Below are 144,179 nucleotides of genomic sequence, written 5' to 3'. Positions count from 1 at the left end.
GAATTTAGAGCAATTAACTTCACAAATTATGTTCATGTTCTTAGATTTACCAGTTTCCTGAACTAATTGAAGCCAACCAGCTTTGAATGTAGCGATTACAGTATCTTTGGGTTATCTTTTCTGGAGATGGATTTCATGTGTATTACTGTAGTATTTAATGTGTTTATGACTTTAAGAAAAATAATAACCTAGGTCACATTTTAGTATTTTTCAAGAAATAGTATTTGGTGTTAATACCATTAATTTAACTTGTATCCAAATGGCCCATAACCTGGAAAGTGTCATTGTGCCAAAGACACAAAGGTTACAAATTAATATTATGAAAAACATAGTCTGAAAAAAGCAGATAAAGTAAGGCTTGGTTGTCATGTGCTGCTGCCCTGTGTGCCTTGGATTTCGTGTGACTGCGTGTAATCTGGGTTTTATACATGTTTAAATTCTGAAGAGGAGCTATCTGTATAATCTGAGGGCAGTGCCCAATCCCCAACTGTAATCCCTGCACTGTGGGAGAGAGAGGGACAAACACACACACACACAAAATACCAACACAATATCCAAATATGGATAATAGAATTACGTTGCAGAGAAGAGAAGTGGAACGGTACTGCAATAAATTAACTCAGAGATGTTTGTAGAAAAAGTGTTGCGTGTACATTTCTGTATTTGTATTTAATGACATCACCCCCTGAACATTTTTTAAGGGTTTTCGCAGAGCGGTTGTTCCTCTTTTAAGAAACACTGCTCAACTGGTTGAACAATAAGTAAATGTTCAGATGATGAACGCTGTCTTAAGTTCTCTAGAACATCCTTGTGCTACACTGACTTTTAATTAAAGGAATTATTCAAAGGATGGTAAACAGCTTTGGATTAATGCTGCATTCATGTCATATCAAGATACAATCACAATCATTTTAAATCATAATGATAGGGATATTCATTTTTTTTCTTCAAATTAAAACATTTCCTATTGGAGCTCAATAATGCAGAAGTGAATCAAAGACATGTGTCGTTCCAAGTAATTAAACCTAAAATGATTGCATACAATGTTATATTGTCCATATACAATAGTATATATGCTGTTTATATATATATATATATATATATATATATATATATATATATATATATATTTATATAGGCTGTGTATTGGCAAAAATCTCTCAATATTTATTTATGTCACTGAGCTACCGTCTACAACAAATGTTTGCATGTTGACTAGTATTAACTAAAACAAAATGTGTTATTATTCTGTTTTGAGAATCAATTCAGTATCTCAAAACATAAAACAATAACACAATATCACAACACCTAAGTGGATTGATATTTTCTTGCACTCCTACAATACACATTATTTTTAACCTACACCAGTGAAGATGATAAACATTGTAGTCTTTCACATCTGTTGCTCAGGACTATTCTTTCAGTGAAAGCATAGGAAAAAAGCACTAGGAAGACGAAATCCTAGGGTTCAGATTTATTTTGGGGCACTGTGAAACTGAATGTCAAGCCTAGATAAGCTCCTTTAGAGAGAGGGTCTCCTGTACTCACTGCGGGTGTGTGAGGGGCTGGCTCACCCAATTCCTCATCAGTCTCTTCCCAAAGGAAGTGCGAGTGTGGTCCAACACCCACAACAGACTGCCCTTCAGCCCGCCATCTGTCTGTCACCCAAAGACCGGGCACAAACACAAAACAGACGACTTCATTTGACTGTGACACAGGAAGGATAATAACATGAAGTAATAGATATGGGCAGGTGAGGGAAGCCTTAAGTAGCCAGGTGAGGAGGTTTGAACTCAGCTTGAACTCCATGTGTGACAAACATGCCACAGCAGCAGAGTCGTGCTGAACTTTTGAGCCGTCGCCCACGCAAGTCTGAACAGTCACTGAACATTTTCTTGTGATCGGAGAAACAACAATTTAACTCATCCATTACATTACAGTGTGCAACAACGCTGGCAGCTGATTTTTTCAACGTGTACAGACATCATGTGGACAGTCTTGACATATAAAAAGTATTTGCACTAGAAGGTGGCCATCCAGCCGGTAAGCTGCATGACATTTCTAGCTAGGCGGCTGTCAACACCCTTGTTGCTTGATAAAAATGGAAAACTCTCTCTACTCTCCAGTCTTTTTTTACTGAGGTAAATGTTACAAAAATAATGTTGAAGTTTGTTAAATACTACAACTCTACAGTAAATGATTCCTGACATGCACCTGTTCAGCTGTCTGTTTCGTGACCTTGCTATAGCCAGATCAATAGACCTGCATATTTTATATTTATACTTGTTTAGAAATTGGGCTCATTGAGCCAAAACTCTACACACAACCCAAATTAGAAACAACAATTACAGAGGAACATCCAACTTCTATGTCAAAATGAACTCAACACTGCAATATGTCATTTTTGATGCACACAGTAGGCATTTGAATGATGCACTTAAAGCAGCTGCTAGATATACTAATGTACTTGTATTCCTTCCTTTTTTTATTATACAGGCTCGGTGAAACATTCCAGTAAACTATTTCTACTTATTTCAATGAACAAAACGTTTGTTTGTGTACCTTTGGTGCCTTTGTTTCAGGCATGGTTACAAACATTACGTTTTTGTCTCAGCATTAACTTTAAGTGTATAGGCAATCGTCAGAGAGAGAGCACAACTGAACTCATAGTCCCTACAGACTTGACCTTACTTGATTAGAGACACTGAACTTTGACTCAAACAAAACACATAAATGCCTTTCTGTCTGAATGTTGACTTTAGCTTAGTAAAATGCTCCATATGACTATTGTTATTAACACTCTAATGTTTAGCAGGTATTCTGTTAACATGTTCTCTTCTTAGTTTAGCATTTTACATTGCTAACATCTGCTCATCAGCCAAAAACACAAAGCACAGCTAAGGCTGAGGGGAATGTCATCAATATCGGACAAAGTCTCATTTCAAAATTGGGACAATGCCATATATGGGGTTAATTCATCGTGAGGGGGATAGAGTACACAGGATAACATTGAATATTTGTAAGAACATTTTACAAAATTGATGATTTGAATTGAATTGAGAGCTTAAATGTATGGAACTGACTGACCTTTGAGGTGCTCTTTCATGCCTTTCCATAACACATTAGAAACCTGACTTAAGACTTGAAAACAGTCCTGGCTTTAGCCAACTTAATTAAAAAAGCACATTTGTCGTTACTAGCTAGAGACAAAGTGTGCATGTTTCTGCTTAGTAATTATACACAAGAGGATTATAAAGTATGTTGCCGTGTGAACCATTTATCATCCTGATTGAGTACACCCCTTCATTACACTAACTGCCAGCAGAGATGCGTCTTCACCTGATTGTTTAGGATCTCCAGGTTCCTGAGGGTGGCCGCACCAAGGATCATACCCTCCGACTCACAGGACAGATGCCGAAATGAGCTGCGTGGAGCAAGAAATCATATTTAAATACAGCTGCATAATATAATCATCCATGAAGACTAGAATGTTAAAATTGTTTTCTTTAACTTAAATCAGAGCAATTTTAGGAAAAAGTAACTGCTCTTTCTTCTTGGATTGTAAATGGAGGTCACCCCAAAATGTTGTACTGGTATAAAGGAGAAAATATGGATATTAACTCAAATCTGAAATAAGTTTCAAAAAACATTGTGGTATATATATTATTTTCCCTATCTATTACGTTAGCTTAATCTTTTTGAAATATATACTGTAAGTTAAGTCAATGAAAGTCCAAAACCCAAGGTCACTTTCCAAACAGTCTCAAGGAGGCAAGAGTAAACCCTCTCCTAAAGAAACCCACTCTCAACCCATCTGATGTTATAAACTACAGGCCTGTCTCTCTCCTCCCGTTCCTGTCTAAAACACTTGAACGTGCTGTCTTTAAACAACTCTCCTGTTATCTCCATCAGAACAACCTTCTGGATCCGCACCAGTCTGCTTTCAAGGCAGGTCACTCAACAGAAACTGCCCTCCTTGCTGTCACTGTGGAACTGCACACTGCTAAAGCAGCCTCCCTCTCCTCTGTCATCATCCTTCTGGATCTGTCTGCTGCATTCGACACGGTGAACCATCAGATCCTCCTTTGCACTCTCCAAGAACTTGGAGTTTCAGGCTCTGCACTTTCCCTCCTCACCTCATACCTCAAAGACCGCACCTACAGGGTAACTTGGAGAGGGTCCGAGTCCGACCATTGTCAATTAACTACAGGGGTCCCTCAGGGCTCTGTTCTTGGTCCCCTCCTCTTCTCCATGTACACAAACTCGCTCGGATCTGTCATTAGCCCGCATGGTTTTTCATACCACTGCTACGCTGACGACACCCAATTAATTCTGTCCTTTCCCCGCTCAGAGACCCAGGTCGTCGCACGCATCTCTGCTTGTCTAGCGGACATCTCTCAGTGGATGTCTGCTCATCAGCTCAAGTTCAACCCTGACAAGACTGAACTGCTTTTCCTTCCGGGAAAAGATTGTCCCACTCTTGACCTAACAATCAACATTGGCACCTCTGTTGTTTCCCCGACTCAGACTGCAAGGAATCTGGGTGTGACCCTAGATAACAAACTGTCCTTCACTGCAAACATAGCTGCTACAACCCGCTGCTGCAGATACACTCTTTACAACATCAGGAGGATACGTCCCCAGCTGACCCAGAAAGCGATGCAGGTTCTGGTCCGGACTCTTGTCATCTCACGCCTAGACTACTGCAACTCCCTCCTGGCTGGTCTACCTGCATGTGCCGTCCGACCTCTGCAGCTCATCCAGAATGCAGCGGCTCGTCTGGTCTTCAACCTTCCTAAATGTTCCCACACCACGCCGCTCCTCCGCTCCCTTCACTGGCTTCCAGTAACTGCTAGAATCCACTTCAAGACACTGGTACTTGCGTACCATGCTGCGAATGGATCTGGCCCTTCCTACATCCAGGACATGGTTAAACCGTACACCCCAGCACGTGCACTCCGCTCTGCATCAGCCAAACAGCTCGCTGCACCCTCACTGCGAGGGGGACCCAAGTTCCCATCAGCAAAAACATGTGGGTTTGCTATCCTGGCTCCAAAATGGCGGAATGAGCTCCCCATTGACATCAGGACAGCAGAAAGCTTACACATCTTCCGGCGCAGACTGAAAACTCATCTCTTTCGACTCCATTTCAAGCGATAGAACTATTAACAAAGCACTTATATACTAATAAAGGACTGGCTTATCTAAAGCCAGTTGAGTAGCACTTGAAATGTTTTAGCTCTATGAAACCTGATGTACTTATATGATTCTGTTTTCTTCAAGTTTGTATTTTGTTGGTCGAACGCACTTATTGTAAGTCGCTTTGGATAAAAGCGTCAGCTAAATGCAATGTAATGTAATGATTCAGTTTAAAAGTATGCATAACAAAGAAAAGCAGCAAAGTTTACCTATCTATCTATGAGTGACTGGAACAATACATACAAATATACAATTTAAACCATTTCATTGTATTTTATTTAACCAGGAAGATCTCATTGTGATTAAACATTTCTTTCTCTCTCTTCTCAAGAGTCCTGGCCAAGCTAGGCAGCAGCAGTTAAAGAAGGCAATCACCTAGTAAATGAACTGTCTAATCGTTTCAGCTCTACCAAGGATTTCATAGCAAATAATAACCTGCATTGCTGAGTGTGCAAATACCTTTCACTTTTAAGAACTCTCTCCAAGTTGAATTCTTGGAGGTACTGGATGAGGGGCCCCAGACAGCAGATCACTGGGCTCTCCAAGGATGCTACACTCGAGAGAGAGCGAGAGCCTGAAGGATACAGAAATACAAACATGTCACAGATAAAACAGCCATGAGTCACAGGCACACTCCTTACACACATCCAGCGTTTGAGAGCTGAATGGCTGTCTTGCTCTCATTGAGAATTGAGAGTATGTGAGTAACTGAGGGTTATATAGAGTCAAGGATTTAAAACCAAAAAGCACCCAGAGGCACAAACACACCTTTCTCCTGGGCGTGGCAGTAGAACTCTGTGGCTGTGTTCATGGCCGAGGTGAACTCAAACTGAGCGCTGTCCCTCTTCTCAACTCTCACTCGGTCATCAGCCTGAGCGCTGCAGGAGGACAACAGGACAGCATAGATTTAAGTTGTGCTTGTACAGATGAGTAGATGAAGGAAACACAACCTCTGATATCTGATCATTTTCCTGTCTGTGAGGTAAATTAGACACAGAAGCACTGCATGTTCCAGCCATCCTGTTGTTCAACCACATTCAGTGGACACACACACACACACACACACACACACACACACACACACACACACACACACACACACACACACACACACACACACACACACACACACACACACACACACACACACACACACACACACACACACACACACACACACACACACACACACACACACACACACACACACACACACACACACACACACACACACACACACACACACACACACACACACACACACTGCATCTCCCGATTTCTCCATTCACTTGCTCGGCGTTGCTGCTTTCAAGGACTCGGTTGCTTTGTCCGCTGTTGTTGCCAGGGCAACCAAGGCAAACACGTGGCTTTGAACACAGTGCTGCTGGAGCATTTTCTTTCTTCCACTTCCTAATGCTTAAACTCACACACAAACATACATACACACACACACACACAAGAATCATTATCTCTCACTTCAGTCACTGGTAAGACTGGGAGCAAAGATTGCATGTTAGTGATCAATAGACCGCATATTGTGCCCTCAGTGCAAACACGACCATTAATCATTTAAGCAGTCAATTCAACCATATTATGGGGTTTACGAGAACAGCGACAATTGCTGCTATCGATCCAGGGACACAGCAGTGTTGTGTGGCATCCTGCAAAACCCTGAGAGGCCCCAGGAAACAACAAATCTCATTCAAGTTTATGCCACCAATTTGTCAAAATGTACCCTTAAATAACTAGGAAACACATGCTCCGCTCTTCTGTTAAGTACCGTTTAGATTATTTTATGTTGCTTTCCACCCCTATAAAAGAAGATGATTTTTTGGTTTTTGTTGCTTGAAGATATTGAATGATATGAGTATGACACAACAGCCATGGGATCCAGCTGTGCTAAGGTAGCCAAGTAAATTTATATCTATATTGCGCTAATTCAAGATATCTCAAGACATTTCTCTATAAACCAGTCTTTCAAATATAGAGAAGCATTGATGCAACTGTATTTTGAGTTTAATGCCAAAAACCGCAAGCTAACATGGTTACAAAGAGGAAGCTATAATGCTGATGTTAAAAAGGAATCATGTTTACAATGTTTCACATGTTTACTCTAATAGCACTACACACAGAACAGAGTGTAGTGGATGGGAAGGCAAGTTTTGCAGATATTTGTATGATTTTCAAACACCAGTTTTCAACAATAAGCTCAAATTAGCTCCATCAACCTCCATTGTACTGGCGGAGAAACATACCTCTGACACAAATATCTCAGAATCTTGCAAAATAAAAACAAAAACAATTCCAAAACAAAAGGCAAATGAGAAAAGTATGTGAAATTTTTTTTTTTCTGGGTTTAATCATGTGTCACTGCAGATGTGGGTTCTTAACAATAAGACATTTGTTTTGTTTTGTTTGCCTTCGTGATGGTGATCAATCATAAGCAGTGATGTTAAAGGTTAAGGCAGAGATGTTAGAGGCAGAGGTTAATGTGCAAAACAGATCAAGGCGCTCGATTAGTATCTATTTCTGTAGGGTGAATACAAAGCCCTGAGTGGCCGTTTAAATCCATACCGACATCAAACACAAATTATGTTTTGTGTGTCGGAGTGTCTGTGATCGACTTAAAATCTTAAAGAGCAAGAGCCTTTGTGTTGACAGCATCATTCATTCAGCTCTCGATGTCACTGCTCTCATCCTGACTCATGACTCCAGGCTGAGAATAAGTAAAGTAATATTGAACCAAGATACTCCCATCCTCCCAGGGACTCATTACCTGCCTCTCCATGGACACACATACATCCCGTTGCTAGGGGGCGCTTGTCGTCAGCCAACCCCGGAGACACGGAGGCTGTGAAGCTAACGTCAGCAGCCACAAAAACCCCTCTTCTAAATCGCCTGGGTGGCTCTTGCTTTAAGATTTTTAATCGGTGGGATTAACAGCAATATAATGTGTCATTGCAAAACATCTATTTCCAAATAATTTATGCTTTTAAAGTGTCATTCATTTCAGTCGGATGAATAAAAAAAAATCATTGAGGAAAAAAAATCAACTAGAAGAATATTGTGAAAGGTCTACAGTAATGGTGATCTGTAACAGGCTTGTGTGAATATAAATGTGATGAATTTTCTATCCGAGCAGAACAGACCGAGCTGCCCTGTATTTGTATGATACAGGCTGCAAATTGAGAAGAGTCTTGTCTCTGATGAGCACAACGCTAGAGAGCAGTGCTGTTCAAACACATAATTGGAATGGCCTTTACAGGCCCATCTCCGCTATAATCACTCAACACAGACGGCTGAGAAAATGAGGAGGGGGAGAGAGAAAGACCGAGAGGAATGAATACAAATGAACCACATTTTCTAGAATTTAATTTAAACAAAGAGGGAAAAAAAGAAGCCACCGGAATAAAAAGAAAAAGGTGAATAAGGAGATATGTGCAAGTTCAAGGAGTCAAAGACAAAAAGTGGCAGAGATCCTTCCCATTTATCTAACTATTCCCCTCTAATCTAATCCACTGCACTGCCTCCCACTCCCTCGTTTCATTTTCAGAATATAATGCAATCACAGGCAGCCTCCAGAGGAGCCCGTCCCTGCTGGTGTGAACATGCTGGGTGCAGACTGTCAGCAAAGAGGATCTGAATGGCGGCACAATGAAAGGCAACAGGTTTCTGGAATTCATCAGGTCAAAAGTCACTGTTGCTGACCGTGTGAGTCAGCCGGTGAAAAGAAAACGCACGGTTTAGCTCCGTTTGGTATCTTGGTCAACACTGGAGCCTACATTCATTATATTGAGGTATGTTTTTGCATTGGCGCGTCGGTTGTAACAACAAAAAAACTCACAACTCCCTGTTGTACCTGGTTTGCGTATATATGCTCCTTATCACTGAATGGATTTGACTGCCAAATGTCTGAAATCATTCGAACCGACAATGAGAATGTGAACTTTTTAACTATGTGCTTTAAAAGAGCAGCTACTATATAAAGCAGAGTTGAAGTGAAGTGGAGTAGAGTAGTTGGGGTAAAACATTGAACAAAACATTGGGATAAAGGTAAAACTATAAGTAGTAACCCCCCCTGATTCGGTTTTCCAGATGGCTATGTGAGGTTTGTGCTGTATCTACATGCAGGAGAAATAAAATGTCCATATGAAAAACTGCTAAAAACAAGCTAATCTGCATTTATCCTATCAGTTTATAGATATAGAACATTTTACCCTGGATGGACATGAAGCTGTTTACACTGTGACTAAAATGTTAACTTTATTCAAAAATATTCACCTATATGTATTTCAAAAATGGTAAATGTTGTGCAGATTGGAAAAGAAGGATTAATTTTTAGACCCATATATATTTATTGATTGCTCCATAGGACAATCCACCAGCTGCAGTTTGAAAAATAGCATTTATTTATTTTGCCTCAGATAGAAAGTTGTAAAGCCTGAAAAAACAATGTATCATTAGTAAAGTTTGCTGGGGCCTTCAGGGCCACCAGAAAACTTGTATTAACATGTTTACACATTTGACCAATGAAATAAGCTAAATACTTTATCTTGCAATAATCTTTATTTGTAAAGCAAGTATCATAAAAACTTCCGTTTGCGAGGAAGATCACTTTATGAACTTTTAAAATAGATAAAGCCTGGTGGTTGGCCCCTTGTTGGCCCTGTGGTCCATAACTAAACAAGCCCAGAGAGATGGAGATAGAAACTGTCTACCTGTCGAGGGGAAAACTGAACACAATCCCTCAAACTCTAACTCACAAATACACACACACATTTAAAACCACACAGAACATACTGTCCTGTACTAAACAGGGAGGTTGTGGCTCAGTGGTTAGTGTGCTGACCTTCAGATCACAGGGTATACTGGTTCAAATCCCGCTGCAGTCAACATTCCGCTGTGTCTTTGGACAAGACACTTCATCCCAAATTGTTCCTGTGGTGATTGCCCTTAGTATTGTCGCTTTGGATAAAAGCGTCTAACAAGTGACATGTAATGTAAATGGGAGCAGACTGCTCTCTAGTGGCCTGACAGCAGATTACCTGGCAGCAGCGATGCTCTGCAGGAGTCTGTGAGTCTGCTCTGAGAGGTCAGAGGGCACCAGGATCTCCACAGGGTTGATCTTCAGGACACGACCCTCCAGCTCGGAGCGAGACGCATCATCAGGAAAACAATCCAGTAACACGTCACCTGTGCTGGGCTGGACTGCCTGCAAACACAAACACAAACTGAATGCACACACTCATGCTTTCCTTCTAAATCAGATTATGGTAAAGGCGTACAGCTTGTACTCAAAGTTCACGTTTTACAACCGGCTGTGATAGACATTAACTTGTTTTTTAAATGTTCTTGCAACACTTTATCCTCGATATCAGCGCAGGGCTAAAGAATCTTCCATTACCATTATGGTATTTTGTGATATAGTTAAAATCTAGAAACCTTATCTTGGAAACAAATTGAAATACTCTTAATTCTTAATAATAAAAAAAAAGAAACATCTGCTTTTGGCTAATCCAGTAGATTCAAGGGAAGTGATAACGCTTCCTCAAATGTAAGTCAAAGACGACAGATGTTCAGGGGAGAGCTGATGAAGAGCAGATTTGAAATAATCTCTGACTGCTGACAATTATTTATTTATTAATTACTGTTATGTCCGGGTCATATGGCCTAATTAGTCTATGCCGATATAGGACTTCTTATTTATCTCCATATATCATTGAATCAAGATATGATTACATTGAAGGCCATACATTATCATATTGAATTTTCTCCTATCCCACTCAATGTATGCATATTTGTAAAGTACCCCACTACTTCTCCGCATGGACCAAGCCTCCTTAATGACTACAGAGATGTAGAAATTAGATGACATTTTAATAGAGTGGTATTTCAAACCCTTTACATAAAAATAAACAAAATAATGTGTACAAAATATAGATGAAAACTTTCTCTTATTTTTACATAAACTATAAATATGAATTTGCTTTAAACTGAAGAACCTGATTCAGCTCCTTGCCTGAGAGCATCTGTAGTTTTTATGAATATGAACTGATCAGACTCACCACCAGCCCCACAGTGAGCTGCTTCTTTACTTTGTCCCAGCTCTCACTGATACACAGCAGGAAGCTGTCGAGGGGGTCCGACACCACGTCACCACAGACCCCCCCATCCACAGCCCCCAGACTGCACACCGGGTTCACATCTCAGAAAAACTGTCAAGGACACCACTTTAGAAAGACAGAAACACACACAGATATTCAGGGTCTGTAAGGATACCCTCTCCCACCAGAGTGGACTTGGTGTACAGAGCGCTCAGCTGACGAGCGAAGAGAGCGCTCTTATTGGCTCCTGAGGCCTTGATTGCAGACGTCTCAGTCTGCTTTACCACACCAACCTATAAAATAAGGACAATAATATTGAGAAACAACGTAACTCTAAACAGCTACTATATAGGAAATATATGCAAGACATATTTCACACCTTGTGTCCATGGGACACCAACCGTCGGACGTGAACAAACAGACGGTGTGTCGGGATGCTGCACGTCATGAAGTTATGATCCAGGTGACAGAAGATATTCAGCTCCTTTGCAGCAATCTGCTCACACAAACAAAGATTACATCTGTCATGGCTTTTAGATGAAGGAGGCCACGTTGCGTTTTCAGGCAAAATGATTTGGGTCTAGCAGCAGAGTATATACAATTTGAGCTTAAGAGTTAAAAGTGATGGAAATGGAGGATTCAAATGGCATGATTACAAGTTACATTTTATTATCTGAGAATCACAAATCAGTAATAATCAGATACAAATATTTTAAAAAAATGTTACAGCCACTACTAAACCAAGTTACAAATGATTTTTTAAATGTCTTTAAGTAAGATGTTTATAAAGGTCTACAGCAATAATAATAAAAAAACACAAAAGTTTAGACATGGACACCTTTTCAAAGGACATTACTGTGGGACAACCTTCTGAAGCAATTGGGGTCAGGACTCAGAGAGACACGAGGAGAGCTGGAGCTTTGATGGCAAACACTGACGGTTTATTTGGAGTTTCAGCCGGAGAATTCACAAGACATGTCACAGGCCGCGGTTTGGCCCCACGGTTGAGATGCCACAATCAATTCTGAAGAACCCTCCTGTAGCTCCAGGTTTTAACTAGTTCTGAGTGTAATGACAATATTCTTCCATAGATAGACTAAACAGCTGAGGAAACTGAATCACATTTGTTGTCGCTTATGGCTCGGGGTCATCTACACCCCGATGACCCCTGTGTTCCAGGTCTCCCACAACAATAACTATCTCTGACAGAGAGTTGCCCGGTCATAAACTGGTAACAACAACAACTTGCTAGAGCAGCCCCTCCTTATGGGAGATAACGGCTGCTCAAGGTTGGTCAGCTAAGTCAGAGGTCAAAAGGTAAACATGTAGGGCGAAATTATTCCCTGATAATTACCATTACCTGGAAATATCCTATAACCTGCATTGAAACAAATATCTACCACATGAAACATGACTTTCACACAGTGAGATATTTGTATATGTTTGAGACTGACACTACAGCAACTCAATATTGCCTATAGAGGAACAAGTGGTATTACAAGACAGGAAGGGCTGGGGCTAGCTGATTAGCATGCTAATTGCAGTAGATATCTCTGCAAAAAATACATTAGATGTCTTTGAAATAACTTCAGCACTGTACTTTTTTTCACATTCTTTTTATAATGTTAGTTAATGTTTTGAATGTTCTAGAAAAATGTATTCCGGCATATCTTAAACCTTGCACCCACATAATAACACAGATACAGTTCTCACCTCTGCATCCTCTCCAAAGAACCTGTACTTGTATCCACACTCCACAGCCAACAACGCGTCCGGGTGCTGCTGTTTCAGCTGGATCACCTGCTGCTCCAGGGGGGTGAACACTTTCTTTGAGCACTTTGAGGGGGCGTTCGAGTCTGAGGGGGGACTCAGATCTGCAAACCTTACTCCCCCTCCCCCTCCTCCTGAATTGGCAAACTGAGAAAAGTGGAACGCCTGCAATAGAAAAGACGACATAGAAATCATTTTAGTAGAAACATTTCCCCACACAAAGAATGTAGTTCTTTATTTCCAACTGATATGTGAGAAAAAATGTACTTAACGTCCCCTGAGTGATAAAATACTAGAACCAAACAATTATAACAAAGATCCCTAAAATGTGTTATATGACAGAAATGTCCACAGTATGAAAACATTGATCCTAATTGACTTCAAGCATATTGTTGCCGTTTCTGTAGAGGAACTTTTTGATACCAGCGGCAGAAGCAATGCTGGTATTGCTTTTACTTTGTGAGTCTATGTGTCTCTAATTGACCCCCACTTTACGCTCATGGCCCGATTTGGCATGACAAAACTTTACAGGTGTAGAATACATTAAACTGATTGATCTGCATTCATTTCGTATCAGCCCATGTATTGGCTAGGCTGATCTATCACGTTAGTGCTATTGTTGTTTTAATTGCAATACCTTTCACTCCGTAAAGAATATAGAATAATGAAATGAAAGGTGATTGAGTGTCATAATGTTTTTAAAGAGATCTGAGCAGAATGAAGAAACTCTTCACAGCTCAAACATTTGTGTTGGTTTGTTATCTGAAGGAAAGCTAAGCCTTCCCCTGTCTGCCAGGAAAACGTGTTTAACAGAGAGAAATTATGATGATGTTCTTTTCCACAATCCATTGATCAAAGAGCTCTATCATGATGTGAGTGTTTGTCATGTAAACACATTCTTACCTTACCTTTTTTAGAGGTTGTTGTGTCCTCTACATGTCAAGATATGGCTCAGGCAAAGAATAAAATATTGCAAAATATTTTTAAATGCTGGTATAAACACAGACGATTTACTTAGAGTTTACCTGTTTTGAAGCAGCAAACCTTGAACCCCCTTTTTCTTCAACATCCCCTTCCTCCTCATCCTCCTCTCCAGGCTGATGAAGTTTATTTGTATTGCTGTGTTGTTCAGCAACATCCTGAGGAGGCCGGATACTGCTTCCTCCGTCACAGATTTTACTGCTAGCACCATCACCGGCCTCAGTCGAGCAGGTGAAGCCTTTCAGCTTCTCCAAGGTGGAGGAGCAAAGGCCTGCTGCTCCTCGGCTTGATATGATCGGTGTCTCTAGAGTGTCAAGAAACACAGATGAAATATGACTATAAAGAGTATTAATCCATAAAAGAACGTCACAAACGTAAATATTTGTTTTCCTATTCATACATTATTACCTGGATGCACAGGATTTGCTGCCATTAATCAAGTTCGTCATACAAATCAACGCATATTAGTCAAAACGATTTAAAGGTCACCTATTATCCAAACTCCACTTCTCCATGTCTTTTATACATAAACATGTGTCCCCTCTGTGTAAAGAGATTCTGAAAGTTTCAGGAAAAAAGATTTGCTCTCCTTTTGTCTTGATCAATTTATATAAAAACCTGTCTGAAAATGAGCTGATCAGATTTTTGCCACTTCATGATGTAATAACGATTGTTTTTGGCTTATGTAACCATTAGCCAATCACCAACCAAGATAGCCCCCCACCTTATCACCTGAATCTCCTCCTAGAGCACCATTGTGTTCTTTTTAACCAAATACCTCTCAGAGGGGCGTGGCTCCTTATTTTTCATCTAAAGTAACAGACAGAGAATCAGCACTTTGGAAACAGGGCTGAAACAGAGGGGTTTATGGGATGCTGCAATGCATGATCTGTTTGGTATTTGGAGCCAAACACTTCAGAGACATGTTTTGTATATATCTGAGACCTATAACATATTGATGAAAAACAGTATAATAGGGATCTTTAACTTGTTGGTTTAAACATGATGAGCAGCTCTATCTCATGTCAATTCCAAACCTCTCCCATAAACAGGAGGGTTTAACTGCCTTGAACGGGTTTGGCTGAGAGTGACATGTGTAGGGTTAATGTGAGCATTTTTGGTTTGCGGTGCACACACTCACTTGTATTGCTCTGAAAGGAGGAAGGCTCACAGTTTAAATCCTCCACCGGCAGGTCTTTTACAGAAAGTTTGGCTCGTTTTGTTGGCAATCCAAAACCATCACCAGGGGACAGTTTCTTCTGCAGGACAAACGGTTTTAGGTCACTAATCCTATTTAAGTTACTTTTATCTGACCCAAGCATGCGTTCAATAAAGCAAACCTCACCTTGCCCCTTGAGAACTGCTGCTCGGCAGGATTCTTGTTAGTCCCACACTGAGGCACAGTGCTGCTGCTCAGACCTCCGAAGTATCTGCTGATGGAGGTCTGAGCGCTGCAGGACTTCTTCAGAGACTTTGGCATGCTTTACCTTTCTGTTACATTAGATGCATCATGAAGTATATCATTGTATGCACATGTATTGCTGTAGAATGCAGTGAGAGCATGAGTGAGAGGCTTTGGCTGTCCGGGTTTTCAAAACATAGCGGCGCATGTGCTGAGGTCACCTAGGCGCGTAAATGACGCATCTAGCGTCAGTCCAATCACAACATAGAAAACGTTTCCGGGTATGTTTTTCCAAATAATCATCGACAGGCAGTCTTACCAGAGGTTGGAGAAGTACTTAAATCTAGTGATGTTACGTATTGCGCCGAGGCTTCGGAGCGTGTGTCGAGTAATCCCTGAAGCTTTTTGTAAACCTTGTATCGAGGCTTGTATCGTTTTGGGCCAGTGACATCACCGATGACAAACGAAGCCTCGCTGCCCCTCAATACCACGTGACTGCTTCAGAAAGTGCTTCAGATCGATTGAACCACAACGCTCATACCCATGGATGTATAATAAGAATGATATTACCCTTCCTGTACCCGGGCCCGGTGACACGATGGAATTAAGAGAGCTCAGACCCTCACTTATATAGAGGTCAGAACATGCCATAAGTATAAATAAATGAAAGCATACATACATTTAGGAATAAAAACATGAATAAATACAGGAATAAAAACTACTCAGTATTTTCAGGTAGATCCAGTGTGTGGGCTGTGGCTCAACTGGAAAGCAGACGACTCTCATCCGCAGGGTCCCTGGTTATAATTATTGATGCATTTGAGTGTATTATCAAAGCTGGTAAAGGTGCAACTAGTTCTAATTACTTTGCAGGGTATTTGTGAATGTTACTCCAGGTGTAACTTAAGTTTTAGTTAAGAGTTGATTATATTTCACATCATAAATTCCATATAATATGTAAAGTAACTAAAGGAAAGTGTAAGTATAAGCACACAAATTACCTCTGAATTGTAGTGGAGTATACTGTAAGTACAAAGTAGCATAAATTAGAGATACTCAAAGTACCTCAAATCTGTACTTAGTACTTGAGTAAATGTACTTAGTGACTTCCCAACTCTGACCATAAGTAGCAATAAAAGACACATAACTGGGGTCCGGTTATGACACGCAGCTGAGAGGTCGGGCGGGACGAGGCTCCGACGAAATTAATATATTTCTACCATATTTAGTATCCAAATCGAGCTACTTGTGACCGAAAACATTTGCCAATATAGGCTTTATTTCGGATAATGTCGAAAAATCGAGGGAGAAGACAGAAAGACGATAAAAAGACAGAAATTGGAACTCTACACGAGGACATCACGGACGAACAGACACCTAGCGATAGCACGATGCTAGCCCAGGTGGACTATAGCCAGGATGAGAACCAGATCTTAGCAGCCATACAATCCATGAGAAATGACTTTTCTGGACAACTACATGAAGTGGTTTCTTCCAACCGAGAGATAAAAGAAGCTATCGGGGCAGGGCCGTGGGAAGTAGGGGTGCTGAGGGTGCTGCAGCACCCCCTGGTGGATGACAGGGGATCTGCAATTCTACAAGATATAATACTAATATAATACCAAAAAAATGAATTTTCAGCCTTGATGTAACAACATTCATAATTAAGTAAAGATAACACCCTTTTCACCCGGTTACATTTTCCATTTGCCCCGTACGATGGGCGCTGTAGTGATGAAAGTGGGGGATGCTGGCTTATCAGGCGCCCGCAGCTCACAGCCAAAGTGAGAGAGACAGAGAGAGGGGGTGCACCGGTACCGGCGGGGATTGTTGTTAGCTTCTGCTGCGCTAACGGATATAAGAAGCTGTTTCTACAATAATGTGGAGGGAGAGCTCTGTCCTGTCAGACTGAGAGGTTCATTGAGGTAAAGGACTCTGAGGGCTTAGATAGTTCACTTTAGTCTAAGTTATCTCAGTGGGTCTCAAACGTATTGATCACAATTATGTAAACAAATATTTCCAAGGCACACCTTTATAATTATTAGGATAAATAAAAACAGGTTTGAAATCATTCCAATGTATACTATAGGTCAGTAAACCAAAAATATTGTTTAAAGTTGGAGAGATTTAAAAATATGCATAAATAAATAAATGTTAACTGATAAAATAAGATATGAATGAACAACAAAAATAAAATAAGTTACATTTACTTGTTATTGGCTATGGTAGGTTATTGGAAATGTTCACATTCTTATTTGATTGATAAAATGCAAACCGATCTTTTTCATATGGGTGTTTTGAGTTGTACCCCCTAGATCAGTCTCTAGTAATTGGGCGCTCAAAGTGCACCAGATTGAAGCATTTTACTTTAAAATGTTTAAAAAATCTTCCCGGGGGGGCACCCCCGGACCCCCTAAAGGATGTGAAGTCCACCCCCCAATTAAAACATGTTATAATACTAAATACATTTGAAGCCTTTTTATATAAGCTGTCCACCATGTCAATATGCTTCTCTTTTCATAGTGTATTGGTCTTTTGTAGAGGTTTTTTATTGCCAGCTAAAATATTGCCTTATAGACAAGTTTACGCGCCAAAACACGGGTAGCGCCATGACACTACACAAATGCACTTCATTTCCGCCGGAAGTCTTTTGCACAGCGTCTGTCGGTGTAAACCGATGTAAACAGTCAGACGGGCACTGGTGTAAACACAGCGATTTCGATGCTAACAGTGATGCTAGCTTGGGAACACGATTCTACTTCTTTGACTGGAGATGGCGTTACTCTCCCCCACCCGAATTCAGTGCAAAACTGGGAGGATAACATGACGACGTGGCCCAGCATAAAACCAAAATAAACTGCCTTATTTAGGTCATGCCCACAGGAGCCAACAGTTGTCTGTTGTTTACATAATGCACAATTTACATGATCTCTTTATGCTGTGCAATATATCATATGTGCCTGTACTGTTTGAGTGAAAATAAAGTTTGATGTAATTTAATTTCATTATTGCACTGTTATTGCATTATTGCATTTCATATGTTCCTTAGAGTGCTACAATTTCTTTTAACACAGTTCATCATTCATATTAAGCTCATACTGTACATAAATAACACTGAATGAATTAATTGTTGAGAGGAAACTAAAGAAATGGCTTCAACAAGAAAGATCACATGTTTAATCCTAACAGGTATTACAAATTAAAATATAAAAGCAGCCCACACAATTACATCACTATGAAAATATTCATATATAATATTAAAAAATACAATGCATGCAGTATTTGTTGTGTTTATCTGTATTTAATGAACAACATGGCTGGGTGCTGGGTGCTGGTTTGTGGTCGTAGCACTCTATCTAACCACTCGTTCAGGTGCTTTCTCGAGTGATTGCAACCAACTACCGCACACGTAGTTCCCGAACCACTTTTCTTCATGTTGTAATTGTTATATCCTCTTTGTCTCTGCGATATCAGTGCTTTGTCGGCACAACGGAGCTAGCTAGCAAAACAAACCCAGTCCGCCAAAACGGAAGTGCATTGCATCGAAGGGAGGAGTTCAGGATGTAGAGCGGAAACGGCTCAATAACTTGTGTATAGGGCAGCACATTGGTCAGAACCAGCCCTGGCAGGGCCGTGGGAAGTAGGGGTGCTGAGGGTGCTGCAGCACCCCCTGGTGGAGGACAGGGGATCTGCACTTCCACAAGATTAAATACAAATATAATTTTTTAAAAAACGAATTTTCAGCCTTGATGTAACAACATTCATAATTAAGTAAAGATAACACCCTTTTCACCCCGGTTACATTTTCCATTTGCCCTGTACGATGGGCGCTGTAGTGATGAAAGTGGGGGATGTTGGCTTATCAGGCGCCCGCAACTCACAGCCAAAATGAGAGAGATAGAGAGAGGGGATACCGTGGGGATATCGCGGGGATACCGCGGGGATACCGCGGTACCGGCGGGGATTGTTGTTAGCTTCTGCTAGGCCAACGGATATAAGAACCCGTTTCTACAATAATATGGAGGGAGAGTTCTGTCCTCCTGTCAGACTGAGAGGCTCAGTGAGGTAAACGACTGAGTGTTTAGATAGTTCACTTTAGTCTAAATTATCTCAGTGAGTCTCAAACGTTTTGATCACAATTTATGTATACATATATTTCCAAGGCACTCCTTTATAATTATTAGGACAAATAAAAACAGGTTTGAAATCATTCCAATGTATACTATAGGACAGTAAACCAAAAATATCGTTTAAACTGGAGAGATTAAAAAATATGCATAAATAAATAAATAAATGTTAACTGGTAAAATAAGATATGAATGAACAACACAAATAAAATAAGTTACATTTATTTGTTATTGGCTATGGTAGGTTATTGGAAATGTTCACATATTTGATGAATAAAATGCAAACCGATCTTTTTCATATGGGTGTTTAGAGTTGTACCCCCTAGATCAGTCTCTAGTAATTGGGCGCTCAAAGTGCACCAGATTGAAGCATTTTACTTTAAAATGTTAAAAAAATCTTCCCGGGGGGAGGGCACCCCCGGACCCCCCTAGAGGATGTGAAATCCACCCCCCAATTAAAACATGTTATAATACTAAATACATTTGAAGCCTTTTATATAAGCTGTCCACCATGTCAATATGTTTCTCTTTTTGTAGTGTATTGGTCTTTTGTAGAGGTTTTTCATTGCCACCTAAAATCTTGCCTAGAGGGCAGCACATTGGTCAGAACCAGCCCTGGTGTCATTCCCACAGCACCCCCCATTTGAAACATGTTCCCACGGCTATGAGCCCTGGTGTCATCCCCACAGCACCCCCCATTTGAAACATGTTCCCACGGCTATGTATCGGGGCATTTTCTGAAAGGCTCACAGAGGCAGAAACCCGCATTAGCACAGCGGAGGACCAGATCGCTTCGCTAGCAACCCAAGCTAATGCTACGCAGAAAACAGTCCAGAAGCTCATCTCACAGATGGAAGAGCTGGAAAACAGACAACGCCGCACCAATCTGAGGTTGGTTGGACTACCCGAAGGATCGGAGAGTGGAGATGCCCGTACATTCCTAATGACATGGCTTCCCAGGGTGCTTGACATTGAAACGGGACAGCCATTGAATATAGAGCAAGCCTACAGACTGGGGAAAACGCCGCAACAGACCCGGGAGCAGGATGGGTCGGATAAAACCCGACCACGGATTCTTCTGGTGAAATTCCTCACATATCGAGACAGAGATCGAGTAATGAAAGCAGCACGTCTGAAAGGAGACATCACAGTTGAGGATAGCCGTGTCATGTTTTTTCCTGATTTTTCCACTGAAGTCCAGAAACAACGGAAACTTTTTGATGGTGTGAAACAAAGTCTGCGCCAAATGCGCAAGGAATATGGATTTATGTTCCCGGCAAAACTGCGAATTCTACACGACAAAAGATGGCACTTCTTCACTTCCCCATCCCAGGCTGAAGAATTCATCCTAAAGATGAAGAAGGTGAATACCAATCCAGACGTGTAGAAAGTGTCGCCAGCTGAAACGCGCCAAGAAGGGCTTTCAGATGACTTTGACTGAAAGAAATCGACATTGATCTGTTCTGGTAAGCTTTAAAATGGACTGATTGATGACGAGCTTGGAAATTGGAGTATAGAGACATTATCTGTCCTCTCGGGCTAATAATCAAAGACTGATACAAGGTCACAAATGAACATTGTATTTACCATTCGTAATATAAATATGCATGTAGTCGAAACGAGCTCCGACCTTTTTCTTTTCTTTTCTTTTCTTTTTAGTGTTATAACAACTACTGGTTGCTTGCTTGCTGCTCCTCAAGAGGATCAGAGTTTAGTCAAATCGGAACCGGTACTTGGGAGGGAGGGGAGATGTGCTTGGTTAGCTGCACAGGGTTTAGACTAGGTCTACTTGTTGTTGCCTCCTTTAGGAGAGGCCCCTGTTATTCCCTGTTGTATTTGTTTGTTCTAAAGGCACACTTTTTATTTTTATTTCATTATAAGGCATGGTTAATAAGGTGGTTACACAAGCTTAGTTTACTGTTTACATCATGAGTGGTCATACTAAAATAAATATGATTTCATGGAACGTTAGAGGTCTTAGGAAGCTAGTGAAATTAAAACAAGTAATGTCTAGGTTGAAGCAGCTCAAAACGCAGATAGCTTTTATTCAAGAAACTCATTTACTTTCCAGTGAATATATTCCATTAAAAAGGAGATGGCAAGGTCAAGTCATATCTGCCTCATTTTCCTCTCAAGCCAGAGGGGTGGCAATACTGATACACTCATCTGTGCCATTAAGGGTTTATAATTTCATACAAGACACTGCAGGCAGATTTGTTATCGTCCAGGGCTCTTTACTAAATCAAGACATTAATCTAGTATGTCTATATGGGCCTAACAACGATGATGCACAGTTTTATAATAACTTGTTTCTGACTTTATCAACATTACATGGCCACATATGTATGGCAGGGGACTTCAATTGTACTCTAAATCCGAAACTGGATAAGTCATCAGGTATGGACACCTCACATATGCAGAGTAGGAAAACAATACAACACTTTATGAGTGAGTTAAATCTTTGTGATATATGGAGAAATAGGAATCCTTCCAGACGGGAATATTCATGTCATTCTACTACACATAACTCTTACTCCCGCATAGACTACTTCCTAATTTCTAAGCCTATGATAGACAATGTTAATGACTCAGTGTATAAAAGCATTGTCATTTCTGATCATGCATTACTACTAGTCAATTACACTGTAAAAGCAGCTACCAGGGGTCTAACAATGTGGCGATTAAGCCCACGATGGTTACATGACAAACAGTTCTTAACCTTTGTCGGGGACAATACTGATATTTACTTTAAAGTGAACACTACTCAAACATCAGCATCTACGAGGTGGGAGGCATTCAAGGCCTATATACGCGGGCAAATGATCAGCTATACAAGCAGTATCTCTAATAAACAGAACCTTAAGCTGTTGGAGCTAGAAAAAGATATTAAAGAACTAGAGATAGAAATTAACCTTAATGATACAACAGAAACTAGACAGAGACTGGCTATTCTAAGAGCACAGTATAATGAGCTGTCCTCAAATAAAGCATTAAATAGCATAATGAAACTGAAACAGACATTCTACGACCAAGGAGAGAAGGCAGGGAAACTACTAGCCTGGCGTTTAAAATCAATGCAGAATGAAAGGTCAATTTTAGAAATAAAGTCAGAGGAAGGGACAACAATTACTAATCCACAAGAAATTAATAGTTCTTTCCAAAAATTCTACTCTAAATTGTATATTTCAGAATGTCCAGCCTCAGCTCATAATCTTCACAGCTTCCTAGATCAGATAGAAATACCAGGCCTGACAGAGGACGCAAAAGAGGAGCTTGACTCCCCAATCGTAGCATCTGAATTGTCAGAGGCCATAGACAGTATGAAAGGAGGGAAAGCCCCAGGACCGGACGGTATTCCTATTGAAATCTACAAAAACTTCAAAGACATGCTGTTGGTTCCGTTATTGAACATGTGCGAAGAATCGCTTGAGAAGGGGGAGCTGCCGCCATCATTACGGAACGCACTTATAACATTAATATTAAAACCAGGGAAACCCCCTACAAAGTGTGAATCCTATCGCCCCATTTCTCTGATTAATAATGATGTGAAAATAATAGCCAAAGTCCTTGCCAGAAGGTTAGAGAAACACTTGCCATATATTATTGCACAAGATCAAAATGGCTTCATTAAAGAAAGACAAGGCTCTCACAATATTCGTAGTTTAATGAATATTATACATGCCAAACAAGAAACATCTGATATGGCTGTGATAGGACTTGATGCGGAGAAAGCCTTTGATAGGGTCGAGCACGAATACCTATTTGAGGTGCTGCAGCGCTTTGGAATTGGCAGATATATTCTCAAGTGGATTAAAATCTTATACCATGACTCAACAGCTTCAGTAATGACCAACTATATGGTATCCAAACAGTTCTCTCTGTCCAGAGGTACAAGACAGGGATGTCCTTTGTCTCCCCATCTTTTTGTTATGGCCATCGAACCTTTAGCGATTGCAATTAGAAGCAACACTCAAATAACTGGTATCAAAATTAATAATATTGAGAATAAAATAGGATTATTTGCAGACGATATAGTTATTTTTTTGACAGACTTGAAACAATCTATACCTATATTACTAACTTTAATAGGAACATATGGCAGCTTCTCAGGCTACAAGGTTAATGCATCTAAATCTACAATTCTCTTTCTGAAAAAATCTGAGAGACTGAATCCGCCACTAAGTACTCCTTTTAGGAATATTACGGACAGCTTTACATACCTTGGAGTTAAAATCACACCTACAATAGAATCCGTTATACCAACTAACTATAACCCAGTGATTGAGTCAGTAGAGGAATCTATTAACAGATGGAAATCTTTGCCTCTCTCAATGATAGGACGTATTAATGTTTTGAAGATGAATATTCTTCCTAAGTTCCTGTACCTTTTCCAATCCATCCCACTCGCTCCGCCTGATCATTTCTTTAACAAAATGAAAAAACTTTTTTGTAATTTTATTTGGAACAATAGACGCCCAAGGCTGCGTATGACTCTGTTGTACTTACCGTATGAAAGAGGTGGGTTAAAACTCCCTTTCCTCCAAGGATACTATTGGGCTGCCCAACTAAGAGCAGCCTCATATTGGTTTGACCATCAGTCACCACTGCACTGGATAAAGATGGAGGAAACAACAACTTCTAAAGGTCCCTTATACCTCTACATTTATTCTGCAAATTTAGCCACTTTGAAAAGGCACACCGCAAACCCCTTTGTTAGAAATACACTGATAGTATGGCACGAAGTGTTAAATTATCTTGGGGAAAATGCTCCCACTATCCCAATTCTCACCTATTTGGGGGAACAGAAATTTCACGCCAGTTACTAATGACCTTGGTTTCAAGTTATGGGCAGACAGAGGGATCAGGAAGATTTCAGATCTGTATGAGAATGATACTCTTTTAAGTTTTATGGAGATCAAGCAAAGATTTGGCATTGAGCCTAAACACTTTTTCAAGTATCTTCAGATAAGAAGCTTCATAACAAAGACACAGAACTCTGTAAATCTTCCCTCACAAAACTCTTTGGAAAGGACAGTCCTGAACCAACATGGAGCAGTTGGATTAATTTCAAAATTTTACCAGATTATCATAGATGCAACAAAAGAATCTTCAGAGGATAAAAGATTGGCATGGTGTTCAGACCTTAATGAAGATATAACTGTAGAAGAATGGCAGGATATATGCTTCCAATGCCAGGTGCAAACAATAAATACAAGGTTTAAACTCCTCCAGTACAAATGGTTGATGAGAACATACTTTACTCCAGAATTATTGCATCGCATTTACCCCAGTACGCCAGATACTTGTGTCAAGTGTGGTATTCATAAAGGTAGTTTGTTTCATTGCCTCTGGGAATGCACCCTCATTCAAGATTTTTGGAAAGAGGTTATCACAATTGTATCCATCTTTATTAAGGAACAACTTCCACTCTGTCCCAAACTTTGTATTCTTGGTCGTTTCCCAACAAGCTGTACGCTTAGCAATAGCTGTAAGAAGATGGTCATATTCTGTCTTCTTGAAGCTAAACATAAAATTGCACTATCATGGAAGTCTGTTCATAGACCAAGCAAACGAATTTGGATTGAGGGGCTACTGCAATGCCTTGCATTGGAAAAGCTTACATATGCCATTAAAGGGAAATATAACACATTTGTAAAGATTTGGGGCTCATTTATGCAGTTTCTTGAGGGGGATGATTTCGTGACAGCTTGGTAGTCTGTTGTTCTTGCTTTATTTAGTTTTGTTGCTTTTTGTTTTGTTAACAAATCACAATATGTATTGAGGAAATACTTGTATGTGGGATACAACTGATGTCCACATGAACATGTGGATGCTTGTAAAATGTTTTTCATTCTTTACGTTTCGTAGGAAAACACAATGTAACAGTTAGTTATCAAACCAGCACTATACCACTAATATCTGCATTTTTTTTTTCAAGTGCCTTATATGCCTATTGTTGTGCCTATTGATGTGTTTTGTTTTGTATTTTTGTACTGTAACTGAAAAAAGACAATAAAAACATTTGTCAAAAAAAAAAGACACATAACTCGTAATTTTGAAGGATCCCCAAATTTGATTAATTGAGGATGTCTGATAATAGCCAACGTCGTCAGCAGGTAAGAATTCAGAGTAGTGGAAGAGCCTGCATTAATATCTACTTTATTTTTCTACTATAGTCAAACATATTTCAAAGTAAAGTAATAACCATGATGTCTTGAATAATTTGGATTGCAACTGTAATATTCCACTCACAAAAAACAACCATCATACAATAGCCTTGTTTTGTGAACTGGTTTCATATATTTCTTTTTGCAGGTTATACCATGGTAACCAAGGGTTGCCAAAGCAGCATAGCATGTGGCGGTGCCATGGCTTGCTGTGAAGGGAACTTGTGTAACAGTGCCCTCCCCACTGCTCCCTGTGTCCTCCTCCTGCTGGTCTCCTTGGCCTCCATCTTTTTCTGAGGTTCTGGGACTTCGTTATTTCTACGCTTTTCCTGATCCAACTGAAGAAGGAAAAGCAATTATTATATTTACATTCTCTTCCAAACCTCTATTTCTAACACAATAAGATTATCTTATGTTTAAATCAAACTAATGATGTTTTCCCTGTTGTGGCAATTTCTTATATTACTTCATATGGTAAAACCATGATGATATTATGCTGAAAAACTGTTTGGTCAACTCGACCTGTTGTATCACACGGTAGCTTCCTGCCAAGAATGCGGCTCTCCCTATGAGAGCATTGTAAGATAACAGTCTTCTCTGCAAAGCAACAGTCCTCTATAAAACACCCACACACATTTGCCCCTGTGTCCACTCCTGCAAACGACTCTGTACTTTGCATGACCGTACCTACAAGCTTGTATAAAGAACTACTAAGACAACTCTGTTTGCTTTCAACTGTTTATTATTGATTACTCTAATTGTACATCTTTACAGTACTGACAAGGTTAAAATATCCACGACAGACTTTGGTGTCAGAAGTGGGATCTCTGAAAGCTCCATCGGGGACACCTACGGATGCTGGTGGTCGCTCCGGGATCCTCGTATTCTCCTCTACCTCGACAGAAAACGTACGGGATGAGAGGACCAGCGCCGGGGTGAAACCGATTGACTTCACGAGATCCAACGAACTCAAAAGGCCTTCAATGCTCGGTGAGATGTACAATTTCTAATTGTTTAAAAGTCAAACGTAATTAACCTCCATGAGATTTGTTAGGCGGGCTGCTCAAAAGTAGGAAATTTGGTATATCCGTCGTAAAAGGTTTTACGATCAGTTTTTGTGTGATTTGTACTGGGGAACAAATATCACATCACCGACGGGTGTTTTGGTAACACGGGGTGTCTTGGTAACACTTAAAGACTTTCTCCATGGGGACAAAGCAGAGTAGGGGGGCAGGCCAACCTCCTGAGGGCCCAATTGTAGATGTCATGCGAGAAAGAAAAATGTCGCAAAAGGAGGCAGTAGCCTCAGTGTCAAAGAAAATATTAAGGTTGTAGATGAATGTGAAGAAAAGAAGGAAAAGAAAGAATTTCCAAAACCATGTAAACCCCAGACATCTCTGTATCCTTCCATTGCAGGCCTGAATGACTCTCTCCTCGACTCTGGGTATCCTTTCCCTCCCCCGGCGTACAACCCTGGCAATCCGGCTGGCCCACCTCAACCACCTCCCCCGCCACTACCAACCATGCAGTCAGCAGACTCCCCGTCAACTCCAAGCTCGTCCAACCCCATAAGGCCCAAGTATTCCGGGACAACAGCGGAATAAACAAACCCGATGCCCTAGGCCTAGGAGACCAAGCAGGCGTTTGGGAGACACACCTCAGTAATGCCTTCCTCAACGGACTCACAGCCACAGCGCAAGCCGCGTAAGAATGCTGGCCGCTCACAAAACCGAGGGAGATGCAGAGGAGGTTTCCGAAGCAGAGGACGAGAAGCAAGACCTTCAAACGACGAAAGATGTTTCAAGTGTGGCAGTGTTGAACATTGGATCCGGGACTGCCCACAGAACACTGGCAACGTGGACGGGGCCATTCACAATCAGACTGACCTACACCAGAAAAGGGAGGAAGGGGCCCAATCGAGCGAGACTGAAATTCAGCCTGCAGCTTCAAAAAAGGGAAGTGATACACACACACACACACACACACACACACACACACACACACACACACACACACACACACACACACACACACACACACACACACACACACACACACACACACACACACACACACATTAAAACAAGCTATTGATAGAATAGAGCGTGCACCTACACCCAGTGTAAAGCTTAAGCACATATGTAAATTATGACGAAGCCTCATTTAAGAAATGTCCTCCACTCACACTGACACAGGGAGCTCCAATACATTGTTTCAAGCATGATGTTATCATTTACAAAATATTTGTCCGGACTATCTGTTACATGTGCAGTACAGTGTAAGTGAGGAGAATCCATGAACACAGCTTGTGAGGGGACATTTTGATGTGCCAAATGCAGCAGTTCCTGTGATACGGGAAATGCCAACACAGACAGTAGATTGTCATCCAAACTTAGTTTTTGAACCATCGTTGGAGATGGGCGCTTGACTTGTAACCCCTCATTTGTAGAAATTAGGTCAATGCCAAAGCGGAGGATTAGGTCTATGCCCAACAAATGTATAGGGCAGACAGATGATAAAAGAAAATTATGTCTTACTGTCGTGGGAAATGGGTGGCTGTCATCGCCATTACCCTGCACTGAACCGGTACTGAGAACTTCTCATTTACACTCCCATAGAATTTAGAAATCTACCGCTGAGTTTACAATTTGGCAAATCTGCCTTTTTGACAACTGAATGAGTGGCCCCTGAGTCAACCAGAAAAGTTAAATCAGTGCCCATAATTGTCAGTGTGAGTGGAGGACATTTCTTAAATGAGGCTTCGTCATAATTTACATATGTGCTTAAGCTTTACACTGGGTGTAGGTGCACGCTCTATTCTATCAATAGCTTGTTTTAATGTGTGTGTGTGTGTGTGTGTGTGTGTGTGTGTGTGTGTGTGTGTGTGTGTGTGTGTGTGTGTGTGTGTGTGTGTGTGTGTGTGTGTGTGTGTGTGTGTGTGTGTGTGTGTGTGTGTGTGTGTGTGTGTGTGTGTGTGTGTGTGTGTGTGTGTGTGTGTGTGTGTGTGTGTGTGTGTGTGTGTGTGTGTGTGTGTGTGTATCACTTCCCTTTTTTGAAGATGCAGGCTGAATTTCAGTCTCGCTCGATTGGGCCCCTTCCTCCCTTTTCTGGTGTAGGTCAGTCTGATTGTGAATGGCCCCGTCCACGCTGCCAGTGTTCTGTGGGCAGTCCCGGATCCAATGTTCAACACTGCCACACTTGAAACATCTTTCGTCGTTTGAAGGTCTTGCTTCTCGTCCTCTGCTTCGGAAACCTCCTCTGCCTCTCCCTCGGTTTTGTGAGCGGCCAGCATTCTTACGCGGCTTGCGCTGTGGCTGTGAGTCCGTTGAGGAAGGCATTACTGAGGTGTGTCTCCCAAACGCCTGCTTGGTCTCCTAGGCCTAGGGCATCGGGTTTGTTTATTCCGCTGTTGTCCCGGAATACTTGGGCCTTATGGGGTTGGACGAGCTTGGAGTTGACGGGGAGTCTGCTGACTGCATGGTTGGTAGTGGCGGGGGAGGTGGTTGAGGTGGGCCAGCCGGATTGCCAGGGTTGTACGCCGGGGGAGGGAAAGGATACCCAGAGTCGAGGAGAGAGTCATTCAGGCCTGCAATTAGGGCTGCAACTAACGATTATTTTGGTAGTCGACTAATCGGTCGATTATTTTTTCGATTAGTCGACTAATCTAACGATTATTTCTGTCACACCCTCCATCTGTGCTTCCTGTGGGCACGGCTCCTTTTCCGGGCTCCAGTGCATGTTTTACCTCAAGTCTGCACACCTGTGAATGTCACCCTGTTGTCCAGTCCCTCTGCCTTAACATAACATGATCCCATAGAAAATTAAAATAATGACTCATGAAACATTTGAATTTGAACTTTGAACTTGTTTAATCAAATGTATTTGAATAACAAATACAAAAAAATCATAATGAAAACAAAATAAATAATACAAATTCAATCGCATTTTATTCTTGTCATTTCGCAGACCCTTGTTAATTATTATTTTAAGTTTGGAATTAATTACAGCGTCGATAAAGCTCTAGTGTGCTCTACTACGCTGTAAGCTTGGCGCTGTTTAGCAGCTCGTTGGTGGACACGCAGCCTCAACATAACTGAAATGGCGTTTGCTTAGCAAGCATTAACCATGAGACGTTCTGTTTTCCAACATGTAAGCTAACGTAAACATGACTATGGCTAACTTGCTCAAACTTACCCATGATCCAAAGTAGCAGTCCTCACGGTTCCAGGGTGCTTGCGTTTTAAATGCTCGTGCATCACTGTAGTGCTGCCGTGGAATGCCAATTCCCCTTTACAAATTCTGCATTTCACTGAATTCTTTGGCTTGTCGTCTGTGAAATACTCCCACACTTTCGAAACTCTCGGTCTCGCTTTTTTGAGCTCTTCATCACCCTCATTCTCTCTCCTTTCCGCCATCGTTCGTATTCTTTCTTCTTTGTTGTTAGTACAGAATGCAGTCATGGCAGACAATGGAGAGTATACTGCCCCCAGCACTTCCTGTAGTGCATTGCAGTTACAAATGAACATTTGCGCAGTTTTGAATTAACGTTACCGGCTCTCTGATTGTTTTTATACGACGCGTCGACACTAAAATTCCGCGTCGACGAATTTTTATGATCGACGTCGTCGATTATGTCGACTAATCGTTGCAGCCCTACCTGCAATGGAAGGATACAGAGATGTCTGGGGTTTACATGGTTTTGGAAATTCTTTCTTTTCCTTCTTTTCTTCACATTCATCTACAACCTTAATATTTTCTTTGACACTGAGGCTACTGCCTCCTTTTGCGACATTTTTCTTTCTCGCATGACATCTACAATTGGGCCCTCAGGAGGTTGGCCTGCCCCCCTACTCTGCTTTGTCCCCATGGAGAAAGTCTTCAAGTGTTACCAAGACACCCCGTGTTACCAAAACATTATTTTTCACCCGTCGGTGATGTGATATTTGTTCCCCAGTACAAATCACACAAAAACTGATCGTAAAACCTTTTACGACGGATATACCAAATTTCCTACTTTTGAGCAGCCCGCCTAACAAATGTCATGGAGGTTAATTACGTCTCTCAGTCTGACAGGACAGAACTCTCTCTCCACATTATTGTAGAAACAGCTTCTTATATCCGTTAGCGCAGCAGAAGCTAACAACAATCCCCGCCGGTACCGGTGCACCCCCCCTCTCTATCTATCTATCTATCTATCTATCTATCTATCTATCTCTCTCTCTCTCTCACTTTGGCTGTGAGCTGCGGGCGCCCGATAAGCCAACATTCCCCCACTTTCATCACTTACAGCGCCCATCGTACAGGGCAAATGGAAAATGTAACCGGGGTGAAAAGGGTGTTATCTTTACTTAATTATGAATGTTGTTACATCAAGGCTGAAAATTCATTATTTTTGGTATTATATTTGCATTTAATCGTGTGGAAGTGCAGATCCCCTGTCCTCCACCAGGGGGTGCTGCAGCACCCTCAGCACCCCTACTTCCCACGGCCCTGGGCTGCTCTGCCAATACCTGTCACTAAGCGACAGATGAAGTCATTTTTGGGTATGTGTTCATACTGCAGGTCATTCATTCCTAACTATTCTCCGCTGACAGACACTCCGTACAATCACGCATGTCACCGGTTTGAAACCTGCAGATCGCCTTGTATAGATGCCGGAAGCCGACGAAGCCTTCATTAACATGAAGTTGGCTCTCCAATCCCCGCCAACGCTAGGTATACCTGATCCTACCAAGCCTTTTACATAGGCAGTGGATGAACACGGTGGGTGTATGTTGCCTATTTCTCCTCCAAGCTAGACCCTGTAGCTGCTTGCCTGCCAAAATGTCTCCGTGCAGTTGCTGCAGCTGAAAAAGCTCTCAACTCCTCACGTGACATTGTAGGTTATGCACCTTTAACACTGTTGGTTCCAAATCCTATTTTTCTCATCCTCTGTGAACAGAGAACATCACACCTCTCTGCTGCGCGTTATCTTAGGTATCACACATGCCTGCTAGACATGCCTAATGCAGAAGTCAAACGCTGTACCACTCTGAACCCAGCATCTCTTATGCCTCTCCCAGAAGACGGTGATGAACACGACTGTGTTGCCGAGCTTCTTATTGTATGTACTCCCAGACCTAAAAAGATGTACCCCTGACCAACCCTGACCTCATTTTGTATGTTGGTGGGTCCGCCTCTCCTGTGGGCACTAATCGGGTGGGTTTCTCTGTTGTTTCAGATTCTGCTGTCCTCTGTTCCGGACCGCTCCCATGCCACCTCTCAACATAAGCAGCAGAGCTCGTAGCACTCACTGAGGCCTGCACTTTTGCAAAAGGCAAATCTGTAACTATCTACACTGACCCCGTCTCATTAGGAAATGTGCTAAATTGACACATGGGTTAGACCATGTGTCAAAAGGGGGGATGTTAGAGGCCATTCATCAACATTGGTACACAAAGGGGTTCACAGTAATAGCTCAGAAGCATTGTGAACAGTGGCGGCCGGCCCATAGGGGCGCCGCCCCACCTCTTCCCACATACAAAGAAAAATATTTCAAAATATATTAAATTAAAAAAAAAATATTTCAAAAAAAAAATATTTCAAAAATATATATATTTTATATTTTTTATTTTTAATGAACAAGGTAAATATCATACAATTGGTATCAGTAAAATGTATAATCTACAATAAAATCTTTTTTAAAATTGTGTTACGATGTCTAAAGTTACTGATAAGTCACATGTTTCCTGCCTGGCCTTGCCCTTGGCATTAGTTTATCATTACGGGGCGCTGCCCCCGAGCCAAACAGCAGCAACCAGCACGTTGCAAAAGTCTCAATAGTAAACTGTGCCGCCGAAACATAATTTCAGCCAATCAGCGCCGTCAAATATTTTGGTCACGAGGGCGCTCACTCGGCGCCCACGTTGCTTACGTGCGTTGACGTGAGTTGTTTTTTAGACTCGTGAGGAACTGTAACGCAGTCTAGGGGGAGCCGTGACGTCATCTTCAATGAGCTCCCCAGAAAAACAACACAGCTGTTAGCTCTTAGCACTCAGAGCTCACAGCTCTTCATATCTGTTCAGAAACTAGACACAAGTTAAACAAGTACAAACCACATACTGTCTGTGTCATGGCGAATACAGTCGCTGGTTTATTTATGTCTGTATAGGCCGTTGTTGTGAGTGTGGACGGTCGGAGCATTTACAACGTTAGCTTAGCCAAATCTCCATTAGAAAACACGCATTTTAAAAGGTTTTTCGCCTGCCGTCTGCCTGCAGACTTGTCAAAGCCTTAATTCATGGTTTTTACTATCCGGTATCAGTATGTTGTTACTTCGGCATCATTTTGAAACGTGTATTACAATTAAATCACGGTCAAATATGTTCATCTTGTTGTAGTTGTAGCCCCCTTGACAGCGATTCTCTCTCTAGTTTAGACTGCGGTCAAGCGAGCCTCCACTCGGAAAAACCTAGTCAAGCCAGCCCTCATAAAGGACATTCTGATGTACAGTTTCAAAATAAAAGACCTTTGGGGACAGGGATGATCGCTCATATATGAGACTTCAAAGGTCTTTTATTTTGAAACTGTACATCAGAATGTCCTGATTTTTCCTGAGTGACTACATGGGGTGTCCTGCTATCACCCTGGAGTGAGATGGATCTATGATACTGGACAGTTTTTGTTTTATTCTCCTCTAAAAACAGGGATGATAGCTCATATATGAGACTTCAAAGGTCTTTTATTTTGAAATCAGAATGTCCTGATTTTTTCTGAGTGACTACATGGGGTGTCCTGCTATCACCCTGAAGTGAAATGAGTCTTTGATACTGGACAGTTTTAGTTTTATTCTCATCTAAACACAGAGGGATGATTTTTTTTTACTCTACCGTAATGCATAGGATATTCGCGCACCGCAATATCACGTGAGGGCTGGCTTGACTAGGTTTTCCCGAGTGGAGGCTGGCTTGACCGCAGTTAGTTTAGCATTCCCAACTCAGCCTGGTTGTTCCTGGCCCTAGAACCACGATTTCATGGGGCCATTACATCACCAGAAGTCCCAATTTAAGGGGTCATTTCTCCCAAAAAAAAAGTTTTTACTCACTATATCAACAGCCCCACCAAAAATATTTTCCACCAGCCGCCACTGATTGTGAAGCATGCTTAATTTGCTAGCCAAATGCTGCGCAGACACAGGTTTATCCTGGACACAAGCTCTGCCCATTGTGCTGATGTACATGAGGATGCGGAAACGAACACGGAGTCAACTCAGCCCTTTTGTGATCCTTTTTGCAGCTCCTCCACAGATTGGGATCAAGGCACCAGGATGTCCTCTCCCTTCCACAACTTTGTGTGAGGATGCTATGTTGTCATATTGTGTTAACCTGTCATCCAATGTAGCAGATATCCGACGCCAGGTAGCGGCAGCTCTACCTACCCCTGCTACTGGTCCACTCCACCGTATCCAACCAGGCGACTTCGTGCTGGTCAAGGACTTCCGTAGAAAGAGCTAGAGATCCAGCCATTGGCAAGGTCCCTACTAGGTGCTTCTCGTCGCCCAGACAGCGGTCAAGGTCGCCGTGAGAGCCACGTGGGTCCACGCCAGCCACTGCAAAGCTGTCATATCCGCCCCAATCTAGCCGGTCCAGCAGAAACAGACGACGACAAGTGACGTGCCAAGTCACCACCAGCACCACACATGTAGTACATATACCCTAGTACCACACACAAGAATCATGGGCGACGGCCAGCTGTGCTTTTTCATATGCCTCTGGTTCCTTGCCTGTGCCGTCATTGTGTGGGGTTTAATTGATATGGTCATGAAGACACAGGCACAGTCAGACTAGACACATCCACTAAGGAGACGACAACACCAAGAACATAAACTTTGTGCCTGATCACTGGCGAGTGATTGAAGATGGAGCCCCTCGGACAAGAATTAGCTAACGCCCACCTGGAAAGACGACAACGCAACCGTGAGCAATGCAGAAACTGTTGGAGGGTCTGGACACTAGTAGAGTGGATCCTTTGTATATTCTCCATGGCTTTTGTGTTTGGCATAATAATAATAATAATAATAATAATAATAATAATCCTATACTTCATGTATGCATGGTTAGTACACAGCCCCCTAAACAAAGTCAGAGTAGCGAAAAGATATGTTGGAGAATCTGGGAGAACGACATGGTCAGGAGGGTTAATTAAAGCAGGGACTTGGAACATCACTCTGATGGAGGGGAAAGACAGCACAGTACAGCTAGACCCATGTGACTACATCCCTTGCCCCGTCCATAGGAAGTTAGGGTGGGCAGACATTTACATCTGCTATGTCATAGATGGCAGTTACACTAGCCTCCATTGCTCTGGAGGCTGGGTTTCTTCTGCTGTACATGCTGTGTAGTTCCCCTCATGAAGAAATGTGTTTTCTAGTATGATCTCCTCTGCATTCGTACAATACACCGCTCTCCCTCAAACCACTGACAATGCTGCGGCCAACCCAGATTCAGCCCCCACTGATTCCGACACTGAAGAGTCAGACACCGAACTGTAAAATTGCGTGTAAAATTGCCATTCCCTCGTTTCAGTATTCTTTTGCTTTCCACATACAGAGTCTGTCCTCCACAAAAACAGCCACTTTCCATGATATGTTTATGATGTGTTTATTTAAACCAGCGATGGGGTGTATTCATTGATGTGTTATATCAGTCTATACTGTCATTTGTTTTATTTTCATGATTGATCAGAGAATGATCAAAAGGGGGGAATTTAGTGGCAATTTCTTATATTACTTTATATGGTAAAACCATATGATGATATTATGCTGAGAAACTGTTTGGTCAACTCTCAACTATGAGAGCATTGTAAGATAACATTCTTCTCTGCACAGCAACAGTCCTCTATAAAACACACGCACACATTTGCCCCTGTGTCCACTCCTGCAAACGACTCTGTACTTTGCATGACCGTACCTACAAGCTTGTATAAAGAACTACTAAGAAAACTCTGTTTGCTTTCAACTGTTTATTATTGATTACTCTAATTGTACATCTTTACAGTATTGACAAGGTTAAAATATCCACGACATCCCTCTGCCGGATATTCAATTGGCCATATACTGTTTGAAGACGGTTGGTTTCAAAACTGTTGTAATGATATGTTTAGAAGATGGTTTCTTGGTGTGTTTTTTGTTGATAATCAAATCCAATAGTTAGTTGATGATGAGTTTTTTTTTAACTTAATAATAATAATAGATTCATTTTGTTAGCGCTTTTACAGGTGCTCAAAGAAGCTTTACAGATATAGTGAAAAGAAAAGAACAATAAATAAATATATATAGTTAAAGTTAATGTTTTACCATTAAGTCTCTTTATATATATTTTGTGAGACAAATAGATCACATTTCATAAAGAAGAACAGAGAAAAAAGTGCATGAAATACAGTATATATATATATGTGTGTGTGTATGTGTGTGCGTGCGTGCGTGCGTGCGTGTGTGTATGTGTCACGATCTTAGTTTTATGTCACGGTTTTAGTTTGGTCTGTCTTGTCATGGTTTTATTTTGCAATTCTCTTCTCCCTGTGTCTTGTCTTCCTTCCTGTCGTTAGTTTCCCTGGTGTGTCTGATTGTCTGATTGTGTTCACCTGTTGCCCTTCTGTTTCTCCTTCCCTGCCCGGCTGTTTCTCGTCTCGTGATTACCCCTCCCTGTATTTAGTCTTGTCTCTTCCTGTGTTCGGTGTTGGTTCATTGTTTGTCTTTCATGTCTCCCTTCATACTTGTCACAGTCACCTTTTGTTTGGATGCTACCCAGTCACCTTTTGCTTGGATGCTGCCTTGTGCTCCAGTACCTGTTCATAGATTCATGTTTTTTCAGCTTTTGTAAATAAAGCTCGCCTTTTGTTTCATTTTGAAACCCGCTTCCCTGGCTGGATTATGGACTTCCTCCAGAATTGCGTTTCCCGGCCTGCTAGCCCCAGGCATGCTAGGCCCCTGCCTGCCACAGTTCCCAACATAGCTTCTTTCGAGAACGCTTTTGATGGGTCTCGTCTGGTTTTGGAGGTCCACGGAGCCTCCAAAAGGCTCCTAAGAGAAGGAGACCCAAGTCCAGGCTACCAGCACCGGCCCCTGCAGCCATGTTTCCGGCTCCAGCACAGGCCCCAGCAGCCATGGTTTCGGCTCCAGTACCGGCCCACACAGCCATGGTTCCGTAATCCCGTGCCGGCACCACACAGCCATGGTACCGTGCTCCAGTACCATCCCACACAGCCATGGTTTCGTGTTCCGGTTCCGTGCCCAGCAGCCATGGTGCCTGCTCCAGTACTGGCCCACACAGACATGGTTCCGGCTCCAGAACCGGCCCACACAGCCATGGTTCCAGCATCAGTTCTGGCCCCAGCAGCCATGGTTCCGGCCCCAGTTCCGGCCCCAGCAGCCATGGTTCCGGCTCCAGTTTCGGCTCCAGTACTGGCTCTCCGGCCGACGCCAGCTCCCCGTGTCCTGTCGGCGTACCGGCCGACTCCAGCCCCTCGTCTCTTGTTGGCTCTCCGGCCGACTCCAGCACCTTGTGTCCTGTCGGCGTACCGGCCGACGCCAGCTCCCCGTGTTCTGTCGGCGTACCGACCGTCTCAAGTCCCCTCTCGAGTCTCTTCTCGAGTCCCCTCTCTAGTCCCCTCTCAAGTCCTCTCTCTAGTCCCTTCTCGAGTCCCCTCTCGAGTCACCTCTCAAGTTCCCTCTCGAGTCTCCACTCGAGTTCCTTCTCAAGTTCCCTCTCAAGTCCCTTCTCTAGTCCCTACTCAAGTCCCTGTGCCATTGGAGGTTCCGCTGGGGTTCCTGCCAACTCCATGTCCTGTCCGGTTGGGGGTCCCGCCGACTACTCTTCTGCCGGGGGTCCTGCCAACTCCATGTCCTGTCCCGTTGGGGGTCCCGCCGACTACTCTTCTGCCGGGGGTCCTGCAAACCCTATGTCCTGTCCAGTTGGGGGTCCCGCCGACTACTTTTCTGCCGGGGGTCCTGCCAACCCTATGTCCTGTGTCGTTGGAGGTCCCGCCGACTACTCATCTGCCGGGGGTCCTGCCAACCCTATGTACTGTGCCGTTGGAGGTTCCGCTGGGGGTCCTGTCAACTCCATGTCTTGTCCCGTTGGGGGTCCCGCAAGACTACTCTTCTGCCAGGGATTGGTTCTGCCAGCCCTATGTTCGGTGCCGTTGGAGGTCCAGCCGACACCTGTTTCGTCGGGGGTCCTGCCAACTCCATGTCCTTTGTCGTTGGGGGTTCCGCTGAGAGTCCTGCCAACCCCATGTCCTGTTCCGTTGGAGGTCCCGCCGTCACCTGTCTCACCGGGGGTCCTGCCAACTCCTTGTCCTTTTCCGTGGGGGATCCTGCCGACACCTGTCCCGCTGGGGGTCCTGCCTGCTCCTTGCCCTGTTGCGTTAATGGTCCAACCGACACCAGCCCTTGCTCCATCCGGGGTCCCATTGACACCAGCCCATGTCATGTCCAGGATCCCGTCTACGCCTGTCCCACCGGCTCCGGTTCCTCTCCGGCCGACACCAGGTCCTGCCGGAGTTGTCCCTTCGCCGTTTTGTTGCCCGTCCTTGTGCCCGGCCCACTGATTTCCTCAACCACGGCCTTTGTCCTTGTGCCCGGCCCCCTGAGAGCCGCAGTCTTCACCCTGGAGCCCGGCCCCCTGAGTGCCGTGGTCTTCGCCCTCGAGCCCGGCCCCCTGACTCTTCCAGCCGCTGCCTTCGCCCTCATGCTCTGCCACCTGAGTTCGCCCGCTGTGGCCTTTGCCCCTTTATGAACTCTGCCTTGCCCACGGGCCATCTGCCCGAGACCCCCACAATGAACTCTGCCTTGCCCCCAGGCCGTCCGCCCCAGACCCCTTCCTGGTCCTCTGCCGTGCCCCTGGGCTGTCAGCCCAAATGCATACTCCAGACCCCCTCCACCCACCCTTTTGGCCCTTGTGATCAAAGTGGAACAAACCCCACACAGCTCAGTGAAATGTTGATTTTGTTTGACAATTTCAGTAAAAACTAATGTTCATATTTCTCTTTTTGATTATAATACTGATGAACGTTCAAAACAAAGCACTTTGGCAAGTTACCACATACTTTTTAAAATTCTTAATAAGCACCGTAACTTTCATGATATAACTTCCCCGTCATAATCGTTTGTTTCCGTGAACGGCCAACTGTTGTGTGATGGCAAATGCTGCGGCTGCAAGGCATTGTGGGGCAGCATTTTCTCCTCTCCTTTCGGTTAGGGAGGTCCAGTGGTTCCTAAGCTAAAGGAGGTTATAAAGTAAGTTTGAAACGTCCTTTCCTATCATTCTAGAGAATTCGAACGGCACTTATCATGGCTGCTACTGAGGAACTTCCGGGTCATTTCACTCCGTTAGGAAGGTTCCTAAGCTAAATGGACTATTCGACTTCAGCCATGGTTTTATTTTTTGCAATTCTGTTCTCCCTGTGTCTTGCCTTCCTTCCTATTGTTAGTTTCCCTGGTTCGTCTGATTGTGTTCACCTGTTGCTCTTGTGTTTCTCCTTCCCTGCCCAGCTGTTTCTCGTCTCGTGATTACCCCTCCCTGTATTTAGTCTGGTCTCTTCCTGTGTTCGGTGTTGGTTCATTGTTTGTCATACATGTCTCCCTTCATGCTTGTCACAGTCACCTTTTGTTTGGATGTTACCCAGTCACCTTTTGTTTGGATGCTTCCTCGTGCTACAGTACCTGTTCATGGATTCATGTTTTTTCAGCTTTTGTAAATAAAGCTCGCCTTTGTTTCATTTTGAAACTCGCTGTGTGTGTGTGTGTGTAGGTGTGTAGGTGTGTGTGTGTGTGTAGGTGTGTGTGTGTGTGTGTGTGTCACACACTGTGTAGGTGTGTGTGTGTCACACACACTGTGTAGGTGTGTGTGTGTCACACACACTGTGTAGGTGTGTGTGTGTGTCACACACACTGTGTAGGTGTGTGTGTGTGTCACACACACTGTGTAGGTGTGTGTGTGTGTGTGTCACACACACTGTGTAGGTGTGTGTGTGTGTGTGTCACACACACTGTGTAGGTGTGTGTGTGTGCCACACACACTGTGTAGGTGTGTGTGTGCCACACACACTGTGTAGGTGTGTGTGTGTCACACACACTGTGTAGGTGTGTGTGTGTGTCACACACACTGTGTAGGTGTGTGTGTGTGTCACACACTGTGTAGGTGTGTGTGTGTCACACACACTGTGTAGGTGTGTGTGTGTCACACACACTGTGTAGGTGTGTGTGTGTGTCACACACACTGTGTAGGTGTGTGTGTGTGTCACACACACTGTGTAGGTGTGTGTGTGTGTCACACACACTGTGTAGGTGTGTGTGTGTGTGTGTCACACACACTGTGTAGGTGTGTGTGTGTGTGTGTCACACACACTGTGTAGGTGTGTGTGTGTGCCACACACACTGTAGAGGTGTGTGGGAATGTGAAACTGGGAGTGAGGACTTTGATAAGTTCACTTGTGTGCCTAAAATGCAAGTGTGTGGTTTTGCATGACCATAGCAGTTGAGACATGTTTTGGCTTGACTATTTAAAGAGACATGTTGGCTATTTGTGCTTTACTTAAGCTAAAGTAACAATAGGCTATAACAAGTTAAAAGCACTTTTAAGGGTTATACTTATGGTTATAAGCTTTAGGGTAAACAGGGAAACTAGTAGTTTCTATTTTTTTTAACAAAGTGATAACAGTACCATCATGGCAAAAACTGGCTTTTTAAGGGTTAATATTCTGAAAATTAATGAATGTTTTGTATTATGAACAGGACCGATTTTGTCTGTGAAATGGCAAAATAACATTTATCTATATAGAACGATGTACAAGGGTTGACAATAGTTATACAATGTGCACAAACTTGATTGTGTTTTCTTTTCTTTCTTCTTTACAGATTGACAGCAACGTCATTGGTCTTATGGATGATGCCACTCTTCAAAAATACATCCCCTCATATACGGAGACCGAATTGCCATCTTTAATTATTGTAGAAGTAAAAAGCCCACATCAAAGCGAAAAAAATAGACCCGCCAGAAAAACGCAGGCAAAAATCCTTGATTATGCGGGCTAAAATCCTTGATTATGCGATTAAACATGCGGGGGTTTTATGTGATTTTATGCGGTGAAATTGCGGGAAGTTGCGAAATATGCGGAAAGTTGCGAAATATGCTGAATATGCGGGGGGAAAGAATAAAAATATATATATATTGGGCTGTCTTATTTATTCTCTCTCACACACAACCACTAACGTTAAACCCCTTTACTATTCAATTAAACACATTCAATGTTTATTTATTGTAAAAGCAATTGGGCTATTTTAATCTCACACACACACACACACACTTCTCCGCCTCATTCTGTTTTCATTTACTCGTTCGTTATCTGACCAGCTTCAATCTTGTAGGCTACTCACTTCGTTTCTTGTAGCCCTCGAAAGGGTTTTGGAGGTTGATCCCTCGGTGAACGTGAGTTGAATGGCTTTCTTGTCCGCAGCAGCAGAAAGCATTTTCGAATGTTTGAATGAATCAAAGTGGGTCGCCACCTGTCGATTTTCTCTTATGCTCCAACCAGCGCCGTATAGATAGAAGAGTTACGACAGCGGAAGTCCAAAAACGGTTATCGTCACGTGGTTCATGCAGACGAGAATCGTTCCCCGGAAGTTCATGGCGGGCAATGTGAATGCATTGATAACAGGAGATAGAACTTCGACTTTTGGTAATTATTAGTGAATAAAGGTTTTGATTTGCAATATTTATACAACAAATCGATATGTGTATGTATTTACATCAATATGTTTTAAAAAATAAAATAGAATTTGCTAATATTAAGTGATAATATTAGGATTAGTGTGAACAACTAGTTTACATGTTAGGCTAACAGTGCCTTGGTTAAAGAGCCTGTTGCTGTTTATTTATAGCTTTGAATTCTTTCAAACCAATATTATCTTCTTAAACTTGTATAGTAGTCAGGAGCATCACTTTCTAATGTTTATTGATATATTTAGAGGGAGGGGATCTAAAGGAATGCTTCAAAATTCAGATTAGATTAATTTCTACCATTTTCTTAAATTCATGGTAGTTTCAGTAATCCCATGGTAATTGAGGACACAAGTTATCTAAATGACTAATGTCATCTTTATGGCTTTCAGAAAGGACAGGAGACCGACAGGTGACTATCAAAGGACTAGCAGCAGCAGCAGCAGCAGCAGCAGCATGATGATGATGATGATGATGTTAAATGTGTTGTTTTAGGAACATCCATTGCAAATACATGGAATTCAATAAACATTGAATAGCATATCATGCAGTTTGTCTGTGCCTTTTCCTCCGTGTTGTCCTGGTTTGCTGTGCTGCCTCCTAGTCGCCACCATGGTTTGCTGTGCTGCCTGGGGATGCTCAAATCGCTCTGAGAAAGGAGTACGAATGTACGGCTTCCCCACTGACACAGAGCGGAGGAAAAAATGGCTGGCTCAAGTCAGCAGGAGCAATTTCATGACCAACAGCAAACAAATATGTGAGGTTAGGTTATTGTATACAAACACTGCATTTGCACTTTTTCATAAAACGAAAACCACACCATTGGGAAAGCTTAATGTTTTGTTTAATACAAAAAAACAGGGAAAGGCTTGAAAAACACAGAGTTGAGACTCAGGGTGCAGGGTGAGGGTCTCAGTGCAGGTATTCAGGCTCCATTGAATCCCCCTCTGGTTCTTGTGCTGAAAGAGGGAGTAACAGATAGGAGAAAGGGTTATACACACCTATATAGCACACCTATTGGATGGGAAATTGCCTTGGGGAGATAAGGTGTGGTATTTGTTCCCAACTGAAGTTATGGAACTTTATTATTTGTGAGTTTAACAAAGTATGACAAATGGCATCAGTAACAGATGTGATATGAATTTCTATAAAGTTGTCTCACATTCTTGGTCATATTTTATATACAGTATATAATGAGTATAACATGTCCAGTAAGTATAAAGTGTTTCCTAATACTGTGTATTCAACCACTATGGTATAGTCAGTGTATGGTACTATGGTATGGTATCCTAGCTTAATCTGTTATCTGTAAACATTCCCTAAATCTACTAATTTAGGGATAATCCACTGACATCCTTTAATACACATGTTAATTTGAATCAGATGTACTGATAATATCCGCAATATAAATCTTTAAGCTTCTTCTTACCTTTAAAAGTCCGTCACGAACGGTCTATTATGCTGCAACTCTACAGCTCTGCTAGCCTTGGCGCTAACTTCCGGGGAACGATTGAGAGGCTCCACGATCCGCCATTGCTGTAAAAAAGTGGTCCATTGGAGTGAACGGAGATGACATAACTCTCAGTCTATACGGCGCTGGCTCCAACACACAGTTGCACGGGGTGCAGAATAGTTTCCCCCCACTTTTTGCCCGGTCTTTAGTAGAAATGTTCGTTGGTAAATGAGCTCTCTACAGTGTTGTTTACATTCTGCGATGCGCGAGCTGATGACGTCACGTTAAGACGAGTTAACTTTTTTTTCCCTCAACTTTGTGTGGAAAAATGCGGGGATTATGCGGCCTTTTGATAAATATGCGGCCTTTTCAAAATCTGCGCCATTTTGCTGATTATGCGGTAAATTCTGCGATCGCAGAATCGCGTTTTTCTGGAGGGTCTAAAAAAAGGCTTTTATGAAAGACTGAGGGGAAAAATGAAACTGAGATCGGAAAGTTCTCAAGGAAACGCATCAGGTACAGAAACAAGAAAAACACAGACTGGATTCACAATGACACTAGGCACAACCAAACAAGTAAGGGCAAAACAAGGAGGTGGCACTAGAAAAATTAAACTATCAACTAATGTTGGTTTGAATTAAATCCTTGAAACAGGAAAGACACTATTTTTTCCTGATGGAATATCACCTAAACAACCTGAATCAGAGTTTGACTTTGAGGTGTGGGATTTTAAACCAAACTGCCTTACAGCTGAAATGTACCCTTCAATTAGCACAATGTACAAAACTGTGCAAATGACAATGTTGCAATTTTACATTGCCACAAAGCCAAAACCTTCTGCAAACGCTGACAGCGACACAGTTGAAGAGACATCTGAGTTTAATCTTTTCTCGGGTGAAGATGACGACTACACAGATGTCATTATTGTTTTGGACGACACAGCAATCATAGACATTTCTAGTGATCCTGAAATCACCTTTGGTCCTCATTTCGGCATCGAGGAAGATGAAGAAGACACACTCATATTTGAGAATTGTCCTATCCCCGTCAGTCCACTTGAGGCAGAGAAAAAACTAACAATCACTGTACATCATGCAAACAACCTACCTGACATGATTACTGCCTTTTCTGATGCAGAGATTTTAAACAAATCATTTAATGTGAGGCGCGTTCTGGGGTACTGAGGGATGTTCTCAGCTGCTTCTGGCAATCATTTTATGAGAGATGCATACTTGGGACAACAGTTAAAGTGCCCTTCATTCACCATGATTTTCCTGCTGAAACATGGAAGGCAATTGGAAGAATCCTTTTGAAAGGTTACCAAGATTGTGAATATTTCCCAAACAAACTTGCACTGCCTTTCCTTGAACAGGTGCTGTTTGATAATGTGTACAGTGACCTCAAAGCATATTTTATGCAACTTGTGAGCAGCCACAAACGTGAAGTTTTGATGTAAGCGCTGACTGATTTCACTGCAGTTGACACTGATGACCTCTTGGAGGTTCTCGACAGCTATGGCTGTCACCGCAGAGAATCTTCCTAAAATAATAGAAGAAATTGCCCACAAAGAGATGGTCCAAAAACCGATGTTCGTTATTGACTGCTGGAGGGAGATTAACCATCAACATCTCAACCTCAGTCCAGAGGCACTGACTAAATTGTTGTCTGACCTGCAATCCTCCACAAAAAAAGTCTGCAAACTACTGAAATGTGATGTTGATTTGACTACAAACCAAAAGGAGGTAGAAAACCATCTGAAAAGATTCGTCAGAGAGCTAGATGAGAGTAAACTTCTGAAGTTTCAACTGTTCTGCACAGGATCTGATCTCATCATGACATCTACGTGGAATTTGAGAAAATGACAGAGTTCACAAGAAGACCGATTGCGCACACATGTGGGAATATTCTGCACATAGCTGACAGCTATGAGAACTTCCCAGATTTCCGTTCAGAATTCAATGCAGTTCTTGAGAGCAATGTGTGGGTTATGGGCACCGCTTAGACTCCAACAACAATAACCAAACCAATCAAAACTGTTAAGAGTTTTTCATGTTTGAAGTAGTTGTGCAGAATTGCAAGTAATAGTGTCCTATAGATACTGTATATTTGGGACCTAAAAGAAGCACTTCACCAGGACCTTTACTAGTTATATAGAAGTTCAGCTGGCCAGAAGGGAACCCATCTTTCACTACACAAACTTGGTGTTGTGTTCACAAACTACAACAAACTTGCATATTGACTATTATTCTCCAGTTGCACAATACAAACCTGACTGGACAGAAATGTAATTTGTTCATGTAATTCAAGACCTTTTAATGCTGCCAAGATGTTTAAGGATTTAAACAAGAACAGTGTCATGCTTCATTGTTCTTGTATGGAAATTGTAAAATACAATGTAATGTTTGCTCCCTCTTACTTTTTGTGTAAATTGTAAAATGATATGCCACTTACCCAGTTGAATGGCTTGTGTAAAAGCATGAATGTGTAGCTAACCCCTTATCTGACCATTGACTGGAATTTAAAGTTGCAAAGCAAGTGCCTTGTTCAAAGCATACTTGTTTATTTAGAACATATTTTATACTAGTGTCAAAAGTAATTAAGACATAATCTTAAAATAATGGCTAAAATGTATTATGATCAAATGTTTCCTCAGGTGTCACATTGCCTTGATTCCAAATGTCTTGTTAAAGTTTCAATTGGTGGACTGAGTGGTTCTTCTAAACAAGTAGTTACACATACAAACACTTTCCCTATACACACACAACTCTCAGATGTGCATATAAACAGACTGAACTAGTCTTCTACCAGTTATCTTAGTTATGAGAAGTTATGATTACAATTGTTTGGTTTTTACCAAGATTGCAAGTATTGCTTTGATCCTGAAAAACATTCTGAAGGTAAGTTGTATTAAAGAGCAATTTGCAGGGTTTTTTTTTTTTACTACATTTATGCTTAACCTTGCCTGAAAATGACAATTAAAAATGTTAATGCAGGATTTGATATGTTTTACAAGCCATAAGGGCAGGAATTCAGCGGAAAAGGAGCCGTTTTGAGCTCTGCTACTAAATACTGCTTTTTTTTAACGTCATACGTCAAACGCGTCATGTTACGTCACATGGGGGAGTTAACTTTCTCGAACTCGTTCTCTGCCCAATCCGCGGTAGTAGTTTGTAGTTGGTTTGAGCGGTTGTGATTTAGTGAGCTGGTATTTTTTCGGTAATTTTACATTGCATTTCACCATTTGTAATCATGGTGAGCTTGTGTTTGTGCAGGTTGCACAAACACAAGCCTGTCAGGTCATCAAGTCCAGAGTTTCCCTCACGGGAAAAGGACCGGAGCTAGCGTTCCTTCCTGTGTGCGTTGTGCATCCACCTCCCTGCAGCACATACTCCGTCTCCACAGCTTTATCAAGAAACCGTATTACATCTCTCTCCCCCCCTTCGCTGCTCTCTCTCCCCTCCGGTACACGGCACCGTAAGACGTAGTGTGGAGTTGCATTAGGTAACGCTGTGGTGGCTGTACTGCTCCAGCCGTCTCCTTTGTGTTTGTTTGTTTGTTTGTTTCTCCCTGTCTGTGTTGTTTGTGTGGGCGTGGTGGCTGTCACTCCTGGCTCCCGGCTCAACCTCCACTCACCTGCTGCAATCAGCTGTGCACCCTCCCCGACTACACACCTGCTTTCCATCAAGCCAATTACAACGACATATCAACGGAGCTTCACAACCTTTCTCCGCCAGATCGTCAAGTATCAGCCGTATCTCGCGTCTCCCCTCCGGTCAGCACCGTAGTGTGGAGTTGCATTAGGTAAAGCGAGATACGGCTGATACTTGCGCATTAGTTTCTTTTATGGATCAGTATCAACAGTCCTGCCAGTAACGTTACTATCTTATCAATACTACTTTAGTTATAGCCTGATATATGATTGATTGCTAACTTTACAATGTTGTGATGTGACTGACGTTAGCTAACATGCTAACGCCGGTCACTCACCAAGACAGCTGCTCTGTTCTCCACTGGTTCTCCACACACCAAAGCTCCATTTCTCTCCGATGGCCTTTATTTTTTCTAATCCTTGGCTGCTCCTGGTCTCTTGGACGCCTAGCAGGCTCATAATTATAATCTTATGCATTCGAATATATATTTTCAATCTCTTCTGTGTCAAAACTAGCATTGTGATCCATGTTTATTCATACGTTAGACCGGCCGCTCTCCCCCTTGTTTCCCCCATGTTACGTCACACGCGGGAGGTCACGTGCGCAGGCTTTTATGCGGAAGTGAAAATGTCTTACTAAAACGACGCTAGATGTCACTGTAGTGTATATTTCTGTATATTTTTGGGAAATTCTAGTGTATTCATAATTTTCCTACACATTTATTCACTGGTGTCTCTAACCTGCAAGTTGCTCTTTAAGTCTCGACATCTGTTTTGCAGGCATTGTTGTGTGCCACAAAACCTATCTTTTATTTTTGGATACTTTAATTGTTATTGCATTGGCACAATGCAGGCAGATATTTGTTCTGTTTTCTATATTTCACATCTTGTGGATCAAAAAGCAATGCAAAAGGGCTGTATTTTTCCGGTCATCCTTGTTCGGAATTCTCATGTTTTGTTAAGGACCTCTGGGGGAGAATAAGAAAAAAAACACCAATGGCCTTTGGGGGGGAGAAAATGAATAGGGAAATACAGGTGGACTCTGAGTCTGCTGAATTTTGAGTTCTATTTATTGTGAATGTTATGTACAAATCTGAGGTTACCTACTGTAACCTCAGCTTCTATGAGTAAATGGCGCAGCCCTCTAAGGCTATCGCTATTGGGTAATCCCCCTGCGCCCCCGCGCAGCACTGAAACACTTGTAGTCCACGCCCACCCGCAAGGTGGGCCCCACCCTCGGGCCTCCTTCCGGTATAAATAGGAAGGAGGCCCGGCAATCTGCTCCCATACAAAATAACTTGTCTTCAGCTATTCGTAGAGCCAGTGTCGCTTAGAAGGCTGCGCCATTTACTCATAGAAGCTGGGGTTACAGTAGGTAACCTCAGTTCTATTTCGTCTATGGCTTCGCCCTCTAAGGCTATCGCTATTGGGTTAAGGGCGAAGCATGATGTGGACTGCGCCCCACTGGGTCCGCCCGGCAGTAGAAGCACAGACACACCTGCTCAATAACACCCCATGCCTGTTGTGCCATGCGTAATGGCGCATCACCGTCCCTGGAACATAGCAAAACATGCCTATCTTCCAGACGGGGTGAAGGCTGGGAACAATACATACCGGCCGCTGTGAGAAAATGGAGACGAAGGTCCCACCTTGCCCAGCGATCAAAGAGGGGGAACAGCAGCTCTCTGCGTGTCAGACAGGTAAGAGAGCGCCCAGCTGGCTCCCTGACGTCACTCATTCTGACAAGACACTACGTACAAAATGTGTCAGAGGAAAAAGGAACCTCCCTCCTATAAGAAGGATAACCGGGCCGCTCTCCGCGTGCCGAGAGGCAGGAGAGAGGCACACAGCTGGATCCCTGACGTCACTCACTCTGACAAGACACTCCGTACCGGGTGTGTCAGAGAGGAATGGGAGACATCCTTTAAATACAATTTAATAAATGAACAGGGGGAAGACCAAGATGCAGCAGTGCAAATGTCTTCCATTGACATTCCTCCGTGCAAAGCCGCGGAGGAGGACATTCCTCTGGTGGAGTGCGCATTGATGTTCTCTGGGGGATCCACCCCATGAGGAGACATATGCCTGTGACACAGCTTCACACAGCCGGTGTGACAGCCGTTGTGCAGACAGAGGCTGCCCGATCGAGCGCTCTCTATAATGCACAAACAGGCGCTGAGAATGGCGCAAGGCAGCCGTGCGCGCCACTAGCAGGACAGCGCGCGCACAGGACAGAGGAGATGAGACGCGGCTTCTTCCTCTGACCTGTGAGGAGTGGGAAAGAAGCCATCCAAGGTGATCACTCATGACTCTAAAGAGCTTGTGATGACCTTTGGCATAAAAGCCGGGTTAGGGCGTAAAACAGCGGAACTGCCATCTCCTTGGATCCGGAGGCATGACGGAGCCACAGAGAGAGTAGACAAATCACTCACCCTTTTCGCTGATAGAGCCAAAAGTAATGGGGCTTTGCTTTAGTGCGCCTAGCACCAAAGCCAAATCCCACTGAGGCGCCAGTGCGCGTGACACAGGTCTGAGTCTCCGTATTCCTCGCATAACACGGCTGCTGCGCTCTGCGAGCCCCTCTGTTCAATTCGCCGGGAATACCTTGCTCTGATGGAGAGCAACGTGTGTGCGCGCCCAGAACAGCAGCCGCCTGGCTGCGTTCAGAAGCTGCGCAAATCGTACTCCTCCCTGGCGATTGAGGTAGGCTGCTTCCATAGCCGTGGCCTGTTGTCTGTGCGAATCAACACATTGATTGTACAGCAACGGGGAGACTCCCCCGTTCTTTTCCGAGATTTAGAAAAATAGCGGAGTAAAAACCGCGCAAGACACTGTTCCTGGGATGACAGGAGTGTTTCTTGTATCCCATGGAACTGCTGGGGGGAGAGGCTTCTCTGTGACGTGCCGTAATGGTCGTCATGGTGACGATCCACGCCATCGCCGCCGCTGCCCGTGAGGCGAAAGGGCTGCGAGGAAGCCTCCACACGTTGCGTTTCACTCCGGCTGTCATCATGAGGCGTGTACACGCTCAGGGGATGAGTGGAGCTGTGTGCATGCTGTCCACACGAGGCGTTATAACGGTGCTCCTGGGTTATTATGACCGTGTGAAGGAGGCATATCTTGGTGAGAGAAATGCCGCGAGCTCAGCAAGTTATTAACCGATAGGTTAAAACCAGGCTTCTGCGGGGAGCCCTGCTGTCTACTTAATAAACAGAGTAGTGGCAGCCGGCTTAATTACCGGCTCCGGTTCCTCGGAGGCTCTCGCGGAGCAGACCAGGAGCGGGGGAGCCTCACTCCCCTTTGACTCGCCACCGGGAGACCCTGTCTCTGGGGTGGCGGGGGAGTGGAGACATGGGACGGAGCCCCTGCAGCCGACGAAGGGCGAGTCTGACTCCGAGGCGGTTGCTGTGGGCGTCTCTCCGCTTGCAGCCTCCTGTGGCCGGCGTGGATGCCGCGGCGTTGGTGCCGCTGTGAGCGCTCAGCAGGCTGGAGCCAGCTGACATGCTGGCGAATGCCGTCCACCTGTTCCGCGGCCGTCTTCATGGACTCCACCATGGCGTGGAACTGGGGTCCGAACAGCCCGTATGGGCTGATTGGAGCGTCCAGTAGCACTTTTCTGGTCGTCTCCGTAACAGACGCCTGCTGCAGCCCGAGGTGGCGCTGGATCTGTGTCACCCACGCGGATATCCTTGCCTGGGAGACAGCGACTGACGCGCACAGAGTGAGCGCCGTGCTGGCCGCCTTGCTGATTTCCTCTGCCTCGGTGGTGGACCGCTCTACCAGTGTCACCACCGAGTTGGAGAGCAGCGCAATGATATTCGCCGCTGCCTGAAAGGCACACTGGTGCACCCGGTCGGCCTGGCTGGCGACATACACATACTGGGGAGCTCAACGTAGGGCGCCGTCCTGTGGCGACGGAGAAGGGGACCGCGTGCTCGGCCGCCAAACCAGCCCCTTGTCTCCCCCGTCCGGGGGAGAGGAGGGAGGGGAGAACCGCACGGTGAACCATGGAGGGAGATGGGGTAGGAGTCCTCCGACTCCTGCCCGGCACTCGGCTCCAGGGACATGCTGCCGTCCACGTGCTCCTGGACGGGCCAATCGTCCTCCTCGGCCGCAGCAGCTAGAGCGTCTGCTCTTCGCTTCCTGTCGGTTGATGGGAGACGGGCACAATGTGAGCAAGCGACCTGCTGGCTGAGAGACGCGTCCGCGTGCTCTGGCCCCAGGCAGGATTCGCACATTGCGTGCTGGTCATAGTTCATGATCCTGAGCCACATGAGGGACAATCTCGGACGCAGTTGTTGCTCATGATGATTAATGGTTCTGTGCTTCAGTATCTGCCGTGGTTTGCTGAAGAAAAGAGGGAGCAGATTGCCAGGCCTCCTTCCTATTTATAAGGAGGCCCGAGGGTGGGGCCCACCTTGCGGGTGGGCGTGGACTACAAGTGTTTCAGTGCTGCGCGGGGGCGCAGGGGGATTACCCAATAGCGATAACCTTAGAGGGCGAAGCCATATACGAAATAGAAGTGATACTACTGCTGCAATGTTTCGAAAAGAAAACTTGCATCTTGAATTTTATTTTGTTACAGCACTACTGAAGGTATTGGTTACCCATCTTTATTAACATAATCTGTGAAGTTAACCTGTATTCATAGGACACTTTTGGTTGGTCAGTACGACTGAATGAACATTTGTTATCACAGTTTGACTGTTGTTTACTATTACAGGATGATGCTGTGACTAATCTGTCGAAACTCTTTACAGTTATTTAAAATTAAATAACTAGGACAAAAGGGGAGATGTCACATATGCATACAATGCATACGGAGTTAAGGCTGTTCTGACAGTGTTGCGACATGCTTTACGGCATGGGAAGGACTGCTTTACTTCAGAGTAAGCCCGCAAGTTGTGATGTTTCTGCCAATGTAATGTCTTGACTTACTGTATAATAAACCTGAGTCGTAAAAGACACTCGACCCTCGATCCTTCTACAGAACCTACATACGAGACACAACCTTTATAGTTAGAAAAAAGTGTGATTATTTTCTGATATTTTACAAATATGATATCATGAATACTGTGGGCCTACATACCTTAGTGTGATTATAAGTCCTTGTGAGTGAATATTGGCATGCAAATTTGTTTTTATACAAATTGTCATTGTCTCAATGCGCTCATACATCTTAAGAAAGTTATCACCAAAAATGTTAAGAATGTTTTTAGAGAACGTTATCCTACCTTTCAGAAGAACATTCTGGGAACCAAAATAGAACGTCCCACTGAAAAAGTTTTAAGAACAGTAGGGCATAATGTTCTAACAATGTTATCAAAAACATCTTAAGAAGGTTATCAAAAACATCTTAAGAAAGTTATGACCAAACATTTCAAGAATGTTTTTAAAGAACGTTATCCTACCTTTCAGAAGAACATTCTGGGAACCAAAATAAAACGTCCCGCTGAAAACATTCCTAGAACAATGAATGGTAACATTCTCAGAATTTTTGAGAACCAAAAATGTATAGGGAACATGCCACTGCAAACATCCAATATCTGTTTGTTTTTTTCAAAAGAAAAATATGGTGACATCAGATTTTTTTAAAACATCCTTTTCAAACAAATGCAACAAGTTTGTTTTTGAAAACGCTCTAGAAATAAATCTGACATTGACCATGACCGTGTTAATATTTGCCATCACAGGAACGTTTTATAAAAAAAACATCCTGAAAACATTTTCAGAATGCTTCTTGGAGAATGTTCTTCATTTGTTATCGTGTAACATTGACGGAATGTTTTATAAAGAACATCTTTAATGTTTTACCCGTTACCCCAACAACGTCCAAAACACATTCTTAGAATGTTGCAGGCAAAACGTTCCACCTTTGTTAACATATCACATTAAAGGAACGTTTTATAAAAAACTTTCTGTCATAACATCCTCTGAATGTTGCAGTTAAAACATTATGTCTTAGTTAACCTTAAACCTTATAGGAACATTATTTGAAATAATAAACATCCAAAAAAGGTTCTTTGAACATCAGATTAAAACGTTTCTTTAAAACATTATTAGAACCTGTAGGTAATGTTAGCCAAAGTTGTGAGAACGTTCCCCGCTAGCTGTGATGTTTGTTGTTCTAAATACAAAATAGAAAGTCAGAAGTCAACTACTTAATAGAATCGAGGACTCCAACTTTCAGATCGCACATCCCTTTGTAAAGAACTTCTATTTCAGAACAAGAAGCAAAGCCATATGCAACCGCTACACTGAGAGTCATGCGTTGTGGTGGGCCATCTCACCACCCTTTGACCAAGCATCAAGGCTGTTACTCAGAACTATGGGCTTCAACAGGATGTGTAGTGAAGTGAGAGCTACATGAGACTTCAGCAGGCTTCATCATTGTTTTAGTTTTACACATGTTCATTGAAAGTAAAACATGTCCGTCAAGATTATTTCTAAAGATTCAAAAGCATCTATCTAATTTACAATCGAACTGTATTGATTCCAACCTCTTAAGCCCTGAGCCTGTTTTTCAGGTTTCAGGCTCGAAAATGCTATGCCCAAAACAAATTACTATAACTTAACTTCTAAAAGGGTTATATGAATAATTTATTTTATCAAAGCAAGGTTACATCTGTGAGTTGGATGTAGAAGTGTCAGAATCAATATAGATGTTTCTGTGTCAGAGTAAATTCAGATGGAACATAGTAAAAAAAAAAGGTGCTCTAAAGCTCTCTGAAATGAAGTGTATTGTAGAGGATGAATGGTTTAACAGCCCAACTCTGAGTTGTGCTCTTCCTGCTGAAGTGACTGACAGGCAGAGGGGGTGTTCATCATTTATGACGTGGATCATCCAATTGGCTGGTTTGCACAGTATTTAAGATGGTTCCTCTGTCCTTATCAATGTGGCAAATGGCAGTTTATATTTTCTATGTCTACACAAATCTAAAAATTATATAAATGCAAGTTTAAATAAATGGCAACAAAAAAGTGGTAGGATAAGTCCTAGAGACACATGCCTATACATTTTTCCATGCATTACAAATGATGCATTTATATTGAAATGTGAATGGTATTAGTACCTTTTTTTTTAAATGAATATTCAGCTATTCTAAAAAAATAAATCTTTTTGATTAATCATTTAACCATCACTAAAATATGGCAGTTTAGCAAATAAGAAAGGTTTTGATCACTTCCAAGAATCCCTTTCAGAAATCCAGACAAACATTTTGCTACGTCCTTGGAATCTAATCTAGTACCAATTCTGAAAGTGTAAGAGTTAATCATTTGCTACAAAGCAAAGGATCACAGGAAGTTTCAGTTTCCATTTTCTGAAGTTTCAATTCCTTTTAGTGTGTACCTACACTCAAAAAAATAATTTCTTGGACTTACTTAATAAAGTTATGTCAACAAATTCCACGAAACTGAGTTGAGTAGGTTATAATCAGTGCTTGAATTGGAATAAAAAAGGTGCCAGTACTCTAAATCAGCAACAAGTATTTGGCACAAAGTCATAGTATATCCTATAATGCTGGTGGGTTTGTCTCTTTACTGTATATTTTAGAAAGGCTCACTGTACTTAAACAAAATGACTCAGGGTGCATCTGAGATTAAAGGGGGTGCAGTGGTAAAGTGCTATTTTTATAAGTGGGGAGTGGACCTGACACCCTCTAGTCTAGGGGGGTCCGGGAGCATGCTCCCCCGGGAACATTTTTTTTTAAATATTGAAGTTAGATGCATCAATCTGGTGCACTTTGAGAGCAAAATGAAGAGATATATGGATACCTCTCAACATCCATAATGAAACAACTGTAAACAGATTTACTTTTTCTTTATGGATATGAAAGAAAGTAAAGCTTGACTCCTACTGGCTGGTTAAATGACTCCTCGTCCCTGAGGCCACTACCAGTTTTTTGTGCCATTTTGCTGGATTTATTTGTCAGTAGCGTTGCTGCACAAAGTGATAGCCCTCTAGTTTAAATCTACTACCCAAAAAGAAACATATGGAGATGGGTTACTATTTTAAAAAAAATGAAAATCTATTTGGGAACAGTGGAGCCGGGCCTCAAATCCTATAGGGGGGTCCGGGGGTAAAATCAGAAGTGCCGGTACTGCGTACCGGTGAGTACTGGCCCAATTCAAGCACTGAATATAACCACAGGCATCATCCAGGTTTACCAAGTTTAAAATCATGGAAACCCATAGACCCAAGACTTCTTTGTATCACACCTTATCAACAAACATACAAGGTTGAAGTTGCACAACATTTAGCTAGCAACAAAAATGTTCAAAAGAGCACCATGTTTTAACCATAGCCCAAACTGCAACTTGTACGTACAAACTGTGAACCAGTGGCGTTTTCTCCTGGAGGCCAAGGGAAGCCAGGCTTCCCCTGTTTTTTCGGATTGTAGTTATAATTTTAATAAATAAATAAAAACACTTCGTTTAGTTTCGGAAATTCTTTGTTGTGTGTTGCTGCCGGCCCTTCTCTCCCCCATTCTCATTGAGTATTTTACAAGGAGTGAAACAGCGCCCCTCTAGATGTTATGGTGAACCAGTAGATTGCACTCTCTGTTGCGAGAGGAGGCCAGCCGAAATTTGCTTCCCTTGGTGAAAAAAAATGGAGGGATTGACCAATCAGATGAGGCTCACGTCATGCCCCTGCCAACCTGTGATTGGTCAGGGCCATGCCAAGGGAAGCCAGAGGCAGCTGGCTTCCCTTGCCTCACAATCCAATCAAATCGCATCAACTTAGTGGTGCAGTGACGCGTCCCAAAAAGCGGAAGTAAGCTGCGCTCGGTTTCCCTCGACAAAATAGCAATGGGATTTCTCCATAGGATTTTGGAAAATAGCTCGAAAAAAGGTCAGTGGAAAACGAACCTGTTAGGTAAATGCACGTTTTGTTCAGTCGGATAATATCCACATGTCTACCCTACTTTTATAATTTTCGAATCATAAATCTAATCTATAGAAGATAGATAGCGTCACTGCACCACTCTCACCGCCGTTAGAAAGTAGCAAGCAACTGAAGCAAGTGCAATTATGGAGGGTGGAGATTTGGAGTATTTAATCAAAAATAATTGTACTAAACTTCCGCTGCAGCAGCAACAACAAATACAATCTGATGACAGGCCAATGCCCAAACTGTAGCTGTGTACAGCAAGGAACAAAGGAGCGAACCGGACGTAAAACGTTAAAGGTCTCCTGATTTAGTTTGTGAATGAATGCTTATTAGAGTTTCGGCTGGAGAGTGCGTGCGGACCATTCGGTCAGATAACAGGCGTGTGTAAGTCCTGCATCTGTATGATACAAATGTGTGTAAAATGATACCGGGCGCTGTAATCAATCATCTGGTTACGTTATTACATTGACCATCACACCACACATGTTATCCGAATTAAATGAGTCCAAATTATTTCTCCTTCAATAGCTCTTAAAAGGCAATCTTGCATTGGACTGATCAGCGTGTAATTATCGCGATATCGTGTCAATCTCGTTACTCTCGTTACTGATCCAAAATGAGCGGAGAGAAACGGCGGAAAATTGACGGTGAAAACCGACACTTCAACCCCAAATGGACTGAAGATTTTGTATTTATTTTTACCATCGCACGCCAATCCTAGACCTTTATGTTTAATATGTCAAATAACTGTTTCAGTCTGCAAGGTTGCTAATGTGAGGCGCCACTATGAGACCAAGCATGCTGCTAACTTCAATGCTGCTTGCCCGCCTGGTAGCACAGCTAGACGTGGTAAAATAGAAATACTTAAGGCGAGACACTACAGGTGAATAGGGTATTTTTTTTAACTTAAAGATATCAGCTAGAAATTTCTCCAGTTAATTACTTACAATAAGGCAATTGTTTTTTGTATTACAAGTTTTCAGAAATAGCATGTTTAAATATGCAAATTAGCCATAATCTCATTAAATATGCGCATATTTTAACACATTTCAGGAAACGAATTTTTTTTATTGGATAAAGCCAGGTTCAAAATTCTTGTTTCATTTTGTTGTCATATTAGAATTGAAGGCTTTTACAGAAGGGATTTTTTATATCTCTTTTTATCACTAAATAAATCAGAAAATACTGTCAACAGCCCTAAAATATCAATTTTCGCCATGTTTTTAGGTATAAAATGTTATATAATTCAGGCTATGAATGATAAATGAAAAAACCCTTCTGTAAAAGCCTTCAGAATATGGATAGGAATATAACTGGAAGGTTTGGTGTGTCTACGTGCTACTGAAGTGGAAATGTTGTGCTCAGAGTAGGAGAAAAAACTCATTTTGAGAAAACAACCTTTAAAGATATGTATTGTCAGATTCCATATTTTTTTTATTGGAAGACACTATTTTCAGACACAATATCTAATCTAATACTTACAACAACAACAATATAGAACATATAAAACACAATACAACTGAAAACTGAGTAACACAGTATGTACCTGATGAACAAAACCACAGTAACACACACACACTACGACCACAGTAACACACGCACTGCAGAACTGCCACCCTAGTCCATGCCTGCTCCATAAGTAGGCCCCTCCTGCATCTCCTGCTGATGTCTTTTCACCTTTTTTGCTGTGCTTAGACTCTTGCGCCTATATTTCAAACTAGCAGATGTAATGGCCTCAGCTTTTGAAATTCTCAGCAAATCACTTTGTCTCATTGCGCTGACAGTAACAGCTGTGCTCTGGAGCCACAACTTCTCCATAACAGCCAGCATGGCAGAGGCACCTTCATTAAAGGTGGAGATGGCCATACTTGCAGCTGCCTCAACCCTGCTTTTCCCCACAAAGACCGTTTTTGGACACCGCGCCCATATCACAGAGTTGAGGCACTCATTGGCATTTTGAGTACCTCCATGCTGCATTCTCTGGAGCAGGCTGTCACTTGACATGCAGTGGTACACAGGAATAAGCTTCTCCCCCACCTCTCGCTTTAAAAAGTTTCCAGCATGTTCTTTGTGGCTACCAGGTGTTTCCCCATTATCCTCTGCTTTCCTATACCAACACCAGGAGGGATTGCACCTGGTGTGTAAGGGGCTGTCATCAGTAGACATGCCGTGGAGGAGACCTGCCCATATTTCTCCCTTCATTTTATCGATTGAACCCTGGTTGTTGAGAATTGCCCCCCTGTAATAATTTAGCAAAGTTTTGCATTTCTTTGCAGTCAGCTTCCCTACACCCTTCCCTCCTAACTTTTTCTGTGAACTCATTTTTCTGAGTGCTGTACCCATTCGCTTGTGGGCATGATTAATGCACTCTAATTTCACCACTTCATGCCCAGGGTATGGGTTCAGTGCAAACACCTCCCTAAATGCTGCACTATCCCCATCTGACAACATCTCTGTGTACCGCACCTGGTGGCGATTCACAGACCTGGCCCACATCCTCTTGGCTGACTCCTGCTCCATTGCCTTGCTTGACCCTGCAAAGTTTATTGCACAATCACTATGTGTCTGTCGCCAACTGTCATACTCCTCTTCTGTAATCTTTTGCTCTTGCTTGGCATTTCCCTTTAGAGCACAAGCATGGCAATAGGATGATAGGATTTCATAGTCTATCACCAATCCAGTAAGGATGTCAATGCACACACCGATCCCATAATGGGATGTGAAGCCTCGCTTTTGCCATGTGCCATCAAATGACACGCTGATGTTTATAACTGCCTCTGCATCCTCCCTCAGCAACTCTGCAACATCTGGGTCCACATCTGCATAAGCCTGCCTGACCTGCTCCCTTGTCCTGTGAAGTGACTCCAGGCCTCTCTCTATTTCTGCCACTAATAAGAGAAAAAAATAAGTCAACTGAATGTCCTGATAAGTTATACTCTGAATTCAATAGTTCAAGTTTTCTTGGTCTCAATCCTGTTTCTATACCTGTCACTCTCTTGTCATGTCTCTGATAGGTTTTGAGATGAAGTGCAGGAATCCCCAACACTTTGCTTATTTTCTTCAGAGCTGCATAGCCCAAGCCTAACTCGTGCGCTAAGAGCACCATTCTCACATTCACATCAAAAGCAACATCCTTCCTGGTTTCGTCTTGAAGACGTGTAGATGTGTACACACTTTTGCGGTACCCACCATCACACAGACTGCACTCTAAAATTAAGCTGCTACAGAAACCATGGTTTTGCGGATCGATGTTAACTTTGAGCCCTGTCCCTGCGCAATTTGGGCAAATCAACCCACTGAGCAGTTCATTCAGCCGCGCTACATGTATTATCAGCCACTGCTGTGTGGCGCTATCTAAACCCTCCTGCTCTTTGGGTGACAGCTTGCGCATTGACGCACTAAGTGAAGGTTTTTCAGGTTCGGGGTCATTTGTTTTGTCTTCTACCTTGCTACGTGCAAGTGACAATTGTTGTCCTCTTCTCTTTGAACGATTTTTTCGCGGATGTTTCGGCATTTTGAGATTTAAATTTTCAGCGCAAATATAAACAAGGAAGTGTCATGGCGCACCACGTGACGCATCTGAACGAATCACGTTGTCAGAAATTGACACCAGCCAATAAGATTCCGTTCTTTGGTCAGATGACCCCTTTGTACTTTCACGATTGGTTGCTGATACAAAGGAAATGACCATATTTGGATCCGATGAGATTGTGCAAGAGAACCTGAGCTTTCCAACGGTACCTCTCATGACATGGAGCAAACAGTGGTCACGGCACTTTATGTTACGTTAGATTGCTAACTTTTGGTGAATTTAGGAGAAATCTACCGACGGTAATAGACAAACTATAGTAAAAATAAACACCTAAATGTGTATTTTGTACGTTTTCCTTCCAAAAGCCTGAAAGAAAACATCTTATTGAATCAAAATAGCACAAAATCTCAAAATTGACATGGGCATGAAAAACGATGTTTTTGCCTGCCGTGTCTCGCCTTAAATCTTCTTACACTGCATCAACCACTATTCTTACAACTGCTTCTACAGCCCAGGAAAAGGCCACTGCTGCTTCCCTACGAGTGATGTTCGCTTTAGCCAAAAAGAGAAAGCCATTCACTGACGCTGAAGTTGTGAAGGAGTGTACTCTTGAGATGGTGGATGAACTTTTTGCAGGAGATAAAAACAAGGAATATATAATGAACCGTTTGAAGCAAGTACCGCTCTCTGACACATCGGGAAGTCGAAGAGTAGAGGTACTGTTTGAGGACTGTTTTTCAGCATTAATTGCCGATCTCAAATCGACAGAGTACATGTCACTCGCTGTCGATGAATCGACCGATGCAACAGATACGGCACAGCTCTCGCTGTTTGTGAGGTACTTCGATGGTGACGTTTTTAAAGAGGAGTTGTTATGCCTTTTACCACTGACAACCAGCACTACAGGTGAAGTGATTTTCGCTGCAGTTTGGAGTTTTTTTGAAGAGAAAGGTTTGGATCTAGGTAAGATCAACCTTCTCGTTACCGATGGCTGCCCGTCCATGATTGGGAAAGAAAGGGGCTTTGCATCTCGCTTATGTGCAGAGCATCCCACAGTGAACACACTGCATTGCATCATACATCAATCAGTTCTGTGTGCGAAATTGTCAGGGGAGTTGAAAGAAACAATGGAGACTGTCGTAAAAATTGTGAATCATATTCGCTCGACGTCAGGTCTGCAGCACCGACTGTTCAAAATGCTGCTTCAAGAGCAGGAAGCCGCATACTCAGACCTATTGCAACATAACGATGTCCGCTGGTTGAGCCGAGGACGTGTTCTCGAACGTTTCTTTGCACTGCGAAAGGAGGTGAGTGAATTCCTCTCAAGCCAGAAATCAAGCAAAGCTAGAGACCTACTTGCACGCATGCAAAAGCCGGATTTCATTGCACAGATTGCCTTTTTGTGCGACATCATGGGCCACCTAAACACACTCAACCTGCAGCTACAGGGGGGAGGGTCAAGTGTGGCTGAGATCATTGAGAAGGTTAGTGCGTTTCGGGTGAACCTGGACCTCTTTCTACCCGACGTAATGGGGAGGAAGATCCACTTCCCAACACTACGCAACGTCCCCGTGAGCAGCGCAGCAATGGCTGGAATGAAGGGACTTTTGAAAAGCTTGGCTGAAAACTTCACAGAGCGATTCAACGACTTCAAGATTCCAAAACATGTTCTTTTATTTGTGCGCAATCCATTTGCGGTCGATGTTTCCGGGTCCTGTCCAGCCGAGGCGAAAGCCGTGATGCCCGGTATTGACGAGGCTGCATTCCAGCTGGAGTTGGTGCAAATTCAGAGCTCTGATGTGCTGAAAGCAAAATTCGGAGAAGAGGGACTGTGCGAGTTTTGGGCTCATTCTACTCATCAGTTTCATCACTGCCGGAGACTGGCTATCTACCTGTTAACCATGTTTGGATCTACTTACATATGCGAGTCCGGATTTTCGACAATGCACTAAAGAATCAACATCGCAATCGACTCACGGATGAACATCTCAACCAGTGCATGCAGCTTGCTCTGACCTCGCACCGACCTGAATTCAGCAAACTGGCTATGGCTCGGAAATGCAACTTCTCACACTGATTTGTCAGGTAGCTTCTATTTTCATTTATTTTGTAATGATGGGACGCTGCCTATGCTTGCATCTTTGTTAATCTCGGACTTCTAGGCCTCCTCTGCCTCTTACTGATCGCATTTGCTATCCTAGGCCTAGCATTGTTTTCTGGTATTTGTTGCCACCCAGCATTTTGGTGTTATAATACACAAATCTATATGGATTCATTAGAATAAAGTAGCTGTGGTATGGGGGGGCGGGCGTGGTTTAGCGGCAGGTTGTAAAGCAGGGGGCGGAGCGGCTAATTGCCTGGGATTGACGTAGCTGTCAAGTGGATTAGAATGATAGGAATGCGGTGGTATTTAACCACGTGTGTTTTTGTTCTCTCAGTAGGAGACTGGCGGACAGACGGAAAGACGAACGTTACGCCAGGACGAGAATCCAGACCCCTGCCAGTTATCATTTGCCCGTTGAGGGATTGTTCTGTTTTAGCCACCTCGGGAACCTTGTGTGAAATAAATATCCGTTTACCCGACTGCGTCTCGCTCTCCCTCCTTATATTCCGCAGCAGACCACAAATCTGCCACAGTAGCCTACATTACTATTTTGGTTGCCTATTTTACTACTACTACAATAATAATAACAATATCAATAATAATAATAATAATAATAATTTATTATTGCATGGTTGGTTGTACAATAACAATGGCATTTGTTCATTTTCATTGTCAGTCTTGTGGCCCTCGCCTCCAAGACATTTTACAATTGTGGCCCCCTTCCTAATCTAGTTGAATACCCCTGTACTAGGGGCTTGTTGGTATTTAGTTAACCATGGATATGAAAATGGTTTTACAAAACTTCAAAATTTGAGAAACTCAACAGTTTCAAGCAACGGTCTACAAACTGCTGTTGATAATTTGAAAAGGGAATTTTACTATGCATGCGTATGGGCTATTTTCCAATTGCTCTTTCAAACCTTTGGTGCCATTAGTTTGTTTAAAACCAGCTAAAAAAAGTACGAAATAAATCACTTTTTTGTTTCCAGATTGTAATACTGTGGAAAGCAGAGGCACAAATACTTACGAGGTACTCTCTAATCAGGCTTTCGGGGTCTTCATTAAGGTACACAATTAGTGCTTTTATAACGCAGGCTCTCCTTGTCTCGATGGCGTCATTCTGTAACAAAGGACAAGGGAAATGCGTAAGTGGGGGAATAGTATTTTTACATTGTGCAGCATTTAATATTAGATGCATTAATGCACAAGCAAACTATCCTGTTTTTTTTTTTACATGCAACTTCATACCATTTTTTACATTTACAGGCAGTGTCTAAGTGCATTTTATTATGAAGGGCCGAATGTGCATTCAACTGGAGTACAAGTTCTAATACCACAAGAAGCATCTGTAATGCAAGTGTTTGGTTATTACTAGGTAGTGAGTTGTACTTTAAAAGTATTTGTTATAATCCAAGACACTGTATTTATTTAACTGGGAACTAAGCATTATGAACCGTAACATAATCTTAGAAATATGTTTCAGTATAAGCATGTTTTCACTACCATCATATGCAGCAAATTATTGCAATTCAAAAAAGCCAAACTTCTGCTTTAAAGACTAACTGATGTGAATTTGCATTCATGAAACACTATGTATTACTACATTCCACAGAAAAGGTACACAAATATGCAAATCTCTTTAGATGAAAATACAATTAATTTATTCTTTTTCATTTTGAAAATGACTTGATCAAGTACATTTTAAACTTTGTGTGAACATGACTTAAAATGTCTTCCATCAGCCACATGTCTCCAATATTTTACTGCATGCTTAAGTAATACATCTGCACAATTAATACAATAAAATGAATTTAAACAAAACAAATATTTCTAATAACCAGGCATTTGTGAGATAACACACCTTGTCGTATTCTGCCATGATATTCCTTATTTTCTGCCCAGTGGCACCCCCTTTTTTCTGGAAAATCCTTAACAGCTTGGAGGAGTGGTGATCTAGCTGCTGCATGAACTTAGATCTCAGTGGGACAGTGGTGATGCGAGCAAACTCGGCTTCCACCTACAAACATTTAATAAAGACAAACACATAAATAAAATCATAAAATCAACACATTTTCTTGTTGGCTGCAGCACCACAGTAAAAGTTAATGGAATGACGTTTCTTTTTTTACTTCCTGATGATTTTTTGTCAAAGCATTGTAAGAATGATAAAATAATGAAAATATAGAATAATTATTTTTCTCAAAGCTATCATTTAACATGAAAGTTAGGTTAATTTCTTAGTATGATTCTGTAGTCAGGTTCCAATGACAAACATAATAAGTGTTTATGTGGCAAGACTTTGGACGCATTTGCCCTAATGTTTTCTGGCAAACTGCATCACATGTACAAGGAACATTCAAATTGATTTACAATAAACAATACTCACTATTGGTAAAATGTTTCTTTAAATTGAACCCCCTTGTCAAATATAATAATTAAGTTATCAACAAAATATAGGACTGACCTCACGCTCAGAAAAGAGAGCCGGCCACCTTCTTTTGAATTCGGCAATAAATGGCTTGTCTTCAATCACCTCATGACGCCTATAGGCAAATGTCCTCTCCATTTTATCCTTCACCACCTGTTGGTTATTGTTCTTATGTACCTCTGACAGTAGTGCCAGCCTCTCTTCCTCTAGGCTTTGTTTGGTTTGTCCTGTTGGATAGTCTGGAAAGTAGTTTACCTCCACTCTTTTAGGTTTCTTCACTTGATTGCGAGATGTGCGTTGATCATCCTGTTGACGCTTTAAAGAATTGACAGTCAGCTCTGAACATCCAATGTTGCGCAGCTTAGTGCGGTAGTTTCCCATCTTGAATTTCAAACTGATCTTCCAACCATAAAAGCCAGTAACAGAGCCTTGCCCCCTTAAACATGGGTGCTTTTTCACAAGTGCTTCAGCTACCGAATCAAATTCAGCACTTGAGGGATATGCTTTATATTTCACAATCTGTGATGCTAACATTTCAAGAATATCTGACTTCATTCTTGGATTAGGACTGAAGAGGGGACCATTACTTTGAAAGTCACTATTGGCACGCTGGAGTTGGATCTCGACATCATAGACAAACTCCGGCACGGGAAAGGCGTTTGGCCATGGCTTACTTCTGAGGGATGCTGTTGACGAAGAATCAGAAGATGAGGGAAGATCAATGTTCACAGATGAGATTGAATTGATCTCATCCTGGCTGGATGTCTGTGCAGAGAAGCCAGGACTGCTTGTAGATAAGGCACTTGGGGGGTAAATTACTTTGATTTTCCCCTTGTTTTGAATGTCTGAGGTAGAGGTAAGGTTTATAAACTCATCAAAATCAAGGTCCTTGTATTGCAGTCTAAAGTCTCCAAACACCTCACATTGTCTCTTAATCTCACTTTGAAGTTCCTCAACAGAGCTTGGTATTCCCAAAGGCAGGGTTACTTTTGCAGAGTCATTTTCTCCTAGGATGATGCAAAGCACTGCAGAAGTGGCCATACTTGTCAACAGGTTACTCTAAAGACAAGACAGAAGAAGATATCTTTTTTTAAACAGCAGGTAATACAATTCGAGGCAGTTCCAGTCATCATCAGTAGAGGTATCATAGGCATTGAAAGCACTGGGTTAGTGTGATGGAAGTATTCTTTAAACTTTAGTAACATATTTAATTATGTGTTGTGTAAATATTTATATTTTAATAACTCTTGCACGTGTGTAGTTATAAAGCCATAGTAAACATTAAGGCAGCATTATCATTTTTGGTAGTTCAATTAAAATGCAGACTGATTTGAATTGTCGGCAGTTTCAAATGTATATTGTAAATGTTACAAAATGCAACTTGACTTGATTAACTAGCATGCATAGATTTAGTTAGGGTACGCCAGCATCCGTGTAGAGTTGTGTTTTATTATTTCTGTTAACCTAACTTGTTTCTGACTCCAAACCCCAGATGTTTTTAATTGATATTCTGTGTCTTATTTTACCCACATTCCCATGAAGAAATTCAGTCAAAGTCAAATAAATTTTTTAGGATAATTACCTGACATGTGTATGTATCTTTTAAGGGTGACCATTCGGAGGGTTCCACACTTGTAGTCACTCAGGGGATAGTTGTCCGTCAGTTCACTTAACTCTGCCAACACAATCTCTCTGGCTGAAGATGACTGGAGCTCAAATGCTCCGTAGTACTCCCTGTACCATGAAGACAATTTTCTGCATATAAAGATCAATGTGTTTTTCAATATACACATTTGAAGTATTTCTGCAAATTCAGGCAGTCCACCTACTGATCCATCCACAAGAAGCATTCCAATTCTATATTCAATGCCATTGCAAGAGACAATGTGTGCTAGCGTGACTGTTGTGAGGTTAGTGTATTTCTGACTTAGTTGAAGTGCTATGTCTTCTTTCATGATATCTAATAGAATTGTTGAGACGTTTGACACGTCAAAGGCTGACCTCTCATTACTCCTTGTGTGCATGTGATAGCCAATCATCAGCTGGTGCTTATTTGCCAGAGACAGTGTAATGTTCTTGAAACACTTTGTGTGTCTTACAACCTGTTTGAAATAACTGTGCTTGGCCTCAAAACGCATAGTCCAAAACATCACAATGGGGCCGAAAAGCTTAAAGTCCATGTAATGTCCAAAATAAATGTTATTCTGTGTTAATAAATCGCTTCATCACTTTCCAGTGTTTCATTTGACATATCAACATCAATGATTCTTTCCATAAATACCCCCCAAATAACATGAAATGTGTGCCACTTTCCCGTGTTATTCCGCTCCGGTAGCGAAAAGCTTGCCAGCCATTAACCCAGCTGTGTGACGTCACACGTGGCAAACACCAGCCTCGTCTGGATTGTTTGTTTTGTATCCTTCCGCTATTTTCGCTCAACATATGTGTAACCGGACCTCGCTAAACTTTTTTTATCTAACAATTCATGATGGGGAAGCGATGTGTAGTTGTGAGCTGTGAATGTTTCCTGATTGCTATAAACATTGATCATGGGTGCTGGAAGATTGTGCACAAAACTCGGGTCAGAATTAAGTTACTACAGGTGTTATGCCAGCTTGAGCTAAATGTCACCAGAGTACAGTGAACTTGCCTAGTGACTGAAATATATAAAAGTTGAAGTGAAATAAGTAAGGCCAAAAATGAAGTACGTCTGAATATCTTTATTATTTTTACCACTTTTAATTATTTGTGGGCTCGCACATACAAAATAGACTAATGTACACTGCAATAAAGATAAAATATTACAAGTGAAAAATTAACAAAAGAACCCTTTTTTATTTATCAAACAGTAAATTAATACAATCTTACAAATTTGTGATTTGGAAAATGTTGTTATATTTACATGTTTCTTTGGAAAGATAATATTGTAAATGATGTACTTTGTAAATTATTTACATCATGCGAAACCATTTTAACCAGTTCAGCTGCATGACTTATGTCAAATTACAGATTTGGCCATTGAAATCCCTGATAGCGGCCTCCCGGTTCAGGGTAAGTCTTCCGTATCTCGGTTACAGCACATGCAGCGGGACTCTGATTTTTGGGCCGAGTACACCCCAGCACCAACGTACAAACTGTCGATAAGCTGTATATCGATACTTCCTAATGAAAAAAAAGTATACAGATTATAAATATATTTGGAGAAAAATAAAATGTTATGTAGTACTATTATGTACCAATGGTTACAAATTGGCTTATAACATGATATTTGTATTTTACTTGTACAAAATAAATATGAGGTTATACATGACTGCTTGACAGAATCATAGACCTCTTATATATTTCCTCACATGTGTAGTTGTTTCTTTTCCCAAGCATACATTGAACTTGCATACACAGAAAAAATAAAAGCCAAGCTGTTTTTGACTGCTTGAAAGAGTTTAATGGTATCTTTAAAAGTGTACCATATCTGTAGCGACTAAAAGTATTATATGAAAGCAAAGCTGCAATAGGCAGTTGGGTCAATCAATATTTACTTACTGGTGTAGTGGGCCATCAACTGTGTTGTTGTTTGTATTGAAGATACGCTATTTTCAGTGTCCAAACACTGAGACAGCCTTCTCTAAAGCCTGGGTGGCTAATAATGCACCTTGGTTTCTCGTCGGTGTCTTCTATCTGGCAGAGTCCTGCACGGGTCTGATTTTCAAGACCCGCTCCCGCCCCGCACCCGTGACGTGCAGTACCGAACCCGCCCCGCTACCCGCACATATTGCCAATTAGTTCCGCAACCCGACCCGACCCGCCGGCACATGATCCGCAACCCGACCCGAACCCGCATATATATAAGCAGTGACAACGTGCAATTATTAACACACGCAGTTGCATATTTGGCTCAAAAAGCCTGGGATGTTGTTTATTTTCTCCATCTAGGATGACACCAAAAGCCTCCCAGACGTTGGATTTCGCTCTTGAGGAAGAGTTATTGAAAATGCTGTATTCTCCGCTATAGAGAGCTTCACCTCAGCCAATCAGAATGTGGTGCGCTCAGCAGCAGATAGATGCGCTGCAGAGGTTATGATTATGCTCGGTCCCGCGGAGGAGAGGTCTGAGGAAGGATTTAAACATTAAACTAAATTATTATTGTTTAAATATATTTATTATGCAACACCCGCAACCGGACCCGCATCATCTTTGTTTTACCCAGAAGCGAACCCGGAAAAAAGCGTTTGAAAAAATACCACCCGCAAATCACCTTTTTGCGGGTCACCCGTCGGGTACCCGCGGATACCGACCCGATGCAGGACTCTGCTATCTGGTCAGTAGGTTGCAAACTGTCTATTTGTTCCATCACCTGCCAGATCTCTCTGCAGCATACACATTCATCTGCAGTGGGCATGCTTTCACAGCATTGACATGTACACCTGAATATTGTACATAACATTAAAAAACAAAACAATTTCTGCCGGACGTGTGAGGAACAGATGACAAATTAAGATCGACATTTAGTGCAGGTCAAATTAAATAAAACAGAATTTACCATTCAGTATTGCCGACTCGAGTCTCGCCGGCTGCGGAATCCGCTTCTCTTTCACAAGTTTCTGCCTCGTTGTTCGATTGCTGGCCAGGAGGCTCGTACTTATAAGGCAAGATGCCTTGAAGTGAAAGGCTAGCTGGTTCACTCTCTACTTCTGTAACTGAATCCAGATAACCCACCGAATCTGAGCTTGAATGATCGCTGTCGCTGTCGCTGTCTGAAGTTGTCGTGTTGCTTGCCATTTGGACTGATTTGATCAAATGGCAATGTTTGCCACGTGTGACGTCACCGCTCGTTCGGGAGTGATCGGGGGTGTACTCGGCAAACTTCGGAACCAACATCGGTTTTTAACGTATATGTCATTTAATTATGACGAAACTTTAAACATTTTTATTTATTTTTATTCTGGTGATATCTAAACTACATGTTAAAAAACACCTGTGTTAGATGCATTACATGGCCTTTAATCATTTCTGGGTAATGCTCCAAAAAGTGATGTTTTGGCAAGAGTCGCTGATCTGGAAATACTTCTTGGTATCTCTGTCTGTGCTCTGAGATTTTAAGCTCTAAATATGCCCCAGACTCCTCACAGTGGATAGGTGCAACAACAAGCTCTACAATATGTTTCAAGTCTAGAATCACTTTCCAAGCTGGTTCGTCTTCAGGGATCAACTGCCCAATCATAAACGGCAATAACCTCAATAAACACCAATTTTCGTGCGCGTTGCCACCAATTCTTTTGTTTCGGACAAAATTAACTGGGACCAAATGAGGTCGTTTTTTTTTGTCCCCCCACTTGTATGGAAAGTTTTTGATGCTCTTGTTGAGGTTTTCAAGCGTAAAAAACTTTTGGGAAATAAGCACACCAAGGCACAGTGCAAGCTCTACTGGGACTATGCCCTCAAAAAGATCATGGACAACATCAGGAGGATACCCTGATGTGACACTGAAATGGGCAAGTCTTTCTGTGAAAATACACGCTTTTTTTACACCAAAAAAGCTACCTCCTTTTGCCTGTGCAGTATTAATATGTACTTGATGAAGCTCCTTGTTTCTTGGGGTAAATGCACCCGATTTCACTTCTTTAACCTGAGTTTCTGCTCGCTGAGCTGTACAAAACCTACAGGCATATGGGCCTGAGAAACTTTCCACAAATCCAGCTATTCCATGTGCTGCAAGGTTGTCTGACACTACACACTGAAGTGTCCCTTTCACAAATGTACCCAGTTGTGAGACAAAAACACACTGCCGCTCCAATGTAACAAAGTCTTGGAGTAATGGTTCAAATACTTTGCAATAGCCAAAGGTCTTCACGTTATCACTTCTACATAAAAGAGCCAGGTATATTGAGGTCAAAGAGGAATGGCTGCCAGGAGGCAAATTTCCCAAAATCCAATAGACGGCACAGAGTTGTATGTTTTACGTGAAGTACCGAGTGGGTTGCAGACTTCAAAGTCATCTACGTATAGAAAGATGGAGATTCTCAGTTCCTCCCCTGACAGAAAATCATTGTTCTTGAAGTACTGGCCATCTTGAAAAGATTTATAGTGAAGGTGGTCACTCACTACCTGTTGCTCTCTTCTCTTTTTAACAACCTTGCTAAGCACATCATTTTGATTAAGTAGCTGATGTAAAACCTTTAGCAAAGGGACATACTGAAAACTTATTTTCGTCTTTACATCAAGTATGTACTGAACTGGATCAACAATATTGAAATGATCCTTGTAGTATTGCTTCCTCTTAAAAGCAGTGGCTAAAGGCAGGCCTGTCGCGATAATCGATAAATTGACCTATCGTACGATAAATAAAAATGGACTCGATAACTTTTCTGAGCTCGATAAATTGCCGTTTACATAAAGATGTGACCAGCATTTTAGCCTGGAGCGCTGTGGCTGCCAGGCGCGCTGTGAGGGGCGGGGCTGACACACAGCCAGGTCAGGACACTCCGCGTGCACGTGCACGTAGAGCCTTTCCCTAGACCTTTTATTTATTTATTACCACCCTTTTATCTTATTTTATTCTTTTTACTTATTTATTTTTATTTATAGCTTTTTATTCTTTTTACGATGTTAGCACTTCGGGATTTGAATGCAAATATGAAGTGCTTTATAAATTAAAGCCATTATTATTATTATTATTACGTGCAGCAGGGTAGCAGCCAAATTAATAATATAGCGACAAGCGGGAGACAACGTGTGACTTACTCGCGGGGAATTTAAAGTGAAATGGAATTGGTTACAAAAACACATCTCGATTCTCCGGTGTGGCAGTATTTTGGATTCAAGCCAAATCAACGAGGCGAACCTACGGACTTGAATGAGCCGGGCGGTGTGTCGCATTGGTTTAAAAAAGGTAGCGACAAAAGCAGGCAATACCACGCATTTTAAACCACCTAAAACACAACCACCCCATTCCGTTTTTCCATCTGGGAGCAAACACGGCAGCTGGAGATGGAGAGCCCCCGCCCGACAATGCAAACATGTTGGTGTTCCTTGCTCGAAAACTTAGAAAAACAGATTTGGATATGGCCTGTTGAGGCATCTGGGTCCTTGACAGTGGACTGTACACTTGACTGTTGTTTTAAGGAGGTTTTTTTTGATTGTGAGACAATGTGTGCTCATATTTATTTATTTATTTATTTATTTATATATATATATATATATATATATATATATATATATATATATATATATGAATGAGAGAGAGAGCTCTGTTTTCCAGCCTGACTCTATTTAATTTATTGTTTTGTTGTGTGTGATTTAATTAATTTATTATAATTTAATTAATTTGTTTTATTTATTAATTTATATATTTTAATATTATTTCACATTTCATTTGCAATGTTGAATGTTCAATGAGAAGTTATGTTTGAAAGGATGTACTTGAATTATTATTATATATTATCATTATGTCTAAAATGGTCTTAAAACGGTGCCGACAATATTATCGTTTATCGCAATAATTTCCAGAAAAATTTATCGTCCAACAAAATTAATTATCGTGACAGGCCTAGCTAAAAGTCCTTCCTTTTGTAAAGCTTTTGACAGAGGGTTGGATGTACAAAGTGTACAGACTAACTCATTAATGAGCAATTGGTCAACTTGCAAGTTATGGTTACTGAAGAAAGCAGCTAGAATGTTGTTGGATACTGGAACCAGAGAAGAACTAATCAAATAGTGCAACTCGTTTAGCAGCTCATCAATGGCAGAGCCTGGTACATGGAAACCGTTTTCAAGTTTTAATAAAACAAATGCCAGTTTCTGTTCTATAACTTTATGCAAGTTCTCTGAAGTTTGGAACAATGCACCAACCTCAAGTTCATCATCGTGAAGTATCTCATCACTCTCTGTCAAGCATGTATCTCCCAATGTACAACTCAATGAATCTGCCCTTCCATTTTCCACAATTCCAGCTTTGAAATGGTTCAGTGTAAGTGTCTCGTGCTTTCTGTTCTTGTGTGATTGATATGTTCCATAAATATTTGTTGAAAAGGAACAACTTTCAAACACACAACATATGGTTTCGTGTCTTTTGAGATGGTTGTTAACATGAACGAAAAACTCTCAATGAGACAATGCCACTACAAGAACAATGATGGCAGGTAAATGTTGTTACATTTACAGATTTTTGTGATGCTTGATCAAAATGTGATCTGGATAGATGACTTCGAAGGGCATTCCAAGTTTTAAATGTGCATGGGCATTTAGAATATGTGCATGGATAAGGGTGTCTGCAGCCAAAGTGGCCATGTTTTAACCTGTAGTGCTTCAATAGCTGAAATCTTGAGGTTTCCTCTGCAGCACAGTCTTTACACTTCCACATGTAACTGAAAATGAAACAAACAAAAATATTAAACAAAAAATGACAATCAGAGTATAGATATACGAGTTACCAACTTTACTGTAACCACTTTAGTGTTAATCTAAGATAAACCTTGATCCTTTTTTTAAATGTTAAACACCCATGCATTAAATAGTAAGATGACCATTGTACTTACTGCTAATGAGGAGCCATAAATATGTAGAACGTCCGCGGTTCAAGCTAGAATGTTCTTCACAAGGAGACGTCCTGTAATAAAAAAAATGATCAGACATGGTTAAATACATTTTTGAAATAGAAAGTAGAACACGCACTCTCCTGGTGTATAAGAAATATGAACCTAACCTCCTCTAGGGGGCATGCTCCCCCGGGAACATTTTTTTTAAAATAGTGAAGTTAAAAGCATCAATCTGGTGCACTCTGAGAGCAAAATGAAGAGATCTATGGATACATCTAAACACCCATATGAAAGAACTAGGGATGCACCGAATATTCGGCCGCCGAAAATTATCGGCCGAAAATGGTTAAAAAAGGCCGTTTCGGCTTTCGGCCGAAAGGGTTCTAGCACCGAAAAAATATCACCGAATGTCAGAGAACAGGGTTACGTTGGTAAGCTAACGTGTTGTTGTGATGACGTAATCAAAACGCGGCGACAAGCACGGCGCGCGACCATGCTCTCGGCTTGGAGATATTTAAAGATATCAGAGAAAGAGACGCAGATTGCGATTTGTAAAACGTGTTCAGCTGACATTTATCGAGGGGGTGTAACTGCAAAGACTTTCACCACTTCAGGATTACTCCACCACTTGAAATCAAAACACCCGGACAAATATGCGGAGTAAGATCAAATCACAAGCACTGACAGCGAGAGACTGTTCAGCGCTGCCTCTCATGTGCTTGATGAGAAGAGGAACAGACTTATGGCTGATAAAGCAGAGAAGCTACTGTTCACTAAAAAGAACCTCCCACTTTTCCTTAATAAGTAGACAAGGCTGGCTTATCATAAGCTTATCTAGTTCTACATGTCTACTCTATACCCACTTTCCTGAACAATTTTCATCGTGAGTTATAATTCACCATCTCAGGTTATCATTAGGGGGAAATGACAGCAGCACAGTGTTCAATATATTGTACTTTCGGTATCTAAATGATACAATGTTGTTTACATTGCTCATGAGGACAGACCACCTTATTTAGGGATTCTTGAAATTGTAATTTAATTTGTAATTGATTGTGGATTTTGTATCCAGTTTTCACTTTATGTATCTTTATACAATGTTTACTACTTTGCTTATGAGGACAGACATCCTTATTTACAGATTCTTGAAATTCAATTGTAATTTCATTTGTAAATAGTTACATTCATGTGGATGTATCCAGTTTGCACATTTGTATGCATGCACTTATAGGTGCATTTGTTGTTGTTGAAGGCCTGGCTGTTAGTCTTTATTTACACTATTTTGTAGTAGGCCTACTGGCCTAGATGTTTATGCAGTTTTAAAGCACCTTGGCTTTGTTCTGAATGCACTTTGTTGTAGTTATCCTACAGAGAAAAATAAAATACACTTGACTTGGAATTAATGTACTGTATGAATTCAAAAGTGCTGAATAAATGTTTTATGGACCCATAATAGTGATTATTATTTAAGTTAAGTTAAGTTAAGTTAAGTTAAGTTTTGCCATAATCATGTATTTTTCCATAATCAGGCAGCTGAACAACATTGGTAAAAAATGTATATATTATATATATATATATATATATATATATATATATATATATATATATATATATATATATATATATATATATATTTCTATTAATCATTTTCGGCCTTTCGGCATTCGGCCAACTGTTTCCTATTTTCGGTATCGGTTTCGGCCAAGAATTTCCCATTCGGTGCACCCCTAGAAAGAACTGTAAGCAGATCTTTCTTTTTGGATATTTTACAAATCACTCTCCTTTTAAACTCTATTCTTGTTATTTTAACAACTTTTTTGTTACTGTCATATAGTATTTTATACCTGTTAATAATTGAGTCTCTAATGTCTCATTATAATTATAATGATCATATCAAGGTGTGCCTTAACCTCACTGAGCTGAGGTTATTTGAGCCTCTCAGGAGAGAGCTCTCTTCAACCTGGTTGTAGAAAAGCTCTTTAAATTCGTTAGCATAGCTAGCTAACCAGATGCTAATAACAACAGATCGCCACTGTTCTTACAACTAAAGACACAGCCACGCAAACACTGCGGCATGTGTACGGCTCCTTATGGGTACTTCAATATTTGAAGAGCTGGAGCGGCGTTCCGGTGCTCTCAGTCAGCACTCCTTTCAGAGGAGACATATACCACGTGAAGACACGTTACGCTTGTGTTGTGTTCAATCAGTGATGCAAACACAGGTATGGTGAAAAAAGAGAGAACTATTCGAAGCAGAAAAAAAACAGCGTAATATACCATCTGACAATGACAGATTTTGCTTTTTGGATATTTTACAAATCACTCCCCTTTCAAACTCTATTCTTGTTATTTTTAACAACTTTTTTTTGTTACTGTCATATAGTATTTTATACCTGTTAATAATTGAGTCTCTAATGTCTCATTAATAACTATAATGATCATATCAAGGTGTGCCTGAACCTCACTGAGCTGAGGTTATTTGAGCCTCTCAGGAGAGAGCTCTCTTCCACCTGGTTGTAGAAAAGCTCTTTAAATTCGTTAGCATAGCTAGCTAACCAGATGCTAATAACAACAGATCGCCACTGTGCTCACAACTAAAGACACAGCCTCACAAACACTGCGGCATTTGTACGGCTCCTTATGGGTACTGCAATATTTGAAGAGTTGGAGCGGCGTTCCGATGCACTCCGTTACTCCTTTCAGACGAGACATAACCACGTGAAGACCTATGGTGAAGACACGTTACGCTCGTGTTGTGTTCAATGAACCTGTCCTTGGCTAGGAAAAACAGCCACTCTCTTGTTTAATTATTTTGCGATCTAGATTTCTTCTTCTTTTTTGAAGAGAGAAGTTGTCCAAACCCCCCCCCCCCCAAACGAAAACTCTCCGGTTCTCCACGAATTACACAAGTCACCCAAATCAGCGTTAAAAAAGCGGGAGGCGCAGAAAAGCGACTAATTTACATCACTGAGCCCCGCTCCCTCTCTCACTCTCGCTCGCCCAACAACTAGCTGGTTTACCGTTAGCAAGCTAGCCCTCACACTGTAACATTAGTGGTGCCTAAAAGAACTGCTATCACACAGTCTGTTCTTTATCTGCAAGCTTGTCTTCCCCCGCCACAGGCAGCTCAGTTGCCGCCGGTTAATAGCCGGTCCTGCTTTATAGAGAGGCGAAGTCCCTCCCCTTCCGGGAGCCTCCATGGGACCCCGGAAGCGGAAAATTATACATTGAAGTCAATGGAGAGAGAAAAGTTATCTTTTGATCCCGTTTGAATTGTGCCACGAATGACACATATGATGTTTGTCAATCTTAAACAATCATTTCCATGCAAAAAAAGTCACAGTTTGTCGTAAAAATGCTGAAATATAAGACTATGAATAATACGCAACTAGAAAGACTACAAATCCCAAATGCATTCTGGGTCGCGTAAGTGATGTCATAGGCGATAATGCTCCAAGACTGGTTGTGACTCGCAAAGCAAAGAGGAAGAAGAAGACTGATTTATTCCCTCCAATAAATATAAGAGATTGCTCCAATAAATTCACTTTTACAAGATGCCTGTGTGCTTTGTACGAGGTTGTAATCACAAAAGAGATCATACCACTTGCTCGTTCTATCGCTTCCCGTCTGATGAAAGGATCAGGAGTCGTTGGACCAAACATATCAGGTAATATACATGTTTTGCATGGAACATAGTCAAGTTAGCTACCTAGCTAGTAGCGAGCATGTTAGTTAGCATTATATTACATTACTTAGCCTTGTCATTTGTATTAGCCTTAACATGAAGTAAACCAAAATGTTAAACAGTAAGAGTAGTCATGATGGTAAGTATTTTGTGAAACATTTGAAGAGTAGCCTATCGCCCCCTCCACCAGGTGCTAAGGGGGCGGGAGGTAGGCTAACGCCACATTAGTATCAGCGATCTTTTCTACTTAATGCTATCTGCACAAATGGTTAACATTGACCATTAAAAGATCAGGCAGTTCAGGGAGAGTCGAAGGAAGGAAGACAGGCAGCTTTGCATGACATTCTTCTGGACCTGTTTCATTGTGATGATAGTGAGAGTGAGTCAATCTGTTTGTTGGAAAGACAGTAGTTGAGTGATTACTGAGAGAAAATTATTAAAAGAGATAATTATTCAGTGTTGTTACTTTAAAGTGTTGTTACTGACCTTTTTCTCTTTTATTTTCTTTACCTCACCTGTAACTGCTGAGACCCTGAGGAACATGCACACTGGTCTGACCTGCTCTGGTAACCTGATTTCCACTGTACGTAATAGTATTTGGTTATGGTATATTATTTATATACATCAAAGGCACAATGCACCCCTCAGAGACACACATGTATTGAGTGTGATATTTTGCATTGGTCATGTGAAATCATCTTTACACACTAGAAAACTGTAGGAGCGGCAACTTGTTTTGAAATTGAATTTTTAATATCCGATAATAAAGTTGATCTGTTTTCTTTATTCTTCTCTCTTCCCAGCTCCATCCATCACCATTCTCTGTTCCTGCCAGGTCCTGCTTGCTAATCAATGCTCATATTTTTTTTACACAATTACAAATAAAGTCAATGTATTTTATGACATGAAGTTGTGCTTCATTCTGAGTCAATAATAAATTCATTCTGCCTTCAGCTGCAAAATTATTGTGGACTGCACCGACATCCATGTAGCAGCCCCCCCCCCCCAGTAAGATGAACCAAGCAAAGCTGACATACTCAACATACAGCTGTGCTCTTAAGTTTACATGAAGAATTTGTGAAATATTGGTAATAACAGGTTTAAATGATTATTAGTAATTAATTATATAATTTTCTCATCGTAGATGAGCAGACAGGGAGCAGATGAGAAAAGCAGAATATGCAGCTGCCATTTTCCACATGGAAAAGAGAAAGGGCCAAGTGTATTTGAGTGGACAAAAGAGAAATCCCAAATACGAAAAATAAAATTATACAATTTAGATATGTATACAAATAAATACATATCCTATATACACCATCATGTATAATGATGGTGTATGATGTAGAAGGAAGTGTGGTAGATAACAATTAAATATAGAGTTACATACAGATCCATGTTACAGCAAAAGATGGAATAACTAAGAAGCACACATTATAATAATAATTACACGCAACAATTAAATAACTGCTCAGCATCTCCACCACAATCCCAATCTGCTGTGTCCTGTTTTCCTCCCCTCTGCATAACACCCCATCACACATACGAAACACAACGCAGAGTCCGAGGGTGTTAAGAGTATGTTTATTTAAATGTCCTCCTCTCTACTGGCCAACACAGGGAGCATATGCTGGGTGTAGAATTGTTCCAGGAGGAGGAGATTTCCATGCCATGCAGGGTCTTTGGGGATGGGGATGATGATCCCCTCCTTCGTGGTCCACAGTAGCAGAGACTCCGGTCTGTGATTTGCAGCTGTTATATAATATACAATACATTTTTTTGAAAAACATTTGATCAAAAAATAAGGATTTGGTCAGGATCTAGAGTCAGTGTGTAGTTTATTAATTAATCAATGCTCTCTACATTAGGAAAACACATACCAGTGTACCAGAGGGAGTCACACACAGCTGTGCCTAGATAACCAAACAAATTGACAACAGGGATGCAAACTCATCAGGTATGAAAAAGGTGACAAGGATCCGAGCCCCCTGACCCCACAGAATATCGGCTTTAAAATGAGGAATAACAGAGGATTTTAGCAGTCAGAACAACTAAAGCAGCAGTGTTAATATTAACAGAAACGCCATAGAGTCACATCTAATAGAAATATATAAAAAGCATTTATTTTAATTGTGTAGCAGTCAGTTTATAATTTTGGCAGCACTGTTGAGCATTTTGAAAATGTATTTTCAGGCCTCTGTGCAAGGCTTAGTCTTTCTATCTTTATAGCCACTGGTGTAAAGTAACTAAGTTCATAAACTCAACAAGTACTATACTTGGGCACAATTTTGAGATACTTGTACTTTACTTAAGTATTTCAATGTTTTGCTACTTTGTACTTCTACTCCACTACAGTTCAGAGGTAAATGGTGTACTTTTACTCCACTACATGTATGTAATACCTTTAGTTACTTTACAGATGTGGATGAATGATGTGAAATATAATCAAGTGTTAAATCAGACTTTAGTTCCACCTGGAGTAAATCCAAAAGCTACCCTGCAGTATACAAAGTCATTCAGACTAGCTGCACCTTTACCAGCTTTGAGAACACTTTCATGATCAATCATTATAAAACGTATCATATTATTCTGAAATGGACCAATCTGCAAAATGACTACTTTTACTGTCGCTACTTTCACTATATTTTGATAATACTTTTCTACTTTTACTTGAGGAACATTTGGAATGCAGGACTTTTACTGTAACAGAGTATTCCTACACTCTGGTACTTCTACTTTTACTCAAGTACAAGAACTGAGTACTTCTAATTTTAATCAATTACAAGATATATACTTATACCACCTCTGTTTATAGCCTATGAAAAAAACGATTAGAAAACGAAGGCTAAAGCTAACGTTAGCAGATAGTGACAATGTATGCTAGTTAGCTAGCTCAACGATAATATTGCGACGGGAAAAAAAAACTTTTCAGTGCACATCACGCTCTGCCGCTCCGACAGGGAGCTCTATTGTGAACACCTGAACGGCCCGTTCTAACAGCTGTTCACCACCGGTCCAGTCTGTGCCACAGGGACTCCGGACGCACAGTTAATATTAACGAACGCACCGTAGGTAATGTAGCTGCTGAAGCTAGACCATCATCGCCGAACAGCAGAGGCTTATTATACATCATGAGCAGAGCCGACAGGCAGGAAGACTCGAGCACACAGCTCGCGCTTCATTATAATATATATAAAAAAAGCTCGCGGCCGCACATTAATCCGGGTCCCAGACCCCCTCCCATACCCAAAAAATATTTTTATTGCAGATCTACAGGAATCACAAAAACGACCTATTTTGGATTCAAAACGGAGAATTTCGCCGAAAGGTGACAAGTTTGCATCCCTGGACAAGATAACCAAAATCCTTGAATCTACACACAGCAAATAAACTCAAATGACACAACGAGATGTAAAAAGGAGATCACACATATAGTCGATATAGAACTGGCCGCTTCAATCTGAAGAGCAACTAAAACAAAACACGGGAGTGTATCTTGTTCTTGTGAACACTAATGTTATCCACAGCATACACAGACACCACAAAGTTCTTAAGGAGAAAACTAGTTTCTAAAACAAAACACGTTAGTGTACCTTGTTAGCTAGCTGACATTAACCTTAAACATTGCACTCATATTACTCACTGAAACCTTGTAAAGCCGGTCCCGCATGCTGGCTCTTACAGAACCGCTCCCTTTCGTGTATGTACAGCTCTCAACATGCCCAGACTTGTAGTGATTTTCACCTCGTTTTATACTTTTTCGCCTCATTCTGAAAGAAACAGGTGAAATTTACTAACGTGACAGCCATCTTTGTGATGGTGACGCGTATTGTGCGAGATCAGAGACCTGTAGTTCACTGAGCGGTTTCACACAAAAAAAATTGTAACTTCACAGTTTTACGACACATTTTTATTTTTTTGACTTGCAAAATGTTCTTTTAATTTGACAAACATCATATGTGTCATTCGTGGCACAATTCAAACGGGATCGAAAGATGACTTTTCTCTCTCCATTGACGTCAATGTATAATTTTCCGCTTCCGGGGTCCCATGGGTCGGAAGTAGATGGGCGGGACTTCGCCTCTCTATGACAGTCAAACACATATCCCACCAACAGCGATCTTCGCGCCACTTTCACAATATTAAATAGAAATTTCACAACACACTTCTGTCAAAACGTACTTATGTCAGTCAGTCATTTTTAATTCAATTTAAAACTGTTTGGTTGCTACTGTGATGTATTCCTGCTGGCTAGCATTAACTTAGTTAGCTAGCTTTCAAGCTAGCCAACCTTAGCTGCCATATGCTAAAATTATTGCAGATATTTCTGCGAGTTACAACACTCTCAATTTCACATTCTAACCGCATGTTTATAAACCAACTTAAAATGTTGCATAGGAAAAACATACTCAATCATATTCATTTGGATGTCGCTCAGGTCTCTGCCATTGCTTCTTCAGCTTCTCCTGTGCTTCCTCACCGCAAAAAAGCCCGCGTCACAATCATATCCCTCATGCGATCCTCTGCGCATGCGCCACAGTTCCTGTGCGATTTACACAGCTGTGTTGCGTTGGAGATAATCGAGCAGCATATGTGGCTTCAACAGGTATCCATTTTAAGAAAACCCTACTTAAATCAACTAGGTTTAAACAACTAACTCAGATATATCAATTAAATTGGGTAAAGATGCATTCAATAGATTCAACAACTCACTGAGTTCACTTTGTTGAGTGTATGGTGTGTACCCAGCTAGAAATGTTTGGTCTGGACTCACAAGACCCTCCTCTTCCACTGCACCCAGATCCATTTTACTTTTCTTACCCTTCTTCCTCGATGGAGTGGCCTGAGGCATTTGTTGCTCTGCAGCCAGCTCTGCCTTTTGTCTGTTCTCTTTTATCAGGGAAACCTGTTCCTGTATCCCTGAAAACGGCTGCTCCATGTTTCCCAAACGGCACTCCTCCCGCTTGAATCTGGCTGTCTCATACTGCATGTATGACTTCATAATCTCCCTCAGTTCCTCCATCGTTTTCACCTCCTCACTTGGTCAATCCCACTTCTGACATAAAATGTGAAGCTGACCGTTGAGTATGGGCTCAGAATAGTCTCCTGATACATACATGCACACAGAAGGATTCACACTTGTATTTAATGATCCACACTTGTGTTTTTCAATGCAAACACAAATATGTTCCGTTTCATATACATGTAAATAAAATCCAAACACAGGAAAAAGTTTTAAATAGGATTTTTTGATCTTCACATATTTGTTTTCCGTTTAAAACCTCTGAACCTGCAAACACAAACCGCTTTCTGTGCACGGATCGCTGTGCATTCGTGTGTGGATTTTTTGAGACTCCCCTGACGTTCAGCCGATTCGTACTTGTAATTTTTTATATCTATAGCCAATCAGATGTCTCCTCAATTATAAGCCAATCACATGAGCGCGCCCCCACGAGGGTAGATGTATTGCGTTCATGACGTAGCGCTTCATGTACGCATTTTGCGCAGTCCGGAGCTGACAGGTCCATGGAGCCTGCCTGCAGGCGCTAATCTCAGGACACCTCCACTCTCAGTACTCTGCCACTTTCCGAACAGGAAATGCACGCAAATACAAGCCTTTATATTATTAAGGTACAGCGCCACTTTCCGAACCATTGATGAATGCTTGTGTGTACACAAAAACTGCAGACAAAACCGTTTTAAATGTGTGTTTCCTGTATGGCGAATACAGCTGCTTTATTTATGTCTGTATGAAGTTGTTGTGAGTGTGGAGGGAGCAGCTACAGGTTAGTTTAGCTTAATCGATCAGTGCACTACGAAGCCAGTGCTAGACAGTGAACTGTCAACGGGGGGAGCCCCGCCGGTCATTATCGGCCGATATTCACTCTTAATAGTTTGATTGGTGCTCTCTATAAAGGCCGATCAGGAGAGCTGGATCTGATCGATATGGACATAAACGCGAGTGAAGTGTAACCGGACGCGAGAGAGAGATCAGATCAGCTGCTGAGTCTGACGGAGACACGCAGCTCTGCATAATCACCTGATGCTCCGCCCTCTGTTTAGCGAGCTGACCGGACTGCGTAAAATGCGTAAATGGCCCTTTCTCATTTCTCTAACTCCCCTCCTCGACTCCTATCCTCGAGACTTAGTCCCGCCCACACGAGATGCCAGCGGAGGAGCCGAGGAGGGGAACCGAGGAGAGAGGAGGGGAAGAAGCAGGCGGTTAGAGAAATGAGAACTCCTCTCCTCTGAGCGGTCATTTTGAAGAGACGTCCATTAATGATGACAGGAGGCACAGCAGCCTTCTGTCTGGTGGACAGATGTGTTCATGACGACTTATATATTTACTTTGAATTTATTGAGAGTGCGGTATAATGAGACAATAACAGGCTAAAGATGCGGGGACACACACACACACACACACACACACACACACACATATTTATATAAATATATACAATTTCAGAATCAAACAGAGCACTCTCATAATAACGTAACACTATCAGAGACTGGATATATCCCCCCCCCCCTCTCCCCTCTCTGGTCGCTACAATGAGGAAAATAAATTACGGGCCAAAAGTTTTATTTACAAGTATTAAAAGTAAGCAGAGGACACCAAACCAACTGAGACCTGTCTGTCCGCTGCATACGCACACACTGCACCACACACAGCTACACCACACACACGCACCTATAGCTCCTAAAACAGGCTACAGCCGTTGTGTATTTTATTATGTGAAGCACTGAATGGTTTTAGAAAAATATCGACTCTTTGTTTGTAGTTATCTACTAAACTAAAGCAAATAAAGAGAGTAGGCCTGTTATACTGAGTGATATATATTGTAGCGACCCTGAAAGGAGGCTGAGGGTGTCACTCAGGCATCCCCCGTCTCTGCCAATCACAGAGCTGCACAGGATGCTGGTCTAGGTGCGGGCCTGTGGTTGGGGGAGCGGACGGGGGAGGGCGGGGAAGTTGTGACGTAGTCAGGGTTATAAAGGTGTGTGTGGGAGAGCTAGGAGAGTGTGTAAGGTGTAAACCCCAAGCTATATCTGTACCTGTGATCATCTAGAACAGGGGTCGGCAACCTTTTTTATATGAAGTGCCATTTAAAAAAAAATATGTTATCAGCGTGCCGACGATCGAGAATTATCAACGGGGGGGCGGTTGAGGAGCTTGACGCATGTGAACTATCAGCAGGAGGGCGGGGGAGCCTCGCTGCGAGGAAGCAGTGTGTGGACCTGTCAGCGCAACTTACATGATGCCGAATTTAACAAACACATTTAAATAATTGGTTTAAACTGCATAATAATAAGGACGATCGTCCGTTCTGTGATTCTCCAGAGCACACATGTTATGATATTAGGGATCATGCAGAGTGAGATGAGATCGCTGTCCCTTTAAGAGAGAGAGAGAGAGAGAGAGAGAGAGAGAGAGAGAGAGAGAGAGAGAGAGAGAGAGAGGGGTGTGGCTTGTGCATGTGTGTTTGTGGATGGTAGAGTGAGTGAGGGAACGTGTGTATGTTTCTGGAAGTGAAACGAGGAAGCAGAAAAACCGAGGTCTGTGATGTGGCACACTAGGAATAAGTGGAATAAGTGTGCAAAATATTGAAATTGTATTTTCGGATCCTGAACGAGACCGCTGCCAGAGCGCGTCTCCCCGTTACCTGCAGAAGGAATAAATGCACGCAACGCAGCCCCGCTCTCTTTAACTCCAGGTGACATTCTGCCGCTTTCCTCCGTAGTGCAGTGCTGATTGTTTCACCACGGAGGAAAGCACTTCACAAATTGCAGTAGGCCTACCCATAAGGAGCTGTACAAATGCCGCAGTTTTTGCGTGGCTGTGTATTTAGTTGAAAGCCCAGTGGCGATCTGCTCATCTCTTATCTAAATAATATGCTACAAAGGGGCGGACTGGCCATCTGTGTGTTGAACTTTCCTGTCGGCTCCCAGACCGTAGTCGAGGAGGGCAGAAGCAACAAGCTTCAGGTTCAATAACCCACTTTAGCTTAAATGACTGGAGAGAGGCGAGCTCTTCTTGGGAGGCCGTTGCATTTAATTAGCTTTTCTTCTGTTTCATAAAATACATCACAGACCTCGGTTTTTCTGCTTCCTCTTTTCACTTCCAGAAACATACACACGTTCCCTCACTCGCTCTACCATCCACAAACACACATGCACAAGCCACACCCCTCTCTTCTCTCTCTCTCTCTCTTAAAGGGACAGCGATCTCATCTCACTCTGCATGACCCTAATATCATAACATGTGTGCTCTGGAGAATCACAGAACGGACGATCGTCCTTATTATTAGGCAGTTTAACCAATTATTTAAATGTGTTTGTTAAATTCGGCATCATGTAAGTTGCGCTGACAGCAGAGGCGTCAATTGGGTATGGCAAGGTATGGCAGCTGCCACACCTTGGCTCCAGGGGAAAATGTAAATGTTCGTTTTAAAAAAATAAATTTATGGAATTACTCTGTGTCAATTTGTATTGATTATTCTATTATTTAATACATATAAATTAAATACAAATGAAAATCAGAACAACACAATCGATTTCTCTAGTCTAGATATTATCTTTCCCAATACTTATCGTAACGTATCCCCCCTCCCTATCTTGAAATGTGGTATCTCCTGACGAGAAGCCGCCGGAGGTCAGAGCGGGTCATGTTATCGCGGTTTTTTTTATTTTTCGGCTAAGCTAATTAACTAAAATGAAAAGAAAGCAAAGAACTTTAGAATCTTTTTTTATCAAAAAAAAGGCAGGTGAAGGTGATGGCTCCAATGTTGCCCCAGCAGCAGAGGGAGAAGGACCAGGTAGTGAAGGTGGGATTCAAGCTGTTAACGAGGCTGTTAGCCACTCCAGCACCTGCGCCGGGGATGCAGATGCTAACAGGGAGACGGAGACTACATGCATGGAGGCTGAGAACTCGTCCACACCGACTTCTCGAATTGAATCCGAGTCTGAGTCCCCACCAATTTCTCAGATTGAAAGAGCTGGATCAGACGTGGACAGCGATAAGGAAGGTCAAGGCCCGGGTGCAGCAGCAGTAGCAGCCTCTGGGTCAACTGGAGCAGAGAAGAAGGATATTAGTGGATGTAAAACAGACGGACTCAGGCGTCCTCGTTTGACCCACTTCCCAACTAGAAATGGAAGACGCTTTAATGTCAGTGTGTATCAGGAATATGACTGGGTTGAATATTCTGCGCAAGAAGATGCAGTTTATTGCTTTGCATGCCGTCATTTTGGAGGAGCCTCAACTTTAACAGGTGACAGGCATGGACTGCGTGTGTTCATAGACACTGGATACACATGTTGGAAGAACATGAAAAAAAATCTCCGGGATCATCAAGGGAGCAGTAGACACAATTGTGCTGCATTAGCGTGGTCTAACTTTAAGGCTGTGATCAGCGGACATAAGGAATCAATCGCAAGTCGGATTGACGCAAACAGGACAGATGAGGTGCAGGAGAACCGGGCTCACGTCAAATCCTTGTTCAAAATCACGTCATTTCTGGGAAGACAGGCCCTCCCTCTCCGTGGCCATAACGAGAGAGATGAGGATGAAAATAAAGGAAATTTCCTTGAACTTTTGGACGTTATTGCAACAGATGACAGGAACGTGAAAAGCAAACAGGAACGCAGGTATGCGCACTATTCTTCCCCAGAAGCCCAGAATGATATGGTGAGAGTTATTGGGGAAAATATCAGAAGTATAATCATAAATGAAGTAGGAGAAGCACGGTACTTTTCAGTGTTAGTGGATGAAACGAAAGACCTGTCTAAGAAGGAGCAGCTGGCCATTTTGATCCGTTATGTACATGACGGGATTATAAAGGAAAGAGCCATTGGAACCTATCACATGAAGGACCTGACAGCTGAATCCCTGGCCCAGAAAATAATAAAGGAATTATCGAGTTTAGATATTCAGCTGTGTGTTGCACAATGCTACGATGGTGCAAGTGTTATGCGGGGTAATGTGCGTGGAGTGCAGGCTTTAATACGTGAAAAAGTGCCGCATGCAGCGTATATACACTGTCATGCACATAGACTAAATCTTGTGCTTGTGAGCTCGATAACTGAAATACCAGAGATGGCAGAGTTTTTTGGTGTTGTTCAAACACTATATACTTGTATTGCAAATAGCAATACCAGACACATGCTTTTCATTGAGGCTCAAAAGAAGTTGGGACACAACAAAATACTGCACTTGGAGCGCACCTGTCCCACTCGGTGGCTGTATTGGTATAGGGCTCTACAGAAGATAAAACTGCGCTACGAGGCTATACTAGCTGTGTTAGATGCCACTATTGACGCTCATGCAGAGGGTTCAACTGAAGCTGCTGGACTTCGGACAAATATGCTGACAGTCACTTTTGTTGTGCGTCTTCATGTCCTAGAAAAAATCTTAAATCTCACTTATGGACTGTCTGAACAGCTTCAGACAAAAGACATTGCAATCACGATGGCTTCCAACCTCATACGGAGTACTAAGGCCCAGCTGGAAAAGATGAGGTCAGATAAAGAGTACCAGGACACACTGAGCAGAGCCAAGGCATTTTCCACAGAGCTCGGCCTCCCAAGCAGCGACACTGCCCCTCTGCGACCAGCAAGAGCACGGAGTGTGTCCAAAGCCTTGGCAGGGTTTATTGTCGGATCATCCAGTGGCCAGAGACAAACAGGAGATGACCAAGAAAAAAGACTATACTTTGAAACACTGGACCGCTTCATCTCTGAGTTAGATCGCCGATTTACAGATAATGATGAGCTACTTAATGCTATCCAGGCATTTGATTGTTCATCTCCCCATTTCATGGATGTAGTTAAAATGGAACAGTTTGCACAACTCTATGATGAACTGATCGACACCACCCTTCTCAGTTCCCAGTGTCACACAGCAAAAGCTTTCCTTGAACTTGAGATGAAGGAGGACGTGGAGGAGGAGAAAAACATAATGCTGGCTTTGACACGACTGAAGACCATGTCTGTCGCTTTTTCAGAGGTCATCAAGCTATTCAAGATCGCAGCAACAATTCCTGTCTCCACTGCATCCAACGAAAGATTCTTTTCCGTTTTAAAAAGAGTCAAGACTTACCTGCGGACCACCATGAGCGATGACAGGCTCACAAACCTCATGTTGATGGCTGTTGAGCCTGCTGTCGTAAAATCCCTGGACGCAGATTAACTCGTCAATAACTTTGCTGCTTTGAGGACCCGCCGTTATCCACTTGTGGAATAATTAATAAAGTTCATCTCAAAGTAAGATACCCAAACATCTTATTAATATGATTTCTCTTTCTCTTTTCTTCTCCCTCCCTCCCTCTCCTCTCTCCCTCCCTCCCTCCCTCCCTCTCCTCTTTATATTTGGACTTTAACAGTTTACAGCAGTTTACCTGGTATGTTCACGTGATATTGTTGCAATTACATAGTGAATGAAGTGAACAGAAAGAGTGAAATTGTGTCAGAAAGGCTATTACTGCTGTCTAACCCTGCCGCTTGCTATCCATGGTGCTGAAAACGGATGCGTAACGGCGCATTTGACTGAATTGATTGATTGACGTGCGTAGTTAAGTGTTTGTGTCCATAGTTACTTGCGCTAGCGGGATGTGAGTGAGGCTGCATTTGAAAAAGTTCAAATTTTCCTAACCACACAGAAAAGCTACATAGCAGACTTGTCACTTTTGTTATGATTATTTGCTGGGCATGTATATTGATTGATACTGTAGTTAAGTCATGTGACTAGTAACCTTGCCATACCTTAGCTTTGGCTGAATTGACGCCACTGGCTGACAGGTCCACACACTGCTTCCTCGCAGCGAGGCTCCCCCGCCCTCCTGCTGAAAGCAAAACACAACACATCAGTTATCAAGGTGTGCCATATAAGACACTCTTATTATGGGCATAGTCTGATGGAAACCAACAGAAACCGGTTTGGTGCACGGCTGTCTCTGGGGTAATGTGATCACTTTGGGAGGAGGCTAGTGAGGGAAATAAGTTTTCATGTTTGAAGGACTATAAATTGGAAGAGCATTGATGGGGTTGTCATTTTCCCTCCAGTTTTTCTCCTACACGGGTTATTTAAGGTGTGATTTCCTCTCTGTTCAAGATGCATTTTTATGGAGCTCTGATCCTCTTCATGACACTGTCTGCAGGTAAAAACAACTGATATATTGGCTTCATGTTGAAACAAAAAGAAATGTAAGTTTTTTTCTAAGTTATCTGATGGTGACCTGGAATTATGTTGCAGTAGTTTGATATGGCACATTCTTTTATAATGAATTTAAAGGCATGTATTTTGTATCAGATTAAAAAATATTTAGCTGTGCATCTATACTTTGATTTAATAGACCTATTTTCATAAACTACAACTAAGCAAAAGTATTGGAAGCAAAATACATTTTTATTGTGATTTTTGGAGGATGGTGATAAAAAGAGCATTACATTATGTGTATCCTGAACAACGTTTTCCACTTTTCTCCATTTCTGTATAGCCTATGGGTTGAAATGCCACAGATGTGATGCAACTATTAGCTGCTCAACGGTGATGACTTGTCCTTCCGGATTTAACCGTTGTTTCAGCGCCGAGTACATGGGTGAGTTAGCCCTTCAAATAGATCATCAGTGCTATATTTCTCTTCAAATGCTTGGTGGCTTGTTTAAACTGAGTTTCTTTATATCGCACCTTGCAGGTGTGAAAGCCTTGGGTTGCATTCCCAGCGAGGCATGTGTTGATCCCTTTAAGTGCTGTTCATACGACCTGTGTAACAGCGCCCTGCCCGCCGGCAGCAGTCCACTCCTCCTGCTGCTCTCCTCGGCCATCATCACCGTCTTTCTCTGAGGCACCCGAGCAGCTACAGCTTAACAAAATGTGTCTTCTTTTTTTGGAACCCTAGAAGAATAAACACATTTCCGGACGTATAAAAGCTGTAAATGAATAATAATAATAATAATAATAATAATAATAATAATAAATTACATTTGTATAGCGCCTAATGCATCTCGAAATGTGTTCAATAAAGCACAACATTATGGATTATGTCATTGTTTAATTGATTTGTTCTGCATTTCACATTAGATTTGTTCTGCATTTCACATTACTATGTACAGCAACGGCAGTTTTGTCATGAAGCCATAATAAGAAAATGTGTGACAAAACAGGACATAGAACATTAACAATATTGAGGAAATTAATACATTATATGTAAATTGCTCAGAATTAATGAGCAGATCAGCGGACTAAGATGTTTGGACTGTTAAAATAAATGGAGTTACTTTTGATCAACAGCATAAATAAAAAGGCAGAAAACATTTGCTGAACTTCTCTATAAGGTATTCATCTATTCTAGACCAATAACATGTTTCTGCATGAAGCACACATTCAATTAGAAACACTTTCCTTTAGCATGTTAAACTATGATGTGTCAGAGAGGATATACCCAAATTTATGAAATCTAAAACTTTGTATGTTTAAATATTGGCCAGTTAATTTATTAAATATAATGAAGAAATCCCTTTAAATGTATCAGAAACGTATTTCTTACAGAAGTTAATGTAGTGTTTTTATGTTTAAAAACATATTTCTTATATTATTCCAAATAATGCTTTTTTTTCATTTAGAAATGTTGCTAATTTACAAGTCAAAGCCAACGCATGTAAGCTTGGAACATTTATGACTATGGCAACATCTGGTGGTAGTATCAAGAAGGCAAGAACGCAACAAAAAGGCTCCTGATTTACAAAAACAATGTCAACTGACAAAAATGTCAGAATAATGTTAAAAAGATACTCTGATCCCGTAACAGTTCTATATATAGTGACTTAAACATTTTACAAAACAATACTGACTATAGCTTGTACGGCAGAATTATTTTTCGAGCAAGGAATTTAGACTAGAGAATGCAATTCCTGAAGAAATTGCTAGTGGGAATGCTTTATGCTAAAATGCTGACGCTGAACTGCTATGCTGAAACGTAATGTGTAAGAAGAAAGTGGAGAATTTAGATTGAAATGATAGATGAACACTGGGGGCATCTTAGTGCTTTCTCATATATATATATATATATATGAGAAAGCACTAAGATGACAATTCTGTTAAAAAAATGTATGGAACAAGCCCTCAAGATACTTCATTGTGTTTTATTATCAGCAAAACAAATATAGCATTTAACTCTATCGTTGTGTTTTTTTGAATTGTTGAGTATATTACAAAGTTGCTGAGTGCAAAATATGCAATCTTGATAGGCCCCACACTATGCAAATCATTGCAAGACAATAATAAACAAAATTATACAATCAGATAATTAATAGGAACTCATTGTTATTTTAAAACAAATCAATATTTATTTCTATTAACATGCCAAAATGTTTCAGATATTAATAAATGTTAAAGCATCAATATTTCATTATTACCCTATTATTTGTGAGTTGGGGTCAACATCTTCTGAACAGGACACTGAGTTTGTAACAAAATAATAATGGTCAGTTTAAACACACTTTAACTGTATCAAACTGAAGAAACTGTCTGGAACACTAGTCAGAGGTTGACTCTTGGGGCAACAAGTAAGGTCACTTGGTTTTCCATGTGGTTTGAAATATTTCTATCTTTTTTGCAGAGCTTGAATTGTTCTGGTAACTTAGTGCCTGTGTAAGAGTATATTTTTAACCTTAAAAAAGGGACGTGAAAGTGCTTTCTCAGTATTTGTCGAGGGGCAAACCAAGGGAACAACTAAAGAAGTCAATCTTAGGTACATTTGTACACTTTTAACTCTCAGAATGTTGTATTTTGTTCTGCCACCAAGGATGATCTCAACATCTTTCTCAAAGCGTTAGGGTCTCATGGCTGTCTCAGGAATAATGGGGTCAATTTAGGAGGGGGAATTATTCCGGTCACTTGGGAGGAGTCATTGTGAGGAAATGCAAATGATCAAGATCTTAAAGACTGGCTGAAAGAGGAAGGGTACTCTACAGTCCCGCTCTCACTTGGCAAATCTGTTTTTCTCTCTGTTCATGATGAAGCTTTTTGGTGCTCTGATCCTGTTTATTACTCTGTCTGCAGGTAAGAACAGCTTTTGATTTAGACTCATGTGCACTGACTGAACATTAAAACATGAAGCAAGGTAATATGTTGATGTTAAAGTGTATTATAAGAGCTGAAAAGTGGTTTCAAAAGTAACAAGTTAGATATTTTTGGAAACATGCATATTCACTTTGAAAAGATTGATCACACTGTTGTAGTGATTTTGAAAAAGGATGACTGTTTCACATATATTGTATATTTAACAATTGGAACTAAAAATAACTATGGGCCATTTTATTTTACTTTATTTAAACTTCCTTTGACCTTCCCTTTTTCTTTCACTTGGCAATGCAAATACAAAAGAGCCACCTTTGCACACTTGCAAACAAAACCATATCAGACACGCCTTACACTTTCCCATGATAAGCCGGCTATTTTATCTTTTGGGGTCATGTATGACCTGTGGACATGGGGGCTCATTGCTCTTTGAACTCAATTGAGTGACAATTTCTGCTGGCATGTGACTTTTTTGTACAATATGTTGTTTGTTTGATCATAGTTTTACAAAGTAATTTAAAATACTTTAATTAACCTAACTACATTTCTCCCTAGGGTATTTTTGCTGTAGTTTAAAGTGTTCCAGGTTGTTGAATTGGTACAGTAGCTTCCCCAACCCTGCATCATTGGCATGTTTTCACCTGGTGTGTTTTTTGTGTATATGTACAGCCTGTGGATTAAGATGCTACACATGCACCGCCACCGACCCTAAATCCTGCATTGACACCAAATCTTGTCCAGTCATCTTCAACCGGTGTTTCTCTCTCAGAATAGACGGTTAGTTGTTCATTCACCTAATACATTTCTAAAGATACAGTTGCAATCTAAATGATTCAACCCCCTTTGCACATTAAGTTTATTAATGATCCTAAGCATACCTCAAAGTCAACCAAGGCTTGGTTTCTGAAGAAGAAATGGAAGATTCTAGAGTGGCCGTCACAGTCTGTCAAGGAGTGAACTCTGAGGCATGAACTCAAAAGCACGACTCAACTCAGACTCAGGTCAAAATAAAGACTTTACTGGTTTAGACACAGTAACAAAACAGGGAAAACAATAACACTAATTCGAGGAAAAACAAGGACTATGATCATGAGCTTAGAGGTACGTAATATGTCTTCGGAGTAGGCTTGTACGTTTGTCCTAAATGAGGAAACTAACTGGCAATGGACAGGAGGGAACTAGCACAATATATACACAGGGTAAGGGGAACAGGTGGAAACAATCATGGCGGGGAAAACAATCACGGACGAAGGAGAAAGATAGGGGCGGGGAGCGTGGAGGCCTGAAATGAGAGTGAGAATTACTTATTAAAATAAACATAAAGCACAGGACAAAGGGACATGACAAAACTAACATAAAGAATAAACTTTCACAATAAGTTTCTTAGACATGACACAGTCGTCTGACTCTATGAACCCCATTGAGAATCTCTGGTGGGAGGTCATTGCCCGTGAGGAATGGGCTAAGATTCCTCAGGAGCGCTGTCAGAAGCTGGTGTCTGGCTATGCATCACGTTTGCAGCAGGTCATAACAGCAAAAGGGTGCTCCACTAAGTACTGAAGATGCTTGTCAAGAAGGGGTTGCATATTGAATTTTGATTAGTTTTTTTAATTAGCATTTTGTGTTGAATTTGGTTAAAAAGCCTTAGAATATTAGTTCAATTGAATCTACTTAAACAGTTATTGTGTAATTTGTTCATTGTAAACAGCTGAGGAATTGTACATTTTGCAAATAAACAATAAATAATGTGCAATGGGGATTGAATAATTTAGATTGCAACTGTAATATTCCACTCACAAAAAACAACCATCATACAATAATCTTGTTTTGTGAACTGGTTTCATATATTTCTTTTTGCAGGTTATACCATGGTAACCAAGGGTTGCCAAAGCAGCATAGCATGTGGCGGTGCCATGGCTTGCTGTGAAGGGAACTTGTGTAACAGTGCCCTGCCCACTGCTCCCTGTGTCATCCTCCTGCTGGTCTCCTTGGCCTCCATCTTTTTCTGAGGTTCTGGGACTTCGTTATTTCTATGCTTTTCCTGATCCAACTGAAGAAGAATAAGCAATTTTTATATTTACATGCTCTTCCAAACCTCTATTTCTAACACAATAAGATTGTCTTATGTTTAAATCAAACTAATGATGTTGTCCCTCTGCCGGATATTAAATTGGCCATATACTGTTTGAAGACGGTTGGTTTCAAAACTGTTGTAATGATATGTTTAGAAGATGGTTTCTTGGTGTGTTTTTTGTTGATAATCAAATCCAATAGTTAGTTGATAATGTGTTTGTTTTTTTACCATTAAGTCTCCTTATATATATTGTGTGAGACAAATAGATCACATTTTATAAAGAAGAACAGAGAAAATGAAATGTGATTGAGCATGATTAGAGGGACTGCTCTCTGTAATTGTTGTTATTATAAAAATAAAGAGCTTGTAATGTAACTTGAACCTTGAAACTATGCTAAGACGGATGCACACTAAGGCTAGATGCATGGGGAAATGAAGCTGGAATGTTAATAAATTGAATGAAGAACACGTGGGGGGGGGGGGTGATGGTAGTTAGGTTATTGCAGGGCAGAAGAGGTGGCTGTGGATGTCAAGTAACTAACAGCTGATAAGTTCTTGGAAGTGTGAATGTCGCTGAAAGGAGAAACAGAGGAAGAATGTGCATACATGCTTTCAACCTCACATCCCATTGGGGAAAACAATGTAAACAAGAGCAGTACATAACGAACATCTACAGCAATGATCCATCCTATGGGGACTGTGAAAGCCTTAACCAAAGTTTATTCAAATCCAATCCGATTATTGCCAAGATATTTCAGTCTGGACCAATGAGGTGGGGTCAAGATAAGCACTGGCGATAGCAACAGGAACCAGATGCTTCAATGATTTGCTAGGGAAATTTAGTCTTTTTTTACTCAACAAAGTTCATGTAACTGCTTGAGTATCTAATGCTACTGTGCTTTAGATTAAACTAACAAACAGTGGGCTAATATAAAGTAGTTTAAGTGTGCTTGACATCCACCAGCTGTAACAACTAAACTGCAGTCGGATTCTCTAAAGTACCGCAGTCTCTTCTCCTAAATCCTTTTGAATTCTCCTATCCACTATCCCTTAACCCCGTGACGTTTCACACAGAGGTCAAGGGATAGACGTAGGGATAGACGTTAGGAGCTGATTTTTGGACTATTCGACTGCAACCTCGGACATTCTGTTTTGCTTGACATGTGTGGCTTTCCCAGCTCACATGACACGAGACAACACACCCTTGTTTGCATGATTTGCTCTCCCCTCTTTGTACTTTGAAGTCCTTGAATGTGTACATGGCACATATGAGTTATTAGCTAAAATATTAATAAAATATGTTAATAAATCATGTATTTTACTTCAGCAGAAGAGGAAGTTCAGTGCTGAGTGTGTGGCATAAAGCTACTGAAGGCCATGGACTATGGTGATGTTGTGTACATGCAAATAAACGTGTTCTGAAATGTTCTCAATGCTGAGAGAAAAAGTCATTAGTTTAGACTGGACCCCTGAAGTTAATGGAAAACAAAATACATGTAACTGGGTCTCGGTTGAGCAACAGGTATGACCCAAAGATAAATTAAATTCGAATTTGCAGTATTTTTATTTAAAAAAATAGAATGTGGACAAAATTGCAATAATATTAATATAATTATTACAATGTTGCATTCATTTGGACTCATTTGGTCATTGATATGAACGCCATTGAAACAATCCAAAAGCTTCAAATAAAGTGAATGTGCGAATGTCATAACATCCGATAGGCATTGGTGTCTAGGATATGTGACATGCAAGTTATTGAACAAAACTATATAATCTTTCAATAAAATATTGTAAAAGCAAAACACAACACATCAGTTAGGTGTGCCACATAAGGCACTCTTATTATGGGCATATGGAAACCAACAGAAACCGGTTTGGTGCACGGCTGTCTCTGGGGTAATGTGATCACTTTGGGAGGAGGCTAGTGAGGGAAATAAGTTTTCATGTTTGAAGGACTATAAATTGGAAGAGCATTGATGGGGTTGTCATTTTCCCTCCAGTTTTTCTCCTACACGGGTTATTTAAGGTGTGATTTCCTCTCTGTTCAAGATGCATTTTTATGCAGCTCTGATCCTCTTCATGACACTGTCTGCAGGTAAAAACAACTGATATATTGGCTTCATGTTGAAACACAAAGAAATGTAAGTTTTTTCTAAGTTATCTGATGGTGACCTGGAATTATGTCGCAGTAGTTTGATATGGCACATTCTTTTATAACGAATTTGAAGGAATATATTTGTATCGGATTTATAATTGCTTTCTTAAAAATATTTAGTTGTGCATCCATACTTTGATTTAATAGACCTATTTTCAGAAACTGCAACTAAGCAAAGGTATTGGAAGCAAAATATTTTTTTATTGTGATTTTTGGAGGATGGTGATAAAAAGAGCATTACATTATGTGCATCCTGAACAACGTTTGCCACTTTTCTCCATTTCTGTATAGCCTATGGGTTGAAATGCCACACATGTGTTGCGAGTATTGGCTGCTCAGCGGTGATGACTTGTCCTTCCGGATTTAACCGTTGTGCCAGCGTCGAGTTATTGGGTGAGTTAGCACTTTAAATAGATCATCAGTGCTATATTTATCTTCAAATGCTTGGTGGCTTGTTTAAACTGAGTTTCTTTATATCGCACCTTGCAGGTTTGAAAACCAAGAGTTGCATGACCAGCGAGGCATGTGTTGAACCCATTAAGTGCTGTTTCTATGACCTGTGTAACAGCGCCCTGCCCGCCGGCAGCAGTCCGCTCCTCCTGCTGCTCTCCTCGGCCATCATCACCGTCTTTCTCTGAGGCTCCGGAGCAGCTACAGCTTAACAAAATGTGTCTTCTTTTTTTGGAACCGTAGAAGAATAAACACATTTCCGGACGTATAAAAGCTGTAAATGAATAATAATAATAATAATAATAATAATAATAATAATAATAATAATAATAATAATAGATTACATTTGTATAGCGCCTAATGCATCTCGACATTTGTTCAATAAAATACAACATTATGGATTATGTCATTGTTTAATTGATTTGTTCTGCATTTCACATTGCTATGTACAGCGACAGCAGTTTTGTCATGAAGCCATAATAAGAAACATGGGTGACAAAACAGGACATAGAACATTAACAATATTGAGAACATTTATAAATTATATGTAAATTGCTCAGGATTAATGAGCAGATCAGCGGACTAAGATGTTTGGACTGTGAGTTACTTTTGATCAACAGGTCAACACAAGCATAAATAAAAAGACAGAAAACATTTGCTGAACTTCTCTATAAGGTATTCATCTTATACTAACAGAACTACGCCTATATTGCGTACAGCGGGGGGGGGGGGGGGGGGGGGGGGGAGAGAGCTCTCTCCTGAAAGACTGAGAGGCTCTGATAACCTCAGCTCAGTGAGGTAAAGGCACACCTTTATATGATCATTATAGTTATAAAAAATATAAGAGAATAGATGAAAAATGGTCGCCAGCTAAAATCTTGCATGGGCAGCAAATTGGTGAGGGCCGGACCTTTACCTCAGTCGAAGCTCAGCTTTGGTAAGGAAGAGACAGGACAGGCAGAGAGAAAGAGAAAGAGAGAAAGTGATGGAAGTCAGGGAGGAACTGCAGGTACAGTCACACAAAATAATGTAGGCTTAATAACTATCTATCTATCTATCTATAACAATAGTCTTCATTTACAATATAGACAATAGGCATCATTTTAAAACAACATACATCTATTGCAGTTATGATGTCATAATAATATACAATTGTATAAAACACAATTTGCTTACATCTTTGTTCTCTTTTGAGAATCAAACAAAACAGAATTAAATAAAGAAAGAATAATGCAAACAAACAAGTGAAATGAACTAAATTGCTTAATTGCTTTTAATTCACTGGCAGGAGCGACAAGTGAGGAGGAGCAAAAAGTGAACAACGAGGGAGAGATTGAACAAAGAGAAAGAGTACATAGAGAGTAATGAACAGGAAGAAGAGAGAGAGACCAAAGAAGATGGAAGAGAGGGTGCCGGTTATGGAAAGGAGAGAGACATGGAAAATGAATGTTGACAATGTGTTGTGATCATTTTAGCCTCTTCTGCATGTCCAGATCATTAATATTAACAATCAACTGATTATTATGCATTACACTTTCAACAATAATTGATGCTGCAGCCCACTGACATGGTTCGAAATCAATATATTATCCAATTTGTGACACAGGACTTAAAAAGCACCCAACTAGATCATGAAAATCCCCAAAATCTATACCCCCGAACCCCAGCATGTTTGGACCTCGGTATTTAGGAAATCCTGGATACGGCCCTGCTCATAGGTGAAGAAAGTGAAGACAATCTAAAGATAATACAAAAGGCGGTTTAAGATAAATGTTTTTAGTGAGTATAATCTGATACAAATTTAAGTTAGGTCAGTTTGTTTGCAGGATCTTAAAAAATGCATTATTGAAAAAGATGTAAAATTGAGCATGTTGTTCTTTGAAATATTCTAACTTTAGTTTTGGTAATGTGCATGTGTTCTTGCTGAACATATAAAGCTCATGCTTTCCAGAATAGAACAGACCTACTACAGAAAGTGCAACAAACTTTTCGGTTCTTTGGCAGTCCAACTTCATATCGCAGGAACTATTCTCTGCAATAAAAATGCTGTTAACATTAGCAATCATTCAATTAATTAGTACATACTTTGTATGTTTAAATATTGGCCAGTTAATTTATTCAATATAATAACAAAATCCCTATAAATGTATCAGAAACGTATTTCTTACAGATGTTAATGTATTGTTTTTATGTTTAAAAACATATTTGTTATATTATTCCAAATAATGCATTTTTTTCTTTTAGAAATGTTGCTAATTTACAAGTCAAAGCCAACGCATGTAAGCTTGGAACATTTATGACTATGGCACCATCTGGTGGTAGTATCAAGAAGGCAAGAACGCAACAAAAAGGCTCCTGATTTACAAAAAAAATGTCAACTGACAAAAATATCAGAATAATGTTAAAAAGATACTCTGATCCCGTAACAGTTCTATATATAGTGTCTTAAATATTTTACAAAACAATACTGACTCTAGCTTATACGGCAGAATTATTTTCGAGCTAGAAATTTAGATTAGCCAGTGGAGTGCTATACTATATATTATCATCCCAGAAATCACTGCAGACAAGCATGTATTGAGATGCCAGTGTGTTATAAACTATTGGGACAAATCATCAAGCCTTAAATCACTGTGAGCAGAGGTGAGTGTCGGCATAGCTTAGTTCAGCTGATAAGGCAAATAATGTCACGAGGCAGACATGGACGGCACGTAGTAAAATGGCATCTTTGAGAACAATACCTTTGTTCCAAGGCAAACTAGTAGTACATATTTGCAGTGTGTTGATCATGACAATTACCCCAGATTAAACATGTGACTTTAGTGTTAATACACTAAAATACTATCCAACAAATTGAAAGAAAATAAGTTAATAAATAGAATGTAATTAAGAAATTAGTCACATGTTAGTGTGAATTCAATGCAAATTAATGCACGCTAGCTCAAATATAAGTACATGTAATAGTGACATAAGGTTAGGGATGTCCTCTGAGTGCATATTGCCGGTTCAGTGCCCCACCCTCTCAGGCCACACTAAAAACACAAGTGAGATTACTTCTGGCACAGTTGTTATTAAACCATACTAGCTTTGGTGGAAGACAAGGTGACGATACAATCTGAGATCGGTTTTACTATTGGCTGTGGAAGGCACATGAGGATCAGCTTAATGATGGAGCAAGATGATTAGGAGTGAACACAAATGTCATTGTTATTCTGTGAGTGGACGGTTAATATATACACGCAAAAGTCCACAGAGTAGACATGTAGTTCATCTTGCCAAAAACTTGCAGTGAATTCCCCTAGTGGTCATTTCCCTTTGAACAACAAACATCTCCTGCTACTTCTTGGCATGTGTGCTTACAAGAATGTACATGTGCAAACAGAATGTGTGTGCGAGTTTAAGTGCCTTTAATGTCTTCAGTGAACCCATGTAAAGAAAGCTATCTCGTCCAGGTCCACGGGGTAGTCAGTGAGGTACATGGGGCACTTATCAAAATGTTCTCCCTTGTAGCTTCTCCATCGTCCGGCAGGCAGGTAGATGTCCCTCTCCTGCTTCCCTGGCTCCAGCACCGGAGCCACCATCAGGTCATCCCCGATCAAGAACTGGGAGTCGATCTTGTAGGCGGCCTCGTCGTTGATGGCGATCCACCAGAGGGGCCTTATGATTGGGTCTCCTGTGTCAAGGACCTCGCCTGCCAGCTCGAGGACCCTTGGGGCCACCAGAGTCCTGTGAAGCTCTGTGAACTTCTGTGCTATCTGTACAACCTGCAGGTCAAAACACAGAGATACAGAGTTAGCCTAAATAGAGCTGCATGGTGGCTGGTTTATTAAGACATTTTCTTCTAGATTTCTGATAGCAATACATGTAAAAGACAAGGACGAGGGGCACAATGAAGTCAGAACTTAAAAGAAAGTAATACCTACTATTATTAGATATTTGTGCCATTTATCTACATTTATTAATCACCTAGTCAATAATACATGAAATGGTTGTCATGCTTTCCTAGTGTCGAGCTAATTCTGGCTTGAAACGTTGTGCTTTTTATAAATGTAAGAAAAATCATTAAAGAGAACAATCTACAGTACATTGTTGAAAGTCTATTATAAGCAGGAATCATCCTTCAGTTGTTTGACTTAACAATCAAAGATGTGGACATGCTTTCACATTAATGGAAATATATTTACACATACAAATTCTAACTAGAGTGGTTTGAATTGGGTTACCTCATTGTCATAGGCCCACGGTGGTATAGAGAACTGCATGGCAGGCATGAAAGCAGACAGCTCCAACCATCGGATGTACAGCTCTCTGTCTGGAAGAACGTTTTTGCCATCTGAAGTACCTAAAAATACAAAACAGATGTAAGAAAGTACACTAAAACCATGTCAAATATATTTATGTGTCTTACTTCAAGCCAACTCTGGACTCTAAGGCAATGTTGGAGTAGTCTTGTATTGCTTTGTAAGGCTAATAACTCGAGGAAATGACCAGGAAGTATTTTAGTGGCAGCCATGATGGGAGATGTTGGAATTGTCTAATACTAAAGAAAGGTGCTTTAAAGGTCCCATGTCATGCTTTTCCGGTTATTACCCGTCCCCTTATGTGTTATGTAGCTTTTTATGCATGTAAACGGTCTGCAGAGTCACAAACCCTCAAAGTACACCCTGTAGCGAGTAAAGCTCTAACACAGAAAATACCTGTCTATACTGCCCCAGAACGCCTCGTTGGAGATTTTCCTATAGAGTATAGTGACGTAACCATACCCAGGTCCAAATGGACCAATCCATGGAGCGCCTCACACACACACTCACTCAGCCTTATCTTTTCTCAGCCCCGACTCCGTGGATCTCCACTCACAGTTCACCGCACATGTGTGTGTGCTCAGGCTGAGTTCCGCGGTGTCTCGCTGTCTCGCAGACCCCACACAGCAACCAGGAAATGACACCAGTAACCCAGCTCACACTGGCCGCTCCTCGAGCCTCAAAGGGCGGAGCAGCGAGCCCCGTAACCTCCCGCAAACACGGCACCCAGACCCCACGCAGCATTCTTATCTGTTTGTCATTACTGGTGTCATGTTCTGGTTGCTAACAAACGCCATTGTAACACATAAACACACATCAGATAGACTGTATATAGACTGTATAGACTGTATATATAAAGGTGAATACACATACTATACAGAGATGCTGTATGACAAACCAATGTGTGTTTGGAAAATTGAACAATGTAAATCTATTCTAGTATACCTCAACAATGGAATTATGATCAGTAGAAATGGCCATGACATGGGACCTTTAATGCTTACTTTCTAATCTCTTTAGCAAAGGCTCCACTAGACCATTGTATATTTAAGGAAAGTAAATAAAGCTATCCCACCATCCTTTTAGTATTAATATTTGAAGTGACGCACATCAATAACATCCACCCATCCTAGCATTAGTGCAGTCCGATTCACTTAACGGGCAGTTAGTTGTCTTTTCCAGGAATGAATTTCTCAAAATCTTTTCTTTACCTCATGACTTAACAAAGTTAAGGTAAATTGGTTAGGAAAGGGCATAGGACCTAATTTTGTTGGACTATTCGTTCGGTAGAAATATGTTATGGAGTACCATACCTGTGGTGCGGTTGGGGTATGCGTTCCCTCCTATCATATCAGGTAAGACAAACTGGTAGCCCAGAATGCTAATCGTTAATACAGTCGGGATGATGGACTTGAGGCCGAGCTCGTAACCCCACACAGAGTCTCTGTCAATGATCCTGAAGAAGCAGGAGATGTCCTGACTCTGGTAGCCGACCCTCAGCTCTGCACGCTCACTGAACGGGATGACCATCTCTGTGTAGCGGCGGGTGAAGGTGGAGGGATCCGACAGTGGGACCATGGTGCTAAACTGGCGTGGGAGGTAGCTTGACTCCCCTGCATCAAACTTGAAGGACGTGACGCCATAGCGAGTTTTGATCATATGCAGTTGTGAGGAATACCACTCTCTTGCTTCTGGGTTTGTAAAGTCCAAGATTCCTCCAATGCCGTTCCACCAGCGAACCAGAGCAGGCAGCTCCCCGCTCGGCTCCCGCACAAACAGTCCCTTCTCCACAGCAACACCAAAGTTGATGGAGTCATAGTTGATAAAAGGATGAGTCCAGAGCGACACTTGAAACCCGTCCTCTCTGAGTTTGTCAAACATACCGCTAGCGTTGGGGAACTTCTGCGGGTCAAAGTCAAACTCTCCATAATCTGAAGTGTAGCGGTCGTCCAGCTCCAGGTGGGAGCACGTGAAGCCATGCTCGGTGATGTCAGAGGCATACTGCAGCAGTTTGTCCTGAGTCACAGCTGTCTTATGGAGAGCCCATGTGGACCACAATGGCTGTTTGAACACTTCAGGGGATGGCACCTTGCTGGGCTTTGGGAAATATCGACGCACCTGAGCACAACAAATGCAGACACTTACTGCAGGAATATTCACAGCAACAATTTACAGTGAAAATGTTTGCTCCACTGCTGTATTTGGTGATAATAATGTTCTCATCTTAGTATATTTCCCCCAAAATGTCAGAATTTGACTTCAAATACTACGTGGCAAAGATGTCTGCAGCGGTGTGAAATCCAAACTAATCTCAATTCAAGTCCTCGTAACATTAGCAACTAGCCATTTTTATCTATAAATGAATACATGTTTTGCAAGTATAGATCACAGTTATCAGAGTCCTACGCTACACCTTAAAGCATCTTGTTTTCGTACTATCATCAATCCAAAACCCAAAGATATTCAATTTGTTGTCATATAAAAAAGAGAGAAGCAAAACAAACAATGTAGAAACTAGAAACTAGATTTTGGTAGATAAAGAACGGTCAGAGTTGTTCATAATTAATATGTCTGTAATATATCAGTTAAGAATACATTATTCTTTTATATTTCCTGTCATCTTCACTCCAATTTAGCTATTTTAAATGTGTCTAAACTTTCTTTACTTTTTACTTTAGGTGCCTAAGTGTAAACAATTCCCCTTTGCCCCAAACATTCTCAAAAGCAAACACTTCAGACTTAACTATAGTGCTCTTATATCAATAATAAGTTATTGTTACAAGTACACTCCTACAATTCCATAGTATGTCATTACTTACCATGTATTTGTGAATAGAGGTGACATCCAAACCCACACACACTCTGTAGCTGAGTTCGGGTAAGGCCTGCTGTCCCTCTGCTGGTTTGAAGGGAGAGTCCTGGTACCGGGCCTGGAACCTGAGGGTCCTGTCTTTCTCTGACCAGCCCAAATGGAAAGGCACCGAGTCATTAATCTTGATGGCAGTCGCATTCGAAGACAGCCAATAGCGTTCCAAGATACCCCCGAAAGCATCTCGATTGGAGTAGACATCGCTGGTGATGAAAGGCTCAGGTTCCTTTTCTCCCTGTATTCTGATAGGCCAGTACTGTGTTGCTGTCTCCGCCCCTCCATACCAATGAGAGTCATTATAGGCCATGGCGTGCTCCACTGAGCGCTTACTTTGCAGCTCCTCCCAGCGAACACGGTAACATATCACAGTGTCCTTTGGTCTAACAGTCTGGATAAAGAAGTTGAGCTTGCCAGAATCTGACTGAGTGCAGCTCAGGATATTTCCCTCTTTGGAGCAGGAGTCCAGATCCAGAGTGCCAGACCTGGAAGGCAGTAACAACACAGAGTTATAAAATATAAATGAACTTGTGAAGCACAGCACCTATTGTAACTTCCAAATAATTGTGAGACTATAAGAATACTTTGCAATTGAAAGATATTGTTTGCTACATTTCATTGCTGTATTTCACTGAGAGTGCACGGATTGTACCATGGCTATTTCTGGGAATGGGAGCTTTGCTGATAAAGGACCTGACCAAATCACTTTCCCCTAAGGATGTAATCATGTGTCTGCCTCCTGTGGATTTCCATTCACCATCCACACATTGCAGACAGGCAGCTTTTTAGTACAAATCAGCACAGAAAGAGAAACAACTGTGCCAAGGCAAAAAAAAAAGATATATGGTACAAGAATACTCTGAACTAAGATGTACTGGCTGATTCACCAGAAAACAGTTCATTAATGTTCCTCTTTTGATTGTATTGTGATTGCTCTGAAATGGCCATGGCAGCAGCAGGATAGATGTTATCATGTGCATATTCCATCTCGAAGAAATGTAATCTGCAACTATAACATAGTAAGTGTAAAGAATTATAATAACAGTATCGTCCTGGGATATTATGTACTGTGATACTTATTGATTGTCAAAGACAGTATATGTTTTGATGAATAGTGTATTTAACATGAAAAGACTATTAATATTTTATATATTATTTTAAATAGATATGCGGCATCTTAAAGAAGTGATATTGACTTTTTTTGTGTTACAAGGATTGTAATAAATGCAAATAAAGATCCCATTTCACTGATTGCATAAAAAGTAATCTCTTTTTAATTAGATTGTCACTTTCTAGTCACTTTCCAAACAGAAAATGACAAAGAATCTCTGGTGCCAGTTTCAATGTTATGTTGGAGCATGTTCTCCATTGATTTGTTTTATTTTATTCTGAATTGAATGTGTTTGGGGTTTTGAGCGTTGGTAAGACAAACTGAGAAATGTATAATAAATAATAAAAATATATATAAAGAATGAAAATAGTCCCCACAGTAAACGTACCTGAAGGTCATACTGAAGACCACAGCCCCTGTCATGTTATGAATAATAAAACCGTCCTTGTTGAGGTCCAGCAGCTCGGCCTTCAGCAGCTGGGCTTTACGGAGGGACGCTGAGTAGTAGCACCAGGACACCACAGCAGCCAGCACCAACACACAGCCCAACAGGCCTGCTAACACCATGGGCCGGCCCTCATGAGACAGTTTCTTCTTCATGGGAGAACCACCTGCTGTCTGCTGCTCCCCAGGAGCCACCGGCACAATCTGGTACATACTGAAGATTTACAGCAGTGAGGTGTGCAGGAGAGCAGCTTTGGAGGAAGAGTGGCTGGAGTGGACAGCTGTAGTGAACTCGCTGTCAGTGTCACTGAAAATGGAATATCTGTCACACTGACAGAAGTAGAAATAAAGGAAAGGATGGTGTCTATCTGTCGATCTTGAGCAAAGCCTCCATTTCTGAATGATTTGTCCAAACCTGCAAGATCAATAAAGAGAGACAGGGATCTACATTTAGTTGATTTTTTGCTCAATTTATATCAAGTCAATACAAAGAAAGTCATAGATCATTGTCGTGTCAAATTATCATATAGTCATTAAAAACATGTGTTTAACAGAGACATTTGTTAAGGATTTACATTTCAGGAGGGCAAAAGGAAGTGTAAAAGGGGGATATGCAAATGCTTAGGACGAGGGGGTTTTATGGTTTAATGGTGGGGATGTTTAGATGGTGCCTAATGGAATTTAAGGGTGGGACCAGTTGGCTATTCTCTCTACTATATAGTGAGACTGTAAGCTGTGTTCTGGGTGCAGATCCTCTGAAGAGGAAGTAGCTCTGTTCCTACATTTGGGATTGATTTCACTTGTATATTGACTTTCTTTATTACTTTATTAAATATAACAAAAGACAAACTTAGTCCATGAATCATTTATCAGTTTCTCTTAAGAAAGTCCTCCACAATCACAAAGTAAATCGACAGAAAAATAATTACCAACTATTCAATATAAATAATCAATACATTTTCATGCAGAAATGTCGGGAAATGCTGTTTTTAGGCTCTCAACTATGACAGGTGTTTTGCCCTGTTTCTGTTTAATAGCATGTTAAACTGATTATCTTGGACTGACCAAACAAGACATTCCAAGTGAGTAGCTTGGAACTGTTTGGGCATCTTTCACTTTTTTTATGGAACGTATAGGCCAAAACGTTAATATATTCATTTAGAAAATAATGGGAAAATGAATCGATAATGAAAGGAATTGTAGTTGAAGCCCTAATAATAATTACATAATAATGTTATGTAGTACATTCAAATCCACTGTTGGTCCCTTGCCACCCACATCACAGAGGCTGTTTGACAATCCAGTTCTAATATTACCACTGAGTCTCCATACATTAAGTTATAAATAGCTTTGGAGCTCTCCACACTGCATGCTCTATAATACACCCGAAAACAATATAGTGTACAATAGTTCTGCATGAGACAGTTACTCATAAGCAATCTAACTACCCTTCAGTGATGCTACAGTATATTTACCACCACCACGTTGGTATATTGTTTACAAGTTAAATAGCTATATGTTACTGTACTGTGTTATGTTGCTGTCAGGTGTCTACTGCAGTGGTTCAGCAGCAGCAGTGTCCCCAGCAGAGAGAGACAGAGAGAGCAAGCTTTAATCTGGTAAATGGTAGGTAGAGGTGCTGTGAAGCCACATTGGCACTGATAGAAACAGAAACAGTGACACCATAAAAACAGGCTTTAATCAGAAACACAATGTCAGCATAGTTAAATGACATTTATCTCTCAAGTCAGTGTGCGAAAAAGTACACGTCCCACCGTCCGGGACGTGTTATTTACAATATCGGACAAGTAGATCTTTCAATTGACTTGTCCGGCGGACAAGTGACGTTTTTCGCCCGGATTTATTGTTATATTATTGATAGATTCAGTTTACAAAAGGCAGAACTCATTCGCAAATTGGACGTGTCCGCCATTGTTCGTTTAGAAATGTTAGTTTCGGTTCTGTTTGTCGATTCCTAATGAAATGCATCTCGCCGCTTTCTGTACAGTTAGACGGGGGCGGGGCGGGAAGTGTAGCACAGTGGCAGGGTTGGGAAGCAAAACTCGGTTCCGAGTAGGAACAAATAACAATTGTCCGTTCCCGGGATTGATAAGAGTTGTGAGGACAGGAGGCGAAGCCGAGCCCCGCGGACCGCAGCTCCCTCTCTCTGCTCCGGATCAGCTGATCGCTGCATGGTGCAGCTCAGCGTCTCTCTCTCTCTCTCTCTTTCTACACACAGCGGATTCACTGCCCGTTTAACAGCCTCATCTTTGTCAAACTTTCTTATGTTCTTTCTCTAACACGTAATGAAGGTTATTAGGACTTTTAGCTCCTTTGTTGTTAATATTGACCGCCATTTCCTTTATGAAGTGAAGCAGCCTCCCTGTGTCCTCGCGCTGTAATCATATCCCCGGACCCCCATACTCGGAGGAGCACAGGGACGTCAGTATTGTTTATGAAGCAGGGTATATAAATTATTGAAATTAAAATACTATCTATTTACTTTTACAAACAGTGAGCAGCTGGGCAGCTGCAGCATGTGTATTGCAGGACATGTGTAAGCGTCTTTGAGTTTTAGAAAAGCGCTAGGCCTATAGGCTATAAATATAATGTATTATTATTATTATTATTAGGCCTATGTGTTGGACATGTGTGGTTGGACTCTGTCTCACAGGCAGGTTGCAGCATGTGTGTTGCAGGACATGTGTTGGACACACAGATTGTGTGGTTGGACTCTGTCTCACAGGCAGGTTGCAGTGTAACATCAGAGGAAACTGGGCCAATTGTACATTCTTAAACTGCACCACTTAGAACTAACTAAACAATGCAGAGATTATGTTTATATAATTGTATTCAATAACCGTAATAAATTAAACAGTATGAACTGATTTGTAAATAGGAATACAGATTTGACTTAATGTTTTCATAAATATATTTTTCTCCCAGTTTGTCATGGGACTTATTTTTACCCTCTCAAAGAACCGGAATCGAGAACCGAAAATAACTGGAATCGAAAAGCAGAACCGGAATCGTTAAAATCTAAACGATACCCAGCCCTATGTGTGATGCAGTAAAATCTTACATAAAAACCGTGGGAAAATGTGAAATACGATGGCGAAGAAGAAGATTCCAGTGGCCCCAATTTGTGTCCATTCTGGACAAGTTAAAATGTATTCGGACAAGTAAATTGCCAAACTCACTTGTCCATGGACAAGTACTCTCTAAAAACTTTTTCTCACACTGCAAGTAAAAGCACCTTGGGATTGAGTAAATAATATTTAAAAAGTAGCAAACCTCCAATAAGGGCACTGCAGCAGGCCTATAGTTTTCAGATATAGCAAAGGGCAATCATCTACAACAGAACCATATTTAATGTTGCAACAGGTATCATTATGCCTCCGTGTTGCAGTGCAGGGAGAAAAGGAAATGGTTTAAGTGCATACCAAGCAAGAACCTCTGTTGCGTGACCTGTGTTCCTCTTTGAGAAAGTTTACACAACCCCCTGTTCGAATTACATCCTTTACCTTCTCTGTGTGTACAATTACAGAAAAAACTGCACTGCCTCTTTCAACCATCATTTGTAACTTGGTTAATTGAGTTTTTAAATAGATTGCCTTGATGTTCAAAGCAATTATATGATACATTGTGTTGGGAAAGTGTTTAATTTTCAAGTCCCAAATATTATAGCTAACTGCTTTATGAGGAAACAGGCATAAAACAATGTTTTTTGTACAATTATCACTGCACACACAATGTTTTATGAAGCAATAACTATTATGTTATGGATACGTCTAGTTAACGATAATGGCCTGCTCACTGTGACCAGAAATTCGTTGTTGTTGCTTATGGGGGCCAAATGGATGCAATGCAGTGTTTTGATATACAGTAGAAAGTATCGATTCTGATCAGTGCTGTACTATTGTCTGGTCTCTGGGTTATCAATTTTTCTTACCGAACAGCGAGCTCACAAACGCAGGAACAGATTTCTCCATAGTGACTGCTAATTGTTGTTTGTTCACTTTAGTTGAAGCTATCAAACTATTACACTGCATGCAATTCATCTGACTTTGCTGAAATGATGGTCACATACAGCGCCTCCAGATGCTATGTATTTGTTTATATAACGTTCTACAATAGTGTCGATGTGACTCGGTATAACTAAAGTATCAAGCGTTATTAATGTGCCAGTGTCGGATCGATAACCCACAAGCACTCTCCGACACGATTATCGCTGTTGTCGCTGCATACAGTGACACTGTAACCGGTCGTACCAGTTGTCAGAAATGTGGTTGGAGACGGACATGTTCACCGCTAAAAGCTTAGTTAGCCATGTCAATACGACACAAAACAGTTAGATAACACATTTAAAACTGTGGTTTCTAGCGTCGTGGTGATAAAAACAGAGTTATCTTACCTCTGCATCTGACTCTCTGGGGTCAATGTGTACACAGCTGTGAGCGCAGTACCACACTGCGCAGCTGCAGAGCGGTTTGAAGTTTCACGGTCCCGCCCCAGCACAAAGATTCGTTAATTAATCTGTCACTCATCCAATGGGCTTCTGGGAAATGTAGTGTGAGAACATGGTAAAAGAGACGAATCTACTAACTTTCAAATTGGTTCAGATACTGAAATTGTCAAACTCTCAGCTGGGCAGGGATAAAGTAGGTAACTAATGATTACTAGTAGGCTATGGGCATAATTTTAAAATGATTGTTCGTGTGCATTTTTAATCAAATGTGCTAGCGTTGCCCATGGAAACATTTAAAATAGGCCAATGAAAGACACAATTGTATCCGTTTTTATTAACCTACAGAATATTGTGTGTGAAATGGTTTAACCTAGCTGAATTTTTCATTGTTAACTATTTGTCTATGACGACTTTGAAAGGTGAAAAGACGGTTTTAGTGTACTCTCACCAAGTGTGTTGATAATCTGGCACACTGGAGCAGGGTTGCACCACAGGTGGTCCTGAACAAACTACAGAGGTGAGATCATCTGGAGTAAAAATAATGTTATTGTGACTGAGACATGCCTTCTGCCACTGGGTGACAGCAAAACACTATGAACAGGGGAGCTCAAAGACGGAACAAGTAGGCCTACCCTAGAAACCTTGTTTATTTTCTGAGGCAATGCACATAGCCTATTCCTGTTACTCCATTTACTGTAATATCAGTTTGTTAGAAGTTTAAACAGTCCTAGCTAAAGTATACAATGATACAATTATTTTGCTAGTAGTTAACGTTATAACTTGTATTTGTATGTGCAACGTTGGTGGCAGAATTAAGCTAACCTAGCTTAATATAGCAATAGTAGCAGCAACATTAGCTTTGACAAGTAGCATACTAGAAGCTCTTGTATAAAGAAGTTAACCTTAGTACTTTTAACAAAAGCAGTAAACTAGTAGCAGAACCAAAATATACAAATGTGTGTTAAACATTTCGACAACCAAATTGACAAAAACAATACTGTATTACTGTATTATTATTTTGTAAAATAACTTTTGAGTAAGTGCATTTTCTCAAGTATTGTACTTAAAGATGGGGTAGGTAATTCACTTCAGAAACACTTTTTGTTATATTCCATGGAATGCTCTTAATATCCCGATAGCAATGAATCCATTAAATGCTTTGACAATAAATACATTAAAAAAAAAAATCATCTGTGGAAGTCGTGGTGCTGTGCCATAGTGCTGTGCACAAATGTATCTCGTGCCCTCATTGGTCATGTGCGCGTCGTGTGTTTGAGGAGGGGCTCTGTAAGGAAATCTGAAGGAAGGGGCAGATTTTTTCCGGTTATGTACTTTCAAATTCTAGCGCATTCGAGCTGGTTTCTCCATTCTTACCTACCCTACCTTTTAAGTATACTGTTTTGAGGTATTTTTACTTGAGTATTTCCATTTATCGCTACCTTACACTTCTACTCAACTACATTTCAGATCCAGATATCATACTTTTTACTCCACTACATTAATTTAACATTAACAGTTACTCTGTACACATATACAAATATGATATGGTATAATGCAGTACTTTAATACTAAACTACAAATTGTTTCAAATAACTACATTTGGTCCAAATTGACCAAGAACAATTATTATTATTATTATTATTATTATTATTATTTTGAAATGGGACATTTTGCAGAATGAGTACTTTTACTTTTAGTACTTTAAGTACATTTTAATGCTAACCATTTTGTACTTTTTTTTAATAGTGAATTGGGACTTTTACTTGTTAAAGAGTAATTTATGAAAATGATGATTTTTCTTTTAATTAAGTAAAGGATCTAAATACTTCTTCCAACACTGTGTTTACTACAGTATTTTGTAAACTTACCCCATAAAACATGATGGTAACATTAACCCATCATATTTGTGATAGGCTTTAAGGCAAGGAAGAACATGGGCTCATGGTAAAAGTAAAAAAAAGACATGATGGGAATATCACTAGAACTTGTGATACTGTTTCAGTTGAAAAACGACTGTTTGTGGTAAGAGTGCAAATGTATTAGTGATATTTGTAGAAGCACTAATAGTATTTGGCAACTCTGTTTCAGAAGCTGCACTGGTGGAAATATCTCAGGAGCCAGACTGACTGTCAGGGTGCAGAGGGAAGATGCTGCTGGTGCTGCTGATGTCCCTGCTCTGCTGTGTCCCTGCAGCAAAGGCCTGTCTGCAGTGCGACCGAAGCATCAGGCTCCTACATGAGGACTTTGTCCTGTCTGCTCCTTCTGTGAACGACCAGATTGAAATACAAAAGATTTGTGACTATGCATATGTGACCTACAGAGAAACCAGCCAGGGGCGAAAGGGAGTTATTGGTGAGATAAATATTTGCTTCAGCACAAAAACAATATGGCATGTGTGTGAAGTATACTGATTATTTTATTAAGCCAATTTATGTCCCATATGTTCTTCCTATCTTTCCGTTATAGTTTTTTATAATTTAACTGTGACATATTAAAAAAGATCAGTAACATATTATTCTCTGTTGCCCATTGCTCAGATCCCACCACTCTGTACAGAGTCAGAACTGAGTACCAGAGTGAATTTCACCGCTTCTTGAAAACCCAGCACACTGGTGAGAAACATAATAGGTTTTTATTTGTCATCACTGACTATCTTTAGACAAGCAGTCGGAACAAACTCAATGTGGACAAGATTTCTAAGACAGTCTGCTCTTTTTTTAAAGGATCTGTAAAATTTGAAGCCATTCAGATAATGGAGAAGGGCAGGAAGATCTTAGAAAAACACTTGGACATATTCATCCAGGATGGTAATTGGCATGAATATTAGTTAGTGTTTTGCACAGTGTGAGTCAGGGCATGTGTAAGGCATTGTCATGTACAGGATGCATTAGTTACAGAGCATTCGTTTGTCTTCCTTTAGGACTGTGCCCCAACAAGTGTGGTAAGTTTTGTTTTAATGGTCCTTCCCCTCTGTATCTGCTGTATTAATCCCTTGTTGAAGAACAGTGTGTGTGTACTATATTCAGTGCATGTTCACAAGACATGAGTGTGTGGTATGGTTTTTCAGGGCTTTTGAAACGAAGAGTAATGGATTGCTTCTCTTGCCGCTACCAGATATACGTCTGTCCCTCTCCCTCAGGCCAGCAGAACTGTGGCGGTATATCTTTATTTGTTTCTGTGTATATTTGTGCATGATGTTGGTGAGTGGGTGTGGGATGAACGTACTTCTGTAATCGGTTCCTAAGCGAGGCACTGGTGCTGCTGTCCATGTGTGGGCTAATACAAAATATTATTCAAATTATCCTGATGCAAATAAGTCCAACTTCTCTCTTTGTTCTCCTCTCACTCACTGTAGACTACCCAGTGCAGGCTGAGGAGGGGGGGCAGGCAGTGTTGAACTGTTTCCTTCCATGGCATCGCATTCTTTTGGAAAAAACAGAGTATCACTACTCCTGGGCCCCCGGTGTGCCAGGAACTAAAAAAGTATGTTTGCAATCACTATCTCTTCCTGAAAGGACAAACAGCATGGGTTTAGCACTTTCAGCCACTTTGCACACTTCCTTATTCCAGTGTATTACAATATGTTCCTTTTTTAGATGAACACAATCATCATGTACATGCACATTTACTCCAAGCCACTAACTCACAACAATCACTTCCTAATGTGTGTTCAGCTGAACGAGAGTGACTTCAAAGCATTGGTAGTGACAGACGACTCATCTGTGGTCTTAAATCAGCTGCATGTGGCTGAACAGGGAACATATCGCTGCTCTCTGCAGGGCCGTAATGGAACCGTTTTCTACCGAGTCACTTTCCTCCTCACTGGTAGGGTACAGCTCTTATACATGACATCACAGAAAATTGTCGCTCAAAGGGCAAAAGGCAACAACACATGCTCAATTTCTCACTTTGAACAGTTCAAACATAAAAGAAGAAAAACACTCCAATAAACATTTGTCAATTCTATATAATGGCAGTAAATTAAACACTCAGATCGAATGTCTCGCTGTTGGTGTTTAAGTGCTCCTTAAATGTTAGACTTCAGGGCCATGTTAAAGGATATCCAGGCGAAATCTGAAACGGTTACTTTCAAACAAATAATTCCCATAATGTTGAAAAAGTTAAACTAATGGCTTATACTTATTTACTGCATATGTGTGTGTCTGTGCTTTTTGCTGGTTAAGTAGATGCAGGATGTATGAATTTCTTTAACTGGGTTGGTGTTTTTCTTCTTATTCACTCTGTGGGCTTTCTTTTGGACTATTTGATGTTCATTATGATGAATGGATTTAAAACAAAGCACACAGGGTTAACCTGTATTCAAATGTGCTATGTATTGCAAATAAAAACAAAACAAATAATGCCAGATGCATAAAAAACATGTTGATATCTGTACCTTATGCTTATAGTTGCCTGCTAAATTAAAAAAAAAAATATTCCCTGAGAGAAAGCTTTTTGTAAACGTTCACGGCCTCAGCATGTTTGTTTGGAGGTTGGTGACAGTGTGGAAACCCCTGTCACCCCATGTCCTGCTTCTATATTTTCCTGCAAAGAGAGATGTTTTTACAACTCTATTATCTCATCTCTCTGTGGTTGCCCTCCTCCCTCTTCACAGTCGCCCCTGTGCCTGAACCAACTCTCCGACCCGTGTTCACGCTGCCCTCGCCGCCTCACGGAGACAACTACTCAACTTTCCATCCTGAAGAACTGCTGGTGCCACTCATCGCCATGGTTACTGCTATGAGTCTGGCAGCGATCATAGGCCTCACAGTTGTCCTGGGGTGAGAGACATTAAGTGGGTGGGGGGAGAAAGAGAGATAGAGGGTAGCAGGAAGGGGTAGGTGTGAAAGCGGTGACACGTAACAGTCACAGAGTATGACAAACTAAAAATGATGCAAGATAAAGGAAGTGGCCATGTACAGTAGTCATAATATTGGAGGAGTGAATCATGATTTATGAGACATACGTATTTTAGTTATAAATATGTTTATTGTTTTCAATTAACTTTTTACGTCATTAAGCGGTTTTCTCTGAAAAAATCTTCACTTCTTACAGGAAGTAATGCCAATCAATGTGTGATTTTAAACACACAAACAAGGTAATCTGGTCACTTGCTGTTATTTCTTTGTGTTAGGTCTGGACCTAATTTAATATTACTGTTTGTAATCTTTTTAAGAATGATGATGAGTCAGAGGAGAGCCACAGAGGAGCCGAGGAGGAGGACGGAGAGGAAGAACACACCAAACACGGTGTGATAAAGATACTGTATACAGTAAAGACACACATTACAGGCAGGGAAGTTTCACTCACTTATAAGTTAACACAGGTTGGACATTTCTCTTAAAAGCTAAATATATTTCCCGACACAAAGAGCCAAGTAGAAATTCCACAGAAGTGAGAAACATGTTGATATGTTGTTTGTCTTAAGCAATGAAAAAAAACTCAAGCAATCAATCATTATGAATCAGACACTGTGATGTCACTCGTAAAACAGAAAGTGCGTGTTGTAATAAAACTAGAGACACACACCCACTAAAAATCCCCCAGAAATGTCTCAACTTTCTGTAACATTTAGATTACGCTTGCCAGAACACATCAATGATCCCAAGCGGGGTCACGTTCCCCCAATATGGAGTTATGGCGTTGTCACGTGGGCGTTTATGAGAGGAATCAGGGACGAGGTAAATCTCTCGGCTTACAGTGTTTTTTTCAGAGATTAATAGCTCCAGCCATCCAATTAATCCTGGATAATCCCCATGTGGAAGGCAGGGAGGAAGGCGAGCTACAGATATTTTACAAGGGTTTCTTTTAATGTGTATTTACCTCAGAGAGAAGGGGCACATCTTTGCTTTACCAATAATGCTCTCAGTCTGAAGTTACCATTTTATTGCATCACCAGATGTTTTATTCTCTGTTTCCGTCTGCCTAAAGTGTGCCCTCTCTACATTTTGATAACACAAGCTGATTCAAAAAGTAGTTACCTCTTACCTACACAAGTTCTGTCATGATCTCCATTGCCTCCTCGTCATCACCTCTATACGTCTTGTCAGGCGTCGTATAATCTGCTCACTGAAGCAATTTATCTTTCATGCCTTGAGCTATTTTCAGCACCTTCAGCTCGCTGTCAATTGATAAGTCAAACTTCCTACAATAGACATAATAACAACAAGTTCACACCCATCTCTCAGCATCATGTCAGGCCAGATTTATTTTTGGCTGATTATTTGCCTACAATGACAGACTGATGTGCTAATTTAGGAAAGTTAAACATCCTAACCAAAGAAAACTGAAAGCTAGTGAATGATTGATGTATGAGTCACTGCATCCAGAATTTAAGTAACTTAGTCACCTCTGAAATCATTCATCTTTGCTCAGGTTTTTCAGGGTAATTTCCAACAAACATTTTGAGTCAGGGAAGTCTGTTTGTGTTATTAGCTATGACAAATGAAACAAAGTTGGAGGGATGAGAGTGGGTGTGTATGGTGACAGGATGTGTGTGTGCAGTGCTGTTTCCTGTGGGACTCTTGTGATGTAGCCGAATGTTAAAAAAAGAAATCTTTGTTTAACCACCCTCAAACAGAGACAGTCATGTCACACTCTTCCTACTCAACAGACCTCAATGTGTGTGTTCAAGCCCTAAAGTGCAGGTTGAGGCTACACTAAATGCATGCTCAGCGGCTCTGCTGACAGCCATGATAAACTGTTAACCCAAGTCAGTGTGTGGAGTGAAAACGCAGCCTCAGCAGGGGGAGAGCAAGACAAAGTGGGAGGGCTTGCGAGGGGCCAGCAGACATGCTGAGGGAGGGAAAGAAGGAAATGGGAACGAGAAGAAAGTAGAGTCAGAGATTTGAGTGGGAGACGTATGTGGGAAGGCAGGGTAACTTTAACGTGGTTGTGAGGAAATGAAGACAAAGGCGTCAGATTACACTTCGATATTAACTATCCCACAATGAAGAATGTTTTGCTGTGGGTTACTTACAGGACAATGAGTGTACCCACTGTATCCAGTGGTGGGAGCCACATTTAGGAAAACTAAATATTACTCATGTAGGATTGAGACAAGTTCAATTGAAAGCAATACTCAAGTTAAAACAAAATAAAAACCATCTTGAGATGTAATTAAAACACCTATAATCTAAAGTGTTTCTCTATAATTAAATAATAAAGATCTGAGTATAAGTACACATTCTCAAATCGTCAATAAGTTTCATTAAGCAAATGTACCTAATCGGCGTGTGGGTATTGCTTAAGTAGACAACGTTGTCACCCACACCTTTTTATTACACTTTGATCCAAAAAATATTAACCCCTTACGCAACATCCCTTTTCCCCTAGTGAGCCCCCCTAAGACCACTGAGCAGATGACAGACACAAATAGAAATCACTCTGGTTTTTAGGACTTTAGGTAACCAAGAAAGAGTCAAAGGGGCATCTTAACTATAACCACCTAAAAATAAAAACCTACAACCTTTGTAATCTTTACCATTAATGGTCTTTAGAGTTTGATAAATACATATTTCAATCATTTATTTTATGCTGTTTCCTTTTATAGAAAGCTTTCTACCAAATGAATTAGACAAAAGTGCCTCACAATTGATATCCTGTTTGCTTAGCTCAAGGCCTATTCTTCTTCAGCACATTACTTTAAATTGTACAGTATAATACTGTACTGAATGTATACGTCTGGAAATTATCTATATTTTCCTCATCAATCCTATGTAACACATTTAGATATATCTTATTCTTTTGTTCCATGACCTCCATTGTTGTCTAGAACAATTAAAAGCAAATTGAGGAGCCGTAGTGTAATGAACAAGTAGTACACTGTAGTTGATTTCGTGTGAATGCTCGCTTGTGCACCAATTCCACAGCTTAAAAAGTTCCCCAATTAAGTTACTGTTCTCTCCTCTTTGAGTAACTTGTATTAAAAGGTAGAGTATTTACTCAAGCATTTTTTTGGAAATTATTATAATTTTTTATTAAGCTTTTTATTAAGTATTTTTTGTAACATTTTAAAAGATTGTTTGTCTTGCTAGCTTCTTCGGATTTGTTGAGATAAAAAAAAATTGAATATCACCAGCCGTATGGTTTGAGTGTAATTGAATGTATTCAAAGTGTAAGTTTATGAAAACTCATGGTAGTACAATTATGGGATTGTTTAAGTTACTTTATACTTCGCCTATGTGCTAAATAAAATGTCTGTTTGTTTAAACAACGTAATCCATATCTGGCACAGGCCTTAATCCTTGTACAACAAGTAGGAAAAATGCTGTATCTGATATAACCAGTGCTTGAATTGGAATAAAAAAGGTGCCAGTACTCTAACTCAGCAACAAGTATTTGGCACAAAGTCATAGTATATCCTATAAGGCTGGTGGGTTTGTCTCTTTACTGTATATTTTAGAAAGGCTCACTGTACTTAAACAAAATGACTCAGGGTCCATCTGAGATTAGAGGGGGTGCAGTGGTAAAGTGCTATTTTTATAAGTGGGGAGTGGACCTGACACCCTCTAGTCTAGGGGGGTCTGGGGGCATGCTCCCCCGGGAACATTTTTTCTTTAAATATTGAAGTTAGATGCATCAATCTGGTGCACTTTGAGAGAAAAATGAAGAGATATATGGATACCTCTCAACATCCATAATGAAACAACTGTAAACAGATTTACTTTTTCTTGATGGATATAAAAGAAAGTAAAGCTTGACTCCTACTGGCTGGTTAAATGACTCCTCGTCCCTGAGGCCACTACCAGTTTTTTGTGCCATTTTGCTGGATTTATTTGTCAATAGCGTTGCTGCACAAAGTGATAGCCCTCTAGTTTAAATCTACTCCCCAAAAAGAAACATATGGAGATGGATTACTATTTAAAAAAAAATTGCAAATCTATTTGGGAACAGTGGGGCCGGGCCTCAAATCCTATAGGGGGGTCCGGGGGCATGCTCCCCCGGTAAGATTTTTTTTTAAATGTTGGACTTAAATGCATCAATCTGGTGCATTTTGAGGGGGAAATAAAGAGACTACACCCATATGAAACAAAAATGTATACATTTAAATAATCATAAAATCATAAGTACATGGCCATAACCAATAGCATACAATATCCAATATGAAAAAACATTGAAACTTGTTTATTTGTTTTTGGTTCATTTATAGTTGTGAGTGTGTCTGGGCTCCTGAATCGGCCTCTCCTGTCTCCCTCCTCTCCCCCCTGCTCCTCTTTGAGGCAACAGCAAAGACTAGTTTTAGCTCTCAACAAGTTTATCTTACCTTTTTTCACCTAGTTAACATTTTGTTTTGTATTATTCATGCATATTTTACTAATCACTACCCCCTCAAATGGAAATATGTGTTTACATAAATGGTGACCGAACCGTTTGAGACCCACTGAGATAACTTAAACTAAGTTAACTATCTAAAGACTCAGAGAGTAACTTACCTCACCAGAGCTGTAGTTATCAGCCTCTCAGTCTGACAGCAAAGGACTTTCCCTCCACCTTGTTGTTGAAACAGCTCCTTATATCCGTTAGCGCAGCTAGCTAGCACCAGATGCTAACAACAATACACGTAACCGGTGCGCGCGCTTTCTCGCTCGCTCGCGCCACACACATACACCAACACACACCCTCCCGAGCTTGAATGACACACAGAGACCAGCGCAGTCTATACGGCGCTGACAGAGACCAATCGAGGGCATTAGTATGATCTGTATGAAAGTGGCAATGTCGGCAGGCCACGTCATGTAGACAGCCAGTCACCCTCTGTGAGGCAGAGTCAGACCCATATTTGCGCTGCGTTGCGTTTACAATATATACGTATATTGCCGGCGGCTGAGTACCGGCATTTTACTGAGTACCGGCACCTTGCCGGTACTCAGTAAGAAGTGCCGGTACCACATGGGTAAAAATCAGAAGTGCCGGTACTGCGTACCGGTGAGTACCGGCCCAATTCAAGCACTGGATATAACCAGTGCAATGTGCAACTGTTGCAGACGGCAGAGATTTGTTTTTCTGTTCAGTGTAATGTCATATGAGAGAAGAAAGAATGAGTTCCCAGCAGAGAAGCAACAAGGCAATCAGTCCGGTTCTGACAATGTAACTGTGCATCATTTAACTTTCACTGAAAGTGAAAAGCAACAAAGTAAAAGCTTTGAGAGGAAAGTGTTTTTCTAGTGTATGACCTTCATGAAAACAGAAGCAGGAAGGCAGTAGTTTAGAGACGCTCAGGTTTAATCTAACCCAAATAAATCATCTCTAAAGGCAGCGAGGGTTTAACTCAAAGCATAACGTCACTCAACACAAAAACACAGGATAACCCCAAACCACCACGTGCGCGGTAGGAAAATCTGACTTGACGTCAGTGTCCATATGAGGAGTGACGGCAGGGCCATATATGGTCGTTCCGCCTTTGACGTCGTTCCTTCTGTGGAAAACAAAGGCGGGGTCTCGGAGACCACGCCCGTCTCCCAGCTGTTATCAATGAAACTCTCAATCTACAGTTGATTTTAACAGACCTGTCGGAGAATTCAACAAGTGCTCTCTAGAAACATTCGTAGTAGATTTTAATATCATCACCAAAAGTAACTTACTTTATCAATCTCTTCGATTTTCCAGAGGAAGAAGCCTGCTTTATTCTTGTTGCTTAGAACAAATAGTTTATTATTTATTTTTTAAAATCTTTTTAAACACATTATTTGCAGTCATGATTTCAAGCAGTGAGCCTTTGGAGATAAGTAGCAATGAGCTGGTTCACATCCTGAGGACCCCCATGGAGCAGTACACCTCTGCTGGCTGTGTGGTGCTCGACTGCAGACCCTTCCTCAATTTTTCCTTTGCGCACATTTGCGAGTCCCGAAACGTCAACTGGAACTCAATGATGCGCCGTAGATCCAAGAGCTCGGTGGTGGCTCTGGAGTGGCTCATACCGGACAAGGCGCTCCTGGGCCGGCTGAGGCGCGGGGACTTCTCCCCGGTGGTGGTGGTGGATGAGAGCAGCCGCTCCGTGGCCGAGCTGAGGCCGGAGAGCGTGGCGCAGATGCTACTCACCGCCCTGCACAACGAGGTTAACACGCAGATCTGCTTCCTACAAGGTACACTTAACATCTGCTTTTAGCACCAACTAAATATTTTAGGCTACTGTTAAAATTGAGTTGTTGTACTTTTTGACATGGAAACATGAGCTATGTGGTGAACAATATATCTATACTACAAAATATAGTATAACAGTTTAAATCTCCACAATCAAACCTTAAGGTTAAAAACTTGAGAATCTGTAATTTAAAAAAAAGTTATTTATATACTTAATCTTGTTTACCAGAACATTTTTCTTGTTTCATGCATAATTGTTTTTAAGGATGACTTTATTGATAGCTTGGAACTTTGCTAATACTATGTTATCTCCCTTTTAAGGTGGATTGGAGGGATTTTCTGAGGCCTATCCAGAGCTCTGTTACAGCTCAGCCTGCAGTCAGCTCTCTGCAGTGGAACCAGAGCCCATGGTGACGGGTCGGAGAACACCAGCATATGATCGGGTAAATTCAAAATAATCTTTGAGAGCTATTAGACAATAAATGTAAAGTATTCAATGTATGTATGGAAAAAAAAGATTAATGATTTTTTTAAAAACAAAGAAAGATCAAACCGCTTGATTATTCTTGAATTATAAACATGGACCCTTTTTTATGATTTTGTAAATTGTAGGATGGTCCGGTGGAGCTGCTGCCCTTCCTGTTTTTGGGCAGTGCCATCCACTCCTCCCGCAGAGAGACCCTCGCAGCAGCGGGCATCACTGCTGTGCTCAATGTTTCCTCGACATGCCCAAACTTCTTTGAGGGGGATTTTCAGTATCTGCAGCTCATGGTGGAGGACAATCTGGCTGCTGACATCGGAGCCTGCTTCTCCACAGCCATCGCTTTCATCGGTGAGTTCATTATTACATTCAATGATTGCTTAATATCAAGAAACAAAATGAGAAGACCCACCTGGCACACAATGAATTGGTCTCATGTTAGTTTAGTGAGTCACCTTTTTTAACATTGTTGATTCAATGTAAAATATCCCAAAAAATGAGCTTGTACACTGAAATTCATTCTGTAGCCTAGTCTTATGGACCAACAGTGTAATCACCTGAATACAAAACAACTGGCTTAGGCTGCAGAAGACAGCTGTGTTTATGTTGTTTTTTATTTGACACCTTTATCAAGTTTAGTTAAGTTGAACACAGAGTTGAACTCATTTTATTCATAAGAACTCACTTTATTCATGGTGACTGCACTTACATCTCTGGTCATTCAGTGTAAAGCTTTAATTGTATTTCTGCATGTAATAGATTTCCACTGATGTCAGAGAAACCGATGTGATATGGAAAGCACTGTGCTCATCTGTCTTCCTCTTTCCGCTCTCCGCCTACAGACTCGGTGAAGCAGAGTGGTGGTCGGGTGCTGGTGCACTGCCAGGCAGGTATTTCCCGCTCCGCCACCATCTGTCTAGCCTACCTCATGCACACGCAGCGCGTCAAGCTCGACGAGGCCTTCGACTTTGTGAAGCAACGCCGCCAGGTCATCTCCCCCAACCTGGCCTTCATGGGACAGCTGCTGCAGTTTGAAACTGACGTGCTGTGCAAGGGATGAAGACATTGACACATTTTATATGACTATTATTTTTTTATGAGGAAAGCTACTTGTGCTGCTGGCATCACAAGGCTGGGGAAGCTGGACTTTTACTTTCAGGAGGAACTGAAAAACAGCAGATGGTAATATAAAGGTGTTATGAACAATTGTGATTCTGAGCCAGCAAGTTGGAGCAGCAATCGGGTGACTTCCCTGACATTTTTTATACTCAAGGGGATGGGGCCTGGTTGTCTAAGTTGAGTGTTTGTGTGTCTGTGTTTTGGTATTGTGTTTGACTTATGTGCCTGATCATTTGCAAGGGCTGTCTTATTTTCATATTTCAGTCATTCCTTCACATTTACAACCACTGTGACATGACCTGTCTTTAAACGAGATAACACTGTGTTAACTACTTAAGGCAATGCTGGAAGACTCAGGTTTATTTGTGAAAGTTATAGAAATGCACTAACTTCTGTTGGTTTGGCATCATTCTGTATCCTGACATGGATTATATTCGGTGCATTCAAGCTGCAAGAAGATGTTTTTGTCATGTGAATCTTATTTTTAATAATTATTTCAGTATTTGTCTGACGGTGTTAGCATTATTACTGTCTTTAACTGCACTTTATCGTTTGGCTGATTCCTGCTGTTTTTTCCACTTAAATTAAAACATGTTGAACAATGTGAGTCTGTATAATGTTCTTACTTCATGTGTGCTGTGACACACATTGCACATACTATATTCTAAAAAGAAATGGTTAATATATCACCCACATTTCCACTGCATAAGTTCATAAACTGACCTTGCTGCACTATTGCTAAACCTGAGGCTTTCGGAGGATTATCTAAAAAGAATGGGTTTAACAGTCTGAAGTCCTTTTGACCTCAACTTCCTCTTACATCCATTTCAAATCTATTTACTTCAGTTGCAACTTTTTGGCAACTTGATTCTACGTTCAAGACAGCAGTAAACCACAAAGGGCAATTGTAGTCAGGAAGTGTGAAAGGTAAACTAAATGACCACTTGCAGACTTATTATCCCATAAGCACTCCACCAACACATTCTTTTTACACACTGCATGTCATTTGACCAAATGCTGTTTCTTCATTTTTCCAGATTTCAGCTTAACTATAATGACATCCTGATATGTGCTAAACATGTCCGACGACCATCGGTCACAAGACTACCAAACAGCTAATCTACTTTATTGTATTGTCACGGGTACAGGTCTACTTTCCATGCCTTGCCACAAGGTCCACAGCAAGTCACAATATTTGAGACATTGAATTGTGTGTTCAATTCAAGTGTTCCATAATGAACAGTATAAACATGCAGTGAACTCTCACTTAAAAGTAGTGCATAAAACTCTGGCTGCCTCCACTACCTCATCCTCTAAGTATGCCACCAACATTCTTGTCATAAGCAAAACTTAATAATCCTCTTCCTTTAATCTACAAGTATGTATTTCCCAAATTGTATCCAAGTGTAACTTTTGTACTTGACTTTTTCCTTCCATTATCCGGAGCACAGATCAGAGAAATAAAGTCAGTTTATCAAAGTTTTTACACTGTTTAAAGATTTAAATAGATAATTGAAGTGTTGCCTTAAGCTGCGTGATTGTTTTTGGAAGGTCTGGGGCTGAGATTCCATGTATATGATGAATACACCTACACTGTAATTCATGCACTATTCATCTACCTGCTGTAAACTGTCATTAATCTCCACTTTATTTTTCATTCACTTTCCATTAAAATCCTCATGATTAAAACAGGGGAAAAGAAGGATAGGGAGAAGATAAATAAATATTTGGTCAGTTTTAGTAGATATAATTACTGAAGCACAGTAAAGAGGTATTTGTACATTGCTTGAGTAGATCCATTGATATATACATAATTGTTTATACCTTAAGTAGAATTTTGAATTCAGAACTTTTAAGGTAATTTTACTTGCATATTTGCTTACCATCTAGCAAAGAATCTGAGTATTTCTTCCACCATTTCAAGTGGTTTTACAGCCAGATCAATGAGTTGAAAATGTGTTGGCAACAGGGGTCAATTTTCTGCATTGGTATCAACTAATTCTTCTGATAAGACTTAATTGTAGTAACAATTTCAATACATCACATTGACATATATTTTAAATAAGTGTGGTATTAGTAATTTTACTGACGTACGTATCTTTTTTCATAATTGAATGTACTTATTGTATGTTGCTTTGGATGAATGAAATGTAGTCTAATGTAAATGATCCAAATGCTTTATCCACCACTGCTATATTATCATCCAGTCAAAGTTATATCAAGCATTGGACATTATTTTGTAGTGAGACAGCGTTCTCTAGCGACAACCTTTGAAACCAGCAGAAATCGAAATGATTAAAAAGTATCCAGCAGATGACGCCAGCAGACTGTTTGTCATTCGAGGCAGCCTTTTATTATAGAGATAACACATTAAAGCTATACACATCTCTAACACACACAAACCCTTCCTATCGGAGAGGTTTCCTAATACATGATTGTCCATTAACACATTTAATTTAATTTAATTGACTTTTTAGTGCATCGGGCTTAATCATTTATTTATCACTGGAAGCAGACTGCTCCACCTCCTTTATTTGGATCTCTCTCTCTCCTCTCGTTTGTTGTCTTCACTTCCTCCTCAGTCAGTCAGGCTCCTTGATGAAAACAGACTCAAACCATTACTCACACTCTGCGTCCACATTAACCACTGTCAGGATAAATCATATAACATTAGGCTGTGACTGTACCTCCCAAAGGTGTGTGTTTGTGTGCATTTGACTGTGCTGCATGTACGAAAAGAAGAGAGTGGGAGATTAGAGATCTGCACAGATATCACACTTACATTATTTGTTGTTCACAGCTGGAGAATGTCACTCAAACAAGAAATCCCAGTCGGGTAAAACTGCTAACAGACAATATAATATGAGCAATATCTGTGAGTTAGCTGGGGAATATCAATGAGGTGCTATAACACACAATTACTGGCCTACATGCAAACACAAAAGCAGCAATTGTAATCATTATAAATGCAGTGAGGAAAATTATATTGTGACCCTCTGGGAGAGCTCCCTGTTATTGTCAGATTACAAACACATTCTCACTTTAATGCTATAAATCTGAGGATCCTCACTGAAATAATGACTGTTAGTGAAAGGGGTTGCCAACAATATCAACGGATAGGTAATTAAATGACAACATTCTCTTTGTCTATAATAGAAAATAATAAGTACTTTCCTGAGTACTTTTACCTCTTTAGTCATCTAAAACCATACACTACTCAACTGAGAAGAGACAAATATATCCGAACAAAGTTTGACAAGTGGGTTAAATTAGACATAACTGTTTTGTGAAGGGTCCAATGCCAAAAAGGTTGATAACTGCTGCCTGTATCACCCCTTATCTTAAACACTCTTGCCTAACCCTGGCCACGGCCAGTATCTTCACTTAACCTAAAATATAGTGCAATTTTACCCTTAAAATCAGGTCTTACTCTGTTGCTAGACAAACGGTTGCCACTTTCAAACTCCAAACTAAAGATGCAAGAATACGCACATATTAAACAGGAGACAAATACAAGTCAATGACTTAAAAAGGTTCCTGACCTGCAGTAACCATTTGGAAAACAGTCTTTAAAGACAATTTGACTTCACTTTGTTATTGTGTTAAATCCTATTGTACCAATAGACTTCAGGAGGTTTTGGAATAAAGAAAGTTTTCTCAAAGAGTGGATGCTCCACAAACCAAGTGTAAAATGTTTACAGTGCGGCAAGATTTACTGATCCACTGTGAGTGATCCATAACGGTGGAGTTTCCTCCAGGAATACTGATTGTGTGTGTGTGTGTGTGTGTGTGTGTGTGTGTGTGTGTGTGTGTGTGTGCGTGCGTGCGTGCGTGCGTGCGTGTGTGCGTGCGTGTGTGTGTGTGTGTCAGTGTAAACTTGTGTATACCACATGCTCTTACACAACAAGCACTTGAGAAGCGCTGTACTGTGCACTGAACGCTGTGTGCTGCTCAGTCTCTATAACCTTGGCTTCAGTGACACACCCCTCTCCCCCAGAATGCATTTCCAGCGTGTTACTAAGCACAATTCACCCATGGAAACAGAGACACTTGATTGGAGTGCACTCTCCCGCTAAAAGCTTTATTCTCTTTCCCTTTATATTTAGAATGTGTAGCGTGGAGTGGAAAATGTACAAACCATTATTGGTTGCTGGATCAGGTCACACAATCAGAGAGCATGGCTCCCAATTGTAATTCCATGGGTGGTGAGTTGGGTTTCTCTCTCATTACAGCAGCAACGTGTGTGGGGGCTGCACTACAAAAACAAGCATACAAGACCTTTTACCCACACACCATTCATAAGATTGTGTGTGTGCATGTGTAGGCTGGTGAAGGTGTTTGTGTGTGTGCGTTTTTGTTTGTTTGTTTGTTTTTTTGTGAGTTTAGGTATACACCCACATACTTTTAAAAGCCACGGGATAAACTCTGCTACCCTTTAATTTAGGGCTCAGCCAGCATGACGTAGGTTTCACCCGATAATTGAACAATCGAGCACTTGATCTCAGGTGGGCAACAAATGGTGAGGGGGCTGTGGATGCCTGTGCTTCCTGGGGGAGGGAGTGTGTCAGGGAGCATAATGCAGAGGGATTTAGATGGGGAAGTCAGTGATGATGCGTGAGCACAGAAAGCAAGTGCCTAACCCTCTGCCCTGCAGTTTGCACAATAAGCAGAGGTGGAAGGTAACTCACTGCATTTACCAGTGAGTTGTGAGGGAGAGTAAGCTGAGCATGAGGAGACTTCATCATTTCCTAGACCATATTTCATAAGTTAATAATTCACTTTTACAACAACAATATTTGATGGTTGCAACTAACAGTTTCTTCACTGCATATGCAAAATCTGCCCATCTACATTTAAAACAATAATAATGTAATAAGACCTTTTAAGGTGATATTTGTTTAAATGAGGGCTCTCACTTTCTTTTTTAAATCTTAAAAGTTTTGACACATTTCTAACAACTAGGAATGAGCCCTTCTTTAAAGTGCTCTATCAATATGTAGGCTATGAAGGACATAGATGACCATGATAAAACACTCACAATACATCATGGCAGCAAGTATAGTATCTTACATTTGTTTGAAATATATAGGTTTGACATGAACTATCTAACAAAAAATTATAAAAATCAGAACAGGCTTGTGACCAGGTTAGGTATCTAAAAGGTGAGTATCAGCCCATCAATCTCCAGCTGCTGCAGTGAAACATTTTATTGGCCCTAAATAACTGGAGCTGTTGGGTGGCACATGGAAACATGGTGGGAAAAAACTGGCTACAAATGGATTGATACAACATGCTATCTAATTGAAAAGCATTATGAAGCCAAATGTGCTGAGCCACATATTGAAGGAGCTGATGACGACTGAGCAGCTTCAATTAGTTCAGGAGTCCCTGCAGGAAACTTATGCTTCTTCTAGCATAGGGCATCAAGTCAGCTGTATCCCGTGGAGTTAATTGACCAAAGCAGTGGCACCCAACAAGCCATTTCTAATATAACTACGTTGGTTGAACTGCTTGGATATACATTTAATGTGAGATGGAGAGAGGGAGGGCTCCGGGGGGGGGGGCACAGGGAGCGAGGAAGTAAGGGTCCCATGACGCCCACAGCTCCACAATGACATCACCAGGTCTAAAAAGAAACGGAAGAGGGAGCTGGGAGGCACCCCACGTATTAGATTTCCTCGCAAGGTCCTGTTCACAAGTGAGGGTGCTGCCGCGCCTCTGTGAGGGAGCCTGTGATGTGCGCATGGAGGAGCGGCTGTATCTTCGCATCCTGATGAAGTTCTGAAAATACAAAGAACCACGGAAAAAGGAAACATCTCCTGAGACTCATACACAGAAGCTGCTCTTTGGGAATAGACTCACTGCTGAACAAACAACGCGTTTTTACTTCATATCTGGCTTCACGCGCAAATCTGGAGAGACTGAGGTTAACTCTGTGCTTTCTCTTATTCGATTGGCTCGAAACGCTGCCATCGCATGGAAACATTTGTATATTTTTATTAACAAACCCTATAAATATTGCACTGTACATGTATTTAACTTTATCTAAACCTCTCCGTGATCGCCGTACAGATGAGACTCCTAATCAAACGCGCGTCTCCAAACGAGGACGCACGGAGATCGAACAGGGATTATTTTCTCTCGTCTGGTCCCTTGTATTCAGTGTCACTTCGTTATAAATGACACCGAATTACATTATTAAAAAAAATACGATCTTAAAAACGGTAAAAGATAAAAGCATTAAACTTCGTGTACTATAGAAGTTTTAGTTTTCGGGCTTTGTTTATACTTTGGAAAGGTTGGTGGTTGGTGAACAGCAGTCAGCTTCACGAAAAATACCTCCGTTTTTGGGGGGGTTAAAAACTGCTCGACATAGTGGCACATCTCTTATTAATTGAAAGCAGTGGTCCGTGTCCTGACGCATTGCCCAGGACTGTTTTGTAAGCTTAAAATGGACCTGGCTGAGCTACCGTGGAGGATGCAAGGGAGCTATCGTTTGGACACTGCTCAGGGACAAAACGAGAGAAACTGAGGTAAATATTATATAAATTATACTTTTACTATAATCACAAATATTACAATAAATGTAACACGTATTTTACGCACAAACTATGTTAGATGATATTTTAAAACAGTAATGAGAACCCTTAAAAGTGACATAGAATTTGAAAATACATTTTATTCAGTGGGCAAACATATGTTTTTGTCTACAAGGACTATTTGAAAGCTAATTCCAGCATGGCATTGGTCCCGGAGAACGGCTGCTCCATGGAGCTGAGCGGCTGGAACAGCAGCGCGAGCGGTGCCGGAGCCTCCGTGCCCTGCAACCAGAGCATCCTGAAGTCCGCCCCTTACTCCCCTGAAGCCACAGCGGTATTCGCCACCGCCATCACCCTAATGGTCGTCTTCACTATCGTGGGCAACATCATGGTCATCATCGCGGTGCTGACCAGCCGGTCCCTCCGAGGACCCCAGAATCTGTTCCTAGTGTCACTGGCTGCTGCAGACATTTTAGTGGCCACACTTATCATTCCCTTTTCTCTGGCCAATGAACTGCTTGGCTACTGGTACTTCAAGTCACTGTGGTGTGAGATCTACCTGGCACTGGATGTGTTGTTCTGCACCTCCTCCATTGTTCACCTGTGTGCCATCTCCCTGGACCGCTATCTGTCCATCTCCAGGGTCACATACGGGCGCCAGCGCACCCCCAAGCGCATCAAAGCCGCTATTGTGGTGGTGTGGCTCATCTCTGCCATCATCTCCTTTCCTCCCCTGCTGTCACTGAACAAACGTGAGGCAGGAGAGGAGGGGACTGAGATAGGACCCCAGTGCCAGCTGAATGATGAGCGCTGGTACATCCTTTACTCAACCATTGGCTCCTTCTTTGCTCCATGCCTCATCATGATCCTGGTCTATGTAAGAATTTACCAAATTGCCAAACAGAGAACACGTTGCCCCCCGGGAGAGCCCAGGAAGGATGGGGTCGGCTGTGCCACACGAGGTCAGACTCCACGACATATCCAGGCCAACGGGAAGGATGATGAGGAAAGCACACCGCCTTCATCCAACAAAACCTCTCGTGCCAGACCCCCCACCCTCGCCATCACCCCGTCCCCCTCCTCAGGAGACACTCAAACCCCCCTAAATCCCACTTCCAATAATCTCCTGCAACCTCCATCCCCTTCTCTAGCCATGACCCCTGTCACAACCTCCCTTGAGACCTCTCCTCGTGGCCCCTTAACTCCCCCCTCTGTGCCCGCCCTTGCCAACACTAAAGAGAAGGGGAAGAAGGGCAAGAAGCAGGCAGGGAAAAAAGCTGACAATAATAATGGTGACAGCTCGAGCACAGAGAGCGACATGGAGCACAGCCATGGAGGAGGCCGAGGCAGCGCCAGCATGCCAGGGTCCCCTGCAGGAGGAGGGGTCCACTCCCCGGCCTCAGTCAAGCGTTACCGGGAAATGATGGCAACTTCAAAGGGGGCTCGGCTGGTGCCGGGGAGGAAGTCAAAGACAGAGAACAACCCTGGAGCAGCGAGGCGTAAAGCCATGGTCAACAGAGAGAAACGCTTCACCTTTGTTTTGGCGGTGGTCATAGGTGTCTTTGTGGTGTGCTGGTTCCCCTTCTTCTTCTCCTATTCTCTGCAGGCAGTTTGCCCAGAGACGTGTGCCATCCCTTATCCACTGTTCACATTTTTCTTCTGGATCGGTTACTGCAACTCCTCACTTAATCCAGTTATATATACCATTTTCAACAAAGACTTCAGAAAGGCCTTCAAAAAGATATTGTGCAGTGGCACCAAGGGTACGTTCTTTTAGCATACATAATGTATCAGCTGTACATGACCTAGACACAAAAAATGCTACTTCTGAGGCATCATAAATCAATCACTTACATGTTTTCAGAACACTCAAAGGGCTGTTCCCAGCATAGGAATCAGAACTGAGAGCCACTCTTTTACAGCCACAGTGTGTGCAAACAGGCATCTTGGACTGTGAAATCCCAGCTTGCAGCAGATACGCACAAATATTTCATGGTGTGGGATGAAAACAGGACATGGAACAGAGGCAGCACTAGATACTTAACTGCTTCGCACTTCAGTATTGCTGATACGATTTTGATTAAAAAGTTTAATCTCCAGATCACATTGAATAATGGAGTGCACTGGGACACAGGGTGCTGCAGAATAAGAAATGTACACACTCTATAAAACTGTCAGAGGGAAGCATGAAACCCGTTGAGAATGAACTCCTGAATGAGAATATAGACAGTTTAATGTGTAATATATATGGTTTTGTCATTATTAAATACTCCAGGACTAATGGAGAAAGGAAGCAAATATAAAGAAGGAAAAGTGACCTTTGAGTTCTGTGAGCCTCAGGCCATTTATTTATCAATACTGAGCACAAGGAGCACACAAGGTTAGTGGTGATTTCTTACGTCTGTAGTCTTAATTTGACCAGCTGCAAGGCAAACATGTGTTCCTCGATTTTGATCTAAAGGCGCAACAAGAGAAGGTTTCTGAAGACTTCAAATGTGATAGCACAGACAATGACACCCTTTCAAACTGAACTTGTGGGTTTTCATGAGGAAAGCCTGCACGTCAGACACCTAGCTGCTGGCTTGGTGTGGGTCCTAATGGACACTCAGGTTGTTAGTAATGACACTCTTGGCTTTCCCCTTTCATGACGTGCAGAACAAGGTAAAGTGTAGGGGATTTTTCAAGAAAAATGTGTATGTTATTGAGATGTAAAAGTAGGGCAGTATGACCCTCCTCATCCTCTTCGCTTGTTGTTTCCTGCTTTTCATCTTGATCTAGGCTATCACAACAATAGACTGGATCAAGCAATTCTTCTAATGAACACAATGAGATGCAATCAAACTGCTTTTAGCCTCTTGAAAGTGCTTCTGACGTTTTTCCTAGTATCTAACTGGAGGTGCCTCTGGAGAAGACATATAGGAAGTCGATTCCTATTATTCAACATTACTTTAGAAAAACCTGATTAAGCAGGGAGACATTTACATTCACTGTAAAGGACATAGAATGCAATTATGTATGTGTAATGTAACCACTAATCACGCCTACATGGTTTATTCTGAGAACCATTTGGCTGAGTCACTCTTTACAAACGCCTCTGGCACATCATCTGCAGTGGACCTCTACATGGCACATTTGGGTTTATAGCTGAGAGGCAAGAGCATGAATGGTGCATTTATTTGTTCTCACCATGGGACTGAGCCTCTGTCAGCTTTCATGATAAAGGCAAGAGCATGAATGGTGCATTTATTTGTTCTCACCATGGGACTGAGGCTCTGTCAGCTTTCATGATAAAAAATAAATAAATAAAAATGTATCTGTGACTGTGAACAACACACAGGCTTATTGACTCAATGGGACAAGGGCTGTCAGCAGCAACACTTCAATTTACTGATTGTCTAATACTGCTGACCTGTATGAGTGTGTGTGTGCATGTGTGTATGCTTGTTAATTTTTCGTTTTCTTTCTGTAGAGAGTGACAGTGCCTCTCCTGGCTGCTACTACTGTAATATTAGTAAAAATAGAGACCAGATGTCCTGGTGACGCCATCACTTTGTGAATGTTTCTACTTGATTGACAGATCAGTACTTAGCCATGTTGAGAAAGTCTTATCGAACTGAAAGTCAGTGTTTATCAGTGATATTGAGTACATGGCTGTTAGTCATCACTCCCAAGGGACCAAAGAGCCTTATAGGTCACCAGCCTGACTCTGTGATATCCGGCTCTGTGTTGCTTTAAAAAAGTATTCCTTTATATTTAGTGTGTGTGTGATGGGACACAAAGATTGAAGAAACTGTATAATTTATTTCAGAGTATTTTGTGTTTTCTGTCTGTTACCTATTTATTGCTCTGTTACTGTGCTTTTATTCTGAAAGTGAAACTGCTATCAAAGAGTGAGAACACTGTACAGATTTGTAATATCACGAAAAAGAACTAAATTGATTCATGCCTTTGAGCTCTTGCTTTGTGGGGATTGAGCTATATTTGAGCTTGGGTTGTATGTATTTGTGTTGAATTGAAGGAAGTTGAACTTCGAGTTATGTGCATAATGCAGAATCTACAATGCAATGTTTGTCATTGTTTCATGTGGTGATAGTAAAATGTTAAATCAAAGATACAAGCACACTCATGAATGTACAATTAATCATGCATACTGCAGCAGGAAATCTCTTTTAAAAGTATTCCTCAAAAAGTGCTTGAATATGAAAATATCATTAGCAACCGTAGACATTTTCAGTTTGATGATTTGCAGAATCTGTGCAGGACATTAATGCTACTATCAATAACATACACAGCTGCTTGGAGATCCAAATGTCTGATAAAACAAAATGGAGGAAAGTGAGAGCTCCATGCACTTATACAACTGTTCCCTGCCTTCATCCGAAACGCTTAGTTTCTCTCCACAAATATGGCAACTATAGCAACTCTTTTGTAACAAAAATAGGCACAGAAGCCATGAATTCATGGCCGCTTCGAATAAATATGAGTTGCAATGCTGCTCAAACCTTCCAACCATGGCTTTATGTGGTGAAACTTCTGCTTTGTTTGATTTTGAAAAGTATCAATTATTGCTTAAAGGTGACAGATGCAGTAATCTGCCTCATGATCACCATCCCTCCCCTGAAACCGCCTGTATTGTCTCTTATTGCGTTTGGATCAAATAACATGGTCTGAGCTTTACAATCTTCTATCGCCCATCTGCCATCATCCCTCTCCAGTTTGGAAATAAAGCTACTTGAAAAGCACAAGTAATTTCCTGGTTTTTTTGTTTCATATACCTTCACATGATACAACCCCAGGGATGAGGGTTTGATTTCAGGATCACAATTACTGATGAGTTGTTTCATAATGGGAGTTTTCACCGAATGCTTTTTCCTTGCATTCATGTTGAACTGAGAAGCAATTCCCAGCCATGATGAAAAAACCCTGAACAGCAACATAAGTTCAGGAAGCAGTGCTTAACATTTTGGGCTGATGGCAGTTCAAGATGTCATTGGAAAATCTCCTGTCTCAGTGGGACATGAGAAGTAGGCTGCAGCAGTGATGTAGCTTTTTGCCAACAAACACAGAGGAAGTCTTTAAGGACTTGGAGCATGTTGCCAAAAATCACAAATGCATGCACACAACAACACACACACACACACACACACACACACACACACACACACACACACACACACACACACACACACACACACACACACACACACACACACACACACACACACACACACACACACACACACACACACACACACACACACACACACACACACAAATTATTTGTGTCATTATGCACCAAGTGTCACATACTGTATTCAAGTCATGAAACAGGCTCGACACACACATACTCACACACAGTTGCAGTGACAGCTTGTTATATTTGAGGTCAGCAAGCTTACGGTGAATTGTAATTGATTTATGCTGATGGGCAGTTTGGGGGTTTCTAAGCACTGAATCAAGCCTGGCTGGCCTGCTTTTCCTTCACCCACATATATTTCCACTCGATGAAGAGACCCACAACAAGTGATGCCTTACCGTAACCTCCACGCAGTTTAATTTCCATATTCATGGCTGTTCTTTGGTTTGAGAACACGAGGAGGTGAACAGATAACTTATCATAGCCGAGCATAGAGAGCCGTGATGTGTATGTTTACAGTGTTGTATATCCAGACAGACGCAGTGTCCCGAAGCTGCTTATTCTCCAGTCTCAGCTGGAATATAAAGCAGGCCTGATTGGTGGCAGTGGACACTCCGGAGAGTGGATGGAGAGCGTCCAACTTACATAAAAAACAGCGAATTCTCATTGGCCTCCTATTCCTACGTGATAGTAGCCTTGAGGATAAGGACAATGCTTATGCAAGCTCCTGTAGAAGGAGGGATGTTAATGCCAACACCTACCCACAAATAAAGAAACAAAGACAGATATATTCAATCTCATTTTGAAAATGATGATGGATATAGCATTCCACAGTATGAATATGTGTTTGCATGGCGTTCCAGTGCAGATTTTCCATTTTCAGTCTTATGCACGTTATAACGCCAGAAGGATTGCTTAACTCTGTAATGTGGCTGCTGAAAACATCCAAGAGACAGGATGAATTATGAGGGATGGAGCACACACAGGCTCTCTCACTATTCAAATGCACTTTCTCTTTGTGAAATCTGTGATAGAAACACAATTTTTAGGGGCACAGGCAATTATGATTAGAATCGCTGTAGGAGTCTGTGGCTGTGGTATTCAATAGTGGTGTGTGTGTGTGTGTGTGTGTGTGCGTGCGTGCGTGAGTGCGTGCGTGCGTGCGTGCGCGCGTGTGTGTGTGTGTGTGTGTGTGTGTGTGTGTGTGTGTGTGTGTGTGTGTGTGTGTGTGTGTGTGTGTGTGTGTGTGTGTGTGTGAGGACCAAATTAAGCCATAAACCTTGAAAGTGAGAAAACAAAGACTAAGTTAAAGGGGATTTATTTGGCTTGTATTTATCAATTGCTTATTTACATCTGCTTTAGCCGTTTAGCTATTACCATGGCAAAACCTGCTTTTATTGGGGTCGGAAAAATACAACATTAACACTGATTTTCACACTGACAATACAATGTAAATATTACGTATATCTACCGTCCTGACCACATCTTGGTTGGTTCAATTTATTTCTCCCAGCTTTAAGTAATAATGTATGACACTGTGCACAGTGGCATGCGAGCCAATAGTATAATAGTTAAATCACTTCAGGTGCCCTTAAAGTGATAAATAAAGTTGTATTTACTTGAACTAAATATAGCAACAGTATATCACTATTGCCTCAATACAATCATTCTGCATCAAATCTAATACAGTATGTATTTGTGTGTATACAAAACATTAGATTGAAAAATCATCTATCAAAACATTGAACAACATCTTAATGAACACCGAAATCTGTCCAAAAATATTTCTAGAAGAAATGTTGTTTTACTAGTTTGTGTTACAAAGTAGGGCAGACTGTTCCGGTTCATAATTTTTTCTTGCATCAGTGGTTGGTTAAGCTAATGTATTGTGTAACATTTTGAAGTTAGAGAATGTCCTCACAAGTATGGAAACACAGCAAATGTGGTTGTGTTAGTTTAAATAAACCAGATTGAAACACACAAAATGCAAGTTCCCTCATTGACAAACAACATATACGTGTCAAAATAAAAGCCATATTGGTTTCTAGGTGGAAGTGTGATGATTTTCATGACAATATTCTTGTGTGGCTCACCATTGAATTAGGAATGAGCCTCATTTCAGCTTTCCCTGTGGACACAATTACTTTCATGTTTTTCACGGGTATAAACACTGATGCATTATTGTGCCTCCTGGTGTTGATAAAGAAAAGAATGAAGAGGCCAAATTGTCCCATTATTATCATGGGCAGCATCAGGCTCTACTGTTATAACTCTATTAGTGCTACGTTTCCGAGAAAAATGGAAGCCTAGCCAGAACTATGATGAGAATCCAAATCAAGCTGAATCATCTGATTGAAAAGTATGTGCGCAGGCTGTGAAATGGAAATAAAAAATCTGCAACTGATGTGTTGACGGATCAACGCGCAATAAAATAGATTACTGGTGCAGTTGTGTGTGACTTCCAAGCGAGGTTTCCGAATATGAAGAGGGTAGAAAGACTGTGTCTTTATTTAGCCTGGCCATCAAGTAAAGGTCACAAAGTTCCTTTTGACACACAGTTATGCACGTATTCACATGCGCACACACTCTGAGGAAAAACACAAACAAACACACAAGAGGAAAAAACTGAAGCCCAAAAATAGAGCAACAGATGATTAACACTAAACTGCACAAACAGTGACACATTATGAGTGTCAGCACACACACAGACACACATATACTGCATGTGTTCACAAATGCTGCTCCTTGTTGGCGCACACATACACACACTCACCAATGCAGACAGCAACAAAACAAAAAGTAAAATAAGATTAAAGATGATTAACCCTAACCCTCCCTTTCATTATTAGCTCCAGCGTTAGATCCCTACTGTAAAATTCATTTATGGATCCACAGTAATCAGTAAAAAATCTATATTTTTTCAAACTTTTTACTCAAACCTATTTAGAGTGCACTGGGCGTGTATATGAGGATGTGGCTGACTATATGAGCAAGAGAAGGAGGAACTTAAATGAAAATGTTAAAAGAAGCATGTTTATCGGTCCTGGGAGAGGGGTCCCTTCCATCATTTGTCCCTATTATAGTTTTTGAGAGGGGTGGGGAATGTACATTTCAAAGTGAGGGTTAAAATTGACAGAGTGCCGTGGGCTGCTTTGGGCCACATCAATGAAACTGACTTGACTTTATTGGCACAGTTTCCATTACAAATAATCACAAGACACATTTTCTTCAATATAGTGGGTCATTAGGGTTCCCACATCTTTGACAAAATGCTGCAACGATTTCCACTGATGTGTGCACTCTGGGTCTCCTACACGTACCAGGTGATTGATGTATAATTTTATTTCAATGCAAATCTGAAAGTGTCGTTCAATTTACACCTAAATGAAGTTTGAAAATCACTTTTCCTGGATGGTTATGCTATATTTACAAAAAACACTTGCATAAGCATGTTTTACCTTCAATGTATGAACTCTATGTGAACTTTATACGTGTTTCCTTTTAGGTGTTTTGTGTTCCTGGCTAGTTCCTGGTTAGCACTTTTGGATTACTTTTAGCAATCAAAAGGTGCTTTAAAAATAACCTTTATTATATTTATTAACAGTGATTGGAGTTTCAGGATCATCCCAAACCAAATATTTATGTTTTTACCTTGCGGTTTTTGTGGGATTGAAAAACAAAATATAGCATGTTATTTAGTGAGATATTAAAGTGAAGGTAGGCAGAATATTTTACCTTGAAAGGAGTCAGGCAAGCTTTTTCTGTCTCTATGTTAATCTAAGCTAACTGTCTCCTGGCTCTAGCTTTATATTTACCATACAAACATGGGAGAGGTATCCTCTCATCATACTCTTATCTAGCTGAAAAAGACAGTAAAAATGAATCATATCTTTAAACCAAATCTGATGGGAGATTATTTTCTGAGTTGAACAGAACAGATTGAAAAAAAATTGATTGTTGGTTTTTGCTCACATCAACAAGTAAGAAATTAAGCATAAAACTATTTTGTAAATGAGAGCGCTGACCTTAGTTTCCTGAAATCATCCCACTGTTCCTCCTCCCTTTGAAGCAAACAGTGATTCCGTGCTTGGCCTCTCTTCATCAGTGTGGATGGAGGGCTCCATGTGACTAACAGGAGGAAAGCTTCCAGTAGAGCAAAGAGAAAGAGGCATTTATTTCTTATCACATTCTCAACATTCAAACCTTGTTTAGCTTAGTAATCCTTCTTTCAAAGCTTTTAACTGTGTTATATTAATATGCTCAAGAAGTAGGCCAGCAAGCAAACGACTCTCAAAACGACATGATACTTTTTGTACCTCTCTTATGAGATTCAATGGTCTTCAGTGTTGTCTTTTTGACCCATAAAGCACTCACAGCAATTACATTGATATTGATGTCTACATATATACATTTGCAATATTTTTAGATTGCCCAATAAAGGTTATTAATGGCAACGTTCTGTAATTTCGTCTTCACTGTTTCTGATATATTCAATTCCCCAGCATTTCAACTACGAGACAGGAAATGTAAGAGATATACAGTATAATAGAGGAAATCCTTGATGGCTATCTATCATATCATGGCAGAATTGTTGGACAAGTCAACTGAGATGTCTAAGATAAATATTTCTTGTAAGCCTAACTTTTGCCAGTTAATGGTAATGTTGAATGTCAAATGTCAAAGCCATTTTGCGAGGTTTTTGATACGATTATTCATGAACTCACAGCAACATAGAGACATAAAACCAGCTAACTATCAGCTTAAGGAAAAAGAGTATAGGTTGGATTTGGCTGACATTAATTCATATTTGTAAGCAATAGCAGTAATAACAGCAAAGTATGACACCTGAATCCCTTTGTTTAATGTCAGGGTCTAAATGACATCTGTAAATAACTGGAACCCCTCTTGCTTCTACACTTAGCAGTTACTTTTCCTCTATGTGAGGGGGCTAAGGCTCACAAGCCCACCAGCCATGTTTCATGAAATAGGCAAATATATGAATGACTCTCAACCAGCTTGGTTTTTAATGGATAGTGTTGGAAACCAAACTACTCTTTTATTATTACCTTGATATAATTCACTTGGTTGATTAATTTACTAAGAATTACAATTTGATGAGGCCCTTAAATAAATGCAACTATTTGCCTGATTAAAATAAAACAATTTAAATAACATTACAAACTTTTTCTAGTTGAGCTTTCCTGCTGCACTGAGGACACTGAAGCCTAACTGCATTGCAGAAGAACAACAATCAAATACTCAGCTTGGCACTTACAGTATATCCTCCTGTCTCAGAGAGCCAAATGTGTTTGTGTGTGCATGTGTGTGGGTGTGTGCGTGTGTATGCTCATGTTTTAATGTATGATCCTTGCAGTCTATGATTGTTGAAGGCAGATCTCCTTCTGTGGGTGTCATTGCGTTGCCAGATGACAAAAGCAGCTAAATGTGTGATCAGAGACATAAAGGGAGCCAGGAGAGCAGAGGGTAATTTGATAGAGATGGGTGTTAGTGATTGACAGCTGATAAATTCTCTAAATTGTTTATCGAGCATCAGGGCACTGAGTGATGGAATGAACAATGATGAAACATGACACGGGGCTAACACATACATTGGCACATATTGGTGGTTATGGGGTGAATATGGGAATGACTGTGAGTGCACTTCTCTCACATTCACACAAGGCAGTCATATTAAGAAGGATACCTTTTAAGCTGCTGAAAAAACTGTTCATCTTCTTATAAATGAAGAGTCATCCTGACGTTCACACTGTTGCGCCATTCGAAGGAACCCCTGAGACCGGTGACTAGCTATCAAGGTAATGTGTGTACATGTGTGAGTCTTCCAGTGACAACTGTGGCATGTTGGTTCCAAAGTGTATTTTGTCTAAACAAATGATCTCATATCCTGAAACCTCTTTGAAATGCTCATCATGCACCAGTCTGTCTTTAGTGAGTGTTTGCATGTCTGCCCTGCGTTCAATGTGCAGATGCCTTATTATCTCAATATTCCTCATGTACACTAAATATACCAAATTGACATTGTCTATCGCATGCAGATAAAAACCAACATGGGAAGGATACTAATTAAAGGTGTTCAAGCCATACATGGTGATTCAGAGTCAGTTGTTGATGTGTCTGAAATACACACTGTAAAATATTTCGCTGTACAATTACAGTAAATTACTGGCTACTAGTTGCATGGATTTCACAGTAATTGACTGTAAATATTTCACAGTAATTGACTGTAGATATTTTACAGTAAATTAGAATAAAAGTACAACTAAATACTGTGACTTTACAGTTGCCAGGCCCATGGAATTACTGTGATATAGCAGTACAGAGCTGTGGTATTATGGTACCTTGCTGTACATAAATTACAATAATTACCTGTATTTTCACACTTTTACTGTAGAAGTAATGCGACACATTAGCCAGTAACTTACTGTAAACATAAAAATGTAAATAATACGATAATATATTGTAAATTTGACTAGTGAACTGGGATTTTACCATAACTACACAATTCAATCAGCTCAATCGACAAAGAAAAACAAAGAAAATGCCCGTTTTAACTTTGTATTACTCCATTGAAGTGCAAAGTACATTTCACAGTGTCTTGGACATGTTGTTACGGCCCCAACTTCTACTCCGCTGTAGTGGCTGGCGCCGAGACCCGCAACATGAAAGAATACACGCAATAACCGATACTTGGTAACGAGCATTTATTGATAATCAGCCGTTTGCTCACACAAGCGAAACGGGAAACAAAAAGAGGTCTGGAGGACTGGCCAAAAGGAACAAACAGAAGGAGGGAACCCGAGCCAGCCACACCACGGGCCGTAGGACCCAGAGCTTCCCCCGCTAACCAGAAATCAAATATAAAGTATATGAGAAACAAAATAAAGCCGCGAAAACTGGACTACCAGGTCCTCCAGGCTAAACATAAACACATCTGCAAAAATATGGCCTACAGCTCAAAATGGCAAAGAGGTATTCTAAGGAGGGTGTCTCCCGGTATTAGGATAGGCGAGAAATCCTCCTCTTTATATATACACGGCTGAGTGGAATTTGGAACACCTGGGCAGAGGCGGAGCCAAGAGCAGACCTGGACCCTTTCTCATTTCATCAAATCCTCCTCCTCGACTCCTCGACTCCTCGACTCCTCGACTCCTCGGTCCTCCGGTAGTGACCCGGAAATGAATTTCAGTGCGCCATGTTGAAGGACATCTCGGCCGTTTCTCAATCGCGAGGAAACTGGCTTCCAAGCCAATATTTCAAGGATACTACGTCAGTGAGTGCCACCGAAGGACTGTTCCAATCTCCAGCATACTTGGAATTCCACCGAGGCCACGTCCTTGGTTTGGGGGTAATTTCGAGGCTGCACATGGGTAGACTTTGCGTCCTTCAAATCCTCACAATGCTTTGCGCACGGACCAATTTCAAAAACCCTTCCGGAAAATGGCTGAACCGACGCAGCACAGCACACATTTAAATGTAAGTATGTAGTGGCGTAGAACATGTGTTGGTAAATATGTTACTTTGTTGCATTTGTTATCACCAAAAATGTGTTCCGTGAAAGTAAAGCAAGTTCATAATTAGATAGACATCGTGAGGTATTTATTTTCGGTACAGTTTATGTTGAAACTGTTAGAGAGAGTGGCACACTTGTTAGCCTGTTCCATTCTTCTTTGTTTTCCGAAGCCGTGGCTTGTAAGTATACATGCTTCGTTTCTGAAGGAAGTGACTTGGAAGTATGCGACTACCAAGCCAGTGGCCGTTTCTCAATCGAGAGGAAACTGGCTTCCAAGCCAATATTTCAAAGATAATGCGTCATCGAGTGCCTCCGAAGGACTGTTCCAATCTCCAGCATACTTGGAATTCCACCGAGGCCACGTCCTTGGTTTGGGGTAATTTCGAGGCTGCACATGGGTAGATTTTGCGTCCTTCAAACCCCCACAATGCTTTGCGCACAGACCAATTTCAAAAACCGTTCCGGAGAATGGCTGAACCGACGCAGCACAGCACACATTTAAATGTAAGTATGTAGTGGCGTAGAACATGTGTTGGTAAATATGTTACTTTGTTGCATTTGTTATCACCAAAAATGTGTTCCGTGAAAGTAAAGCAAGTACATAATTAGATAGACATCGTGAGGTATTTATTTTCGGTACAGTTTATGTTGAAACCGTTAGAGAGAGTGGCACACTTGTTAGCCTGTTCCATTCTTCTTTGTTTTCCGAAGCCGTGGCTTGGAAGTATACTTACTTCGTTTCTGAAGGAAGTGACTTGGAAGTATGCGATTACCAAGCCAGTATCCTCGCGATTGAGAAACGGCCTGTATCCTCGAGATTGAGAAACGGCCCTGTTCTACGCCATTACATACTTACATTTAAATGTGTGCTGTGCTGCGTCGGTTCAGCCATTCTCCGGAAGGGTTTCTGAAATTGGTCCGTGCGCAAAGCATTGTGGGGATTTGAAGGACGCGAAGTCTACCCATGTGCAGCCTCGAAATTACCCCCAAACCAAGGACGCAGCCTCGGTGGAATTCCAGGTATGCTGGAGATTGGAACAGACCTTCGGCGGCACTCGATGACGTAGTATCCTTGAAATATTGGCTTGGAAGCCAGTTTCCTCGCGATTGAGAAACGGCCAGAGATGGGTCCTCCACGGTCCTCCACGGCTCCTTCGTGGATGCATTTCCGGGAACAAAGATGTTTCAAAGAGTCGTGACGCACGGCCGGACTTATCTCAGCCAATGACAGCTCTGCTCGCATCCCCTGGATATTATTTTATTAACTGCTTTCATCGCGACGCGATGTTTACAGTGAGAACAGCTGTGAGGTCCGTGCAGAAAGCAGAGCAGTGTGTATAATATATATCACTCAGTATAACAGGCCTACTCTCTTTATTTGCTTTAGTTTAGTAGATATCTACAAACAAAGATTCAATATTTTTCTAAAACCATTTAATGCTTCACATAATAAAATACACAACGGCTGTAGCCTGTTTTAGGAGCTGTAGGTGCGTGAGGTGTAGGTGTGTGTGGTACACAGTGTTGGGCAAGTTACTTCCAAAATGTAATATATTACATATTACTTATTACTCTCTTTTGAAAGTAATAAGTTACATTACAATATTACTGTCTCTGAAATGTAATGAGTTACACTACTGTAGTTACTTTTTAGTTACTTTCACCAAAATAACCGCAAAAGAATAGCTAGGTATTTTAAATGCTAAAATGTAGTTTAGTGCAGCTCATTATGCATCCAGTGAAGGGCAATGTGGTATAGCATAACAACTGTGTAGGCCCTTAAGGCTACTAACAACTTGTACTACAGGGCTTAGTTGAATACTCGATACTGATTGTAAATTCTTAACATGTGACACGTTGTTAATACAGCAGTACAGACCGCTGTCAAGGACTATAATGAAGGTTAACATATTGTAAATCAAGGCAAATATTATTTAAACCATGCTCATGGTTTGAAATGGGAAACATTGAAAGGCAAAAGTATTATTAAAACCATGTATCCTACTACATCATCACCTTGGTCCCATCATATACGCTGGGAAGAGAATATTTACTGTGCTTGAAAACTGGTATCACATCATCATGTGAGGTTGACTTTGTGACCTGGAGAACATTTCAGCTGCAACATCAGCTCGTTGAAAATAAGCTTGGGATATGAGATATTTTTGTAGCCATTCGTGGTGAAGGCATCTGTGCTGTTGTATGCATTATTTTTGACCCAACATTTCTACAGGCATGTCAGAATATGGTACTATTTTCACATGAATATTCTAGCCATTGTCTATTTTTATACCACAAGCTGCAAAATGACTGCCTTACCCCACTGTACAGGCGGGTAGTTGTTTAGATATACCTGGCACCTGCGGGCCGCAGAGGGGCGACCTAGTTTCGGGCGACGAAGACTGCTGCTCCGGAGCCGGCGAGTCAGGCGGGAGTAAGCTAGTGTCCACAACGGAGGGTAACGTGATGTCCGCATCTGACCTGTTGCTACTGTCTGCAGTAGATGCAGTGTTGCTGGCGTTTAGTGATGGTTGCTTTAACCATTTTCGTATAAATGATTATCCACAGATCAGATGTGTGTCACTGCTGTGGAAGCACTTTGGAAATGATGCACGCGCAGCGGAGCAGGTCACGCGCACCTGACACAATTTGTTGTTAGTATTTTTCGCTACGTTCTCTTTTTTGAATGGTTGCATAACGTTCAACTTCCCCGAAGATCTCGACGCGAAGCCTGAAGGGTAAACACCAGGTTTACTAATCTACCCACACAATTTGTCGGGTGTCGGAATGTCTCGCTATGTTAGTACATTCTTAAAAAACAAAACACCATTTAATTTCGGGTTAAAATGTGTTGTAACTGCGTTACTGAGCATTGTAACGGGTAATATATTACCCACATTTCATTAGTAATGCGTTACATTACTTCGTTACAGCAAAAAGTAATATATTACTGTAACTCCGTTACTTTTGTAACGCGTTACACCCAAGCCCGCCTTAACCTGCCACCAGGCCCTGGGGCTGATAGTTTTTGTTGGCCCCCTATTTAAACAACAAATCAAAGTCATTTATAGCCTCGGCAGGCTCTGTGATCGCACTTCTCCACTCTGCTCTACACGTGCCTGGTCCTCTCCTCCATATGAGTGACGTATCGGGCCTCCCTCATGTATTTGTCCGGTTGCCGTTGGCTCCGCTCCACGTAGCAAGTCCTCGTCGTCCTCTCCATCTCCTCCAACAGATAATGTCCCTCCTGTCTGTTTTTCCTCTCCCGCTACTCCATCGCTATCAGAACCAGACGGCCTACTTGTCTCCGAGGCCCCGCGGCCGGCACCGCTACCGCTCGGTACAGAACTCATCTGTCCTTCCTCCTCATCCTGGCGCTTACAGGTTTAAAATAACCTGTAAGCATCGGCATTTTTTGTAATAGCTGCTTGTCTCGAAACTCCTTTTCCCTCAACAATTTCCTTTTCCGAGCGCCACTCAAACTTTTTCTTCACTCAATCACTCGCAATTTGAATAAGTCACATGTGAAACATATTCTCATTTTGACGTGTGGGTGTTTGTGTAT

General features: G+C 41.3%; 7 protein-coding genes across 23 annotated transcripts in view; 4 read left to right on the top strand and 3 right to left on the bottom strand.

Moving 5' to 3' along the window:
• The window catches only part of msh3 (mutS homolog 3 (E. coli)), a 53,561-nt gene extending 36,972 nt beyond the window's left edge, over positions 1 to 16,589 (bottom strand). The window contains exons 1-12 of the mRNA XM_079689488.1: positions 15,400 to 16,589; positions 15,196 to 15,313; positions 14,099 to 14,358; positions 13,017 to 13,238; positions 11,683 to 11,799; positions 11,479 to 11,596; positions 11,265 to 11,404; positions 10,245 to 10,411; positions 5,968 to 6,077; positions 5,659 to 5,773; positions 3,340 to 3,424; positions 1,549 to 1,658 (exon numbers count right to left, since the gene is read on the bottom strand). Coding sequence (XP_079545614.1) covers positions 1,549 to 1,658; positions 3,340 to 3,424; positions 5,659 to 5,773; positions 5,968 to 6,077; positions 10,245 to 10,411; positions 11,265 to 11,404; positions 11,479 to 11,596; positions 11,683 to 11,799; positions 13,017 to 13,238; positions 14,099 to 14,358; positions 15,196 to 15,313; positions 15,400 to 15,534 — 1,697 coding nt within the window. The 5' untranslated portion in view covers positions 15,535 to 16,589. The remainder of the gene's footprint in view (positions 1 to 1,548; positions 1,659 to 3,339; positions 3,425 to 5,658; positions 5,774 to 5,967; positions 6,078 to 10,244; positions 10,412 to 11,264; positions 11,405 to 11,478; positions 11,597 to 11,682; positions 11,800 to 13,016; positions 13,239 to 14,098; positions 14,359 to 15,195; positions 15,314 to 15,399) is intronic.
• An 8,702-nt stretch (positions 16,590 to 25,291) lies between these two features.
• On the bottom strand, positions 25,292 to 80,256 carry LOC307044351 (uncharacterized protein). Of its 13 annotated transcripts, none has more exons than XM_079689495.1 (8): positions 80,190 to 80,256; positions 72,099 to 72,169; positions 71,859 to 71,927; positions 65,150 to 65,322; positions 63,604 to 64,253; positions 63,001 to 63,156; positions 62,167 to 62,259; positions 25,292 to 26,088 (listed from the first exon to the last, which is right to left on the bottom strand). In XM_079689495.1, the coding sequence occupies exons 3-8, from the start codon at positions 71,921 to 71,923 to the stop codon at positions 25,900 to 25,902; spliced, it is 1,326 nt and encodes a 441-aa protein (XP_079545621.1). In that variant the 5' UTR covers positions 71,924 to 71,927; positions 72,099 to 72,169; positions 80,190 to 80,256; the 3' UTR covers positions 25,292 to 25,899. The 13 variants fall into 13 exon arrangements, with proteins under 13 accessions (XP_079545621.1, XP_079545631.1, XP_079545622.1 ...); XM_079689505.1 differs by having other exon boundaries at positions 80,194 to 80,252; XM_079689496.1 differs by having other exon boundaries at positions 65,150 to 65,301; positions 80,194 to 80,252.
• Positions 80,257 to 90,509: 10,253 nt separating this feature from the next.
• On the top strand, positions 90,510 to 93,302 carry LOC307044174 (uncharacterized protein). Its single transcript, XM_079689250.1, has 3 exons — positions 90,510 to 90,835; positions 91,523 to 91,630; positions 92,714 to 93,302. Exons 1-3 carry the CDS (start codon positions 90,787 to 90,789, stop codon positions 92,860 to 92,862), a joined length of 306 nt encoding a protein of 101 aa, XP_079545376.1. The 5' UTR covers positions 90,510 to 90,786; the 3' UTR covers positions 92,863 to 93,302.
• A 2,627-nt stretch (positions 93,303 to 95,929) lies between these two features.
• Positions 95,930 to 110,987, bottom strand: LOC307044350 (myogenesis-regulating glycosidase-like). Of its 2 annotated transcripts, none has more exons than XM_079689492.1 (6): positions 110,853 to 110,987; positions 104,202 to 104,672; positions 102,656 to 103,187; positions 101,150 to 101,954; positions 99,759 to 99,877; positions 95,930 to 99,299 (listed from the first exon to the last, which is right to left on the bottom strand). In XM_079689492.1, the coding sequence occupies exons 2-6, from the start codon at positions 104,468 to 104,470 to the stop codon at positions 98,952 to 98,954; spliced, it is 2,073 nt and encodes a 690-aa protein (XP_079545618.1). In that variant the 5' UTR covers positions 104,471 to 104,672; positions 110,853 to 110,987; the 3' UTR covers positions 95,930 to 98,951. The 2 variants fall into 2 exon arrangements, with proteins under 2 accessions (XP_079545618.1, XP_079545617.1); XM_079689491.1 differs by lacking the exon at positions 110,853 to 110,987 and adding an exon at positions 108,672 to 108,783.
• izumo1 (izumo sperm-oocyte fusion 1) lies at positions 110,873 to 119,048 on the top strand (the record flags this gene model as incomplete). 4 transcript variants are annotated; one of them, XM_079689508.1, is made up of 10 exons in its annotated part: positions 110,873 to 111,077; positions 111,263 to 111,337; positions 111,449 to 111,532; positions 111,646 to 111,666; positions 111,793 to 111,882; positions 112,081 to 112,208; positions 112,400 to 112,550; positions 113,341 to 113,506; positions 113,781 to 113,823; positions 113,902 to 119,048. In XM_079689508.1, 9 exons carry the CDS (start codon positions 110,873 to 110,875, stop codon positions 113,785 to 113,787), a joined length of 927 nt encoding a protein of 308 aa, XP_079545634.1. In that variant the 3' UTR covers positions 113,788 to 113,823; positions 113,902 to 119,048. The 4 variants fall into 4 exon arrangements, with proteins under 4 accessions (XP_079545634.1, XP_079545633.1, XP_079545635.1 ...); XM_079689507.1 differs by lacking the exon at positions 113,781 to 113,823; XM_079689509.1 differs by lacking the exons at positions 111,449 to 111,532; positions 113,781 to 113,823.
• Positions 119,049 to 119,240: 192 nt separating this feature from the next.
• Positions 119,241 to 122,014, top strand: dusp2 (dual specificity phosphatase 2). The gene is made up of 4 exons (XM_079689511.1): positions 119,241 to 119,809; positions 120,129 to 120,250; positions 120,420 to 120,639; positions 121,131 to 122,014. The coding sequence occupies exons 1-4, from the start codon at positions 119,422 to 119,424 to the stop codon at positions 121,346 to 121,348; spliced, it is 948 nt and encodes a 315-aa protein (XP_079545637.1). The 5' UTR covers positions 119,241 to 119,421; the 3' UTR covers positions 121,349 to 122,014.
• A 5,086-nt stretch (positions 122,015 to 127,100) lies between these two features.
• Positions 127,101 to 132,691, top strand: adra2b (adrenoceptor alpha 2B). Its single transcript, XM_079687605.1, has 2 exons — positions 127,101 to 127,940; positions 128,122 to 132,691. The coding sequence occupies exon 2, from the start codon at positions 128,146 to 128,148 to the stop codon at positions 129,721 to 129,723; it is 1,578 nt and encodes a 525-aa protein (XP_079543731.1). The 5' UTR covers positions 127,101 to 127,940; positions 128,122 to 128,145; the 3' UTR covers positions 129,724 to 132,691.
• The last annotated feature ends 11,488 nt before the right edge of the window (positions 132,692 to 144,179 follow it).

Source organism: Notothenia rossii, assembly GCF_949606895.1.
Source record: "Notothenia rossii genome assembly, chromosome: 6".
Taxonomy (NCBI): domain Eukaryota; kingdom Metazoa; phylum Chordata; class Actinopteri; order Perciformes; family Nototheniidae; genus Notothenia; species Notothenia rossii.
The sequence above is the reverse complement of the archived record's forward strand: the minus strand, read 5'-3'. Positions and strand labels throughout refer to the sequence as shown.

Coding starts and splice junctions, on each gene's coding strand:
- LOC307044174 (XM_079689250.1), top strand. CDS start 90,787: ATGATGAAGCTTTTTGGTGCTCTGATCCTGTTTATTACTCTGTCTGCA. Junction 90,836..91,522: donor GTTTATTACTCTGTCTGCAG/GTAAGAACAGCT, acceptor GTATATGTACAG/CCTGTGGATTAAGATGCTAC. Junction 91,631..92,713: donor TTTCTCTCTCAGAATAGACG/GTTAGTTGTTCA, acceptor TTCTTTTTGCAG/GTTATACCATGGTAACCAAG.
- LOC307044351 (XM_079689493.1), bottom strand. CDS start 65,747: ATGGACTTTAAGCTTTTCGGCCCCATTGTGATGTTTTGGACTATGCGT. Junction 62,260..63,000: donor TCATGGCAGAATACGACAAG/GTGTGTTATCTC, acceptor CCTTTGTTACAG/AATGACGCCATCGAGACAAG. Junction 26,089..62,166: donor GCCTGATTAGAGAGTACCTC/GTAAGTATTTGT, acceptor TTCCTTCTTCAG/TTGGATCAGGAAAAGCGTAG.
- dusp2 (XM_079689511.1), top strand. CDS start 119,422: ATGATTTCAAGCAGTGAGCCTTTGGAGATAAGTAGCAATGAGCTGGTT. Junction 119,810..120,128: donor GCAGATCTGCTTCCTACAAG/GTACACTTAACA, acceptor CTCCCTTTTAAG/GTGGATTGGAGGGATTTTCT. Junction 120,251..120,419: donor GAACACCAGCATATGATCGG/GTAAATTCAAAA, acceptor TGTAAATTGTAG/GATGGTCCGGTGGAGCTGCT.
- LOC307044350 (XM_079689492.1), bottom strand. CDS start 104,470: ATGTACCAGATTGTGCCGGTGGCTCCTGGGGAGCAGCAGACAGCAGGT. Junction 99,878..101,149: donor ATACCCCAACCGCACCACAG/GTATGGTACTCC, acceptor TTGTATTTTTAG/GTACTTCAGATGGCAAAAAC. Junction 99,300..99,758: donor CGTGGGCCTATGACAATGAG/GTAACCCAATTC, acceptor TTTGACCTGCAG/GTTGTACAGATAGCACAGAA.
- adra2b (XM_079687605.1), top strand. CDS start 128,146: ATGGCATTGGTCCCGGAGAACGGCTGCTCCATGGAGCTGAGCGGCTGG.